The sequence below is a fragment of the Peromyscus leucopus genome, chromosome 14 (genome assembly GCF_004664715.2).
Source record: "Peromyscus leucopus breed LL Stock chromosome 14, UCI_PerLeu_2.1, whole genome shotgun sequence".
NCBI classification, from domain to species: Eukaryota; Metazoa; Chordata; class Mammalia; order Rodentia; family Cricetidae; genus Peromyscus; species Peromyscus leucopus.
This window is the reverse complement of record NC_051075.1, coordinates 36,612,127-36,741,484: the sequence shown is the minus strand read 5'-3', so window position 1 is coordinate 36,741,484 and position 129,358 is coordinate 36,612,127. Positions and strand designations below refer to the sequence as shown.

Sequence of the window (129,358 nt, the reverse complement as noted above, 5' to 3'; positions counted from 1 at the left end):
ACCCAGCAGAAAGTGTTATTGTCTACCCAGCTCTGTGTCTTGCTTTTTCACTTGTATCAACTTTTTCTGGGAGAGGAACCAACCTCTATTCAACAGATCAAAAGAAACAATTCCGTTCAAGTTCCGGTTGATGAACCAGTGGGTTTAATTACAGTTACAAGAGCATGTGCTATACCACTGAATAAATTGTCACTGCCTAGCAACTGTTAACTGCCTACAAAAGGTGGGGGTGGGGGAGCTTGGAACTCTTCCCTTGCAACTGTTAACTGTCTATAAATCCACGGGATGGCAGGGAGCCCCTCCCCCACGGCATAATCACAATGCCGATAGCTTTCTACAACATTCCACCTGGTACCATCTTTCCACCTCCTTCTCCAGGATGTCCCCTGAGGTTTGGATAGGATGTATAGATGTTCGATTTGATTCGGGCTGGGCATTCAAAAGCACTTCGACCAGTTGAGTCTCTGCAGTAACTGTTGCTTCTTATAAAAAGAGAAACATCACTGACCAAAGATGACTGCTGCACTAATGGAGGCAGATAAACACAGATGTTCAGAAGGCAGTTAGACAGACACACATCATTTATCAAAAGAACAGCAGCAGCTTTTCATCAAGTCTAAGGTCTCCTCAGCCATGGGCTTTTGTTCAGGTTTACAGAACCAGGCACCAATTCCCTCTTGTGGAATGGCCCACGACTCCAATCAGAAAATAATTGTACTTTTACGCTGGTTGTACCTATAATAGTTTCATCAGTGGGCACATCAGGCCTGACATGCTGATACTGCAACCTTCAGGATCCCCAGCCAAGTGGGACCATTGGTCACAATTTTCCCCTAAGCCGCTTGCATAGTGCCTGCCAGAACTATGAAAGCCAGCCAGGAGGAGGAGGGGCCAGTTCAACGCCATATTGATTTCTCCATGTTCTTCCACCAAGGCATGTGGTATGTGGTATCTTTGGCAGTAGAGAATTGCCATCTGTATTCGGGCTCTCTAGAGTAACAGAAATTATAGAATGAATCTCTATGTAGAAAGGGGATTTATTAAAATGACTTGGGGTTGTAGACCGGCTAATCCAACAATGGCTGGCTGTGAACTCTAAGTCCAAGAAGCCACTAGGTACTCAGTCCACAAGGCTGGGCGTTTCAGCTGGTCTTTATTATATGCTGGAATTCTGAAGAAGTAGGCTCTAATGCCAGTAAAGAAGTGGATTTGCTAGCAAGGAAAGGGCAAGCTGGCAGAAAGCAAAAGCTTCCTGCTTGCATGTCCTTCTAGCAGGACTCCATGGGCTCCAGCAGAAGGTGGCAGGCAGCCCAGATTGAAGGTGTGACTTCTCACCTCAAGATCCAGATTAAAGATGAATGTCTTCCTGACTCAAAATCCATATTAGAAGTGGATCTACCAAGCCGGGCAGTGGTGGTGAAGGCCTTTAATCCCAGCACTCTGGAGGCAGAGGCAGGCAGATCTGAGTACAAGGCCAACCTGGTCTACAGAGTGAGTTCTAGGACAGCCAGGGCTACACAGAGAAACCTTGTATTGGAAAAAAAAAAAAAAAAAAAAAAAAAAAAAAAAAAAAAAAGTGGATCTACCAAGTTCAAATTAAGCAAAAATCCCTCACAGATATGCCCTCTATTTTTGGATTTTAGTTAATTCCAGATATAGTCCAGTAGACAACCAATAATAGCCATCACAATCCACCCTTTGCCAACCTGATACACAATCATATCTCCTTATGTCATGATTAATTTCCAATTAATCATGAAAACAATAACCAGGTCATAATGCCTAAACATAATATAACTATCCCACATACAATCACAAACACATTGTCTATTTAACCAGGTCATAATTACACCTAACATATGTAGCTATCCCTTAGACAACCGAAAATGCATTATACATTTTGAATAGGTGGCAATGTCCCTTGAGAGACATTCTTTTAGTATCTCAGACTTAAATACCATAACCATTGATATTCTCTTAATTGATGTTACATCACATGATAAGGAAATTGAAAAAAGAAAACACAAATATCTGTGCAAATGCATTGTTACCAAAATACTACAGAAACATTCATGTTAAGTACAATATTTGTTTCTGTAACAGGTCACAGCCTTAGCTGATATTTATAACTATCTTCCTCTACTACCCATTCTGTATTTCCTCCACTCTTGGCAAGCACCTCAGCAGGCCTTGGCTCTTTTCCTGGAGGAGTGACCCATACCTTCATTCCTGACAGGTCTGTGCCCTTTGTCATACTGCCTGGATTAGGCTGTGGTAGTTTTCCATTAACTTTAATGAAGGGCACCATAGCAACAAGAGACACCCTAAAGGATGTCCTGAACTCCATACATAATCTTTCTTACCTCCATTCTGGAGATGCAATCCAGTTTCCCCATGGTACTCTGGATCAATCACCCCTCCTAACACCGTTATTCTTTTCCTAGCTTGTTGGTTTAAGGGCATCAGAAGTCCAAAGTGACCAAGGGAAAATCTGAGCTTCCAGTTCAATGGAATATTTGTTACGGCTCCTGGCAGGAGTGCTCCCTCCTCTGGAACCAAAACCTCCAGGCCAGCAGAACCTAGGGTAGCGGGAACAGGAAGCAAAAACTTTCCTAGTGGGTCAGTAGGAGTGACAGTGAGTGGAACTGTTCCCCTTTCCACCCCCTGATTCCTGCACCCGTGGATCCTGGCTATGGAGAAACTGTACCATATATTGACCACTGATTCAAAGCACATACTGCCTTCTGGAGAACCCTGCCCCAGCCCTCCATGCTGCTGCCATGTAATTGGTTCTGTAACTGTGTCTTCAAAAGGCCATTCCGTCTTTCTATCAGACCAGCTGCTCCAGGATGGTGAGGAACATGGTAAGACCAGGGGATCCCATGATTGTGGGCCCAGTGTTACACGTCTATGGCTGTGAAGTGAGTCCCTTGGTTAGAAGCAATAACGTGTGGAATACCATGTCGGTGGATCAGGCATTCTGTAAGTCTGTGGGTGGTGGTTTTGGCAGAAGCATTCTGTACATGAAAGTCAAATCCACAGCCAGAATAAGTATCTCCTCCAGGAAGGACAAAGGGTTGTCCTTCCCATGGGGAAAGTGGTCCAATGTAGTCAACCTGCCACCAAGTTGTTGACTGGTCACCCTGAGGAATGGTGCCATATCTAAGGCTCAGTGTTGGTCTCTGCTGTTGGCAGATCTGGCACCCAGCAGCAGCTGTAGCCATGAGTGGAAGTCCATGTTGTTGAGCATAATGCATAACCTTATCTCTGCCACCATGGCTCCTTTGTTCATGGGCCCAATGGGCAATGGCAGCAATTACTGGGGAAAGATACTGTCTACAGAATGGGTCATCCATCATTGAACTCCTCCTCAGCTGAAGTCACCTTTCGATGCGAGAATCTAATTAGTCTTAACAATAAAAACCCAGAGTCAGATATTAGGGTGAAAGCTGATAGATCAGAGAAGCAGAGCAGCCAGCCACTAGAGACTTCTTAGCTCTACAAAATCTCAGACTGAATAGGACATCCTGTCTCTACAAATCCTCAGACTAAATGGGCCCCACCTGCCTTATATTTCGGCCTCTGGTATTTTGGTTTGCTGGTTTAATATCCCATGGCTTATGGGAGTGCCCTACACTTGCAGGGTATCTCCATTCAAACTTCAGCAACTGCTGTTTTAGTAACCCAGCCCCTGTAGGGTTGTAAGGTAGGTGGAAGTACCACTGGAGCTGGTTGTCTCCAGTCCAGTTCTGCACACCAGTATTTGAGAAAGGAGTGCCCCCGCCACCGTCAATTCTCTGGAGTGCCTATACACAATGTTGAGCTGGATGAGGCCCTTAACGATAGCCTTGTCTGATGCTTATTTGCATGGAAGCACTTGCAAGAGGTCTGTGGCAGTCCACACAGGTAAGGGCATATTAGCACATCCCCGACAGGCGTAAGTCCTACGTGGTTTACTTGCCAACCCCATACAGGATGGGTAGATTTGTGTATTTGCCTCATCATAACATTCATATGCCATGGACATAATTGAGAATAAGCCTCACATGTCTGGACACTTTGCAGCATACTGGAACATTTCATGGGAATGCCTTGGCCTGAGCTATCTTCTACCCTATGTTGGTTTCTCTGTGGTCAGACTTTATAGGAACCTAGTGGGCAGGTATTGTTTGTTTTTGTTCTTTTGGGGGGCCCACCACCCAGCTCCCAAATAAATTGCACATGGAGGTTTATTCTTAATTATAAATGCCTGGCCTTTGGCTTGGTTTGTTTCTGGCCAGCTTTCCTTAACTTAAATGATCCCATCTACCTTTTGCCTCTGGGCTTTTATCTTTCTCTATTCCTGTATAGCTTTTCTTTCCTTCTTATTCCGTGTCTGGCTGTGTAGCTGGGTGACTGGCTCCTGGAGTCCTCCTCCTTCTCTGGCTACTCCTTCTTCCACCCAGATTTCTCCTTCTATATATTCTCTTTGCCTATCAGCCCTGTCTATCCTTTCTCCTGTCTTCCTATTGACCATTCAGTTCTTTATTAGACCAATCAGGTGTTCTAGACAGGCAAAGTAACACAGCTTCACAGAGTTAAACAAATGCAACATAAACAAAAGTAATACACCTTAGCCGGGCGGTGGTGGCGCACGCCTTTAATCCCAGCACTCGGGAGGCAGAGGCAGGTGGATCTCTGTGAGTTCAAGGCCAGCCTGGGCTACCAAGTGAGTTCCAGGAAAAGGCGCAAAGCTACACAGAGAAACCCTGTTTCAAAAAACAAAAAACAAAAAAAAAAAAAAGCAATACACCTTAAAATAATATTCTACAACAGGCAGGCTCCAAAGGACACTTGAAATCAGATGACCCATAGTCTAATAAGGGCATATGCTTTTTGATTTCTGGGAAGGCTCAATGAACTATGGGCTACTAAACAGAAAGCTGCCAGGATACTGATATCTGTGATATATTTTCTCCCATATCTGTTGTCCCCCAAGGTAGTCAACCTAGAACTTGGCAACTTTCTCTTTTCCATCTGAATATATCTCTGAATATGCCAGTATAGATTATCTAAGGCTAAGTTTCATGAGCTATTATACGTCCATATGTGTTGGTTTGAATGATAATGGCCCCCATAGGCTCATATATTTGAATTCCTAGTCCCCAGTTGAACTGTTTGGAAAGGATCAGGAGGCATGGCCTTGTTGGGGGTGTGTCCCTGGAAATTTCGCTTTGAGGCTTCAAAAGCCCACACCAGTGTCTCTGTCTCTCTGCCTGCTGCCTGCAGATCAGGATGTAAATCTCTCCGCTACTTCCCCAGCGCCATGCCTGTCTGCTTCCTGCCACGATGAGCATGAACTAACTGCTTCCTGCCACGATGAGCATGGACTCTAAAACTGTAAGCGAGCCCCCAGTTAAATGCTTCCCTTTTTAAGAGTTGCCTTGGTCATGGTGTCTCTTCACAGCAACAGAACAGTAACAAAGACACAATACGACTCTTAGTCACTGGCTACTCCTTCCTTCTCTGCTCTCCACGCATATGATAGCCGTCGTTATTGGTATTGCTGCAGCCACCCCTGCTTGTCTGGTGCCCTCGCCATGTCGTTCATAAGCCAGGCATTAACAGGGATAAGGAGGGTCCCTTCCTGGCTTGGCTGTTGGTTCAGTTACTGGTGGAGGTGCACTGGCTTGAAAGGACACTGGCCCCAGCATAGCCTCGTGGCATTCATGGCGGGGCCGGCAGACACCTCACTCATTGTTGTGACTGAGCATGCCACTTTCGCAAGTCTGATTCTGTGCCACCCCAGAAAGAGGCCTCGAAGGCCTTCAATCCAACCTGAGCTTTGGCAATCTGTCCTTAGTATTACTGAGGTACCTGTGATGGAGTTGTCCTGTTGCAATGCTTTTAAAAACAACTCCCAATTCTATCCTAGGAATATATTCCAGCCTTTTCCTCTTCCCATGATCAGGACCAAAATCCCATTGAAACTGTTTGCTTACTAATCAGGCTGGTTTTACTGTAACTTCCAGCTGTCACCCTCAGAGCTCCTGACAACTTCTAACATGAAGGGAAACTGATGTAACAGGACACATGTCTATTTAGCTTGTTTTTACAAGGATCTTATCGTAATCAAAGCTTCTTGAGCCTTTCTTGATCCCACGGGGCACCCCTCCCCCTTTTTATCATGTTATTAAAAGGATGAGTAACTTGGGTGAAGTGGGGTATGAAAATAAATCAATGGACTGGGCAGTGGTGGCACACGCCTTTAATCCCAGCACTAGGGAGGCAGAGTCCAGTAGATCTCTGAGTTTGAGGCCAGCCTGGTCTATAGAGCGAGTTCCAGGACAGCCAGGGCTACACAGAGAAACCCTGTCTTGAATAACAAAAAGGAATATATATATATATCAGTGGCCTAGGAGCTCTGCAAATACCTGCACCTGTTTTATATTCACAAGTTCTGACTATTTATGATTTTTTTAATAACTTTGTCTGTGGTCATATGTTTCTTACCAGGCCATAATACTCCCAAAGAATTTATAACTGCAGTTGCCCAGTGCATCTAATGTGGATCCTGTCCTCTTTTTTTTTTTTTTTTTTTTTTTTTTATTGGTTTTTTAAACAGGGTCTCTCTGTTACGTAGCTCTAGCTGTCCTGAAACCTGGAATGTAGACTAGGCTGGCCTCAAACTCATGGAGTTGCACCTGCCTCTGCCTTTCAAGTGCTGGAATTAAAGGCGTGCGCCACCAACCCTCATCCTCATTCTTTAGGTACACCTGGTCTTTCAGATGCCTTTCGTTGTATTACTTTTTAAAACTTTGTATGTATATAGTGTGTATGGGCAAATATGTGTGCGTGCATACGTGTGTGTGTGTGTGTGTGTGTGTGTGTGTGTGTGTGTGTGTGTGTGTATGTGTAGGTTGATGTTGAGTCTTCCTTTACTGCCCTGCCCCCTATTTTTTTGAGACACAGCGTTTCACTGAACCCAGAGCTCACCAATTGGCTAGACTGGGTGGCCAGTAAGTTCTGGGAATCCATCTGTCTCTTCCCCCCTCCCAGTGTTAAAACTACAGGCAGGTGCTGGGTGGTGGCGTCGCACGCCTTTAATCCCAGCACTCGGGAGGCAGAGACAGGCCAATCTTTGTGAGTTCGAGGCCAGCCTAGTCTGCAGAGCGAGATCCAGGAAAGGCGCAAAGCTACACAGAAAAACCCTGTCTTGAAAAACAAATCAAATCAAATCAAAACAAACAAACAAACAAACAAAAAAACCTACAGACAGGCCTCCATGCCTACCTTTTTTTTTTTTTTTTAAACCCAAGACAGGATTTCTCTGTGTAGTCCTGGCTGTCCTGGATCTCCCTCTGGAACTAGGCTGGCCTCGAACTCAGAGATCCACTTGCCTCTGCCTCTCCAGTACTGGGATCAAAGGCATGTGCCACCACTGCCTGACCCCATGTCCAAGTTTTATGTGGGTGCTAGAGATCTGAACTCAAGTCCTCATATTCATGGGGCGGGCACTTTATCAACTGAGTCATCTCCCCAGCCCTCGGGTACTTTTCTAAATCTGAAAAATACTCAGTTTTGCAGCACTTCATCTACATAATGAACCCCTTTTAGTAAAAACAGGCCAAACAACAAAGCAAGGTCCTGGGTCACCATCCCATATCTCTGTACTTTGGTGACCTGTCTTTACTGTTCCTGGGTAGAACCTTGGTGGAGGTCTCTGAAGGTGTAGCGTCCTTCCTAACAGTGAGTGTGAGTTGGTCTTGGCATCCACATGCTAAAGGACCCCTGAAAAGGCATTTAGCAAGGTCAAGTATGATATGGAGAGATCCCATCACTTATATGAACCGCTCTGTCAAAAGAGTGATGTGGAATACAATGGCCACTGCCGCATTCAAATTCCTGTAAGTCACACTCACTCTCCAGGAGCCGTTCCAGTCTTGCCGGTTCACAGCCTCCCTCTGGCTGTTAACAGGGCAAGTTTAATCTGTGTAGCCTTGGCTCTGTAGCCCAGGCTGGCCTTGAACTCACAGAGATCCGCCTGCCTCTGCCTCCCTGGCATTAAAGGCGTGCACCACCACCTGGCTAGAAGTTTTAAAATGTAAAAATCAAGCAAATATACATATGCTTTTTACTGTTTTGCTTTTAAAAAAGATTTTTTAAAAAAAGTTTATTTATTTGTTTATTTATTATGTATACAGCGCTCTGTCTGCATGTATGCCTGCACGCCAGAAGGACACCAGATGGTTGTGAGTCACCATGTAGTTGCTGGGAATTGAACTCAGGACCTCTGGAAGAACAGCCAGTGCTCTTAACTGCTGAGCCATCTCTCCAGCCCCCTTAAAAAAAGATCTTAACTAAATGCCCCAGAGATAATTGTATGCATACACCTCCTTAGAAATCATTTTCATGTTTTTGCTTGTTTGCCTCTGTCTTCGCACTAAGTCTCATGTATCCTAGGCTTGCTTTGAACTTGCTATGACATCGAAGCTGGCCTTTAACTCCTGATCCTCCTGCTTAGTGCTAGAATTACTGACCTGTGACATCATGCCCAGCACGTTCTTGTGTCCCATAAAGTTGCATGCTCACTTATAAGCACTCCATGGTTTACTCATTTCGCCGGGGCAAGCATTTTATTATTTATTTATTTATTTTTATATAAGGTCTCAATGTGTATCACTGACTGGACTGGAACTCACTATGTAGATAGAACAAGTTGCCCCAGAACCCACAGAAATTTGCCTGCCTCTGCCATCTGAGTCCTGGGATAAAGGCATGTGCCACCACACTCAGCAAGAACAACCATTTTAAAATATGGCCTATTGAGTCTACTTGTTGGATAGTTCACCTCAAGCCAGCCATTTATAATCTTTGGTTTGTTTATCCATCTGTTTAAAAAAAAGTCTGTCGTGGAAAAAGTGGGGCACTGCTAATTAACGTGTGAAACACAGCCATTAATACATTTGAATTGCTAATGACAGCGCATTGTCAAGAGGCCCTCAACTAAAATGCTGGTTGGATGGGGTGGTGGAGCGAGTACCTGCTATTTCCCAGGGCTTGTGCAGAACCGGTAAACAGGACTGCCCTGCACCTCTCACCGCCTTGGCAGGGAAGATCCTGGGTGCAGGAAGCTTGGATAGTCAGAGAAGGTGGAAGGTAGAGAGGGGTAGCTGAATGTGACGGAGCTAGTGTTCAAAATGGACTTGGGATAAAGGAAGCTTGTTCCCATTTAGATCACTCTTGCTTCACTCCCCAGGCATGGCGGGCGCGCCAATGGCTTCCTGCTTCAGGATTAGGACCTGAGATTCCCAGGGCCCTTGCAGTGTGTAGAGAGACAAAAACCCAACTCACTATTCCAAGAATCTGGGGGCGGGGCGCGCCGGCGGGGGCGGGGCAAGGGGCGTGTCTGGTCCAGGAGGGGCGGGGTCCCGGCGGTGGCGCCAAATCGCGAACATGGCGCCGGAGCGGCTGCGGAGCCGCGCTGTCTCAGCTTTCAAGCTTCGCGGCTTGCTGCTCAGAGGGTGAGTCGCCAGGCAGTCTGTCCCGCCGCAGTGCCCCGGGCGTGCAGAGACCCTTAGACTATTCCCTTGTAAGAGGAGAGGTCGGCCTGGCGCATGGGTGGCTGCAGAGCCTCCCCGGGTTTCCGGGACGCTGGCGCCGGGTGCAAATGTTACTTCCAGGCTGGGCGGAGCTGCGCCGCCGGGGCCCCTCTGAGCCCGGGAAGATGCCAGGTTTGAGGTCCTCAGATTCCCGGAGGCCCCCGCCCCTGCGGGATGCAAATCGTTACAGTGTTACTTCGAGAAGTTACAGAGAGACACGTCAAAGGAGAGAGACCTGGGGAAATCCGTCTGCGTGTCTGGTGGCGATTTATGTTGCAGACTGTGAGCCTCCCGCCCACCCGTCTCCGTTTTGGATTCTCATTATTACCTGGAGAATTAAAAACCGGATAGATTTTAAACGTGTTTTTTGGTTTTTGGGTTTTTTTTTTTTTGGGGGGGGTAGATTTCCTAGTTTACAATTTGCCCAAAAGGCAGCTTTCCTGGCTATAGTGTGCCATTTTTAGTCCTGTAGAATGAACATCTCCAAGAGCTCGAGTTATCTTTACATTTTATAATACACGTTTTAAGTACCTGCTGAGCTTGTGTATTGGGTCCCCAAGGGGCCGGGCCAGAATGCCAACACTAGCTATACGTTTTTGAGTCATGCAATTTTTTTGTTTTTATAACCGTGAGCTTTAATGGAACTTTTAACTTTACGTTTTGCATAGTAGTGTCCAAGGGTCAACCTGGGAGAAAGTGATGGATTTAGTTCCATTAATTTCTTACATTTGAAAAGAGGAGTAATTGATCAATTAACTCTTCTTTCCTTTCACCGAAAATGAACTATTATTAAGCTGTTGGAAGCTCATTGAACGATTCAGTGAGACATACATTCAAATGCTTTACTTTCAAACACCGTGAGTAGAATTAACCACCATGGAGCTACAGTGGAACAATAGTGTGTTAGTTATCTATTGCCGTGTCAGATTACCTTATGGTTTAGAGACTAAAACTGCACTCACGTTTTAGCCTACATTTTCTGTGGGCCAGGAATCCAGATGAGTTCCGGTTTCCGCTTTGGGTCTCATACACTCCGGTCAACATGGGTTCATCTCAGATGTCCAGGCTATCCAGTTCATTTAGATTTTTTTTTAAAAGGTATTTTAGCATGATCTGCTTGCAGGGATTCGTTGTTATTTTAATTGTTTGCTTATTTTTGAATTAGCTGTTTCAAGCCTTGATACTTCAGGCTTTAGAGGGAGAGCTGAGGTTTTAGTTACGTTGGCTTTTTATAAAGCTTGAGTTTTATAAGGTTTAAATAACAGTTTGTTAAGACCACTCCCACTAAATAAAACAGTGTTATTAGGCAGTGGTGGCGCATGCCTATAATCCCAGCACTTGGGAGTCAGAGGTAGGTGGACCTCTGTGAGTTCAAGACCAGCCTGGTCTACAGAGTGATTTCCAGAACAGCCAAGGCTACACAAAGAAACAAAACAAAACCCAAAACCAAAAAACAAAACAACAAAACCAGTTTTTTAGCCAGGGTAGAAGGATGGTTTTGTTCAGAAACTATAGGCAAAATGAGAACCCCTTGAAGGAAGGAATGAACAGGCAGTTTCTGAACGTTGGGGAATTCTTGGCCTCTTCTTTCTCTCACTAGTGAAGCCACCAAGTTTCTCACTGAAGCTCTTCAGTCTGTCACTGAATTAGAGCTTGAAGAGACCCTAGAAAAGATCATCGATGCAGTTGAAAAGCAGCCCTGTAAGTAACATTTGCTGATGATTTCTAGATTGCTATAGCTTTGTGTCCTCAGATTTCAATTAAAATGGAAAGTGAGGCTCCATTCACTAAGATATTCCAGAGTTCTGAGGTATACACATCATAGTATCTTTTCCCAAAGGGTTAGTTCAGTTGTGACCTGAGGATATTCTATTCCTTAAGGGCCCTTTTGTAGTTTCTAATCCCCTTGGGGAGGTGGAATTACCATAGCCTCTTTTTTGTGTTTAACAAAACAAGAATTTGATCTTGTCCTTTAAAGAATTACATTATTATTATTATTATTACTTTGCATGTGTGTGCGGGCACCTATGCCACAGTACGTATGTGGAGGTCAGAGGGCAACTTTGGAGTGGGTTCTGTCCTACCATGTGGATCTCATGTCATCAGAGTTCTGTGGCAAGTGTCTTTATCTACTGAATCACGTCACTGATCTGATCCTTAATGGTCACTTATTTCTCTCGGCACACCTGTGACTGTGTCTTATTAAGTTAGATACTCCTAAATGTTTGGGGGGAAAAAGAGAAAAGTGAGAAGGCCTAACTTTCCTGGTCTGTTGGGTTAAATACTTCAATGGCTACCAGAGACACCAGCTGAAAAAGGAGAGATGCTCCAAGGTTTCTACTGCCCACAGGTTAGGAATTTTACCCTCTCATCTCTTTCTACTTAATACAGGAGAGAATTTGTTCTCTCTTCGCTTCTAAAGGCAGGATTTTAAACACACTCTATGTCTTAGTTAAGGTTTCTGTTGCTGTGAAGAGACACCATGTCCACAGCAACTCTTATGAGGAAAACATGTAATTGAGAGGGCTTTCTTACAGTTTCAGAGGTTCAGTCCATTATCATCATGGTAGGGAGAATGGCGTCATGCAGGCAGATGTGGTGCTGGAGGAATAGCTGAGAGTCCTACATCTTTCAGGCAACAGGAAGTCAACTGACTCACTGGGTGGTATCCTGAGCATAGGAAACCTCAAAGCCCGCCCCCACGGTGACACACTTCCTCCAACAAGGCTGTACCCACTTCAACAAAGCCACACCTCCTAATCATATATTAATATCTAATGGCATATGGTATTTTGCCTGAAAACAGAGTGATCAAGGATACTCACTTTCTGATCAGGCCTGAGTTTGTGTTGTTTTCTAAACTGTTTTAGCTGTCTTCTTGGGCTGATATTCAAAGTTGCTCTACCATCAATAAGAAATGAGTATATTGAGGGTTGGTGTGTGTGTGTGTGTGTGTGTGAGCGAGCTCTGATTACTGCTGTGTGCTACTATAGCCAGGGTCTCAGATTCCCTATGTGGTCCAGAATAGCCTTGAACTCCTGCTCTTCTTGCTTCCGATTCCCAAGTGCTAGGCTTCTAGGTGGGTGCTGCCTTCCCTGAGTCTCCATCCCTGTTTGAAATTTGGACTTTGAACTTCCTTTCTCAGTGTCATCAAACATGATCGAACGATCCGTAGTGGAAACAGCGGTCCAGGAGTGCAGCCAGTCGGTGGATGAGACCATGTATGTGGGTAAAACTACATTTTCCTGTGGGACGGTTACTCAGTGCCTCTTTTCATGGGAAAACAATTAGCGGTCAATAGCTCTACAGTAGAAGCTGCCCTTATTTGTTTCATCTGAAGTGATGGCCTACATTATAAATTTTATTACTAAATAATTTGTCTTTACTATTTTTTCCTAGTGAGAGTATAGTATTTGTTTATTACTGACATGGTGTGTTCCCAGTCTATTTAATAGTCTGTGTGCTGTGAATGAATTAAGTTGAACATCAAAAAGTGTAATTTACTGTTTGGTGGTTTGTTTAAGACAGGTCTCACTATATAGCCTAGGCTCTGCCTTCCTTCCTAGTGCATGGGTTATGGGGGGAGGGCACTATCACACCTGTGACCTTCGTATCTCTTGAAAGTAGAATGTACAAGCTAAAAACTTTATCCTCTTATTTGTGACACTATAAAAAAATTGGTACATGGCTTGAAGAAAATGTGCAAAAGATTATAATGTGAATTATTAGTGTTGATCTATAATACTTGCATTTTAGTAAGTTGGATCTGTGTTTTATGGGTTGTTTTTCAGAGAGCATATTTTCAATATCATTGGCGCTTTTGATATTCCACATTTTTTGTACAATTCGGAAAGAAAAAAATTTCTTCCGTAAGTATACCATGTATCATTTATTGATTTAAATTTTTTTAAAGATTTATTTATTTTACATGTATGAGTGTTTTGCCTGAATGTATGAGTGTGTACCATATGTGTGCCTGGTATCTGTGGAGTTCAGAAGAGGGTGCTCGAACTCCTGAAGCTGGAGCTACAGACAGTTTTTAGCTCCCATGTGGGTACTGGGAATTGAACTTAGGACCTCTGCAAGAGCAACAAGTGCTCTTATCCACTGGGCCATCTTTCTGTTTATTGATTAATTTCAGTTGTATATTTTTTCACAAAGTATATAGTTTTATGTTTGACTTTTGGTCGACCTTTGTGTTAATATTTTGTGTGTGTGTGTGTGTTGTATATGTAAATATATATGTATGTATTTTAAATGACATCCTTTTTTTTTTTTTTTTCTAGTCTATCAATGACTAATCATGCTGCACCAACCTTATTTGGAACAGCAAGAGATAAAGCCGAGCTGTATCGTGAACGATATACTATTTTACACCAGGTAAGTTGGGAGTGGGGGAACACCAATAAAGTGGGGGAGAAAAAAGAGCTTGGGGAAATCTCAGGAATACTTAAAGGATGCAGTTTTGTAGATTAAAGTTGGTTATTCAAGGCTGGGTTTGGTGGCTTATGTTCATAATTCCAGTACTTGAGATTGCAGAGGCAGGAGGATTACTGCAAGTTTGAGGCCAGCCTGGTGTAAACAGTGATTTCCAGACCACTGAGGCTTTATAGTAGGACCCTGTCCAAAAAAAAAAAAAAAAAAAGGTCATTCTGTAGACTGTGGATGGGCTCTCCGATTGATACCCTATTGAGAACACGGAGATAGGAAGTACATTTCCTTTTAATAATGATGTTAAAGAGAGTGGCCAGCTCTTAATACCTGATACTGAGATTTCAAGTATCGTGTAGTACTTTGCATGCATTATTTACCTCATTCGGTCCACGAACAGGAGTAGATTCATGAATGCTGGCATCATTCCTGTTTTACAGATGAGGAAGCTGAAGGCTGGAGAGGTTTCATAAATTTGCCAAAGGTCACGTGTAGAGAGTTGGGGTAGGATCCAGACCTAGCCTGTCTAATTTGTCCAAAGCCTGCTCTATTCCCTTCAAGGAAAGTAGAACTTTATTATGTGCTATAAAAGATGCCTAGTGTCTTCAGTAGAACCAAGGAGGGCTTCAGGGACACTGGCGTTCCACATGGTCCCTGTGGACATGGCATGGTAACACTGAGCAAGGACCGAGCAAGGGAAAATGGACTTTGTACAGGAAATGGTGAGGGGGGGGCGGTAATGTGGAAGTGAGTTACCTGCAATCCCAGCTACATGGGAGGCTGAAGCAGGAGGATTACAAGTTCAAAGTCTACGTAAACTACAGAGTGAGTTCAGCAGTAGCCTGGGCAACTTAACAGACCATGTCAAAAGACAAAGCAAGCAAGCCTGTGGATACAGCTCAGTGGTGCAGGACTTGCCTAGCATGTATGAGACCCTAGGATCAATGCCCAGCACCACGAAAAAGATGAGCAGGGTTTTGAACCTCAGAGTGCAACGGGACACTGCTAATCCGTTAACACAAGGAAGGTTTATTGTGGGGCTTAGGTCAGATTCTGTTTCAAGCATCGGAGTTAGGGTTGTCAGGAGGAGGAGATACATAAATGCAGATGAGGTACGGGGAGGGGCAAGGAGGGCTGGATTGCTGAGAAGGGCTTAGGAGGCATCTGCAGTGAGTGAAGCCCTGGGGTGTGAAGAGAAGGCCTGAGAGAAAGGAGGGCCGAAGAAGAAAGGCCAGAGGTCAGGGTCGGGGCGGGCTGGGATGGTCCCGGGTGGCTAGAGCACAGGGTTGGGGGTGGGGCTGTGGCAGACATAGCAGGTGTTAGAATGGGGTGGAAGAGGTGAGGTCTGAGGATACCTGTCCTCAGCGGCTTCAGTCACACTCCTCACCCTGAGCTGCAGCTCTGACCCTGTCATGGCTTTGTGTGGAAGTCTGTTGAGAACAGCCTGCTGCCGCTCCTGAGGGGTGAGGTCGTCCATCCCAAGCTGTTGGCTTTCATTTCCGCCACTTTGCCTAAGCTGGGCTGTGCTTCCCGCTTCTGAAACCCGCTGTGAAATTCCCAGTTTTGGAAGGGCCCTCTCAGATCCCGCCATGCTGAAGCGGCTCTTCTTTCTTAATTATTTTATGAAATATTGGGTTTCATGTGACATGTGCTTCGATCATATTTGTCCCCATCCGTCTCTCTTGTCCTCCCCTTCATGGTCCCTTGTCGACTTCCATGTCTCTTTTCTGGTCTAGATTCTGCAAGTGAGTAAACACTGTTGTTTACCCGGCCTGTTTGATCTGGCTTCTTTTGCATAGGATGGTCTCCAGCTCTGTCCACTCTCCTGAAAATGAATTTCTTCTTTGTGACTGAATAATATTCCACTGTGTGTGTATCCTGACTTGGCTTCCTTCCAGTGTATGCCGGGAGTCACGCGGCATGATCATCTGAGTGTGTGTGAGTGTGTGTGTGTGTATGTGTGTCTGTGTGTGTGTGGCAAACCCGGCATGCACCAAGCGCAGCCTGCTTTCACACTGAGCCCCAGCCCCAGCCTGTGCTAGTTTACTTTCGTCAAGCTTCCACACTGGTTTCCACGGTTGCTGGATCGATTGACACTCCCGCCCTCGATCAATGAGGGTTGTGTCCACGCATCCCCTCCTCCCATCCGGCATTATCACTAAAATTGGTTGTTTTCTTCTTTAAAAGATTTTTATGTGTGTGTGTGTCTCTCTGTGGGTGTCTGCCACATGTATGCACGTACTCAGGCCAGAAGACGGTGTTGGATCCCCTGGAGCAGGTGTTAGAGGAAGTTGTGAGCCACCTGTGTGAGTGCTGGGACCCGAACTCAGGTCCTCTGGAAGAGCAGGAAGCACTCTGAACCGTGAGGTCATCTCTCCTCCCTGTTGTTTTCTTGACAGCCAATCCGTCTGGGGTGAGATACAACCTCAGTATAGTTTTTATTTACATTTCTTCTTTGGAAATTTTATTTCTTGCTATATGTGTGTATACGATGTTTGGGGGAGCACATGTGTCATGGCCCTTTTGTGGCAGCCATAGACAACTCTTTGGAGTGGCTTCTCCCTCCCACCTTTCCATGGGTTCTGGGATTGAACTCAGGCTGTCAGGCTCGAGCTGCAGGTGCATCTGCCCACCTAGCCATCTTGCCAGCTCTTGACTTGCATCACTTGTATAGTTTAGAATGTTGGACTTTTTTTTTCCTTTTTTTGGTTTTCATATATATATATTTCCTCCTCGCCCCCCCCCCAAAAAAAAAGATGAGCAAGGTTTTGAACTCAAAATGTATTTTTGTTTGTATGTTTCTCTCTCTCTCTCTGCATATGTATGTGTGTGTGTGTGTGTGTGTGTGTGTGTGTGTGTGTGTGTGTAGTGCGTGTGTGTGCATGTGTGGAGACCAGAGATCAGATAGCCTTATCTATTGTTCTCCACCTGACTTTTTTTAGACAGTGACTCACTGAACCCAACACTCATGAATTCACTAGACTGGCTGTCTGGGGACCCCCCTGTGTCCCCCACCCAGCTCTGGGGTTACAGACGTACACTGTCACACCCACTTTTTAAGTGAATGCTGAGGATGTACACTCAGGTCCTCGGGATTGCCCCGGCAGTCACTTCCATGACTGAGCCACCTCCACAGCCCCTGTGGATGCATCGAGCCAATTCCCCCTCCACAGCTCAGGCTGACCTGGAACTCACTGTATGCTCAGACCTCCTCACACTTTTCCTCCTCCTGCTTCAGCTTGCCAAGTGCTGAGATGACAGGCAGGCATGAGCCGTATTGGTCATTTGTGTCTCTTCCTTTCAAAAGTATTTGTTCAATTCATTTGTCCATTTATTGACTGACTTATTTGTTCTTTTTGAGCTCCTTCTATATTCTGTTATCAATCCCTTGTCAAATAAATAGATGGCAAATATTTTCTCCTGTTCTGTAGACTGTCCCTTCATTCTGGTAATTATTTCCTTTGTAGTCTCAAAGCTGTGTGTGTGTGTGTGTGTGTGTGTGTGTGTGTGTGTGTGTGTGTGTGTGTGTGTTGTATACATGTGTGGACATGCGTAGGGTGTGTACCCATGCACTTAAGGAACACTCAGTGTCCTCCTCTGTCACTCTGTCTTATTCTCTGTCCAGTGTCTCTCACTGAACCTGGAGCTTGCTGCTTTTCAGCTGGGGTGGTGGCCAGCATGTCCCAGTGGTCTCCCTGACTCCATTCTCCTCACTTCCCCAGCGTTGGGGTTCAAGGTGTGCACAGCCACACCGAGCTTTTCAGGTGGGTGCTGGGGATCTGAACTCGGGTCCCCTTGCTTCTGCAGCTGCGTGCTCACTGGGCCATCTCCCAAGGCCCTGCCAAAGCCTTTTATTTTGATGCAGTCCCATTTCTTAGATCTGGTTGTTGTAACCTGAGCTATTAGTGTCCTATTCAGAAAGTTGTTGCCTCTGTCTGTGTCTAGAAGTGGTTTTTCTGTTTCCCTGTAGTAGTTTCAAAGGCTTGGTTCTTAAATTAAAGTCTTTGATGTATTGTGAACTGACTTCTGTACGGGATGAGAGAGATGAATCAGTTTCATCCTCTGTGTGGATACCCGGTTTTCCAGCACCATTTGTCAGAGAGACTTTGTTTCTCCAAGGTATATTTCTGGCACCTTTTGGAAATTAGGTGTCTGTAGCGGCATGGGCTTATTTCTGGGTCCCAGGTTCTGTTGCATTGATTGGCATGTCTGTTTTTTTTTTTTTTTTTTTTTTTTTTTTTTTTTTTGGTTTTTCGAGACAGGGTTTCTCTGTGTAGCTTTGCGCCTTTCCTGGAGCTCACTTGATAGCCCAGGCTGGCCTCGAACTCACAGAGATCCGCCTGGCTCTGCCTCCCGAGTGCTGGGATTAAAGGCGTGCGCCACCACCGCCCGGCTGGCATGTCTGTTTTTGACCCAGTGCCATGCAGGCTTTGTTGCTATAGCTCTGTAGCACAGCTTGAGTCCGGTTGCTGTGACATCTTCATTGATGTTCTTACTCAGGATTGCTTTTGCTATTCAGAGTTTTTGTGCTTTTGTAACACTCATAGGTTTTATTTATTTTTTTCTGTTTCTGTGCAGAATGCCATTGGAATTTTGATGGGGATTATATTGAATCTATAGGTTGTTTTTGGTAACATAGCCATTTTCACAATATTAATTCTGCCGGCCCATGAACATGAAACATCTTGCCATTTGCAGCCTTTCTCGATCTCCGGTTGGATGTGGTTTGTTCTTTATTCAAGCTGTGTGTCTTCTGTGTAACTTACTCCGTGGGCCTTGCCTTGCGTTCATCCTGCCCCACCCTCTTTCCATACCACAGGTTCCTTGTTTTTTGTTTTCTCTTAACGCTGCGACATTTGTCATAGTGCTTTTTACTAATATATTAACAACTGTCGCCTCTCTCTCTCTCTCTCTCTCTCTCTCTCTCTCTCTCTCTTTCTCTCTCTCTCTCTCTCTCTCTTGTTTGTATGTCTGAGATACACTTTTGTGGTGTAAGGAAGGTTGGCCTGAGGTTCGCTATGTAGCCCGGTTGACCTCACACTAACTCCGGACCTTCCTGCCTCGGTCCTGGGTGTTGATATTAGAGGCATGTTCAACCCTCCCCAGATCCTCCTCGTCTGTCTCAGTCTGCGGCACTGTCACTTGCCCCTGCCATTCATGTTCCTCGATTGTGAGACAGAGGAGATGAATGGAGTCCATTCACATTTTCATTGTGTTTACTTTCCTGGAAATACGTTTGATTTTGTCATTTTTCTGCTTTGGGATATTTTTCAGAGAGGGTCTCAGGCTAGCCCCAAACTCACTCTGTAGGGTGACCTTGAACTTTTGAGCCTCCTGCTTCTGCCTCAAGAGATCCAGGCATGTCCCAGTGGGGCCAACTTCTCTGTGGTGCCGGGGAAGGAACCCAGAGCTGTGTGGGTGCTAAGCAAGCACTGTACCGCATCCTCAACTCTTCCGTAAGCCGTCTTAAGATTGTGAGAAACTCACGGTGACTAAAACCAAAGAACGGCTGTGTTAGTGTGGCCTGTATGACCAGGAAGGCTAGAGGTCTGTGGTTTCAAGCCTGGCTGGATCCAGGTGCTCATCCACCATCACGAGGCACCTGTCTTTTTTGTATCTCAGCTTTTTCTTTTCTTTTCTTTTTTAAAATTATCCTTTTATTAGACCCTGCCACCACCTGTGCTGGGGACAAAAGATGGGTGGCATGTTGGCCCTGATGTGTTGGCCAGGTTTAGTTTAGGTCCTAGTACCTCCTTTTTGCAAAAAAAAGAAAAGATTACTCTTTCAAATAAATTCTCCTTATGGAATAACAAAAATGGCCACCAGTGGCCATAGCAACTATCAGAAAGAGCCCTCCTTTCCTGTAGTCCTGCAGAAGTCTCCACTGTATCTCTTATCGGCCCAGCTTAATGCACTTGCTCATCCTTTCTTCGGTCCACGTCTCAGCTTTCATCTTTTAGGCCTGTGCTGTCTGTCTTCAGAAGGGGAAAGGGGCAGCAGCCTGCCCAAAGTGCATGAACTGATGGGAGGAGAGAGGCAGTTCCCTAAGTAATTGCTGTTCCTCATCTCACAGTCCACCTTGTGCACACTCACACTGAGCTCTGTATCGGGTGGTAGTTAATTCTGACAAGATTGGGTCCTTTCCTGGTGACTTGACTGAGACCTCTAAGCCTGTCTACAAAGTGTCACACTTCCTCCAACAAGGTCATACCTACTCCAAAAAACCTACACCTTCTAATAGTGCCACTCCTTTTGGGGATCTTTCAAACTACCACAGTAGCTTCTCTCTCTCTCTCTCTCTCTCTCTCTCTCTCTCTCTCTCTCTCTCTCTCTCTCCCTCCTCCCTCCCTCCTTCCCTCCTTCCCTCCTTCCCTCCCTCCCTCCCTCCCTCCCTCCCTCCCTCCCTCCCTCCCTCCCTCCCTCCCTCCCTCTCTCTCTCTCTCTCTCTCTCTCTCTAGCTTCCAAGCTCGGGCTTTTAAATACTTTTTGTTTTAGAAGTTGCTGTAGGGGTTGGGGATTTAGCTCTGTGATAGAGTTGCCTAGCTGGTGCAGGGCCCTGGGTTTGCAGAGGGGGAATTGCTAGGTGTTTGCATGCTGTTAAACTAATACAGGTTTTCACATGTGATGAGAAGAAGCAACAGTAACAGCTTAGGGACAGTGTTTTGCCTTTGGTGTTTTAATGACTCATCTTTTTTAATGTCTAGTTCAGTGATTCATAAGACTCTCTCTTTTTTACAGAGGACACACAGACATGAATTATTTACCCCTCCGGTGATAGGCTCACACCCTGAGGAAAGCGGGAGCAAATTCCAGGTTTGAGCATTGTCTTAATTATTTGGGAGCTGTATTATAGTGATACAAGTGTAATGTTTATTGCTACTTTTTTGTGCACTTATTTTTATGTGTGCTGTGGCCCATGTGGAAGTCAGAGGACAACTTGCAGGAGCTGGTTCATTGTTCCACCATGTATATAACCTGGGCATTGAACTTAGGACATTAGACTTGGTGGCAAGAATTTTTCACCAGTGAGCCATCCTGCCTGGCTAGCTACTTGTAATTCATTGATTTTTTTTTTTTTTTTAATTTTTTGCTTGAGATAAGATCTCACTATATACCCTGGCTGGCCTGAAACTCACTGTGTAGAGAGCTGGCCCCAGACACACACACCTCTGCCTCCCATGCCTAGCTAGTTCATTGAATTTTAAATGAAAATAAATTCGTGTACCTGTTACACTGGCTTGTAGGCCTGGCTGCCTGACAGTTGCTGGTAAGAGCCATGCCTAATGCTGTGGGTTCTGTAGCCCTTCAGTAGAGGTTAATTCGTCTTTGGAGCAGGCCTGGTACCAGGGAAGCATCCATATAGTCTCTGGCCTCCAACACTAGTCCTCCTAAGCCCTGGGCCGGCTTGCCGATCAGCTTTTCATTACCCTTTGTGCCCTCACTCACAGCACTGATCGTTGCCCATCCTCTCTTGATCACCAGACTTGTTAGACTAAAATGTGCCATATCCATTGGAAGGAAAACATGAGGTATCAGAGGAACATTGGTTTCAGGACCCCCACCCCTGGCGTACGGAAGAGACAGGGAGGAGTGAGTGTGAGAACACAGAGGGGCCCTGCAGTTGTAACGTGAATGAGGGAGAGCTGGACTGTGTGCTCTCAGAGTTTGGAAGGTGATTCCCAAACATCTCTGTCATCTTTGGTTCCGCCGTAGGCCTGGCCTGGCCACTGTCAGTCTGTCTGTCTGTAGCTCTCTCCTCCTCGCCAGTGCTCAGAACCCTGCTCAGGGACAGTCCTCGCTTCTTCTGTTTGGGCCTTGCCAGTTTCCTGAGGGTCTCGGTGGATTTTGAGGAAACCTTTTCGGGGTTCATTAGATTCTCTGCCTTGGTGGATCAGAATTCATGGTGCTGAGGACCCTGTTGGAGACTGAAACAGTAGTAATACTGGATGAGGTTAAACTAACGTTTGAGAGTGTGGTGGTGCGGACCTGTGATCCTCGCACTTGGGTGGAGGCAAGGGAGCGAGGAATCCAAGCTCATCCTCAGCTCTGTCGTCAGTTTGAAGCCGACGTGGGCTGCATGAGACTCTTTTAAAAAACAAAAATTAATGTTCAGTGGTGGTACACAAAGAGAAAACACTGGTAGTATTCGACAGTTTCTGCACTTGACTGTGTTACAGTATAATTTATGTCGTCTTGGAAATGGCCATGACTCACATCTCCCTACCAGAGTCTGTCTGTGTCGCGTGTGTTAGGTTTCTGATGTCAGCGTGCATGTCCACGGCCCAGAAGCAATATTTTCTCTTCTCTTTGTCAAGATACTTTTGAGACTTACATGGCTAAATAATGTGTTGCTCTGTTCAGTTCAGTGTCTGTGATGGTTTGTTTCCTATTTAAGCAACACTTAAGAGCAAGCGGAAACCCAAATAGACTATCTATAGAATCTGAGCGGAAATTTCCTTTTATAAACTATAAAAATAGTGTTGTTTCATATGTATTTGGAGGGCTGGGGGCGGAGCTGAGTGATAGAACACTTGCCTAGCATATCTAAGCCCTGGGTTTGATTCTAAAAACAACAGTATTTTGTCATGTCTTTGTACTATGTTGCTTCACGTTGATGTTTTTTAAATGTAATTCCAGTCCTCCAATCACATGGCATATTAGTTATATATAGCTTATGCATCCTCCTATATATTTACTCATTCCTAGATAACTTATAATTTGTAATACAATGGAAGTTATTGCTTAGGAGATAAGAATAACAAGCTTATGTAGTTGTGGGATGTAACCCAGTGGTAGAACCCTTGACCAGCCTGCATGAGGTCCTAGGTTAGATCTCTGATAGTGGTTTAAGAAAAGAAAAAAAATCTTGGGCTCTTAGAGGTTAAGAGCACTGACTCCTCTTCCAGAGGTCCTGAGTTCAATTCCCAGCAACCACATGGTGGCTCACAACCATCTGTAATAAGGTCTGGTGCCCTCTTTTGGTCATACATGCTGTATACATAATAAATAAATAAATCGTTAAAAAAAAAGAAAAGAAAAAAATCTGTATATGCTCAATATAGACAGAACCTTTTTTCAAATATTTTTGAGCCCAAATTAGTTGAAACCACAGGGATAGAATCCATAGATACAGAAGGCTGAGTATATATTCTTTTGTTCATGTCTTTCATCCCAGCACTGGGAATCTTTATGAGTCTGAGGCTAGCCTGGTCAACACAGTGAGTTTCAGGCCAGCCAAGGCTACATCACCACAACAAAATGGTAACCTAATTGTTACTTCCTTTCTTCCTCCTCCTCCTCCTCCTCCTCCTCCTCCTCCTCCTCCTCCTCTTCCTTCTTTTCATTTTGAGACAAAATCTATCTATGTAGCTCAGACATTGCTATGTGGACCAGGCTGGCCTCGAACTCACAGAGAGTTACCAGTCTCTGCCTCCAGAGTGCTGGTATTCAAGGTGTGTACTACCATACCTAGCTTTGACTTTCTGATATAAAGTATAATTATCAGGCTGAGAATATAAATAACTTTAAGGAATACTAAATATAATTAGGGTATAAATTTTGAAAAAAACATTAATTTTTTGAACAACACTTTAACTTTCTTAATTTTAAGATTTTATGCCTGCTTGTCTATGTGTACCATGTGAGTGCAATGCCCACAGAGACCAGCAGAGGGCAGCAGATCCCCTGGCAGTCACAGGCAGTTATGAACTGCCACATATGGGTGTTGTGAGCCAAAGCCAGGTCTTCTGCAAGATCAGTAAATATTCCTAATTGCTGAGCTAGCTCTCTAGCTCCCCAGACTCATTAAGTTTTAAGTAGTACTCACCAAATAAATCATGATGACCCCTACCATTCTGCCACTGAAAAAGCGGAAGCAGAAGAGTTGAGAGTTTTAGCCTACCCTGGCAACGTGGCTGACTGTCTTGAAAAGTAAAAACAGGGCCGGCGAGATGGCCCAGGGGGTAAAGGTGTTTGTCACCACCTTGCCCAGCAGAGTTTGCTCCATGGGACCTACATGGTGGAAGGAGAAACTCCCTCAAAGTGTCCTCTGACTTCCGCAGCTACACCATGACACACTCTTTCTTCAGTACACAAACGAATCTAACCGTGAAAAAATAATTGAAAAAATTATAAATAAGGCAGTCAAGATGACTCAGCAGGTAAGGTCCCTGCTGTCAAAGCCTGATGACCTGGACTAGACGCCTTATGGTGAAAGAGGGAATGGACTCCCTCAATACTCAATATGGATGCATGCCCCTTGCCCCAGTACGAAAATTATATGGTATATGCTTGTGAGTCCAGCACTTGGGAGGCTGGTGCAGGAGGCTGTTCTGCCTTCCTGCCAGTTCAAGACCAGCCTGTACTATACAAGGAGTATCAGGCCAGCTAGGGCTGTATAACAACCAAACAAGCCAGGCAGTGGTGACTCACGCCTTTAATCCTAGTGCTCAGAAGGCCGAGGCAGGCTGATCTCTGAGTTTGAGGCCAGCCTGGTCTCCAGAGTGAGTTCCAGGACAGCCAGGAATACACAGAGAAACCTTGTCTTGAAAAACCAAACCAAAACAAACAACAACAAAACACAATAAAACAAAAACAATGAATATTTACTGTCCACGAGGGTGCATTGTGAGGCATTAGTCATTGGTAACCATACATTTCTTCTCCTTTGTGTGTGTTGTTTTGTTCTGTTTTAAGATTGTGTGTTTATAGCCTGGGCTGTGCTGGAACTCACTGAGGTCCAAGCTGGCCTCAGACACAGCATTCCTCTGTCCTTAGGCATGAATCCCTGTATTTGATTTCTTTGGTTACATTTTTGTTCATTATACATTTGACATTTAGCTTTTTGTAGGAGGAAACTAAACTTGCAGATTAATCTTCCTACTGTAAAGCAGCTACATGTAGCAAACTTGTACTCGGTATTTACTTATCTGTAAGGAAATTAGAATATGCTTTTAATCGTTAAGGATTTATTCTGTTTTATTTTAGCTTAAAACAATAGAAACTTTACTGGGTAGTACAAGCAAAGTTGGCGACGTGATTGTCCTTGGAATGATAACCCAGTTGAAGGAGGTACGTGGAGACTGCCGGGCTTCCTTTTTACCTTTTTGGACTTGCATTTTCATAAAAACCACAGGAACACATTCTTCACAGAAAGCACAGTAGCTACCCTCTTCACCTGTGTCCAGTTTTCTGTCCTTGGAGGGCAAGACTGACCAGGTGTTCAATTTGCATAGCCTCCGGGTAGCCCCGGAGTGACCCCTGCTTGAACTGACTCTGGGTTTCGGAATGAGCGAGCTGCTGACCACATCCTGGTGACCTGGAGGTCCTGGTCATTCTCTTAGTAAAGCATCTGGTGAGGCCGAGTGGCGAGCCGCCGGGGCCTTCCCTGTCACCCCGTGGTCTGCAGCACCTGTTCCTCAGTGCCTGGGAGTCTCGGGGAAGTGGTTAGTCTGAGGCTGCCAAGAAATAAGCGCAAAGGTGTGGACTGGGTATTACACCTCCAGATCCATGCCTCTCTGTCGAGTCCTGTTGTCACACTCGGTGGCCCTTTAATTCTCTGTAGTAGGATTCATTTTTACACAAACGTGAGTCTGTTTCATTTAATTCTGTTTTAGGGGAAGTTTTTCCTGGAAGATCCCACCGGAACAGTACAGCTGGATCTTAGTAAAGCTATATCCTTAAAGAAAAAAAAAAAAATCTGACTGGATTTGATGGCGAACACCTTTAATTCCAGCACTAGGGAGGCAGAGGCAGGTGGATCTCTGTGAGTTTGAGGCCAGCCTGGGCTACGGAGTGAGTTCCAGGACAGCCAGGGCTGATGCACAGAGAAACCCTGTCTTAAAAAACAAAAAAAGAAATTCTGAGCCAGGTGTGGCACACGCCTTGAATCCCAGCTCTCCAGAGACAGAGGCAGGCCAGTCTCTGAGTTTAAGGTCAGCCTTGTCTACATAGTGAGCTCCAGGCCAGCCAGGGCTACATAGTGAGACCCTGTTTCCAAAAAAAAAATTTAGGGGCTGAAGAGATGGCTCAACAGATAAGGGGCAGCTGCTGCTATAGAATCCGGGTTCAATTCCCAGCACCCACATGGCAGCTCACAACCATCTATAACTCCAGTTCCAGGGGGTCTGATGCCCTCTTCTGGTCTCCTCAGGCTACAGACATGCATGTAGGCAAAACGCCCATACATATAAAACAGAACAAACTAATAAACTTTTGAAAGTTTAAAAAGAGAACTCTGTTTTCAGGCTGGGAGTTTAGCTTCTTGGGAGAGCACCTACAAAGCACTACAAACATAATAAATACATAAGTAAATAAAATGATTAAGTTAAAGGAACTGGGAAATTGCTTTTTTTTATGACACATAGACATTTTATTAAATATGAAACCTTGGTCTTAGCTTAAGCTTGTTCCCAACTAGCTCTTAAAATTGAAATTAACCCATTTATATTAATCTATATTCTGTCATGTGAGTTGTTAGTGCTCCTCAATACCATCCATACATCTGACCTCCTCTGTGCCTCCCTAGTGAATCTCTCGCCTCTCAGATTCTTCTTCTAAGTTCCTCTCTCTCCCTCTCCTGCCTAGCTATTGACCATTCAGTTCTATATTAACCCAATCAGATGGTGCCTTAAGCAAGCAAAGAAGGACAGAGACACATCTTTACAGGGTGTGATCAAATATTCCACAAGAGAGGAAATTGCTTTTATATCATTCTTAAACATGTCTCTGGATTTCCAGTATAACTTGTATGTTGTGGTAACATTGGAATACAGACACACTTTTAGAGACTAAAGTCTTTCTTATTGGGGAATCTGGAGAAATCCCTGAAGAAACTTATAACATGCCAAGACTGACATATACATCATTGTGAAGTTTTCAGTTTATTATAATTTTTTTAATTTAAAAATTATAATTTGTGTGTGTGTGTCTGTGTCTTTGTGTGTGATGTATATCCATTGGTGTGTATGTGGACATCACAGGACAACTCGCAGGGGTTTGGTCTCTCCTACCATGTGGGTGCTGAGTGTTGAACTCAGTCTTGCCAGTGAGTCTTTACCTACTGAGCCATCTTGCCCTCCTGCGGTTTATCGTTTAAAACTCTTTTCAGACCAGCACGCCTTTAATCCCAGGACTGAGTTTCAGGAGTTCTGAGGCCAGTCTGGGCTACATGTCTCAACCTTCCCCCACCACCAACAAACAAGACCTCCCTTCTAAGAGCAGTACAAGCCCCTAAGAGAAATCTGAAACAACACCCCAAAGCTAGAAGTGCCCTGTCGCTCAGGCAGTATGCTGGTGTCGAACTCTTCCTCAGCTGCTCTGTACCAGTTCCACAGTGGCCTGTACACCGAGGCGTGCTTTGTCCTGGCTGAAGGTAAGCAATGCGCCCTTTTCCTGTCCTTGCTGGACAGTCAAACTGTTCCTACTTGGGGAAGACACCTTAGGATGTCATTTCAGAGGACATTCACGACAAGCATGTGACCTTGGCACGATGAGCAGGGGACTCTTGAGAAGCGTGCTGTTGGAAAGGTTTCAGGGCTGAGGAAAACGTCTTGAGATTAGACGTTAGAGAAAGCGGCACAGCCCGCGTGTACTGAAAACCACCCATGTGCACGCTGCGCAGTGAGTCGCAGCTTGTAAGACTGAAAGTCTCCTTTGGACTTTATATGGGGTCACACACTCAATGACTTCTCATCGATGTGGCTGCTCTCTCTCTCTCCTCTGACGTGTGCCGTGAATCCCCTTTCACGCCACCCTAAATTATGAGTCTGTTGGGCTGGGGTGTGCTTGTTTAAGGTAGTTTTCCTTATAAAATGGGGACGGTCCGTGGCTCTGGAGTTGGATGTCTCAGTAAGATCGGTGACTTCTGTAGTTGAATTCATTGCTTTATGTGACGTGGATTTGCCTTTTCAAAAATGAACAGATAAAAGTGATTTGTTACCCGTTTGTTTTGTATTTTTAGGTTGGTTTGAAGATCAAGTGTTTCATGTCAATGCCTTTGGATTCCCACCCACTGAGCCAGCTAGTACAACAAGGTATTAAAGCGCTCGAGTTCTGTGCCACAGGAATTTGTATACTGGCATTAGCGAATGTAACTTCACTACATTATCTCAGTCACTACCCGGTGTCTACACTTTGTGTTGAAATGGAAAAAGCAATGGAAACTCACGTGTCTTAGCTCTAGGGGATCCGATGCCCGCTTTTGGTCTCCACAGGTACATGCTTATGTGACATGCATTCTCTCTCTCTCTCTCTCTCCCACACACACAGGTACAATTGTGTGACATACATTCTCTCTCTCTCTCTCTCTCTCTCTCTCTCTCTCACACACACACACACACACACACACACACACAAATACTCAAAAATTTTAAAGTGAAAATTTAAAAAAAAATAGACTATAAAGGCATAAAAAGGAAAATGAATTTAATGAGCGTATACTTTGTTACGATTTATGTATCTATATGAATTACCTGTATAGATAATTCTCATTATTTATGGAGTCTAGTCCAAATCCCTGTCAGTGTGCAGTGTGTGGCTCCGTGGTGCACGGACAGTGAAACAGAATGAGTTGCCAGGCACTTGTGAAGCTGAGGGAGAGGGGAGCCCTGCCCTCTTGCTTCATACAGAAGGGGTTGGACGAGGAGCTCCAGCCAGGGGAGCCGCTGAGGGGACTTGACTTGCTCCTGTGGCACTAAAGTGTGCTGTTCCTGTAACCTGTCCTGAGGAGACTTGCTAGGCATCAGTGGCAGACCTGAGGACCAGCTGGACTCACATCTGCCTGGTGAAACGGTGGCTTTAGTGAGCTTACAGCATCACGGGGGACCTATTGAAAAGTCTCGCCCCAGCATGGACGATGATGGTGCATGGATGGAGTCCATTCTCCTCAGTTCACCTTACACCTCCCAAGACTGTAACTGGGCCAGGATTACATACAGCCATGTGCAGTGTCTGGACTCTCCAGTGAGGTTCTAGTTACTGCCCCATCCCCTCCTGTGAAGACTGCCAGTAGGCCCGACCTTGCTGGGGGGCTCTGGACAGTCTTGCGGGTAATCACAGCTGATCTGATTAAAATGGAAGTAGCTGCTGTACTCTGAGTACAGCTTTTGAAGCGTGCATACTGGGTATCCCTTTATAGCCTGTTCTGTGTGTGTGTGTGTGTGTGTGTGTGTGTGTATGTGTATGTGTGCATGTGCGCCCGTATGTTTTAAATGATATGCAGACAGCATACTTCATGTCTGGAATACTGTATTGTTTAATTAATTTGCAGACAGCATACTTCATGTCTGGAATACTGTGTTGCATGATTGTTGTATCTGGCACATTTTTACTTTCTTGGTGAATAGACATGGTATAGGAGATAACCGTGTTGTAATTATATAGGGCGTACTATGGAAATATTAATTTTTTTGGAGGGCCTTCTAATGCATCAGTGAAGACTTCTGCGAAACTGAGACAGCTGGAAGATGAGAACAAGGACGCCATGTTTGTGTTTGTGTCTGATGTTTGGTTGGACCAAGTGCAAGTGTTGGAGAAGCTTCACATAATGTTTTCCGGTACATAGTATTTTTGTACTCTTTCTTGAACTGCTCTGAGGGATTGCGTCCTAAAACTAAATGTCTGCCATGCTATTGTGGTAGAGCGCATCTGTGGGCCCTGCTGCATGGGAGCCTGAGGTGGGGGATGGAGCCATGATTAGAGACCAGTCTGGGCAACATAAGCAATCTGTTTTAAAAACAAAACAAAACGGGTTGGGGATTTAGCTCAGTGGTAGAGTGCTTGCCTAGCAAGCGCAAGACCCTGGGTTCGGTCCTTAGCTCCGGAAAAAACAACAACAACAAAAACAAACAAAAAAAAAAAACAAAAGCTTTCACAATTAAAGCCAGCAAAGCGTGATGATGTACGCCTTTAATCCTATCACTTGGAAAACAGAGGCAGGTGGATCTCTGTGGATTCCAGGCCAGCTAGGGCTGTATAGTGAGATCCTGTTTTCGGCCTTGAAAAGCTGTGTTCTTTTGTTCTCTAGGTTATTCCCCGGCTCCTCCAACCTGCTTCATTCTCTGTGGTAATTTCTCATCTGCACCATATGGAAAAAATCAAGTTCAGACTTTGAAAGGTATTGAAGATCTTGTTTATAAAAGTGTTTCTAAGCTGAGTGGTAGTGCACCCCTTTAATCCCAGCACTCAAGATGCAGAGGCAGGTGAATCTCTGTGAGTTGAAGGCCTGCCTGGTCTACAGAGCGAGATCCAGGACAGCTAGGGCTGCACAGAGAAACTTGTCTTGAAAAACAAACAAATCAGCCGGGCGGTGGTGGCACCCGCCTTTAATCCCAGCACTCGGGAGGCAGAGCCAGGCAGATCTCTGTGAGTTCGAGGCCAGCCTGAGCTACCAAGTGAGCTCCAGGAAAGGCGCAAAGCTACACAGAGAAACCCTGTCTCGAAAAACCAAAAAAAAAAAAAAAAAGAAAAGAAAAAAGAAAGAAAAAGAAAAACAAACAAATCATTAAGAGTGTTTCTATGTTTATATAAATTATATTGATAAATTATGTATAATACTTTAATTTTATTAAAGAGCTATAGGGTTGTACTTAATCAACTGTAACTTTATGGATTTATACAAATTAAATTAAATATCTTTGAAATTTTTTAGACTCCCTAAAGTCTTTGGCAGACATAATATGTGAATACCCAAGTATCCACCAAAGGTAAAGATCTACCTTTTTTTGTTTTTAATCCAAAATAGTTTTTTTTAAATGAATTTATATCAATGATTATAAAGAAATTGCCTGTAGAAAGAGAAAAAGTTGAGAGTGTTAAAAGATCCCAGGGTAAAATTCTCACATCATCATGTGTGTTAGCCTGCTCTCTGGATTTATAGTGAAACCAAACTTAGAAGGCAGAGTGACAAGCTGATCTGTAGTTTTTGGTGACTAGTTTGGAGATGGACCTTCCCTATGATCATCACTGTCCTCATGAACCTCTGTAAAGACAAATCAATCTGGACCAGCAAGGTGGCTGGGTGGGAAGAGGTGCTTGCCAAGCCTGGTAACTGAGTTCGATTCCTGAGACCCATAAAGGAGAAAACCAACTCCTACAAGATGTCCTCTGAATTCCACATGTGTGCCATAGCAGACACAGGCTTGAACATACATATATGTGCATGTGTGTGCAAGCGTACTCACACATGTAAAATTACTTAAGATTCAGTCCGTCAGCCACACTAGCCATAGTTAAAGCATCCTCACTGACTGGACCGTGCAGATCCACTGGTCACCATGCTGCCAATGCATAGTTTTAGACTGGAGACTTTTAGCAGTTTATTAAATTGCATAAAATAAAAAAAAATTGTAGGTAGGCATAATGGCACCCGAGTACTGGGGAGATTGAGGCAAGAGGATTGCAGATTCCAGGCTACATAGCAAGACGTCTACTCAAAAAAACAAAAGTCTGTGATTCAGTGGAAGGCAGTGAGTTAATTTCTGCCCCCGGGGGTGTCGCACGTTGTTTGTTATTTTTAATGGTGGTGTTGGGTCCGTGTCCCGTGTCGTGTCCGTCCGTCCCGTCCCCGTCCCCCCCCCCCCCCCCCCCCCCCCCCCGCACGTTGTTATTTCTAACAGTGGTGTTGGATTTTCCCACAGTAGCCGTTTTGTGTTTGTGCCTGGTCCGGAGGACCCTGGGTTTGGTTCCATCTTACCAAGGTAATCTTTGCTCACATTTGTTTTCTGTTTTTTGGCAGTCAGGAGAATGGTGTAAAATCTGTAAACACATCCTGTATCACATTGTTTTTGTAGGCCGCCACTTGCTGAAAGCATCACGAAGGAATTCAGACAAAGGGTACCTTTCTCCGTTTTCACTACTAATCCTTGCAGGTAAATAACAGCATTTTGTGTTTAACTTCTTTCGTTTAATTTAAAAAATTTATTTCTGAAATTTGAGTAAATCTAAAAAGAAAATTTGATTTTGGATTCCTCAAGGTTTGAAGAATATCTTAACTATATGCAAATACTTAACTAATAGTGAATTTATGGTCTCTGTGTTGGCAACAGTATTTCCAGCTTTCTCCTGAATCCCATACTCTCGGGTCCAGGTGTCCACTGTCATCTTTTCCTGGATGTCTGGTAGATAAATGACAGCTCTGATCCTCCCCTAGCTACCATCTCCCACCTGTTCTGGGGCCTTCCCCATCTCATTTTGTGGTACCTTTGATTTTCCAATTGCTCAGGCCATCACCATGGAGGTTTCCCTTACACATAGTTTTTGAGGTATCCCTATCAACTTCAAAGGTCACCTCTCACATTTATGACCCGCCAGTCCTCGCTAATCTGGATCATTAACCTCTAAAGTGGCCTCTGGCTTCCACTCCTTCCTGTAGAGACCATGTCGTGTTGCCCCCCTGTCTTGAAAGCTGGGTCTCTCCTGCCATGAGCAGCAGCCCATATCCTTGCAGAGGTAGTCATGGCCACCCTGCATGATGCACCGTCTCCACTTTAATTTCCTCTCCCGGTTACTTCCTCACGTCCGTGTCCGCGCTCCAAGCATGCAAGGCACACTCCAGCCTTGGGTCCCGTGTTTTGCCTCTTCCCCCGCCTGCAGTGCCCGCTTCCAGATGTCTTAGGTCGCTGTGTCTGATGAGCCTTCCTGGCTTGTAGCTAGAGTTTTCCTGCCTTGTCCACAGTCAGGACAAATCTTTGTCACCTGCCAGTCCTAAAGCCGCTCAGACCCAACCAAGTGAACACAGAGACTTATATTGCATACAAACTGTATGGCCGTGGCAGGCTTCTTGCTAACTGTTCTTATATCTTAAATTAATCCATTTCCATAAATCTATACCTTGCCTCATGGCTTACCGGCATCTTCACATGCTGCTTGTCATGGTGGCAGCTGGCAGTGTCTCTGACTCAGCCTTCTACTTCCTAGAATTCCTCTTCTCCTTGTCCCGCCTAAACTTCCTCCTGCCTGACTACTGGCCAATCAGTGTTTTATTTACTAACCAATCAGAGCAACACATTTGCCATACAGAACATCCCACAGCGCTGGCTCTAATCCTGTCTTCATCCTCCAGCCTTCTAAACCCTCTTCTCCCTCTCCTCCCAGAGTGTGATCCCTCTTCACCTGTCTCTCTTTTCCAACAGACATCATTATCATGTCTTTAATTCCTCTGCCCTCTTCCAGCATGAGAATGTAAAGTGCGTAAGACTCGTATCTTTTTCTTCTGTTCTGTTCACTAATCTTTGCATAGTGTTGGGCACTTATTTAGAACTTAGTAAAGGGCTGGGAGCGCATCTCAGTGGTAGAGTGCTTTCATGGAAAATGTAAAGGGCTTAGTTCAAACCCTAGCACTCTGCATGTGTGTGACACACACACACACACACACACAGAGAGAGAGAGAGAGAGAGAGAGAGAGAGAGAGAGAGAGAGAGAGAGAGAGAGAGAGAGAGAGAGAGAGAGAGAGAGAGAGAGAGCGCGAGCGCTTTAAATAATTACATTGGAGAACAGATGAGATAGACTGGTTGACCATTGAGAAGTACAATGACTGATATTGATATTAAAAGACTTTCAAAATCATTTTTTTCTCTGAGGAAGTCAAATATTCAACTACCGCTTTATTTCAGAATTCAGTATTGTACACAAGAAATTATTGTCTTTCGTGAAGACTTAGTGAATAAAATGTGTCGAAACTGTGTCCGTTTTCCTAGTAGCAGTTTGGATATTCCTACTCATGTAAGTAGTCTTCTTCAGTAAACTACCTTTTGTTTTGTATTTATTTATTAAATTGTGTATATGGATGTTTTACCTGCATGTATGTACGTGTGCCATGGCTGTGCCTGATGCCTATGGAGGCGGCATTGGATTCCTTGGAACTGGAGTTAGAGAGGGTTGTGAGCCCCCATGTGGGTGCTGGGAATCGAACCCTGGTCCTGAGCAAGAGCCACAGTGCTCTTAACCACTGAGTCAGTACTCCAGTCCTTGGTTTTGTTTTAAAAGATTTATTTTTTAGTTTTGTCATTTCTGTGTGTGTATCTTTGTGAGCATAGTATACACATGTATGTGCACATGTATGGAAGCCAGAAGAGGGCATTGGGTCCCTTGGAGCTGAGTTACAGGTGTTGGCAAGCAGTCTGACATGGGTGCTGGGATCTGAACTCTGGTCCTCATGACTGCTTAACCACTGAGCCATCTCTTCAGCTCTTACGGGCTTTTCTGTTTTATTAAACTATTTTGTTTGTTTTTGTTTGTTTGTTTTTCAAGACAGTTTCTCTTCTGGCTGTCCTGGAACTCGCTCTGTAGCCCAGGCTGGCCTCGACTCAGAGATCTGCCTGCCTCTGCCTCCTGAGTGCTGGATTAAAGGCGTGCGCCACCACCGCCCAGCTTTGATTGAACTCCTTTAAATGCTGTTCCTTGTAGTATACCATAGCAGTGGAGTTCTGTTTTTACGTCGGGGTTGTGGCTTTCTGCTGAAGAACCTAGAGACAGATGGAAGGCCAGAGCAAGCAGGGGCTTCGTTTGAAGCTTCTCGGTTTCCCTGAGACCGCCTAGATTTACTTCATAATATGTGTGTTATTTTCATAAGATGCTCGTATTTCTCAGGTTTATTACGTATTTCATATGGTGTGTCCACATCAGGACATGCAGTGTTTATCTTGTAAGTTCAAAGTTCTCAAACACACAGTTGTCATTGAGAGGTATGAAGTAAATCACTTTTATGTTTTGTTACAAATTTCTTTTTCTTTTTAAAGATCGAGTCTTACTGCGTAGCCGGGTTGACTGGCTACTGACCCCTGACTTACACTGTGAAGCTGTAATTTTTACTTTTCCTCTTGTGTGTATATGGTGTGGGCGGCACACGTGTGGAAGCCAGAGAGCAGCAGCTTTGTGAAGTCCGTTCTCTTTCCGCCTTTCCATGGGGAGCGGACCCACCTCAAGCCACCAGGCTTGCATTGTGGGTGGCAAGCGCTGTACCCACTGAGCAATCCTACCAGCCCTGTGAAATTGTTATAGTTGTGTTTTTTTTTTTTTTTTTTTAAGAGATGGGTCCTACAGAGTTATTCAGTCTGGCCTAAACTCATAGGCTCCAATAATCCTCTTAGCCGTCTCTGTAGCTGGGACAACAGGCATGCACTATCATGTCCAGCAATATCAAATATTATTAATAATTATTATTTTAGATTTCTTTTTTTTTTTTGAGACAAGGTCTCTCGCTGTAGCCTAGGCTGGCCTCAAATTCATGGCAATACACAGCCTTCTAATTGGTGAGAGTACAGATTACCACACCCCCTTTTTTTTAAATGAGTTGAAGTAGTAAATGACTTTATTATATCTACGGTTGATTCATAATGACTAGAGAGGGTCAGTGTTATGATAAATGATATTAAATGAAAACTTAGATTGTTTTTCCATAGAATATGTGATAATTTCATTCTAAGAGCAATGTTTCTTCATGTTCTGTGACTCAAGGCTTTTTTTTTGGTAGATATTCCAGGTCTTCATGGAAATCAATACTTAATTTAAAACTACTTGTTTCACGGTTTTTGCTTTCACTGATGAGCTGTTCTGCTTTGTTTTGTGTTCTGTTGTAGTTTGTAAAGACTGTCTTGTCTCAGGGACATCTGACTCCTCTGCCTCTTTATGTCTGCCCCGTCCACTGGGCATATGATTATACTTTGAGAGTGTACCCTGTGCCTGATCTGCTGGTCATTGCAGACAAGTATGATCCCTTCACCGTGACCAACACTGAGTGCCTCTGCATAAACCCTGTAAGGATGCCATGGATGGGCAAGAGTATAGCACATTTTTCTTTCTCTTCTCTAATTTTGCAAATTACCTCGTGTGTCGCTTGTGTGTGTGTGTGGTAGTGTGTATACCATGGTGAGAGTCAGTTCTCTCCTTCACCATGTGGGTCCCAAAGATGGAACCAAGGCTGTCGGGCTCAGCAGCAAGTTCCTTACCTGTTCAGTCACTTTGCACCCTGTAGCACATCTCTATGACTTTATGAGAGAATAAAATCATCACTGTGATTAAATACATAGTTAGTCAAGCACTGATATAATTTGGTATACATAGAAGATTCCTAAACTCTTGGTTTGTGATATAACTATAATGTATTGTAGTTTTTTGTCCGTCCGTCGTCCCCGCCCCCCCAAGACATTTCAAGAGGTTTCTCTGTGTATCCCTGGATGTCCTAGAACTCATTCTGTAGATCAGACTGGCCTCGAACTAAGAGATCCACCTGCCTCTACCTCCCAAGTGCTGGGACTAAAGCCGTGTGCCTCCATCACCTGGCTAGATTTTTTAAATAATAAGCAGACCAAAATATACAATCAAATGAGTATTTTTCCTTTCAATGTAGCAAAGTCACACACTGTGCACTTCCTCTTTGGGAATTGCTTTCAGATCCTGGAGCCATTTCTTTACCTTCTTGATGCTTCTCCTTTGAGAATTGTGGTTTGTAGAAACTGCCCAAATGTCCAGAGTCCAAGCCTGAAGAATGAAATTTCATTACAGTGCACTTGATTATTTAATTTTTCTACAGCACTTTGAAATGACTCTGGAATGTTCAAGCTGCTTCAGTATCTGAAGATATGATTGACTTTAGGACCTGGAAAATACATACCACAAATAATCACATAACCATCGTTTATATCAAACAGAACATTGTCTTTGCTGGTTGTGTGTTTGCTTTGTTTTGATTTGAGGGAGGGTGTCATTGTATAGCCCTGGAACTCTGTATGGACAAGGCTGTCCTTAAACCCTGAGACCTAGCTGCCTCTGCTTACTGAGTGCTGAGATTAAAGGTTGCTCCTCTACACTGGGCCATCTTGTGATTTTTAGTCTGCATGCTGATTCTTCTGAATTTTAAATCTTAATACCTTTTTGTTTCATCTGGTTGCTTTTGTCAAGTGTACATTTGTGTGGCTTTATCTATCTACACAGGGCTCATCATCAACCTTGGTACATTTGCATCTTGGACCAAGTAATTAATTCTTGATTGTAGGGGCTTTCATGCTCTGTAGGAAGCTTGGCAGCATCCTTGCATCCTCACTGGATGTCAGTTACATCTTTCACTCGTGACAATCATAAGTATCCCTAGATGTTTCTGAATGTCTCTTAAGGGACAAGAATCCCTGGTTGAGAATCATTCTCCAAGGATCAGCATACTTGGCTTCGGTGCATAAAATTTGTGGTCTGGTTTTCACAGTCTTTTTTTTTTTTTAAAGGTTTATTTTAAACCTAAAAAAATGCACCATGTGTGTGACTGGTGACTAAGGATGTCAAAACAGGGCATTGGATTCTCTAGAACTGGAGTTATGGATGATTGTGAGCTGCCATGTGGTTGCTGGGAATTGAACCTGGTTTCTCTGCAAGAGCAGCCAGTGCTCTTAACAGCTGGGCCATCTCTCCAGCCCCTCAGTCTTCATTACATTCAGATATCGCAGTGAGGCTATTTCCTCATTGGATATCCTCTTTAGATATTTGCTATATTGTCAGACATTTTCTTAGTTGACACATTCTCTCTTTTTTTTAACCTTATTCATACATTTTGGTCAGGTTCAAAACTTGATATTTTGATAATGCTTCATTACTTTTTTCTTTCTTAAAAAAAGATGATCTTATTATTTTTTAAGTTATATGTATGTGTCTGTGTGTGGCTATGTCCATATGCATGCAGGTGCCCAGAGACCAGGGGTGTCGGATGCTTCTGAAGCTGGAGTGATGTTGAGCCCCCTGAAGTGGGTACTGGGAACTGAACTTGGATCCTCTCAAAGAGCAGTATATGTATTTAACTGCTGGGCCATCTTTCCAGCCCCATTTTTTCTTCTATCTCTTTTTGGTACTTATTTACAGTACTGAGTGCTTGCTATAGGACAAGCATTGATTCAGGGCTTCAGACAGACTGAAAAGCTCTAGTCTCCGAGGTAACATTAGGTCTTCATCATAGACAGTCGCTTGTAATTCCTGCTCAGTGGTGCTGGGGGCACACTGGGATCCTGTCAACCTGGCATTGAGGGGGAAGGCAGGGAAGACTCCTTGAACACAATGTCTGTCTTCTACGCATGTTTAATATTTTACAGTACTACTTGTTTCTATGAGTGGAGCCATGCCAAAGCATTTCCAATGACATTTGTTGAAATAAAACTGGTCAACTTAGAAGATTACTAGACTGTGACATTTTATAGTAACCTCTAAAAAAAACTGCTAACATTTTGTAGTCACATCTTGTAATTTTAAATCATGACTAAGAAATGTGATTCTAAAAATAGGGATTATTTTTTATAAGTCCAATAGTCACTTATAGACATTTTTGTCTCTAAAGGGCTCTTTTCCAAGAAGTGGATTTGCATTCAAAGTCTTTTACCCTTCCAGTAAGACAGTGGAAGACAGGTGAGCATGGCCTTCTCTTGCTTTTCTGTTCTGATAGGTATGCTTAGATTTTCCTTGTATGTCTGCAGTGACCTCCTGGGAATGCTTTAGACTGAACAATTGGTTTCTATTGATAAGAACTTTATCGGTGGCTTCTCAGGCTGGCTTTGGAGGTGGGCTAGTTCCCACGTAGGTTGACACCTGAGGATGCTTCCTATTCCTCCCATATGGCTGTTTCTCGAAGCGTAGGCCGAACAAACTGGCAGCAAAGTAGAGAGACCCTAGATGTGTGGTGATGGGGTTCAAAGGTCTTCGGAAAGTACAACTGACCACTTGGTGAACAAGGTACCAGGAGAGGGCATCAGATCTCCCGGATCTGGAGTTACACGCAGTTGCGAGTTGCCTGATGTGGGTGCTGGGAACTGAACTCGGGTCCTCTGCAAGAGCATCGAGTGTTTTAAGCCATTTCTCCAACTCCCAAGCCACTTTTTTTCTTTTTTCTTTTTCCTTTTTGAGACAGGGTCTCACTATGTAGCTTGGATTAGAGGCATGTTCCACCATACCCAGTTTTTTGAGAACATTTTTTTTTAAAGCATCCCCGCTTCCCCAGACAGAACTCAGAGTCCTGGACATACGAGGCCAGCATTTACCAGTCAGCTTGTCTTTTTGAGGGTAGCTCAGGCTGGCCTGGATTTGCTGTCCAACCTCAGCCTCTGCAGCGTTGGAGTTACCAGTGTATCACATCACACTCAGCTTTCATTTCTTGTGCGTGTTTTTGTGTGAGCCATTCTTAGCTGGCTTAGAACTGTGTAGCCCAGTTTTTGTATTTATTTTTTTTTAATTTTTATTTTTTTAATTAACTACCTTTATAAAGATGTGTCCTTTTAGGAGAACAAGTTGGATGTGAGACATATTTTTAGTGTTTCCTCTTGAATTATGAGTGTGCATGTATTTGAATGTATCTTTAAACATAACTACAACTAAGTATTAAGAAATGAGTGATAATTCTTAATTTAATTTTATTTTTTTCTATTTCTATTTCAGCAAACTTCAGGGCTTTTGAGAGTCGTGAGAATAAATGAAATGAATTTTCTTATTTTTATCTTGTGTAATTTGTACATTAAATTGTAATAAACTTATGGTAAACCTTAAGAATGTTCCACACAAATTGTATTTTATGAAAATTTGATGTTATGTTACACTTCAGAAAATTTTATAGAAAAATGTTTCCTCTGCAGTCTCAAAGCCTGCAGGTATTTTTAAAATGTGGTGCAATGACGTATTTGCTCGTGTTTCATTATTTCCATGCTAGTCACAATGCAGTCCATTTTAAAAGTAAGTATTGTGACTTGGGCTGGAGAGATGGCTCAGTGGTTAAGACACTGGCTGCTCTTCCAGAGGACCTGGTTCAATTCATGGCGGCTCACAACTGTCTGTAACTCCAGTTACAGGAGATCTGACACCTTCACACCAATTCACATAAAATAAATAAGTTAAATAAATTTTAAAAAAATTTGTGAATCTTTTTAATCTAACTTGGGCTATTGACAGCATAATAACTCTAATAATATATTAACAGGTTTTTGAATTGTTTACTCACAAAATTCCATCTTACAAAGTTGAGAAAAATCTGCTTTGGGGTAAAGTATTGTATATTTACTACATAATTATCTTTTGGCAGTGGAAAATTTTAACTATCATTCCCATAGTTTTTATACTTACAAAACATAAGGTTTTTGTTTAGTTTTTTGGCTACACTGAAGATTGAACCCAGGACCATGATCATAGGCTGCTAGGCAACATTCTGCCACTGAGCTACACTGGAGCCGCATAGTTTACTTTGAATCATGGGTTTCACTTCTCTGTGCTGATGTAACAATACCAAAGACAGATTCACTTACAATGAACAAAAACTAACCCGGTTTGGGAGAGGCAAGTCCAAGGGCAGGGTGAAATTTGAAGTTACAAGGGTGACTTATAATAGGTCATCAGTTCTTGAGGATGTTTACTGACTCTCACAGGAGTTCAGGACCTCCCAGGACTCCCCTGACTGCCTCAGAGCTTTAAAACTTAAATGAGAAGGTATTTAAAACCTGCTGGGTGTGGTGGCACACACCTTTAACCTCAGCTCTCAGTGTCTTCGAAGCCAGATGAACTATGTAGTAAGTTCCAGGCCAGCTAGAGTTACAGTGATACCCTGTCCCAAAACAAAACCCAAAAAATCTTCCAAATTCCTAGCAAGATTAGAAAATACAACTAAGCATAAATTTAAAAATGTTTTATAACCTGCAATTTTTTTTATAACCTATATTTTTATCATCAGAAATAATCTGGGGAGAGGGCTTAGTGGTTAAGAGCACTTGCTGCTCTTACAAGGGGATCAGAGTTCAGGGAAGAGAGTGGAGCGTTCCAGGGTGGAGATTGGTGGGATTTCATGTCCAGAGATTGGGCTTTTTGCTCTGCAGGGTAGGGGCAGGGTCCAGTATTTAGGGCAGTATTTAGAGTGTTCTGTGGGTGGAACCTGGCAGTTGGGGGTCCTCTGGGGAGGGGCCTGGCCACTTGAGTGGGCTTACACACACATCCATAAATGAAAAAGAAAATAAATCTTTATTTTTATTTATTTATTTTATTTTTTGAAACAGGGTTTCTGTGTGTAGTCCTGGCTGTTCTGGAACTTGCTCTGTAGACCAGGCTAGCCTTAGATTCAGAGATCTGCCTGCCTTTGCCTCTGGAGTGTTGAGATCAAAGGCAGGAAAATCTTTTTAAAAAAGAGTTTTAGCATTTGGATGCACACCCCAGTTTCTTCTCTGTGTCCGTTTTATCCTGCAGAAGTGCTTTGGGATCAGCCTTTCCAAGCTGAACTTGCTGTCTCCCCCCTCGGTATGTCCATTCATTTCATGCATAGCCAACACATCCTAGATACCAGCGACTCCAGCTCCTCACAGAAAAGCAGAGTTCTGGGTTTCATGAAGCTTACCTTCAAATGGGGAAAGCCACACTCTAATAAACAGTACCAAATAGGACCCACAGTGAAAATATCTTAAAGAGGATAACTTTTGATGGGCTGTTTGGAGGTGGGAGAAGCATGTCCGTGGGAGTTAAGCTGACATTTACATTCTCAGGAGTTGAGGGATTGGGTGTCAAGGGTTTTCTGCCATCAGGATAGACCAGGGGGAGACAGATGGTGACTGCAGTAGGTTTTGAGTGGTAAGCCACCAGAGCCACAGTAGTGATAGACATGGGCTCAAGGGCTGGAGAGATGGCTGAGAGGTTAAGAGCACTGGCTGTTCTTCCAGATGGACCTGAGTTCAATTCCTAGCATCCACCTAGTGGCTCACAACCATCTGTAATGAGATCTGATGCCCTCTTCTGGCCTTCAGAGATACATTCAGGCACTGTATACATAATAAATAAATCTTTTTTTAAAAAAAAAAAAATTATTTATTATGTATACAGAAGAGGGCACCAGATGTCATTACAGATGGTTGTGAGCCACCATGTGGGTGCTGGGAATTGAACTCAGGACCTCTGGAAGCGCAGTCAGTGCTCTTAACCTCTGAGCCATCTCTCCAGCCCAAATAAATAGATCTTGAAGGAAGGAAGGAAGGAAGGAAGGAGGGAGGGAGGGAGGGAGGGAGGAAGGAAGGAAGGGAAGGAAGGAAGGGAGGAAGGAAGGAAGGGAAGAAGGGAAGGAAGGGAAGAAAGGAAGGGAAGAAAAAGAAATGGGCCCGGGCTTAAAGACACACGGAAAGGGCCAGTCAGATGGTTTAGGGGCTTAAGCCCTTGCTGCTGAGCCTGACAACCTGAGTTTGATCCCCTGAGCTTGACCCCCTACTGGGGATCATCCATTGCAGAAGGAGAAACTAGATTCAGTAATAACTTTAAAGAGATACCAAGGCAACCATGTCAAGATAAACTATAAGAAAACGGCCCGAGACCAGATGGGAAGCAATTTATTGCAGACGCCTGCGATGGACACGTGGCAGACCAGACATGGACAGAAGCCGATATTGAGGCTACAGTAGGACAAGGCAGGACTTGGTAGCTGAATGGCAGTGAGGAAGGTAAAGAGGAATCAAGGATTATATTTAGGTTTTAGGCCTAAAAGCTGGGGGGGGGGGGGAAGAGGTTGGGTGGTGGTATTTACTGAGACTTCAGGTTTGAGAGAGCGTCGTCAGGGCTTCTGTTCTGAACATGTTTTCGGATGTCTATCAAACGTTCAGGTGGAGAAATCTAATGTGTGGGTCTCCAAGGGCTCAGTGGTCAGGTAGGCATGAAGGTCTAATTTTGTAGTCAGTGGTTTCACCCTAAAGATCTATGAAGGATCTTTTTTAAAGAAGTTTGGCTTTGAACTCATGAGTTTCCTGTCCTTTGCTCCTATGTGCTGGATTACAGATGTGCAACACCACACGTGGCTCAAAGTCTTCTTTTTAAACGAAATACAAGATATAAAGCCCCTCATCAGTGTATAGACCTCAATGAATCTTTGCAAGCTGTAACTGTTGTTTTATCTGAGCACAGTGGCCACGCCTGAACCTACTGAGGACTCAGCTTCCTCCACGTAGGGAGGCAAATGTTGTTTCTTTTACCAAGTCTCAATCTTTTTATTTTTTACCAATAAAGACTCAGGAACCAGATGCTGGATTAAAAACCTGCTAGCTCAGAGAGGCAGAGAAAGAACCTGCTTCCTCCTCCGTCATCTCAGAAAGAGAGCTTTCTCCCAGCCCAATTGAAACAAAAACTCCTCCTCCACCCAGATGTCCCTCCCTTCTCCTTCCTGTGCCTTTCTCTGGCCTCCCCGCACTCTCTATGGTTACTTGCAGTCAACTGGCTGCTTGCTCCACCTCGTAACCTATGGTTGATTTGATTTAAATAATGCAATCTCGGGGTTCACAGTGTGATCAAATATCCCCAACAGTATAGCCAATATAACTGTACTGGAATCAAGGAGCCTGCCCTGGAAGATTGTTCTTGTTCTTTCCAGGCACAACACTCCTCTCTCCCCTGGAGAACAACCACTAGTTTAGTATTTTCTCTTTTATTCTCAGAGTTGTTTTTGTTTGGTTGGTTTTTTAAAATTTTTCTAGACAGGGTTTCTCTGTGTAGTCTTGGCTGTCCTGGAACTCACTCTAGACCAGGCTGGCCTCAATTTAAAGGTGTGTACCACCACCGCTCGGCTTATTGATGTAGTTGTATAGACCACTTTCTACCAGTAAGATTTACTTAGCCAAGTCTTTATTGGTTATGCAATGGATTCCGAACCATATGTATTCTGCGTCTAGCTTCATCTATATAACATCACATCAGGGGTATTCATTAGTATTCACTCGTATTGTTGCTATATAGCTGATGTGTGGTGGATATATGCTGTTAATTATCCATTTGACTATGAGTGATAATTAAGTTATTTTCTAGTATGAGGATTACTAACAAATAGTGCTGTTAAAAAACATATACACTTAAGGGCTGGAGAGATGGCTCAGCAGTTAAGGGCACTGGCTGTTCTTCCAGAGGTCCTGAGTTCAATTCCTAGCAACCACATGGTGGCTCACAGCCATCTGTAATGAGATCTGGTGCCCTCTTCTGGTGTGCAGGGATACATGCAGACAGAACACTGTATACATAATAAATCTTAAAAAAAAAAAAAGTGTGTGTATACACACACACACACACACACACACACACACACACTCCAAGGGGCTCAGTAGAGAAGATTGCATTTTGCTCTTTTAGAGGACCCGAGTTCGGTTCCCAGCACCCACAGTGGGTGGCTTACAATCACTACAATACAGGACCAGGGGACATAACTGACTCATCTAGCCTTGGTGGGCACCTGTACTCCCATGCATACACACCCGATTACAAATAAACCTTTAAAAATGTGTGTGTGTGTGTGTGTGTGTGTGTGTGTACAAACACATCTAGTACATATGTCGTGGTGATGTTTCTGTTGGATGTATACCTCAAAATAGATTTTTTTCAAATTTTTTCATCATATGTATTATGTTCAGTAGTAATTTCCCCAAGTGATTGTTCCAACATATTTTCTCAACATAAGAGAGTGACAGTGGTTTTGCCGTCAGAGCACAATGATTTTTTTCCCTAGTGATTTAACATTAACTTATCAGCCTGTCAAGATGGCTCAGTGAGTAGAAGCATTTGCTGTGTGCAAGCCTGACCACCTAGGTTGGCTCCCCAGTACCCACAGTGGAAGAAGAGACAAACTCCCAAAAGTCGTCTTCTGACCTACACACGTGTGCACCAAATGCATGCACATAGACAACAACAGAACAAATTTCAAAAAGAGCATTAACTTGCCTACATAGTAGGTAGAGTAAGCAATAATATCTGATCAGGACTGATCAGATGACAGACGCCATTTCAAGCTATGGGCGTGGGTGTCTAGGGAAGCTGGCAGGTGAGAGGCAAGGAAAGGAGGAAAGAACAGACCTTTGAGTGCCCAAGTCAAGAGGAAAATGCATTCCAAGCCAAGCTTACAGCTGCTGGGAGATCGAGGGACAGGTGAGGGAAAGAACAGTAGTCCAGAGATCCATTATCAGCCATTCCAAGCCTCAAATGGAGACATCAAATAGACAGCTGGATAAGTCTGGAGTTTAGAACTTGAAACAGGAGTTGGTTATTTGTGAGTTTGTTTGTTTGTTTTGATTTTTTTTTGAGACAGGGTTTCTCTGCATTGTCCTGGCTGTGCAGTACTAGAACTCCATCTATAAGACCAGGCTGGCCTTGAGCTCAGAAATCCGCCTGCCTCTGCCTCCCAAGTGCTGGCGTTAAAGGTGTGCGCCATCATGCCCAGCTGAGTACGGACGATATTTATATATTTGTGAAAGAGATGACGTAATGGAGACGAGGTGCTATCCCAGGCTTGGGACATTCTACTTAAAATATAACAGAGGAAGGTGTGTGCAAAAGCGACCGAGAGAACAGATGGAAGGCTCGGGATGCAGCTCGGTGGAAGAGTGCTTGTCTTGTAGGTGCCGGGCCCTGGGTTTGGTCCTGGGATGCTCTTCCTCCCCATACAAAAAAGGATGAGTTAAGAGAAAAACCTGGGAAAGGTCTTGTGATTGCATTAATGCCAATGTAAATTGTGCTAAACGCTGCGCACATACAACTGATCCAGGACTAGCCAGCCATCAATTCAGAACCTCACGCTGAACCTGGGGGTGTGGCTCAGTGGTAGAGCTCATGCTACAAGTGAGGTCCTGGGTCCCGCCCCTAGCGCCATAACAAAACAATTTCTATAAAGTCTGGCAGCATAAAATTCCGTTGTATTACTACCATACCTGCTGCATTAATTCCTTGTGGAGCGTGTAGTCTTTCTTTTAGAATCACACTGTTAGGAACTACTGAGTCAATCTAAGGATATGTGGTTTTCAAAAGACGTGCAGTTTTAATTCTATTCTCAACCCAAGGAAACCGATCGGGACAAAGTCCGTGATTTTGCTAAGTGATTTATGGGGCCTTACTTTTACATTATGAAAAGTGAATAACTTTCCCCTGTTTACTGGGCTTTGGGATTTTCGAGTCCATCTTTTGCCCCCAAGAGTTTTTACAGAACAATTATAAGGTAGGATACCTGAAAACAGAACAAAAATTAGGGCTTAAATGTCGGTTTCACAAAGTGAAAAGGGCCAGATAAAAGTTAGGTTTGTGAATTGTAGCCTTGGCTAGGAAACTTCTCGTTTGTCTGTGAAAGTGAACAGTTAATAGGATAAAGTGCTGAAAATGAGGACTGCAAAGTACGTGTATCCTGGAACAGAAGTCTCAAGCCTGTAGCAGGCAGAGTGGCTGCTTGGTGTGAACAAACAGCCTAGTTCTAGCATTTCCACGAGATCACTGGCCCGCCTCCAAGGTGTTACTATGGCAACAAAGCACGCGCTGCCCAGCTAGCCAACGGTTACCTTCCTAGGCTGATCACTTCTGCTAGTTCCCAAAGCGCATCTTAGGTTCGGGCTGATCCTTCACCGGGCTCTGGTGAGGGGCGGAGTGAGGCACCATGGCCAAGGCGGCGGCCTCCTCAGCGCTGGAGGACTTGGATCTGAGCGGAGAGGAGGTGCAGCGGCTCACCTCCGCCTTTCAGGACCCAGAGTTCCGCCGAATGTTCTCCGAGTATGCCTCGGAGATCACCGACCCTGAGAACCGGAGGCGCTACGAGGAGGAGATCACAGCGCTGGAGCGGGAGCGCGGGGTGGAGGTGCGGTTCGTGCACCCGGAGCCGGGCCACGTGCTGCGTACCAGCCTGGACGGGGAGCACCGCTGCTTCGTGAACGTGTGCAGCAACCCGCTGGTCGGCTCGCCCAGCAGCCGGCCGAGCGCCGGGCGCGGCAGCGGCGCGGCGGCTGGCAGCCACTGGTCCCTGCCCTACAGCCTGGCGCCCGGCCGCAAGTATGTGGGGCGCAACGGCTCCCGCTACACCGTCTACGACGTGGTCTTCCATCCGGACGCGCTAGCGCTGGCCCGGAGCCACGAGCGATTCCGCGAAATGCTGGACGCCACGGCCCTGGAGGCGGTGGAGCAGCAGTTCGGCGTCAGGCTGGACCGCAGGAACGCCAAGATCCTCAAGATCAAGTACAAGGGGGTGCCCGAGGCCGCGGTGCTGCGCACTCCCCTTCCCGGGGGCGTCCCTGCCCGGCCCGAGGAGGAGCCGCCCGGGCTCTTCCCGGACCTGCCGTACCCGTACCCCTACCCGGCGGCGGCGGAGAGCACGGCTCGCACGCCGGCGACCCGGGATCCCCAGGCCGAGCAGCGGCCGGAGCCCCCCGAGCCCACCGAGCCCCGCTGCACCGTGGTGCAGCGCCACCACGTGGACCTCCAGGATTACCGCTGCTCGCGCGACGCCGCCCCGAGCCCCGTGCCGCACGAGCTGGTGGTCACCATCGAGCTGCCGCTGCTGCGCTCGGCCGAGAGGGCGGACCTGGAGGTGAAGGGGAAGCTGCTGTGCCTCGACTCCAGGAGCCCCGACTACCGGCTGCGGCTCTCGCTGCCCTACCCGGTGGACGACGGCCGCGGCAAGGCGCAGTTCAACAAGGCGCGGCGGCAGCTGGTCGTCACGCTGCCGGTGGCGCTGTCGATCGCGCGCCGGGACCTCGCCGCGACGCCGGAAGAGTCCGCGGCCGGGACCGGAACTGACGGCTCACCCCGCGCTTCCGAGGGCGAGCTGGCTGCGGCGCGGGAAGGGACGGCGGAGGCGACCGGAGCTGACCTCGGGGACGGGAGCGGAGCGGGAGCCCCGGGCTTCGGGGCTGCGGACGCTGAAGGGGAGCTCGTTCCCGAGCCGGAGCGAGACTTCGGTGGGGACTCGGTGGCGTCCCTAGGCCTCGGGGAAGAGCCTCCTCCTCCTGGGGACCGAAGCCTCCCTTGCACTGCGTTCCCGGGCTGCGACACCGAGTCCCCCGCGGCAAGACCGGGACTGTGCGGAGACCTCAGTGCCCAGACGTGTGAGGAGCAGGAGGGGACTCGCCACGACGCCTCGGGCTCAGCCATGGGTGGCCCGGGGACCGAGAGCATCGAACCTGTGTGCCCTCCTTTGCGGTGTCATCAGGACGAAGACTCCTTGACTTTGCTCATTCAGGTGCCTCGGATTCAGCCGCAAAGCCTTCACGGGGACCTGAGTCCCCTCCGCTACAAATTGTGCTTCTCCGCACAAGACTCAGCTTACTCCTTCACGTTGCAGTTTGCTCCGGAGAAGAAGTTGAGTACCAAAGAACCCGAGATTAGCATTTCTTTAAACAATGCAGTGATCGTACTGGCCAAATCTCCAGAGAGCCGCGGACATTGGCGAGAATGGTACTGTGGCTTGGACAGTGAGTCTTTGGAGGTAACCGTTTTCACTATTTGAAATACTCCATCTTACTTTAAAAATGTTGTGTTACCGGCACCTAACCAAATGTTTTCTCTGTTCATATTGTGAAAGATAGTGCGTGGTAAGTGCGTTCTCAAAGCGAAGTTTGTACATATCCGAAGGATGCGCTTCGTGTCTTCAGGGTTGTCCGTAATGCAGCCGTTTTCTTGGGTCCACCGACTGACTTGAAGAGACTGGATTTTAATGATTTCCTGTACTGCATGCAAAAAATTGAGGGTTCTGTCTTTCCTGAAAAGGGCTATAACTCAAGTCGTTCTCAAAAGTATTTATGTCAAAAAAGCACTCTAAAGTGATCATATTTTAATTTAGGAAATCACTTTCTTCCGAGTCTAGAAATCTGTGCAGGTAATGATAAAATACTTCCGGGAAGGAAATAATTTACGTCCTATGCTGGGGTTGGAGATTAAACTCAGTGGTAGAGCACTCGCCTATCCTACTCCAAGGCCTTAGTCTCCTTCCCTACATCCCATTTGGCCCTATGAAGCTGTTTAATTTCAGCGAGGTTGCCCTCTGGTGGGTGCTGTAAATTACACAGAAAATGTCTCTCCGTTTGTTTTAGTTGTCCTTAGGACCATTTGATAGATAAAGTGTGCGTCTCAGTACATAGCCCTTGCTGTCTTGCAACTGTGTAGACCAGGCTGGCCTTGAACACACAGATCGACTTGCTTTTGCCTCCAAAATGCTGGGATTAAAGGTCTGTGTCCCCGGGCGGTGGTGTCGCACGCCTTTAATCCCAGCACTTGGGAGGCAGTTCGAGGCCAGCCTGGTCTACAGATCGAGTTCCAGGACAGGCACCAAAACTACACAGAGAAACCCTGTCTTGAAAAAACAAAAAACAATAAATGGATGGATGGATGGATGGATAAATAAATAAAAGGCCTGCGTCACCATGCCCAGCTACAGTTGCTTTTCTTTTTTTTTCTTTCCTTTTGTGTTTTTGTTTTGTTTTGAGACAGGGTTTCTTTGTGTAGCTCTGGTTGTCCTGGAACTCACGCTGTAGATCATACTGGCCTCAAACTCAGAAACACACCTGCCTCTGCCTAAAGAGCACTAGGATTAAAGGCGTGCACCACCACCTGGCTTAGAAATGCTTTTAGTGGGGTGCTTCAATAATAATATACAGATTGTAAGATTCTGGATCTTCAAGTAATAGAAAGGCAAATTGTTCTAACTGTAAAATTCTTCTAATTCATTGGTTCACTTGCAAATTCAAATACTGTTTGTAATATAATCAAAGAGAATTTGAAACTTATCTCAGATTTTGTCCCCCTCTTTGGACCACCTAATAATCTTTACTTTGTAATTACAATATTTACTTATATATAAGCACTGAAGAGGATAATCTTATTTGAGGTAACAGTAAACTGATCTTATGAATTAAATAATTTTAAATATGAAAAGCCTGCACCCATGTTTTCAAGTGTGTCTGTCCTTTCTTACTCTCTATGTAGCCTTGGCTGTCCTGGAACTCACAAAGATCCACTTGCTTCTGCTACTAATCACTAGGAGTAAAGCCCAGCACTGAGCTTCTTAGTTTTTCATAATCCTTACTCTTAAAGTCAGTATTAAAATATCTTCGTTAAATCCTGACATTGCTTCAAAAAATTAAAAAATGTACTTCTTTTAAATAAAATATTGTAATTGGCTCCTAAGTGGCCAACAAATTTTTCTGTATTTTGTCTGAGACTTGGGGTCTGAGGTGGCCTAAAGTAGCCTTGAACTTCTGTGTAGCTGAGGGTGACCCTGAACTTGTGTACTTCCAGCCTCTACTTCCCAAGTGCTGGAAAGACAGTTTTGTGCCACTACATCCAGTTTCCATAGTTAAGAATTTAAAAGACACATTCTGTATATTTCTTAGCTGGTTCATTAGGAATTATCAGAAGACGGAACTATAATAGCTAGGATTGCATTTATAGCCTTGAAGTGACTATTCCTAAGAAATACCAGGGCACCAGGTATGGTGATATGTGCATAATCCTAGCACTTAGGAGGTAGAGACAGGAGGATCAGAAGTTCAAGGTCACCTGCAGGTACACAGAGGACAGCCTGGGCTACCGCAGACACTATATAATTTGGGAAAAATAAAAGAAATACTGTTCATAAGTAAGATCATCCTGTAGGGAAAGCACACTTTAGTAAACTTAGAAAAGCATCAAGACTTCCTTTTATCCTTCTCTTTTTAGGTGGACCTCATGAGTAGATGTTTTCATATTCACTATACTCTGGACCACACTAGAGTGCCTCTTTTTAAGATAGCACTCACTGTTGGTGAGATAAACATTTTAAAAACTTAACATTGAACTATGTAAGACCTTTACGGTGACCTGTAAGGATATTTTTTTCTCTTTCTACTGTAGGAAAGATTGTTTCTTGATGAGGAAAATGTTAATGAGTTTCTTGAAGAGGTCCTGCACTCCCCACTGACGCAGGAGAGGTCCTTAGCCCCACCGTTGATTGAGGTTGTTCGGGTTACTGATGAGAAGATTCAGATTCATGCAAAGGTAATATTTCGGTGGGGTTTAAAGGAGAGTGACTAACAACTTACGTGAAGTGACCATTGGCCGAATGACTTCAAGTCTTGAATTTTTTTTTTTTTTTTTTTTTTTTTTTTGAGGCAGGCTTTCTCTGTGTAACAGCCCTGGCTGTCCTAGATCTTGCTTTGTGGACCAGGCTGGCCTTGAACTCACAGAGATCCGACTGCCTCTGCCTCCTGAGTGCTGAGATTAAAGGTGTGTGCCACCATGCCCAGCTGATAGTAAAACTTTTGTCTGCTTCTTTACTGTGTGATTTAAAACGCCACTCTTTATTTTCATTTTATTTTAAAAAAAATCATTTTACTATAATTAACTGTCAAGGGATAAAAATCAGATAAATTTAATGGTCTACTAAATAGTATTTGAGCTTGCAAGGGAACCTTGGATTCAGAATTTTACGTTTAAACAAATTTAGCAATTTGTCTTGCTGTTATTTGAAATCCAAAATCTTTTCTTTTTAAAGATTTATTTATTTTTATTTTATATGAATTGCTGTTTTGCTTGCATGTGTCTGTATGAGGGTGCTGGGAATTGAACCCTGGTCCTCTAGAAGAGCAGCCAGTGCTCTTAACCCCCTGAGCTACTCTCCAGCCCCACAGAATCTTTTATTCTGAATAATATTTATAGAAGCACCACGTCAAAGCATTTTAAGGCTCACACATCTCAAAGAGACTCATCATGGCCTCACTGCTAAAAATACACCAAAGACAATTTATTGTAACAATTTAGCTTGTTAGTTTGTTAGCTAATCCAAGTGAAATATTTATATGGGAGCAACTTCTGTATATGCACTATCATACACGAGGGCATACAAACAGTAAAAATTTTTATCTTATGTGTATGAGTGTTTTGCCACATGTGTGTCTGTGTGCTACATGTGTGCCTGGTGGCCATGGAGGTCAGAAGACAACATCAGATCCCTTGGAAGTAAAATTATAGACAGTCATGAACCACCACGTGGGTGCTAGGAATTGAACCCATGTCCTCCAGAAAAGCAGCCACTGTGCCTGCTCTCCATCCCCTAAATAAAACATTTTAAAATCTGATTTCTTAGAAGGACAGAATGTTTTTGAATTCCATAATATTCCTCCAATTATTCATACATATTTAGGAAGTTTGAGATTTTTGCAGAATAAGCAAGTATCTTTTGACTCTCAAATCATAAAAATTACATTGTAGAACTTACTCATTGTTGTTTTGAGCTGAACCTTAAGTTTGGTTATGTTTATGGTCTTCAACATTGGACAAAAGCAACTTAGGAATAGCATTCCTGACTAAGAAAAGTCAAGAAAGTCAACAGTGCTCTTTGTAGTAATGACTTAAAGACATTTGAGGCCATTTTTAAAAGGTTGATCCTTTTATTGTGAAGAAGATAGAAGAAAAATGGGAAGAATTTTTTTAAGAAAACCTCCCCCGCCCCAAGGCAAAAAAAATTTCTGTGTAGCACTGACTGTCCTGGAACCTTGTAGACCAGCTGGCCTCAAACTCAGAGATCTGCCTGCCTCTGCCTAACAAGTGCTGGGATTAAAGGCCTGAAATTTAGCCAGCAGCACTGGTGGCACAGGCCTTTAATCCCAGCACTCAGGAGGCAGAGGCCTATCTACTCAGTGAGTTCCAGGACAGCCAGGGATGTGTAGAGAAACCTTGTCTCAATAAAAAAAAGAACAGGAAACCTGAGTGTAAAGATTTTACGTGTATGCATGAGTGTTTTGTCTGCATGTATCTTGCTGTGTGTGGTACCTGCCAAGGCCAGAGGCGCGTACCCTATCTGCCATAGGAATGCTGGGGGCTGAACCTGGTCTTCCCAGCAGGAGCTCCTAACTGCTGAGCCATCCCCCCAGCCACAATTGAAAGATTTAATCAGAAAATTAAAGCCACCAGTCATTGTGGCTTAATCCCAGCACTCAGGAGGCAGAAGCAGGCACAGATCTTGAGTTCCAGGCTAGACCTAGACCGTCTAAAAAAATGAATAGAAAAGGAAAATTGAAGCTAGTTGGTACTTAAGGTGGCTCATTAGGTGCGGGTGCTTTCTGTATAAACCTGGTGAACTGAACTTGAAACCCTGTAGGTGAAAGGGGAACACACACACACACACACACACACACACACACACACACACACACACACACACACACAGAGTAAAGGCACTCACTGCCAAGCCTGATGAGTTTGATCTCAGGACCTACATCATAGAAGGTGAGAACCAGTTTTTACAAGCTGCTCTCTGACCTGTCTGTATGTGCTGTATCATGCATGAACACACATACATACACAAAATTTTTTTTAATATTTTCAGAGTATTATGATTCAATTTCTGTTACTTCAAAGAATTTCTGATTTACTCTTTCTCTTGATACAGTTGCAAGAATGTAGTGATCCTGATGGGCTTCAAGGGAAGGAAAAAGGAGTCAGTGAAGGATGTCCTCCAAGTGAAAAAGGAAACACAGAGCATTTTCCCACCTCTACGACGGATTCTGATTCATCTGTAGCAGCTGAAACATTAAAAACAAAGACTTGTGGCGCAGCTGTGGGCCTTCAACACATCTGTCCTGATGTCCCTCACATGCTGTCTGGAGAAGCTCAGCAGCCAGAGGCAAAAATGGATCCTGAGTTTATAAAAGAAAACAGTGCTACCTACTCAGCCGAGGAAAAGGAAAATAAAAAAGAGCCAGTCGTAACTAAGAAAAAAGAATTAGATGGAGATCACCTGTCTCCATCACTGAACAAAACTGGAGTTCAAAACATACTTGATTTTGACAGCATAGAAGAAACCAATGTGCAGGATGGTACTGTGCAGATCATCAAGGACCACACGACTCACTGCGAATTCAGTTTTCAGAACTCTTTGCTATATGATTTGGATTAATTGTATATAATTTTGAAATTTAAATGCTGAGTAAAAAAATTTGGGACCTAAAATAGCTTCTTTGTGTTTTTAACTATAAAACAGGCAGAGGCAGATATATCTCTGTTAGTTCAAGGCCAACGTGGTCTACAGAGTGAGTTCCAGGACAGCCATGACTACACAGTGAAACGCTGTCTCAAAACAAAACAAAAAATAGCTACTTAAAAAGAGAGAGAGAGAGAGAGAGAGAGAAATGTATAAACATTTACAGCTGATTCTGGTGGGGAAGCCAGCAGCCAGGTAGGCAGGTACCTATAAATCCCAACTCCTAGCCCTGGAAACATCATGCTCAGTTCTGGTCAGGTTCAGCTACATAATGAATTAGAGGCCAGCCTGTCTTCAAAACAGAAACTGCCAGGCAGTGGTGGTGCACGCCTTTAATCCCAGCACTCAGGAGGCAGAAGCAATCTGTAAATTGTTTGAGGTCAGGCTGTTCTACCAAGTGAGTTCCAGAATATAAAGACTACTGTTACACAGAGAAGCACTGTCTTGAAAAAACAAAACAACAATGACAAAAAAAAAACCTGGAGATACTTTTTAAAAAGTTTCCTTAATTATAGAGAGAAGATTTGTGATTTTTCTAATAGAAATATTTTTCTCAAGGAGAATAAAATAGTTTAAAAAACAAAAAACAGGATGGAGAGATGGCTTAGAGATTAAGAACATTGGCTGCTCTTCCAGAGGTCCTGAGTTCAATTCCTAGCAACCACAAAGTGGTTTATAACCATCTGTAATGAGATCTGGTGCCCTCTTTTGGCCTGTACCATATACATAATAAATAACAAAAGCAAAAGAAAAAAACAAAAACAACAACAAAAAGCCACATTTATTTATTTGGGGGCAGGGGTGGACACAAGCCACAGCATGAATATGGAGGTGAGAGGATAAGGTGTCTCTTGGGTTAAACCCAGGTCATCAGTCTTGGTGGGAAGGGTCTTTACCCACTGAGCCATCTCTCTGGACCCTTAGTTTGTGAGACACAGTTGTTTGTACCCCTATAGTCTGGGCTACCCTCAAACCTGTGGCCGTTGTGCCTCAGTTTCTGAGTGCTGGGATTGTAGGCATGCACCAGCACACCAAACCTTTAAATTATATAGTTGTGCCAGGCAGATCTCTTAGTTCGAGGCCAGCCTGGTCTACAGAGAGAGTTCCAGGACAGCCAGGGCTGCTCAGAGAAACCCTGACTCAAAAAGCAAAACAAAATTACATAGTTGTATTACAAGTACATACGTGCTTTTGTGTTCAATCTTGGTTTTGTTATATTACTTTTTTTGTACCAGTTATGTATTTTCATAGAAGTCTGTCACATCTATTAAGTTAATTTGGGGGATGGCTGGATGGCTTAGCAGATAGAGGTAGCTACTGACACGCCTGACAACCTGAGTTCAATCCCTGGTACTTGCATGATGGAAAGAGAGAACCTACTCCTGCAAGTTTCCCTCTGACCTCCACACCTACTGTGGTACACAAACTTGTGCACACACAAAACATATATATACAGATAAAAGTATAATTAAAAATATATCTTGGGGGCTGGAGAGATGGCTCAGTGTGGTTAAGAGCTCTTCCAGAGGACCCAGGTTCAATTTCTAACACCCACATGGCATCTCACAACTTTAACTCCAGTCCAGAGGATCTGACACTCTCACATAGACATACATGCAGGCAAAACACCAACGCACACAAAATAAAATAAAAAAATATATATCTTAAAGCCAAGTGTGATGGTGCATGCCTTTAATCCTAATACTCTCCAGCTTCAGGTGGGGGAGTTCAAGGCCAGGTCTACAAGTGAGTTCCAGGACACCTAGAGCTACAGAGAGAATCTGCCTCAAAACAAAATAATTTAAAAAAAAAAGAAAGAAAGAAAGAAAAAAAAAGTCCTTTGGAGGCTGGAGAGATGGCTGAGCAGCTTGGAGCACTTGTTCTTGCAGAGGACTGGGGTTCGATTCCCAGAACCCATATTATAGCTCACAACCATCCTAACTCCAGGTTTAGAGGATTAGATGCCCCATTCTACCTACATGGGCACGTGGTGAGCATATAAACTTGCAGGCAAAACATCAATACACACAGATAAACTTAAGAAATTTTTAAACAATCATTTTCAAAATTAACTTTAATCTCTTGAAAGTTAAAATATTAAAACCATCTTTTGGTTTTAAAGAATACATTTAAGGTTTTTAAGAGAGGCTGGAAAGATGGCTCAGTGGTTAAGAGCACTGGCTGCTGGGCTGTTCTTCCAGAGGACCCTGGTTCAATTTCCAGTATCCACATGGCAGCACACAACCATCTGGAACTCTAGTCCCAGAGGATCCAATGCCCTCCCTCTGGTCTCCACAGGTGGTGCACAGATATACATGCAGACAAAATACCCATACACATAAAAATGATTTAAAAATCCTTAGAACAGGCCAGGCGGTGATGGCGCACACCTTTAATCCCAGCACTCGGGAGGCAGAGCCAAATGGATCTCTGTGAGTTTGAGGCCAGCCTGGTCTACAGAGTGAGTTCCAGGACAGGTACCAAAACTACACAGAGAAACCTTGTCTTGAAAAACAAACAAAACAACAACAAACAAACAAACAAAAAATCCTTAGAACAGAAATAAAAAAAAATCTGGCCATTTATTCTGGCAGGAAAATTGTCTTTTCCATGAAAAACCCTTATTTTGGAATCAATTTATAACTCTTCAAATGTGGTAAAGGAGACCCTCACAGGTTCCCCCCCCACACACACACAAAATCTTTTAGAACAGCATGAATGAAAATGTAGAAAAGAAAATCTCTGTTGATGTCATCCCTAGCCCCAAGCTTAGGTTTTTGTTTCAGACAAGGCTACTAATTATGACTAGCCTTCCAACACTCCTGAAACCAGCTACTTCTGTTAGTCCTTTGAACAGGTGATGGCAGGTCAGGAGATTCTGAGTTACATCTCTCCCTATATGACAGCAGCACTATGTGCTGGGTACTGAGGTTACACTTTGAGGGACAGCCCCTGCCTTGCATGCATGGGGCTCTGTAATCCCAGTTAAAGGCAGAACCGGGAAGGTTACAAATCCAAGGCCAGCCAGAGCTGTGCACACAAACCAATCTTTAAACACACAACAGAAAGAGTGAGGCAGATCAGTGGGCAAAGGCAACCGCCAAGTGCCTGGAGTTCTGACCCTGGGACTCGGGGAAGAGAACCAACACCCTCTGACCTTCAGCATGCACTGTGGATACACACGTGCACACCCACACATGAGCACCCAGGAAACAAACGTGGTAAAACATGTAAAAAGCCAAGGCAGTGACAGACTGAGATGTGAGGATAACATCAAACCAGACAACTGTGCTGCCCCTCTAAAGAGCACATGCATTTCCAGTACGACACTGATGAAAACAATCATTTTTGAGACTGTGGTTCAAGTGACCAGCGGTCATCTTCACACAGAAATGAGTCCTCTGAGATTTCTGGCTGAATACACTAATAGCATGGAAAAGTAATAAAAACTATGGAGTAACTAAAGCTTGCTTCCTACTACTGTGTCTGTTCTTTTAAAAGCATCTCGGTCACAGCTGGCACCAGACCTGCTGCACCTTGGCAAGACTGAACTTTGTATCATTTCTGGCCCTCCAAAACAATTCAGGCAGTATTTCCCTTACGTGGCAGCTTTGCTTAGTGTTCATTATCTATGCCTGGCTAATCTGAAAGCTGAACAATTTCTTCCTCAGAGAATGCAGCGTCATGAGCCGGCTTCATTTTAAACTCACACAATGTATTGCTAGCAAATATTAAGGTATACTGTTCATGCTCAAAACTTCTAGAGTGCCTTTACTGGTACAGATAGAACATTCTGCAAAATGATTAGGGAACTTTTTATGCAAAAAAATGAGTATTTTATTTTGGCAGCACTAAAAAGAAAAAAAAACAAAACCACTGTATTTCTACATTGAGGTGAAAACAGTGTTTAAACTTTCTTATTAACCGAATACATTCCAACAGAAATCATGTAATATGAAGGCTGAAAGCACAGGCAAATCTTAACACAACAGCACAGGAATCAGGAATACTGAAATGACTCTTCGGACGGGTTGTTTAACAGACGGACTTCTGAGTTATTAACAGTCAGACAATTCCTTCCTTATAACTGTTAACAGTAAAACTGGGTTTGTTCCAGTAATACTCTAGTAGTTTCATTGTAATACTTTTTACTGCTGTGACATCTTGAATAAATCTCGCTGTACTTAAAATAAGTTTGGAAAGTGGAAAAAGTATACAAAGTTTTAGATAAAAAGGTTAACAGATGCGATTTAAATAAAATTTCCTTTTTTAATCAATAATAATCGAATCGTTACTAAGCAGATACAGACTGAATTTTAAAACCCAAGTTCCAAAATGAAAATTTCAGTTTGAAATTTTAATCAGAGGTAACTGAAAAGGATTACTATATATTTGGACACCTTTTACAAGAAATCTGTTTATGTATTAAAGCAAAAACCAGTTCCTATACCCTTTAGTCAACTGTATATTCCATTGAGAGAAATATAAAAACAGAAGACTGCCACTTCTGCAGTTGTGATTAGTTTCTCACTGCAGTCTTCTATAACTTTTACAGAGTTCGTGGTCCCTAATATCTCCCCATCCTCCGTTTTTCCTAGGTGGAGAAATGGCTGCCATAGAAAACTTGTCACTGATAACTAGAGTTTCTGGAAACAAGTACTGTTTGTTATTATTTAACAACGACTCAAGCTGGGCACTCTGGGTGGACGGCCTACATGTTTTCTTGTGATGCATACCACAGTCTCCAGCATGAAAAATCCTAGGAGCTTGAGGAACTAAGACTTTCCAGAATTTAGGAAGACAAGATACAGTCAAGTACTGAAGAGTCCAGTCCCAGTTGTAATCATCGTAAGTACAGAAAGTGTCTGTGCATTCGATCAGCTTCTGATATGCATCTCGGGTCAAGGCTAAGCCCATATTGTGCTCTGTGGATTTCCAAGTTTTCACATCCACCTTGTCAGCAATACCATAGAAACTCCGTCTGGCCGTGTAGGTCCCTAGGGAGAGGACATCACACCCAGGACACTCCTGCTGCTTCAACTTCCACATCTTTTTGTAGACATGGTAAAAGTCTGGGGCTAAGTAATGGTCCTCTTCCAGGAAAAGTATAAGGCCAGTGTAATCCTGAAGAACTTTGACTCTCTCCCACACAAAATGCAGCTTCCACCACCAATGATGTTTGGTTTGCGAGAATTTGGCCTCTCTGTAATGGCCGAAGGAGTCGGGGTACTCGGCATTGATGCACCCCAACTTCAGAGCTGTATTCTTCTTTAGGTCTCGGGGGCAATCTCTGGGGTCAGTCCCCGGAAACTCACTCGGGTACAGCTGAATGCTGAATGGGAAGAACACTTGCAGAACCGGGCAGAAATCCACCTTAGCTATCATCTGGTTGATCTCTGCCGACCAGAAGTCGTGGCTAAAGATGACTAGGACTTCATTAATGCCCTGGGCTTTTCGGAGCGAGTCTAGCAGTAGCCTGAGGTATTCGGGCCGGTTATGCACCTGGACGACCAGCACCAGCTCCCCGGGGCTCCAGGTGCCGTCATTATCGACATTCCTCAGCATCTGATCAAAGTTCAGCTGGTACACCAGGGACCGGTACCGCAGCGTCAGGTTGTCCACCTCCGGCCACGGGGCGGCGGGGACCAGGGGAGCCGCCGACTCGTTGGAGACCCTGCGGATGCCTACGGACACGGCGGCGGCGAGGTGGCCCGCACCCCGCGGGGGCTCCGCGTCCAGCAGCGGCGGGGCGAGGGCGTCGCTCTTCCTTTGTCGCCCATTGCTGCTCCAGAGGACGAAGCCGCAGGCGGCCACCACGAGCGTCAGGATCAGCACCTTCCGTTTGTAGATGCGGAACCTCATGGTCTCCAGGGCCGGGAGCGCGGGCGCGGAAAGGAGCTGGCGGCGGCCTCTGCACGGAAGGGGCGGGCGGGCGGCGCCGTCGCCTTGGCCTGTAGCCCTCGGAACTGGCCCCGGCGGCGGCCCTCGCTAACTCATCCCCGGCCCCGGCGTCCTGGGGGGCCCCAAGGCTCAAGCGCCTCGCGCCGCCCGGGCTCGGCACATCCTTCTCCGGCAGTTGCAGCTCAAGCAGCCGGCCCCGCCGTTACGAGCCGGGGCTCAGCGTCGCCTCGGTCCTCTCCATTCAGCAACACCCCCTCCCCCGGGGTCCCGGAAGAAACCCAGCCGCGGCCGCCGCAACCCCGGCTCCGTTACCTGCGCTGCCCGTGGCCCTGCGTCCTCTGCGCGCTCATCCTCGCTCGCGCCGCCGAACGCAGCCACCGGGCGCCGCAGCCTCGCCCCGCTCCGGCGGCGACCGTTCTGACAAGCCGCGACTGGCCTGCGAGCGCCCGGGCCCTCCGGCCCACACCCTCCGCCCCGCCCCGCCGGCCGCTGATTGGCCTCTCCCAGAAGCGTCCGGAGGCGGTGCTCCGGAGGAGGCCGCTGCCTATTGGCTCTTAGTCGCGTCGCTCAGGTTCAGTTCCGACTTCCGCCCGTCCCGGCCCTTTCCCGTTCGGCTCGTGCGGTGGCAGCGGCGATCGCGGACGCCGGGTCTCTTGGTAAGTCTAGGGGGCTAAGCGGTCCTGGTTCCTCGGCGATCGCCGCCGCCTGGAGGCCGGGGCCGGCCGGGATCTTTTGGGGGAGCGGGGAAGGGGGCAGGTGCTGCCCGGCACGGCTGAGGTCAACAGCCGGCGGCCCGGATCGGCAGAGGCGCTCCAGCATGGCGTCTAGCTGGGCCGCGAGGCACGCGGGCTGCTAACGACACGTCAGCCTTCGGGTCCGCTGGCGGGTGGGAAAGGCAAACCAGTCCGACGTGGTTCGGGAGGGAGAACGAGGCGGGTCGTTGCAGGAACGACTGCGTCCCACCCAGCGCGGATCACAGATAGCCGAGAGCTGAAACATGGAGTTGGTGCGGGGTAGTCCGAAGAGAAGCCCTGGCTTCTACCCGGACGCCGCAGCATTCTTGCACCGGGCGGTAGTAAATGGAGCGCTAACGATGTCTGTCTTGGACACAGAACTATATTGGCCTTTTTTTTTTTTTCTCCGAAGACAGGGTTTCTTTATGGAGCTTAGGCTGACCGCGAACTAGCAATCTCTCGCCTCAGCCTCCCGGAACATCTTCCATCAGATCTGTGTTTGTAACTTCGTGCTTTTCTTTAGGCTTGCCGTGGTGGGGACTGAACCCAGGATGTTTAAGCACATTAAGCAAGTGCTCAACCACTGAGCCGCCTGCCCAGCCAAGTACTTGAGGCGCTCAAACTGCTGTACACACGCATGGCCTTTTATTCATGTGGGAAATGAGTAGTTAGTGGGTTTACACTTTTTTTTTTTTTTCGGTTTTGTTGCTTTTTTTTCTGGTTTTTCGAGACAGTGTTTTGATGTAGCTTTGGAGCCTGACCTGCATCTCACTCTGTAGACCAGGCTGGCCTCGAACTCTGAGATCTGCCTGTCTGTGCTGGGATTAAAGGCGTGTATCCCTACTGCCTGGCAGGTTTACATATTTTTGATGACTTTTTTATATATTCGTACAGAATATATCTTTAAAACTTGAACATTTCAAAACCAATGTCTGAAACGTTATTTTATTGCAGTTTTCATCGCATAGACACCTCTCCTGCAAAGATGGTCAACGTACCTAAAACCCGGAGGACTTTCTGTAAGAAATGTGGCAAGCATCAGCCTCACAAAGTGACCCAGTATAAGAAGGGCAAGGATTCCCTGTACGCCCAAGGAAAGCGGCGCTATGATCGGAAGCAGAGTGGTTACGGTGGGCAGACAAAGCCAATTTTCCGAAAGAAGGCCAAAACCACAAAGAAGATTGTGCTCAGGCTTGAGTGTGTCGAGCCCAACTGCAGATCCAAGAGGATGCTGGCCATTAAGAGGTGCAAGCATTTTGAACTGGGAGGAGACAAGAAGAGAAAGGGCCAAGTGATCCAGTTCTAAAACTTGTGTTTTCTGAGAGGGAAATACTGAGGCAGTAGGCAAATTGCCTGTTAGAAAATAAAGTTATTGTTACTGATACCTTGTGCTGTTTTGACTCTTAAGTAAATTGCATATTTAGGGTTTTTTGCTTTTCTTTGTTTTCAGGTGTGGTGCTTAGTGACAGGGTCTCTGCCTCCTGGATGTTAGGATTACAGAGTTGCACATGCATCATGTGGGGCTCCATTGGATTGAGCCCATAGCTTCTTGCGTGCTAGGTTAGGCGTGCACTCTGCCAGCTGCCCCACAAGAAGTTATGCAGGGATAATCCAGTGACTGCTGGATAATGGGCACAAACCATATATGTAGTGGATATGTAATTCATTTCCCAGAACCTGTGGTAAAGATTTCATCACTCTGCCCAGAATGGCTTGTAGACTAATAATTGCTCATTAAATATTTTCACACTTGTTGACCTTGGTTAACTGACCATGAATAGGTATGTAGGTGTTGGGTAACTCATTGGAAAAACTAAAAAAAAAAATGTTTTTTTTTTGTTTGTTTTGTTTTAAGATTTGTTATGTATATGGTGTTCTGTCTGCATGTATCGCTGCCTGCCAGAAGAGGGTACCAGATCTCATAGATGGTTGTAAGCCACCATGTGGTTGCCGGGAGGACCTCTGGAAGAGCAGCCAGTACTTGGTAACCCCAGAGCTATCTCTCCAGCTCCTCAAAACATTTTCTTAATGTTAAGTTAATAACTAAGAATAAAAATTTGAACTCAACCAAAGAATTACTCCCAGGGCAGGATACAATTAGGGCACGAAAGATGGATCAGTACCTGGCTCAGAGCTGGCTGCTTTTTCATAAGACAGATTGGAGTCCTTGAATTCATATGGTAGCTCACAATTGTATCTGCAGTTACAGGGGATCCAATACCCTCTGCTGACACCAGACATGCGCGTGGTGCACAGACACACGTGCAGGCAAGATACCCATTTGAATAAAATAGTTACTCTGGCTCAATGTCTTACCTCGAATCAACTTTGAGTAGAAACTTCAAGCTTTTCAATTGGTGGTGCCAGGAGTCAAACCTAAGGCCTTGTATATACTAGGCAAGTGTCAAACTTCAACCCATACCCTTGTGAGACAGGGTCTGTAGTTCTGGCTAGACTGGAAATACATAGACCCGGCTGGCCTCAAACTCTTAAGGTGTGTGTCACCATGCCTGGCCCCTATATCCTCCTTGAATAAAGTTCTAATAAAAGTGTTCTAATGCGGACTGGAGAGATGGCTCAGAGGTTAAGAGCACTGGCTGTTCTAGAGGTAGGTCCTGAGTTCAATTCCCAGCAACCATCTATAATGAGATATGGTGGCCTGCAGGCATACATATAGGCAGAACACTATATGTAATACAAATGCTTGAATTTAGAAAAGGGAAAAAAAGCTTCAGATGAGAAAATTTTAGGAAGATGATGTGGAAATAATCTAGAACAGTGGCAGTGGTTCTCAATCTTCCTAATGCTTTGACCCTTTAATACAATTCCTCCCGTTTTGATCTTCAACCATAAAATTATTTTGTTGCTACTTAACTGTAATTTTAGTATTGTGAATCATAATGTAAATATCTGATATGTAGGTTACAACCCACATGTTGAGAACCACTGATCTAATTCTTCCCAAGCCATAACAGCAACAGGCTTACACTCTGCAGGGTTGTTTCCTGTAGCCTGCCTTCCTCCAAACCAATTAGCTCTGGCTTGCCTGGAACTCATCATGTAGACCAGACTAGCCTCCAACTCAGAGATCTGCCTGTCTCTGCCTCCCAAGGGCCAGAATTAAATGTGTATCACCGTATCTAATTTATAGTTTGTGGGGCTGGAACTCAGGGAATTTAAGCATGCTAGGCAAGAACTCTACCAATTGAGCCACATCCCCTCGGTGGTGGCGCATGCCTTTAATCCCAGCACTCGGGAGGCACAGGCAGGCAGATATCTGTGAGTTTGAGGACAGCCTGGGCTACAGAGTGAGTTCCAAGACAGGCTCCCCCAGATCCTCAAGTAATGAAGTCAGTAAAAATAAGTTTCCACCCAGGAAACCTACAGAGACAACCAAACCAAACTAGTGGGAACTCATGAACTTTAGACCAACAGCTATGGAGCCTCCATGGGAGTGGATGAGGCCCTCTATATAAGCAAAACAGTTGTGTTGCTTGATCTGCTTAAGGGGCCCCCTGGTAGTAGGATCAGGATCTATTCCTGCTTCATGAGCTGGCTTTTTGGACCCCACTACCTATGGTGGGACACCTTGCACAGCCTTGATGCAGGGGGAGGAGCTTGGACTTGCCTCTACTGAATGTACCAGGCTCTGCTGACTCCATGGGAGGTCATACCTTGTTGGAGGAGGGAATGGGGAGTGGTTTTCGGGAGCCCACAACAGACTCAGTTTCTCAGTTTGAATCTGAAGTCTATTCTGAGTCAATAGAGTTCAGGCTTGCTTGCTCCAGGGCTGTGAGAAAGTCCTGATTAGCCCACAGAGTCTCCTTGAAGGGCTGTGAGAAAGTCCTGATTAGCCCACAGGAAGGAACACACTAGCTAGATGCAGGCTGCTGATGCCAGCTGGAGGTACATTGAGATAGAAAATGAAACTGCCTGCTCCTTGACGCAAGGCAGGATAGATAGTGGTTGAATGCCTGTGCTGTGCATTGTTCTACCCCTGTCCTTCAAAACTGTATATAAGCTGGCTGTGAAATAAACTCGAGCTGTCCAGCATTGACCGATTCTTCTGTCTTCATTATCTCTTCAATCCGAATGCCTCTACCCAGCTGACTGTCAGCAGGCTCTGACAGTGGTTGGGGGAGGGAGAAGGGGACCTGTGATTGGTATGTAAAGTGAATAAAAAAATTAAGTTTCCACCCAGGCGGTGGTGGCGCTCACCTTTAATCCCAGCACTCAGGAGGCAAAGGCAGGTGATCTCTGTGAGTTCAAGGCCAGTCAGGTCTACAGAGCTAGTTCCAGGACAGCCAAGGCTACACAGAGAAACCCTATCCAACAAAAAACAAGATGTTTCCACTTTATCTTCAAAGTGGGAAAAGGGCTGGAGAGATGACTCTGTGGTTAAGAGCACTGGCTGCTCTTCCAGAGGTCCTGAGTTCAATTCTGAGCAACCATATGGTGGCTCACAACCATCAATAATGAGATCTGGTGCCCCTTCTGCAGACATGCAGACAGAACACTGTATACATAATAAATAAATCGGGGACAAAGAGAACATAACTTATTTAAAAAAAAAAAAAGAAAAAAAGGAAAAAAAATCACAAGACTGTGAAGGACATTCTGAGATTTATGCTAATTTATTTATGAGATTCATACTTTATGCTAATCAATCTGCCTTAGTGTTTGGTGAACATATAGAATAGTATTTCTGAAAAAACATGGTACTTGTCATACTACACACCGACTGCGCATCCCTAACTTGGAATGCTTGGGATGGGAAGTGTTTTAGATTTTTAAAAAAGATTTCAGCCAGGTGATGGTGGCACATGCCTTTAATCCCAGCACTCGGGAGGCAGAGGCAGGCGGATCTCTGCGAGTTTGAGGCCAGCCTGGGCTACAGAGTGAGTTCCAAGAAAGACTCCAAAGCTACACAGAGAAACCCTGTCTCGAAAAACAAATAAGATTTCAGAAACTTTGAATGGAGACCAGAAGAGGGTGTTGCATCTTAGAGCTGGAGTTCATGCATTTCAAGCTGCCCAAGATGGGTGCTGTAATCTGAATTCAGGTCCTCTGGAAGAGTAGCATCAGCTCCTCCTAACCACGGAGCTCTTTCCACCCCTTATTAAAATTTTAAACATTTTATGAGTATGGGTGTTTATCTGGATGTGTATCTGTGCACCATGTTTGTGCTATGTCTGAGGACATCAGAAGAGGGTCTCAGATTCCCTGGGACTGGAGTTATAGACAGTTGTGAGCCACCACGTGGGTGCTGGGGATTGGTGGTCTTCTGGAAGAACCACCAGCACTCTTTTTTTTTTTTATTACTCTTTTTTTTTTTTTTTTTTTTTTTTTTTGGTTTTTCGAGACAAGGTTTCTCTGTGTAGCTTTGCGCCTTTCCTGGGACTCACTTGGTAGCCCAGGCAGGCCTCGAACTCACAGAGATCCACCTGCCTCTGCCTCCCGAGTGCTGGGATTAAAGGCGTGCGCCACCAACGCCCGGCCCCCACCAGCACTCTTAACTGCAGTTGTCTCACACATTTTTTAAAAGTTATTTTGTATGCATGTGTGCAACTTGCAGAAATCTGCTCTTTCCTACTACGTGGGTGCCAAGGCTCAAACTTAGATGTCATGCTTTGCAACAAGCACCTTTACCTGCTGAGAGCCCAAGAACATTCTTATGATCTGTGTGATTGGGATAAGTATCTGTTTAACTTTGTTGAATAAAATGAGCTGTGAGCCCAGTGGCGGTGGTGCACGCCTTTAATCCCAGCACTCACTCGGGAGGCAGTGCCAGGTGGATCTCTGTGAGTTCGAGGCCAGCCTGGGCTACAGAGCAAGACCCAGGACAGGCACAAAAACTACACAGAGAAACTCTGTCTTGAAAAACCTTCCCCCTTCCAAAAAAAAAAGAAAAAAAAAAAAAAAAAGAAAAAAAGAGATGTGGTAGGCTGGAAAGGTGACTCTGATTGCTCTTACAGGGGACCGGGGTTCAATTCCCGGCACCCACACAGCAGCTAACAACTGTCTGTAACTCCAGTTTCAGGGGACCCAACTACCATAGCAAAGTACCAATGCACATAAAATAAAGATAAATTAAAAAGAAAAGATTTGCTAAAACAAACAAACAAAAACCAAAACCGGCTGCAGCTCATGCACAGAGCCCTAGCTTTGACCCCTAGCACTAAATGGGGGGCAGGAGGGAGGGGCGTGATATCAACTACAGCAAATTCTGATACTTGAGGCAGAAACTAACACTGCAATCATAAATGTAAACTTCATAGTAAGATTAAAGGTTTATTTAGTATTTTGCCTGCACACATGTATGAGCACCACATCCATGCCTGGTGTCCCTGGAGGTCAGAAGTGGGCACTGGATTCCCTGGAACTGGAGTACATACAGTTGTCAGCCATAATGTGGGTGCTGGGAACAGAACCCCAGTCCTCTGCAAAAGGGTATGTGCTCTTAGCTGCTGAATATCAATGCACTCCCTAAAATTAAGTTCTGCTGTGGAATGGCCCTTCTGTATGCTGTGAATAAGTGTTGCTCTCATTGGTTGATAATAAAGCTGTTTTGGCCTATGGCAAGGCAGGATAAGGATAGGTGGAAAAACCAAACTAAGGAGAGGAAGAAGGGTGGAGTTGGGGCAGACGCAACCCAGCCACCTGAGAAGCAAGATGCCAAAGGACCAGTAAGCCACAGGCCATGTGGCGATGCATAGATTAATAGAAATGGGTTAATTTAGGGTGGGCTGGGGGGAAGGGGAGGGGGGCAGGAAGGGGGAGAACAAGGGAATTCGTGGCTGATATGTAGAAATGAATGGTATTGTAAAATAAAATAAAAGGAAAAAAGAAAAAAAAAGAAATGGGTTAATTTAAATGTAAGAGCTAGTCAGTAATAAGCCTGAGCTGTTGGCCAAGCATTTGTAATAAATACAAGCATAAGCCTCTGGGTGACTATTTGGAAGCTGCTGTAGGATGGGGCAGGACAGAAAAAAGCCTGTGTTTACAAAGTTCAGCTTTAATTAAAATTCCAGAATTTAATAAGTTAAAATGCTAATATACATTTTTCTCGCTGTGCAAATATACAAAAAGTTCTCCTTTCTCCAATTTGTTACTGTTAAATCATAAATACTCAACCATGTACATCTAAAGAAGTTTCTATTATGCCACTAATTATTTTAACAAATCAGAGAAATTTACATAACAAGTTAGAGAACAAAAGTAAGAGATAATAGGAGCTTCCATTCTATCCATATTATCTACTAAGACCACGGTGTGGGCAACATACTGTAGATTAATTGTAGTAGTTCCTTGAATGAAAGACTCTAGACAAAATCTTCCACAAACACAGGTTTTGGCAGAATCCAAATCTCCGCAAAGATGGAAAGGAATGATATGAGGGCCATATGGAACCCTAATGGGGAAAAACATATACAATGTTACTATATTCTGAATTGCATGTGTTTAGACAAGAATTAGAACACTGAATTATAATGAAATAAAAACAATGACAGGACTCAGTATAACCGGTTTACTTTACTTTCCCAACTGCTAAGAACAGGGCAAAGAGACAGTAAAACAACAGAATGTCCCCAGCCCTCCTAGGTATAACCCTGAAGGCACTCTGAAGGCTCAGGCAGACTGAGCCAGGCCAGACAGGCCCACACAGGGAGACATCCCAAACAAAACATGCTGAGGTCAACCTGGATGCATGAGACCCTGCCTTTTTTTTTTTTTTTTTTGGTTTTTCGAGACAGGGTTTCTCTGTGTAGTTTTGTGCCTTTCCTGGAACTCACTTTACAGACCAGGCTGGCCTGGAACTCACAGAGATCCGCCTGCCTCTGTCTCCCGAGTGCTGGGATTAAAGGCATGTGCCACCACCACCACCCGGAGACTCTGTCTTAAAAAGCACTGGGGGGGTGGGGGAGGGAGCCAGGTGGATCTCTGTGAGTTGGAGGCCAGCCTGGTCTACAGAGCTAGATCCAGGACAGGCACCAAAACTACACAGAGAAACCCGGTCTCAAAAAACCAAAAAAAAAAAAAAAAAAAGCTTGGTTGACAGGCTGTAATCTCACCTTCTCTGGAGGCTGGAGGAGACAGATCCTAAACTCAAGGCCTGACTGGGCAGAGGGCATAACTGAGTGGAAGGGTACTTGCACCCAAAAGTTCAATCTCTAGTTAAGAAAGAACACTCCGGAGGCAGAGGCAGGTGGATCTCTGAGTTCCAGGCCAGCCTGGTCTACAGAGTGAGATCCAGCACAACCAGGGCTGCACAGAGAGACCCTGTCTCAAAGAAAAACAAAGCAGCAGCAGCGGCAGCCAGGTGTGGTGATGTGCGGATGAATCCCAGCACTTAAGGCAGGAGGACTGCAAATTTGAGGCCAACCTGACCTACACAGTAAAACATCTTTTAAAACCACCAAGCTAATCTTTTCGGGGGAGAGGTAGGGAGAGCTCAGCAGATAAAGTCCGTGTGGAATAAGCATGAGGACCTGATTTTGATCCACAGAACCCACAGACAAAGTCTGGGTGCAGTGGACACTTGTAATCTCAAGGCTTGGGAGGCAGGGCGGGGAGAATAGGCAGATTCCTGGGTTCCCTGGTCAGCCAGCCTAGTCTCCTTGGTAAGTTCTGGATAAAGTAAGACCATCTGTAAAAAAGTAAGATGGATGGCCACTAAGGAATGATGCTTGAGCCTGACATTTAAGGTGTACTCATGTGAGCATAAGTACATACACACACTCAAGTTTTTTTTTTTTTTAATATCATCTTTCTATTATTTTGTAGGCACTCAATTACTAATTACATCTTATTGCTGTGTCAGACACCCTATCAAAAGGCAGCTCAGGGAAGGAAAAGGCTTATTTCATGTTATACTTCTAGGTCACAGTCAAATCAATGAGCAGGAGCTTGAAGCAGAAACCACGGAGGAACACTGCTCATCAGCTGACTCACTGGCTAGCTCTGGCTAATGTTCAGCCAGCTTCCATATTCAGCCTTGGACCACCTGCCCAGAGACAGGGCTACCCACACTGGGCTGGGCTCCACAGTATCAACTACTAATCAAGACAATCCTTCACAGACATGGTCACAAACTAACCTGATAGAGAAAATTAATTACTCAACTGACCCTTCTTTTCAGGTGATTCTAGACTGTGTGAAGTTGACAGTTGACACTAACTAGGCTAGTTCACTTCCTAAGCTTCCACATCTGTATGACAGAAACATGGACAACCAAAGAAAACAAAAACCCAGTCAATGGAGTTCATTTCCTGAAACCAACTGCAGTTTAGTGTTTACAGGAAGAGAACCATCAGTTACTGAGTCCTTCAGGTACAAACTGTTTTGGTGTAACATTAGCTCATTTAGTCTCAAAATTCTGTAAAGTGGATATTATTATTCCAATTTCAGATGAGATTAAGAAGTTAACTAATATGCTAAAGTCATCCAAATGGGTGAAGCCAGCAGTCCAACTCAAGTCTGGCTGAATAAACCACACTTCACTATTGTGCCAGATTGGATGGAATCCTCAAACTTCTGGGTGCATTAGAATCACCTGGAGATCTTAGTAAAACAGAACTAGTCCCCATTCTGAAAATTCCTGATTCTGTAGGTTTTGGGAATATATAAACTTGTTAAGGAACTCTTACCAAGTTCCTACCTGATCTGCTTGATGCTGTTTCATCTGCTCAGGGCACTATATTTTGAGAAATGGTGCTATATAGTCATCCAGCCATGTCTATAAGCCAGGAACACATGACAGCATATTTAAAATAAGATTTATTTTTATTTTATGTGTATGAATGTTTGGCCTGATTATATGAACGTGCAATGTATGTGTGCCTGTGAGTGTGTATAGAGTGGACCAGATCCTCTGGAACTAGTTATGGGTGATTGTGAGCTTCCCTATGTGGGTGCTGGGAACTGAACCTGGGTTCTCTGAAAAAGCAGTCAGAGCTCTCTGACCACTGAGTCATCTCTCCAGCCCAAAGATAAAGCATTTAATATACAGGTAAGAAATAGTGAGTGCTGGGATTAAAGACGTGCACCATCACCACCACCCAGCTAACGAATCTTCAATTCTTGTGAGAAAAACTGATAGCGAATAAATGTTAAAGAAACATAAAATGGCAAGTAAAAAGTACCATAACAGCAAAGTAAGCCATATAACAGAGACTAAAACTCACAATAGGGTGGGCAGGTGAGATCTTTCTGCAAAGACATGAGGGTAGAGAACCAAGGAAGGGAGTGAGCTGAGATTCCAAGCGGGTAAAGAACATGAAGGCCACTGGAGCAAGGGGTCAGGCTGTGCACGACATTGGGAGGGTTGCTGTTGTTTTGTTTTGATTTTCCAAGACAGGGTTTCTCAGTGTAACATCCCTGGTTGTCCTGACCTCCAAATGCTGTGGCATCATACATGCCCCCACTATCCCCTGGCTCCACCAAAAACCTAAAAGTTAAGAAACCCAATAAGACTATTACTCTGAGTGCCATCAGAATATTGGGATGCTACCAGAGCACCGTATTTTATGGCTGAAAGGCTTACCTATTGGATAGGACTGCGCGTGCAGAAGACTCCAGTAAAGTTAATGGCACTTGAAGCTTTATAATCGGAAGGACTCCTGGCTTTTCAAAAGTATTTCCGAAAAGATCCAAGTACTCTAAGGAGAGCGTCCTAAAACCACAAGGTAGAATTGTAAGTTTATTTCGAGCTGCTGCCAGAAAACGAAGGTTTTTTAGCTGTCCTATCTTGAAAGGAAACTGAATCAACTCATTATCGTTGAGGTTTAAATGTGTGAGTTCCCGAAGTTGGCAGAACTGCACAGGAAGTGCCTTGAGTTTGTTCTGGCTGAGGTCCAGAATCTGAAGTGACTTCCGGAGTGTGGACTGACACAAGGACCCGGGAAATGACTCCAGGTGATTGTCCTTGAGGCTCAGCTCTCGGAGGTGGGTGAGGTCTCCAACCGTAGCTGGAAGCTTTGTTATGCAGTTGTGACTCAGGTCTAACCTCCTCAGGTTTTTTAAGCAGAGTATGCGCATGTCGAGTCGGGCAAGTCTACAGTGAGAAGCCTGAAGATGTTCCAGAGAACATGGAAAGCTCGTGCTCAGAGGATAGTCCTTTTTGGATGTGATAACCATTTTGGTTTTAAATTTTTCAAATTCTGAAGTCTTCACTGGTGTGGGTGTTGAAAGTGGTATGCTGACATCACAGCCTCTATGAGCCAGTCTCAAAGCCGAAAGAAAACTCTTTAAACTGCCAGGATTAGCCTGAGTAAATAAAAATAAGTTATGCAATTATTAATCCCATTTTAGATACTTCAAAGTGTTAGTTCTTTCCTTAAAAAAATCCCACACTTGCATACACAGGCTATGTAATCGTCTTTTGTAAAAAATACTTTAGTACTTGGTCTAAATTTTAACTTTCGAAGTTTTAGGGGGCAGTGAGAGGGTCAGTGGGTAAAGGTGCTTGCTGTTAAGCATGACCTCCCGAGTTCAATCCTTGAAACCCACACAGCAGGAGAGAACCTACTGTTGAAGGCTGTCCTTAGACCTCACCCATGTACAGATATGTAAGTGTGGGGCCGGTGAGGTGGCCCAGCAGTTAAGAGCACTTGCTGCTCTTGCTGAGGACCCAGGTTCAGTTCTCTGCACCCATGTTAGGCAGCTCACAATGGTCTCAGTCTGGGACTCTCTTTCTCTCTGCCCACAGATCAGAGATGAGGATGTAAGGGCCCCAGATCCTGTGGTAGCACTATCTGCATGCCGCCATGCTCTCTGCCACGGTGATGGACTAAGCCTCTGAGACTGTAAACAAGCCCCAAACGAAATGCTTCCTTTCATAAGGGTTGCCATGGTCATGGTGTCTCTTCACAGCAATCCAACGGTGACTAAGACACACATAAAAAGAAATGTAAAACGTATTAACAGAAGCAATAATGACAGATACTGGAAAGCTCTATGTGGTGGCTCAGGCCTGTAATCCCAGCACTGGGGAAGTTGAGGCAGGACTGCTCTCAGTTTTAGGTCAGCTTGGGCTACCTAAGACCCTATCTCAAACAAACACAACACACACACACACACACACACACACACCCCTGCAAGAATCTGTCTCTAACTGCTATGTGGGCCATCACGATGCTTTAAGAGCCAAGCGATCTTTCTTTTTAGTTTTTGTTTTTGTATATCGTCTCCCTGTGTACTTTAGGATGGCCAAGAACTTGACATGTAGATCACACTAGACTTGGGCTTACAGAAATTCTCCTGCCTTCGCTTCTGAGTGCTGGGATTACAAGCATTCGATGCTGCACCTAGCTTGTGTATTTTCTGTTACTGTTTTCAATACCCTACCTTACTCAGACAGATGTCCACGGGAGGCTCCTTTAACCGGATAGTGGCTTTCCCCTCATCCACAAATTTCATGAAGAGCTGCTCAACGTTCTCTTTTAGCTAGTTAAAATCAAAGGGGGGAGGGTGGGGAGAGGTCAGAACTAGTCATTACTATTCAACAACACTCACTGCAACTAGAATGTGCCAGTCTTCTTCCAGGTTTTAATTTAGCCTTTAATCTAAGTGTTTTATGGAGTTTTTCTTTGGTTGGCTTTTTTTTTTTTTTTTTTTAAGTAGATGAGTAGTTATAGCTTCTAGCCAGCTGACACTGGGTATTACTGCTGTATCTGTTCGTGTCTTTCCTTCATTTAAAGAGAAGGCTCCCCTTCTTCCAACCCACTTACATGGCTCTAGCAAGAAGTGCCAGCCAGCAGCAGTTCTCCACCTTCACAGCCCCAGTCCCTTAGTCCGGGTGAACATGCCTTCAGCTACATTATATGAAAACTCCGCGACGGCGGAAAGCTTGCCTTGTTGCTATGGTAACCCCTGAGCTGGACCAGTGACTTGATGTAAGTGGTACTCAAAACTTTTCATAACTGGTGTTTTTGCTTTAGACTTCAATAACTCCTCACTGAGAGGCCACCGTGTACCAGGAGGCACTATGATAACTCGGAGTAGTGTTGAATAAGAATGGGTAGACGGGTGATGGTGGCGCAGGCCTTTCATCCTAGCAGAGGCAGGCGGATCTCTGTGGGTTCAAGGCCAGCAGAGTCTACAGCACAAGTTCCAGGACAGCCAAGGCTATTTGACAGAGAAATTCTGTCTTGAAAAACAAAAAGTATGGACAGCCTGAGACGGTTATTAGAAAACACAACAAAAAGGTAAGTAGGGGTTACTATAACCTAGGCAGGGAAACCTTACTCAGTTTAGGAGTAGAAATGTGACTTTAAAGGTGAAGAATTAAAGAACTAGGAACTGTAGATGCAATTCTAAACAGTCTTCTTAAATAAGAAACACAGAGGGGCTGGAGAGATGGCTCGGCGGTTAAGAGCACTGACTGTTCTTCCAGAGGTCCTGAATTCCCAGCTACAACCACCTGTAATGAGATCTGGTGCCCTCTTCTGGCCTGCAGGGACGCATGTAGGCAGAATACTGTATACATAATAAGTAAATCTTTAAAAAAAAGAAAAAAGAAAAAAATGCAGAGGTAAAAGCCCTGAGATTGCCGGCGTTGGTGGCGCACGCCTTTAATCCCAGCACTCGGGAGGCAGAGCCAGGCGGATCTCTGTGAGTTCGAGGCCAGCTTGGGCTACCAAGTGAGCTCCAGGAAAGGCGCAAAGCTACACAGAGAAACCCTGTCTCGAAAAACCAAAAAAAAAAAAAAAAAAAGCCCTGAGATTGAGAACAGTAAGTAGCTAAGACCACTTTTTTTTTTTTTTTTTTTGGATTTATTTATTTATACAGCATGTATGACTGCAGGCCAGAAGAGGGCACCAGATCTCATTACAGATGGCTGTGAGCCACCATGTGGTTGCTGGGAATTGAACTCAGGACCTCTGGAAGAGCAGTCAGTGCTCTTAACCTCTGAGCCATCTCTCCAGCCCTAAGACCACCTTCTAACCACTGGCTGTGTGTCTGTCTTTTTATTGACTTCCTGTTCTGCCTTCTTATTGGTTCTAAACCCAACCTCATGACCTCTTTGTCACTGCCTGTCTATAAAGACCTCCAGGTCTCTATGGTTGGTACTGAGATTAAAGGCATCTGTCACCATGCTGGCTGTGTCCTTGAACACACAGAGATTCTGCCTGCCTGTGATCCGATTAAGGGCATGTGCTACCACTACCAGACTTCTTAATGTCTATTACCTTAGCTCTGATCCTCGGGCAACTTTATTAACATACAAATAAAATCACATTTCAGCACAAATAAAATATCACCATAAGGAACATGTTGGGTAAGTGGTCAGGGGGATAGAAGGAAATAGCATTCCAGGTGGAGGGGACATATGCAAAGCCAGGAAGAGAGAGCTTGGTAACTGTGAGAAGCTAATAACTCAGGAATTTAGCATGGCTAGGAGGTGGTGGTGGGGTAGCAAATATGTATGGAAAGAAAACAGACCTCGAAGAGTGAAAGATTCAAGAACCATGAAATTCAATAAGGATTTAAGTTAAGAAACATAATTAGTTCTGCATTAAAGTTTCTCCTAGAAAGCCAGGTGGTAATCCCAGCACTCAGAAGATAAAGGCAGGTGGATCTCGGTGAGTTCCAGGCTAGCCTGGTCTACAGAGTGAGTTCCAAGACAGCTGAGCTACATCCTGAAACCCTCTCTCAAAATATAACAAAACCAAAATTTAAAAAGGAAAAAACATTTTTTTTTCTTCCCCTGGAGCCAGGCACATGCCTTTAATCCCAGCACTTGGGACAGATGCTGGTGAGCTCTCTGTGGATTTGAAGGCATCCAGGTCTACTATGAGTTCCAGGCCTGCCACAGCTACATAGGAAGATCTGGTCTCAAAAAGCCCAAAATAAATAAATATGTTTAAAAACTTCTCCTAGAACTGCAGTGTAAAGTCTCAGCTGAAGGAGAGAAGGACAGGATGAAGAGGGACAAGAGTAGAAGCCGGCCGGAAGCCGGACGATCTAGCTGGGATGGAAGGAAATGTAGTTCAGATGGTAGAATGCCTACCATGAACCTGGGGTTCCATCCTCAACATTAATGGGGACTATGGGGGTCCAGCCCCTCAATAGTCCCCTCCCAGGGTCCGCGGAAGGCTCTATCAACCAGCAGAGAATCTTTAGGGTCGGTAAATCAGTCTACGCACGCAGCGTTCTTTGGTCCATTCGCTTTAATTCCTCTGGCATAACATCCTTTATATACAGCTTCAGTTCTGTTCTCATGTCTAGCTCCTTTCTTGCCTGATTTCTCTCTATATTTATCTACTGTCCCCTCTATGTTCTATCTTGATTCCTTCATCTAGTTCTGTCCCTTCTAGGTTCTCATCTATCTAGTTCTTTCCCCTATCAGCTCCTCTCCTGTCTCCTTCTCTCTCATCTGGCTCTTCCTCATCTTGTTCTTCCCCATCTGGCTCTTCCTCATCTTCCATCTCGTTCCTCTAGTCCTCTCTTTTAGCTCTTCAATCTAGTTCTTCCCCATCTCAGCTCGTTCCTCTCAAGTTCTTACCCATCTCGTTCTTCCATTCTCTTCTCTCTTCCCTTCCTGTGTCCCCTGCTTTACAGTTATATATCTCCCCAAAATCACAATCCTCCCCTCCACCCAGGACACTCAGCCTGAACTTCCTCAGGCATTGATTGTCCACTATCAGGATCAAATGGAGGGTTGATAAGAATTACAAAGAGGGGCACTAGTTGTTAATTACCATTTGTGACCCAAAGGGGAAGTGACTAATGAATTAACTAAAGGCTAAATATGGGTAACATCTAAGAAGAGGGATCTTACGTGCACAACTATAACCTTAAATGTGTTTGGTAAAGGATGTTAAAAATCTATAAGTTGCTAGGTCAATGGGAGAAAATAAAACTCTTCTTTTTCCTGTGGCTCCTATCTGTCCAAGCTGTCTGCCGTTTTTCTGCAGGGTGGGGGAAAGTGTGCTCAGTCTCTAGGCAACCTGTGTACAGCTAGATGCCTCTGGTGATACAGGGAGGCTTGAACTGGGAGTTCTGGCTGAGCATAGCTGTTAGCACAGAAGTTTATCTAAATATTCCTAGAAGTGGTTAGGTAAGTAGTTAGAGGTCTATAAAGTTAGTAAGGCTGTAAGAAAGAAGGGCCTAAGCTAAATTGTGTAAAACTATTACTTAGTGTCCACCTGGCCTAGGCGGCGTCCTCTTGTGAATTTACTGTAAGTCAGGAGACTTGTACGTGGGCTGCTATCACTTGTTAGTCCTTGGAAGTTGGGCGCCCCCCTGGGTGGTGTCTCCCTGTGGAATTTAAGTCAGGAGACTTTCAGGTGGGCTGTTATCATTGTTAGTCCTTGGCAGTTGGGCGTCCACCTGGGTGGTGTATCCTGTAGTCCTTGAAAGTGGCCAAGGGAGATATCTGATTCCAGAGAAAGCCTTTCCCTGAGGCTGTTCTCCAAATTACCTGGAATGTGTATGTCCAGAGAGTGCTCAGTCTACACTGTTAACCCTTCTTAGGGAAAAGTCAATAGGGAAAACTATGAAGGCACACATGATTTTCATAACAGAATACAGCTGATATATAACAAGCCAAGTAACACCAAAAACTCCTTGGGATTTGGCTTCCTCTGGAGGAATTCCATGATCCCTCCAGGTAGTGACTTTGCCATAACCAGCTGAGTTCCTATGATATCTTCCTGCGGCCCGCAACACAACATAGCAGCACAAACCAGGCATAACGAACCCTTGTAATCCCAGCGCTTGAGAGAAAGAGGCAGGGGTATCAGGAAGTCAAGGCCATCCTTAGCTACATAGTGAGTGGTACAGCTAGCCTGGCATGCACAAGATTCTAGGTTCACTCTCCGGCACTCCAAATGTGAATGAATGAATGAATGAATGAATGAATGAATGAATGAATGAGTGAGTGAGTAAAAACAAATTGCTTGGATAAGATAATACTCTCTTCCCTCAACTAAGTATTTGCTGTGAACTACACTATATGAGGGAAAGAATCCTCGAAAACGCACAGAATCCACTAAAAAAATTCAGATTCAAGGCTGGGTGATGAATCGTTCCCTCATCTACATAGCAGACACAAAGTCATCTTGTTTTCACCAGACAGCAGTGTCTGGGAATGGAGGAAAACGGATTTTATAAATCTTGTGTCAATCGTCCGGTCGGGTTACGGACAGACTCTATATAGAGTTTGCCACTCTACAGGCACAAAGAATCTCTGGACCTCGGGTCAAGCATTTACGAGCAATTACGAAATAAAGCATGCGGCAAACAACTTTATCAGCAACAACAACAAAAACGAAAGGTCAGACTTGACCCAAACTCCAGTTTGGATCGCATTCATTGTTAACACTCATTCTCGCCGTGGGTGCGGCGGGCTGAACCCAGAACCTCGTTATTCATTGGCAAGCTCTCCATCACTGAGCTACCGACCCAGCCCCTTTTCAGCATCTCTTAAAGACCTCTATTGTTAAAGGGGGGGGGGGAGTCAAAAGCTCTGAAAAATACCGGGGAAGCACGTCTGAATGATGACGCGCGGTTCCTTTATGGTCCCCTCAAATCTGCGGCTTCGCTGCAGTGTCAGAAGCTTGTAGACGTGGGGTGTCGCTATCTACCAATTTTTTTAAACCCCCAGAAGCCCGCAGCGAAAGTCCGGCGGGGCTGGATGTTCACGGCGCCCCCGGGCCGCCTACCTCATAGCAGGTCCCCTGCTTGTCCTTCCTGGTGGAGACCAGCAGGCAGGCGCGGCTGCCGGGCTCGGCCCCCTCCCCGGGCTGCAACTCACTCCTGCGCGGCGGCTGGCACAGGCTCACCACCGCTCGCACGCCCTTGCCTCGGCTCTTGAGCCCCAGGAACGGCAGGTGCCGGCTAAGCACCTCCACCTCACATTGCAGCCTCATCTTGCGGGAAGCTGGGCTGGCTTGGCCTCCGGGCCGCCAGGCTTTGAAACTTGGCGCCACCCGAAGGGCGGGGCCTCCGGGGGGGTCCTCACACTAGGGCTGCCCGTGGCCCGCCTGCGTCCACGGGCGTGGTGTCTTCGCAGAGATCCACTCCAGATTCCCCGTGGGGCGGGTGGGATGCCCGTTTTTAGGCCTTATTTAATGTTTCCTGACTGAATCCCTGCGTGCTCGTGCGTACCGGAGGGCCTCCCCTCGGCCTCCGGACAGGCGGCCGCCGAGGGCACCACGTCCTTGGCAGGTGGTGCCGCAGGTCCTGCAGTTTCAGCGCCCATGGCAGTTCCCTGATCACTTTGCTGCTGAGGCTTGCAAAGACGGCAGAGACTCGCCTTCACTTCTCGTTCCTTTTTTTTTTTTGTATTTACTCAGCCCGGGCCAGGGAGGCCCTTGCTCCCCCTCTTGCCATACCTTAGTTGTGGCATCGTAGGTAACATTTTATTTTATCTAAGTTGCGGTTTCGTCATTGTGAAGTGGCGTTCAGAAACACCAATGTCCAATTTGACCGCGGCAAGTTAATGAAATACGGTTAAGTCTTCAGTGAGCACCCCTGCTTGTTTTCGTAGAGCGTGTTGAATTTTGTGGGCGTTGATTTCGCATCCTGAAAAACCACACATTCAGGAGATAGGCAAAGATAATAAATTGTCACCCTGTGGAACCAAAATAAGACCAAAATGCTCTCACCCCAAAACTAAAGGCCTAAGACTGCTCCTTTTAGCTACAGGCCATAAGTTACTGGAACAGGCCAGAAGTTACTGAGACCAGTCAGTTCAGATTCCAGAAACCAGGAAGTGTAAAAGTACAGAGCCACAAGATAGTCACGAGGTAATGCCTGCCAGACTATGGAATGTCCTCTCCCTGGTTTCCAGGGTAACTGACCACAGAAATGCCCCCACCTGAGGGCAGCCAATGAGAAATGGTGGCGGGCAACCACTCCCTTAGAAGTAATTTCTAGAAGTCCCTAGAAGCGAACCAATCAGAATTGTACCTGTACTAGCACCCCTAAATGATGTAACCTTGTGACTTTTCCCTTTAAAAACTGAGCTTGCAGCCGGGCGGTGGTGGCGCACACCTTTAATCCCAGCACTCGGGAGGCAGAGCCAGGCGGATCTCTGTGAGTTCAAGGCCAGCCTGGGCTACCAAGTGAGCTCCAGGAAAGGCACAAAGCTACGCAGAGAAACCCTGTCTCGAAAAACCAAAAAAAAAACAAAAAAACAAAAAAAACAAAAAAAAAAACAACTGAGCTTGCAGACAGGTGGGCGCTTCCTCCAGCCTCCACTGCGTTTGATGTATTGGACGAAGTCCCTGCCTAGGCTTGTATTGCTTTTGGATATCCACGATTAAACCTTGCTTTTGCATTCCGGCATGCTCGTCTTTGGTGGTCTCTCTGGGGGTCACGATCTGGGCACAACAACCCCACCACACCCCCTTTTAGTGTTCTCTCATACGTTCATATTTTTGCTGTCGTAATTAACACTTTTCCACCCAGGGTTATCGCCATCATGCCTGGCACTGGTTTTCCTTCTTGAAAACACCCAATTACACCAAAAACCTCCTTTCATTTATTTTCCTGAGTTTCTGGCATATACTAGGCATTCAGTTGATAATAGGCTGAATTTCTCTGATTGTTCTCCTCACCTGTGCCCATAATCAAGATTATTCAGCGTGGTGTGTAGCTTAAATTGTGTCAAGATAGTAGGGACTGGAGACTGACTGAAGTTGACAAAGACTGGCAGCCCTTGCCTGCTTGAGCTTCATACAGCAAATGGAGCATGGCCAGTGTCGGGGTGCACCGTGTAGCCCCGGTCAGATGAAGAAAGAAGGCACTCCCAAGATGAATTCTTTTTTTTTTTTTTTTTTTTTGGTTTTCCGAGACAGGGTTTCTCTGTGTAGCTTTGCACCTTTTCCTGGAACTCACTCTGTAGCCCAGGCTGGCCTCGAATTCACAGAGATCTGCCTGGCTCTGCCTCCCAAGTGCTGGGATTTAAGGCATCCGCCACCACTGCCCGGCTCCAAGATGAATTCTTAAGGCCTATGTGGCATCAGGAAGGTCCAACTTCTGATGGACTGAATCCCAAACAGCCATACACAGACATATTTATTGAAAGTTACACAAAGTATTTTCTCATACTAAGGTCCCTAATCTTTTTTTGATTATTTTTTTTCCTTTTATTTTATTTTACAATACCATTCAATTCTACATATCAGCCACGGATTCCCTTGTTCTCCCCCTCCTGCCCCCCTCCCCTTCCTCCCAGCCCACCCCCCATTCCTACCTCCTCCAGGGCAAAGCCTCCCCCGAGGACTGAGAGATCGACCTGGTAGACTCAGTCCAGGCAGGTCCAGTCCCCTCCTCCCAGATTGAGCCAAGCGTCCCTGCATAAGCCCCAGGTTTCAAACAGCCAACTCATGCAATGAGCACAGGACCCGGTACCACTGCCTAGATGCCTCCCAAACAGATCAAGCCAATCAACTGTCTCACCCATTCAGAGGACCTGATCCAGTTGGGGGCCCCTCAGCCTTTGGTTTATAGTTCATGTGTTTTCATTCGTTTGGCTATTTGTCCCTGTGCTTTATCCAACCTTGATTTCTACAATTCTCGCTCATATAAACCCTCCTCTTTCTCGCTAATTAGACTCCAGGAGCTCCACCTGGGGCCTAGCCGTGGATGTCTGCATCCAGATTCCTCAGTCCTTGGATGGGGTTTCTAGCACGACTATTAAGGGTGTTTGGCCATTTTTTAGATTTTTTTTTAATAATTCATTTTTATATGCATTGGTGTTTTGCCTGCATGTATGTCTGTGTGAAGGTGTCAGATCTTGGAGTTACAGACAGTTGTGAGCTGCCATGTAGGTGCTGGGAACTGAACTAGGATCCTCTAGGAGAACAACCAGTTCTCTTAGCCACTGAGCTGTCTCTCCAGCCCAAGGTCCCTAATCTTAATTTACATGTCTATTCTATGAGAATGAGAGCATCACATGTCTCCATGACTCTAGTCCTTTATTATGTATTGTGTGCAATACAAAATAACACAAGAGCCTCAGGTGTGCTTGAGAGAGAGAGTCTTGTGACCAAAGTCATGGGATGGCTGCCAAGCCCCTTCAGCAAAACAATCACTGTTATCCACAAAGATTCTTCAAGGTGAAAGTATTTCTAAAAACAGCTGTTCAATTCCAATATCTACCCTATACAGTGACTCTGCTAAATTCCTACAACAGGCCAGTTTGTCAAGAAAGACTGGAAAGCCTTCCTCTCCTGGGCTTCATGGACCTGACAGAACAAGAGCAATAAAAAGCCCCTGTGGTACAAATGTTGGAGAGACATCTGCTGTGTAAAAGTCCCGTGACAGCTGATGCTTTTTCCTCAGCTCCCTGGCTCACTCCCATTCTCAGGGGTGCTTTCTCTTTCTCAGTGTTTATTTTTACTTTCAACCATGTGTACCATCGGGGCAGTCCTTTGTCTTGGAATATGCATGCCTCGAATCCTAATATACCCTGCTATGGTTATTTATGCATGTCTTAACCTCTAGATGACAAGTTTCCTGGGTTCTGAGTCATCAGTGTTATCTACAAGACTCAGCTAGTGTTCATACCGAGTAGGCACTTTAAGCATATTTGCAGAAAGGAGAAATCAATAGTACATGTAGATCTGCTACTTAAAGTATAGAAGTATGTGCTATTTGTTTATCAAACAGAGCAGGCCCATTTTTTTTTTTAAGCAGGCTCATCTTAAATTCACATTCCTTGTAAAAGTAGATAGCCCTTTAGTCTCCCTCTAACTTGGAGGTGGGACAGAAACATAAACATTAAGTGGATTCAATTTTTTTTTCAGAGCTGAGGAATGAACCCTAGCATTCTGCTACTGAGCTAAATCCCCAACCCCTGGATTCAAGTTTTTGTTTGTTTGTTTGTTTGTTTTGTTTTTTTCGAGACAAGGTTTCTCTGTGTAGCTTTGCTTCTTTCCTGAAGCTCGATTTGGAGACCAGGCTGGCCTCAGACTCACAAAGATCCGCCTGCCTCTGCCTCCCGAGTGCTGGGATCAAAGGCTTGAGGCACCACCACCCGGCTTGGATTCAAGTTTTAAGTGTAATGTGAAAAGATAAAAGTATCACAGGGAAATACTTTATTTTAAATAATGACAACCACCAGCAAAATGAAAAACTGAAAGAAACTGAACCCAGGTCTTCAGGGCAGCTAGACAAGTACTCTACCATTAAGCCACATCACTAGTGACTCTACTGCTAACTTTCTTAAGTATTCTCTCTCTTTCTCTCTCTCTCTCTCTCTCTCTCTCTCTCTCTCTCTCTCTCTCTCACACACACACACACACACACACACACACGCACAAGAATTTTAAAATAAAACCTAAAAATAGTAATTTAGGAAATAGAAAAAATGTAAAGTACATAAACTTATTTTTCCCCATGTCTAGCAAGATATCCCTAAAGGTGCCACAGTGGCACTTATATCTTGGGGATAACCAACAGCTGTCTAATTGGACATGAGGCCCATTCAGCTGGAGGGAGATCTTGCCTGGTACTGTAAACTTAGTCAACTACCCATGGCCAGTGGGTCATGTATCTTAGGAGAGAACCTACTACTGCCAACTCCCCAAAGCAGTATAATCCCTAGCTTCATTCCAAATGCTTGTCTGTAGACCCAAGACAAGCATAACCCCTACCCTTCATCAAAGATGCTTCTCTTTGCAGCAGATGGAGACCTTTGCAGCAAGCCACTGCTGGAGAAAATGAAGAGAACAACTTGTAGTGGATATAAACTCTACAGGGTAAAATATCACTATATTTTATATCACCTAACATCCATAGCTCTTTACTTCTGAGAAAAGTTGTGGTCCCGACTCAGTTATAAATCAAGCTGGCTTTGGAGTTGGAATGTGGCTCTCCCCTTCTCTAAACCCAAGCGAAAAAAATTAAGAAAAAAAATTAAGCGATTCTGTTTCATATTAGAAGACAGAAGAAAGCCAATAATATAGGGACTACTGTTGTCAAGATTCTATTTTTCTCCTCACTTTTTCTTGATTCCTTAGAACCTTTCTTTTCATATCATGCTATCTTAAAATTCAAGTTTTCCACAGTGAAAAAATAAGTCATCCCAATAGTGATCTCTGAAGTATCCAGAAGGAAGATGGGATCCTCGTCTGCACATTTAGCATGTCTCTTGTTTGATGTTGTTCTTGTTGGTTGTAGTTCATTTGTGCTTATGTACTATTACCCTTTATCTCTCCTGGACAATACTTGATAACCATTCTTATTACATATAGTTTTAGGTTTAGAACTTTCTTATTTAGACAAAAAGGGGAAACGTAGTGGGTATTTGTTCCACCTATGGCCTTGGGATACCATTCCCTAGGGTGTGGCCTTTTGGCTAGCTTAAGATCTGGGGAGCACATATTTGGGGACCCTTCTCTCTCACGCTCTTGGATGATGAAGACTGAGTCAGGTGGCATGAAGCAGCGTGGGACAGCTTCATAACTTTGCAGGAATTCTGCGACTGAATTTGCCTTATCTTGTATCAGTGAGTTGCCCCTCCTAATAATCCATTAATAAATAATCCCTTTCTCAGTAATCCATGGATTTCCTGCATTAACAACCGACTATGGGATGGATGCCCAGCCCCCCCCCCCATACATCTACAACACAACCATTACCCATAAGGCTCAGGGAACACCACAGAAAAGGGAGGTAGAAAGATTGTAAGAGCCAGAGGACAAGCACGCATGTCTGCTTCCAGAGTGTGTCTTCTAAATATGACAGGAAAACTACACTCATGAAATGGAAACAATGTAGCTGCCTTAACAAGCCCTAAACAATGACCACAGCAGTTGACATGCCACTGTGAATGGAGGAAACCTCACAAGGAATCCTTAGATGAAGAGCTAAGAGGTAATTGAGACTGTTGAGAGAGGGAGAAGCAGTCTTCCCTGGGCAGGAGTCCTCTAAATGGTCATCCAGTCCCAAGTGGCCTGCCTTAAAAACGTACACATGTAGGCAACACTACATGAATCCAGCAGTTGCATTTGTATATTCATTTACATATAGATGTGACAGTAACAGTTAAAGAAAATGGTCCATGAATTTGGGAAGAAGGGAGGCATGAGAGAGGTTTGGGGGAGGAGAGAAAGGAGAAATGATGTAAATACAGCACATATGTATATGAAATAAATAAATTTAATTTGAAAATCAAAGCTGTACATTAGCATGCACATGATTCCTCACTATACCTAAATGAAATTCTTCAAAAATTTTTTCATGAGAAATATGAGATGGGTAATTTTCAATGTCAGTGGATTGGATTAAGGAATCTTGTTGGACAGTGGTGGTGGCCCACACCTTTAATCCCAGTACTTGGGAGGCAGAGATAGGTGGATCTCTGTGAGTTCGAGGCCAGCCTGGTCTATAGAGTGAGTTCCAGAGTGTCATTGACTGGCCTGGGAGTTGCTATGCAGATCAGGCTGGTCTCCAGCTCGGAGATCGCCAGCTTCTGCCTCTCAAGGGCTGGGATTAGTTCCACCGCCAGCTGGGATTGGTTTTCTGTCTGATTTGACCTGAACTGCTATGCTGTCCAGGAGCACAGAGAACACTGGTTGTCACTGACAGTAGTAAAAGTTTGAATCCAGTGACAGTGCGTGGCTAGCAAATATAAGACCCTAGACTCAATCATTAGCAATCCCCACCCCCTCCAAAAAAAAGATTTGGGACCATAACTCCTTTTTTAATGATATATTTATTTTTATTTTATGTGCATTGGTGTTTTGCCTGCATGTATGTCTGTGTGAGGGTGTCAGATCCCCTGGAGCTGGAGTTACAGACAGCTGCGAAACTGCCATGTGGTGGCTAGGAATTGAACCAGGATCCTCTGGAAGAGCAGCCAATGTTCTTAATCACTGGGCCGTCTCTCCAGCCCCAAAATGATGAAGTCTGTCCAATATAATAATTCAAAGTTTGGCAACTATCAGCGAATTGGCAGGTGTGTACACTCAAACCTGCACGCATACATTTTCCAGATTGGCAGAAACTTATTGCCACGACGCGGGCCAATCTCTCAGAGGTAGCTGGGCAAACAGACACAAACGCTCTTTGGATCCCAAGAGAGCTGATGAACAGACCTGCCAAACTCTCCGAGAAGGACCGACTAGCCAGGAGGTGCGGGCGCCATGGGCCCTGGCCCCCGACTGGGAGTGGCTGCAGCCTTGCTTGCTTGACCTTGATCAGATGTCCTCCCTATTCAGATTCCCTGCCGGTATCCACCCTTCTGAATGCTTAAGGGAAGTTCCTTGTTTGTGTATCCTGCATTTTGGGCGTTTAACTACTTAGATGCAAGAATGTAAAACATTGAGTCTGGAATGTAGACCATTGACAGCGAACTTCTGCCCTCCGGGGGGTTCCTCCATTTGTGCTGTAAGCCTGTATGTATTTAAGGTTTCTTCCCTCTTTCAATAAACGGCATTCGACATCCAGTCGTACGAATGACTCGCTGTCTCTTGTCTCTATTTTTTAATCCGCAGCCCTTCGCTTGGACATGGTGAACGGTTATCGGTAATGCGGGCGTTACCGCTACAAGGAGGGGCATGCTGCCTGCTTTTGCAAAGCCAGTGATCCCACCAACAGCAACCGGTGCTGCATAGATGAAACAAAAATCAGGCGCCAGTGAGCCAGTGCGCTTTTGCACCGTTCTTTCTTCGTCTAGCATGGGTACGATTCCAGCCAGGCCTGTGTGTGTCCCATATGCTTGCTTAGTTGTACTACTTGTCATCAAAGCGAAGAAAGAAAATAGAATTGGGATTGGAAGGGTTGAGAGAATCCCGAGTGTGTGTTTAATGATAGATTCGAGGAGTCTGACGACCGAAATTGTTACATATGGTCTTTGAGTCTGTGGCTCTTTCTTTCATTATGAAATAATTGGGTAAATAATTGTCTACCAAAATCCCAAAGTAGCGTACATTAAAGAACTTTTTAAGTTCTCATAAGAGCTCTCGTTCAAAGGACCTTTCCCCCCCTTTATTGTTGCACACTGTGCTACACCCTGTAGATCTAGCTGGGCTTTTATTTCAGGGCTATGTATAATTTTAGGTTTCTGTGGAAATATGGCATTAGATTTTTTTTGTTGGTCAGAAATTTACTTGCATTCTGAAATTTGTTATCAGATTACCCGATCAAATCACCCTTTATTTCACATCACTTCTTTCTTCACATTCAGCCACCTAAACTGCTTTTGGTGGTACAAGCCCCAGTACTTGGGACTGAAGTCCTAGAATAATAGCAAGTGTAAATCTACTATGGGCAAATACCAAGTTCCAGGCCCGCCTAGGCTACACGGGGAGACTGTTATAAAAACAACAAACAACAAAAACAAATAAAAAATACATTTGGGTATCAAGACCTTAACATTATTCGCTATCCCCTGGAATGATGTAGATGTATCTCTTGGAGGAGTGTATCAGGTCAAAGAAGTAAAAATCCGTTGTTTAATAAGAGGGAAAGGAACCCCTATCGTTGACGCCTGTTCATTGCCGTTGATTTAAGTTGTTTTGCAAATTCACGCCAGTAGGTGTCAGTGTTGAGTGAAGGCTAAACTCCTTTTCCTAAGTGGAACGTTTGAGTTAAAAAAAAAAAAAATCGTAAAATGTTGCGGTCGGGACGTAGAATATGTAAGAATTTTAAAAAAGGCAAGATTTTTAAAACAAGACAACGTTCAAACACTCAGTTAAAAGAGACGGGGTCTCGCTATGTTGCCCAGGCTGGAGTGCAGTGGCTATTCACAGGCGCGATCCCACTACTGATCAGCACGGGAGTTTTGACCTGCTCCGTTTCCGACCTGGGCCGGTTCACCCCTCCTTAGGCAACCTGGTGGTCCCCCGCTCCCGGGAGGTCACCATATTGATGCCGAACTTAGTGCGGACACCCGATCGGCATAGCGCACTACAGCCCAGAACTCCTGGACTCAAGCGATCCTCCTGTCTCAGCCTCCCGAGCAGCTGGGACTACAGGCGTGCGCCACCGCGCCCGGCGGTCGGGAACGCGGCCGCGGAGATACTAGAGCTTCGGGCTGGCGTGACGTCAGCCCCTGGGCCCGCCCACCCAGCCAGCCAGCCTGCCGGCTTTGGGGCTGTCACTCAAAAGCAACGCGGTCGCGCTGCGCACGCGCCCGGCCTCAGCGTGGCATTCTGGGTAGCGTGTGGCTCCGGGAGGCTTGAAGTGCGCACGCGCGCGCGGCCTCGCTCCTTTCTCCTCGCCGGCAGTCCGCAGGCAAGATGGGTCACCAGCAGCTCTACTGGAGTCACCCGCGCAAGTTCGGCCAGGGGTCTCGCTCTTGGTGAGAAGCAGTGGCTGGGGATCGCGGCGAGCGGGAAGGGCCGCTCTCGGTGGCGGAGCTGGGGTTTCGAGGCGGCGCGCAGGCCCGGCGATCGGAGCCCCCACCGCCGCCGCCGCCGCCATCGCCATCATTACGGGCTTGTGCTGGGTCGGGCGGGCCCGGGCACGGGTGGTGGCCTTCGGGTGAGGATTGGCGTGTCCTCTGTGGCCCGCACGAACGCCAACTCTTCCCTTTCTCCCCGTCCAGCCGCGTCTGCTCTAACCGCCACGGTCTGATCCGGAAATACGGCCTGAACATGTGCCGCCAGTGTTTCCGCCAGTACGCGAAGGACATCGGCTTCATTAAGGTGCGCGCGCCGGGTAATGCGGGCGGCAGCTTCAGACCGGGACCCACACAGCTGAGGGTTTGAGCGGTCAGAGCTCTCGAGATCTGGGTGACCCTTTATGTGCCTGGCTACCACGGTTAGGAGTCAGGTTGAGCAGAGTGTCTTAACTTGGTTAGGAGATCCTACCAATTTCTACGTAGTAACTCAGTATTTTCAGACCCACCACCGTGGTCTTTAATTTCTGGCCCGGAATGTTTGATGATAGACTGGGAAGAGCCTTAGATCTCGGGCCCGGTGGATTTGTTTATCCAAGGTTTTGGTCTTTTATCGGTTCTAAGGTCGTGATCACGCTAATGCTACACGGAACTTTGTTGATTCGCCAAAAAAGCCACTTTGTTTTTTGGTCAAAAGACAAATCTGTTTGCTCTTAGGTATAAAATCACCAGCTTTTTGTTTAATTGGACAAGTTTGGTTTTTTCCAGGTCAGGGTTTTTCTGTAGTCCTGGAACTCATGAACCTCTGCTGGGATTAAAGGCGTGAGCCGCCACGCCCGGATTCGGCACCAGTTTTAAAAAGACTTTTGTTTAATGGACCTGTGTCGTTTTTTGTGAGGTCTCCGGTGCAGCTGGGACGGTTGTTTTAAGCTCAGGATTCCAATATCGACCAAACAGTTACTGTAAGCCAGTGATATATGGTAGAGATTTGAATGACTCAATGTGAGAGTATCATAATTAGAGAATGGTTGCTGGCTCCCTTCGAGATGGGCCTAGTTTCTTGAGGCTAAGGTGAACTGTAGTAACTGGCTGTTTAGTTCTCCAGAACATTTGGTTACAGTCGTTTTGTATAGTATTGTATTGGGAACTAATTCTTAGAGGGGACCAGTGAAAGTGCCAGAATCACATTCTAAAGTACTAAGTTGTCTTATGTGCTTTTTCTTTGCAGTTGGACTAATCGACCTTGAATGGATTGTTCAAGACTCTCTACAATGAAACAGATCATGCTAGTCTTTGTACATAAAGAATAAAAATGGAGACCTTCAATTTGTGTGTGTTTCTGTATTTGACACAGGGTTTCTTTGTAACCAAGCTGGCCTCAAACTCAGATCCATCCATCCACCTGCTCTGCCTCCTAGTGCTGGGATCCACAATTTTTGAATTTCTGTTGACAGGGAGAGACAGGCATGCTCCATTGAGGTGTTGGGGATCTAACCCAAGGCTTCTGCATGTCAGGCAAGCACTTTACCAATTGATCTAAATCCCCAGGCCTGACAGGTGGTGTCTTAATGTGGCTAGAAAAATTTGTTACAGAGATAATCTCAAAATTGCCTTTTAGAAACACTTTAGGACTGGAGAGAGGGCTCTTAAGTGGACCTGGGTTTGATTCCCAGCACCCATAGTTAAACAGCCATCTGAGTTCCAGGGAATCCCTCGTGGGCAGTGGGCACACATGGGTTTACAGACAAATGTTTGCTAATAACTTGTAATCTAGAAAGCTGATCAATGAGGACTTGCTCCGTAAAAGACATAGTATGGCTTTTAACTTGACCAGGTAAGAGACCAGAAGAAAGTTGATCTTACTAAAGCTTATGGTCTTTGGACTTGACATGTGTCTGGGAATCTATTAGATAATAGTGTTCTTAGCTAGGTGGTGGTGTATACCTTTTGATCTCAACACTTGGGAGGCAAAGGCTAGGCCTATTTCTAGGCCAGCCAGGCCTACAGGGAGAAACCCAGTCTTTGGAAAAGCAAGGTAGTGTTCCACTGTGAAGTTGAGATTAGAATTGATCTTTGGCTGTTGGTGGCTTCAGCCTCTGGTGCTTGAATTAAAAGTATACAGCTACAGTTAGTTTGCAGTGGTCTTAAATTATACCCCTGGAGGTAGAGTTTGGGGCCAGCCTGAGACTCTTCAAAAGTTTGAAGTAAAGGGTAGAGGGATGGCTGAGTGGATTAAGGTGTTTGCCACCAAGCCTGAAATCTGGAACCCACGTGACAGCCTTGCAAATTGTACCATGGCATACATGTGTTCTCCCCCATGTGTATAAATAACAAAAGTAAATTAAAAGATGGATCCTGGAGGTGACTCCAGGTTTAAGAACCTGTTAGGTTTTGGGGATGCTGTACCAAATCAAATGTTATGCTGAATTGTAAGTGGTGGATCCGCGGTGCTTGACGGTGTTTGAAGAAAAAGGAAGCAAAGTGGTTGTTGGAGTCAGGAGGTCTTACTCTTTACACCTGCGTTAAAATCAGCGGGAGCTCTGTTTATTGCACTCTAACCCATCACTCAAGAAGCTGAGGCAAAAATGAGTTTGAGGCAAGAGGAAATGGAAGCAAGGCAAGAGGAAATGGAAGCAAGGCAAGTAGAGTCTAGGCAATTACCTTGAGCTGGCACAGTTTGGAGTGGTAGTCACCAACTTAAGATGACAAGGTTCTGTGGAGGTGGGAGTGAAGGATTCCAAGGGCTGTGACCAGAGCAACTGGAAGAATTGCTGTTGGCAGGACTGAGGACAGGTTTGGAGAAAAAGTATTGGCATACTGTTTTCAATGCCTATTAGACATCCAGTGCAGCTTTCTAGGAAAGGCTTGTTTAGATTGTGGAGTACACAGTAAAGAGAACTGGAAATAGAATTTTCACTGTTCTTTAGAATATGAAGGCTTGTATTTTCAGGTCTCATCTGAGTGAATATGTGTGAGAGGATTCTTGGGTTCTTTGGGGTTTAGGGTTTAGCCAAGCAGGCTAAAAGTGGATGTCTAAACAGGATGTGGTGTGTACCAGTAATCCTGGCATTCAGGGTGGAGGCAGGAGGATCAAGAATTAAAGATTTCAGAAGTTCAGGCCTGCCTGGGCCACATAGGCCAAGTGTAGGGAGTGAGCTGTAATGAGTACATCTGACAAAGCAGAATTGATGTCTCTACTATTTAACGTGACGGGAAGTGACTGAAGGGAAGTTGCTGTGGAAAAAGCTGATTGGATTTTAATTTTAACTGCAGTTAAATCATCTATTATTTTTAATGAACAGGTGAACGTTGCTGGTGAGCCTCCCTAAGGACTTAGGAGCTCACAGGATCAAGGATCCTGAAGTTCAAAGTTTACAAGCTTCATGGTAATGCGTCCTGGCCTGTAGAGATAGACGTCGCGGTTGTGATCCCAGCGGTGGCGCATGCCTATATATAAACTCATTATTTGGTAGATGGAGGCAGGAGGATCAAGTGTTCAAGGACAGCCTAGGGGAAGGAGTGAGTTGGAGGCCAGTCTCATCTGCACGAAATCAAAGCCATGCCTCAGTTGCTGTCGGGAACTATCTAGGAAAGCTATATTTCAGTCAGGGTGCAGTAGGGTGTTTTTGGCAATGGGGTAAGTTTCATGTTGCAGACTGAAGATGGACGAGAGTTGGCAGTTGAGCAAGTACACAGAACATCTGGGAGCTGAAGACGACAGAAACTTAACATATATTTCATGTTTTAGTGTGAGAAGAATCTGACGTGATCATGAGTCTCTTGGATGAGCTGAGGTCTGTTCTAGTAAATTCTGTAATACATTTGCAGTGCCTTAGGGAACACAGGAGGGAAACACTAGCCAGTAACAACCCTTGTATGTGGTACTGGAGGGGAGCCTGTGGAAAGGTGGCCTGTCTCCTCTACCAGGGTTGAGTAAGACTCTCAATAGAGATTGTTTAAAATTTGTTCTGTATTAAACCATATGTGAAGGGCTTTACAGACGTTTCCTTTTCAGGGTTAGCTGAGGAGACTAATGCTTAGACATGGGGTCATTTCCCCGAGAGACAAGTCATGGGGTAATTTCCCTAAGGTAATCTTCCCCAAAGAGACAAAACTGAACTAGAACTTGGGTCAGCTGTCATTTGTTACATGTCCTTGTATATTTACAGCAGCACAAGCAAGATGCCTTGCATTTGAAGAGAGGGGCCCCCCAAATAAACTTTGGTGGCAAAATAACCTAGCTAGATGGCCACTGGAGCACACAGAATATGCTTTTAAGTTAGGGTCCTGCTTTCGAGTGTTTTGGCTTTTGAAACAGAATGCTGAGAGGCTTAAACTACTTATTTCTCAACATCCTAGAGGCTGAGAAGTTAAGATCAAGGCACTAACTAGCGAAGGATATGTTCTGAGCCACAAATAGAGCCTTCTTAATGTCCTCACCTGTGGGTGGGGCAAGTGAGTGTCCTTGGATCGATTTTTAGTAGATACTGGGATGGAACCTTCATGATTTATTCATCTCCCAAAGGCCTTACCTAAAATTATCACCTTGGGGACTAGGGTTTCAACACGAGTTATGGGGTGACTTTTCTACAGCTGTGAGGACTGATCCCCATTTTACAAATGTAGTTGGCAGGGAGACTGTATAGCCAGCAAGGTTCAAACCAGGCAGTAGTTTGAAAAGCCCTCTTGCCACTGAACTCTGAATGCCTGTCAGCGAGAGAGAGCTTTAGTAAATATTTGTAGTCTAACCAACAGAAACAATTTTCAGTAAAAAGGGAGTTGTGTATGTGATATTTCATTGTTACAGAAAAGCACAGGAAAACCAACATCCCATGTCTTGGTGTGACAAATGTAGGTGCAGCGTCAGATTCGGACACCAGTAAGGCTGGGGTCTCCAGTGACGGCTCTGTATAATATCCTTGATATCAGTATTGTTAGGCGTTTTCTCCTTAAGCCAGCTCATTATTATGATTATGATTATTATTGAAAATAGATTCTTTTCTCATACAGTATATCCTGATTATGCTTTACCCTCCCTCCACTCCTATGGGTTCCTCCTCCCCTCCCCTCCCCTCCCCTCCCCTCCCCTCCCCTCCCCTCCCCTCCCCTCCCCTCCTCTGATTCACTTGTTCTGTCCCTCATTAGAAAAGAACAGGCTTCTAAGAGATAACAACTAAACATGGCAAAAATATAATAGATGAAGCAAAAACTTATATCGAAGTTGGACAATGCAACCCAGCAGGAGAAAGAGAGTCCTAGAACAGGCACAGGAGTCAGGCATCCCATAGAAATACTAAGCTAACAGTTATAATATATACACAGAGGACCTGGTGTAGGCCTGTGTAGGACCTGTGCTCACTGTTCCAGTCTGCATTTCCCTGGCTAATTTCATTGGCCATCCAAATTCCATGTGATCCTGTACAAAACAATCTAACCTCTGCAAGACAAATCGTCAAAGGGTCACATACTTAAGCTCAAGGGCTCTAGAATTTTCTCACCAGGATAACTATGACTGGTATTTGTTTTGAAAAATTACTTAATTTAAAAAATTATTTTTCATTATTTGTGTGTGTGTGTGTGTATGTGTGTGTGTGTATTTGTGTGAGGTTATTGTGGTGTGCAGGTGCCCGTGGAGGCCAGAGGCGACAGACCTTGCTACAACTGGAGTTAGAGGCAGCTGTTTGTGAGCTGCCCAATGTGGGTGTAGGGAACTGAACTCAGGTCTTTTGCAAGAAGGATAAGAGCTCTTAACCACTGAGCCATCTCTCCAGCAACACACACACACACACATAACACACACACACACACACACACACACACACACACACACTAAATTTTTATTTATAAATGTGTGTGTGTGTGTGTGTGTGTGTGTGTGTGTGTGTGTGTTGGGGGTGGGTGGGTTATGAGCTTATGAGTTCAGGTGCCCACAGAGGCTGGAAGAGTGCATAGGATTCTCCAAAACTGGGTCACAGTCACTTGTAAGCCTCATGTGGGTGCTAGGAACAAAACTCTAGTTCTCTGAGAGAGCCATTAGTGCTCTTAATTGCTGAACCATCCCTCCAGCCCCAGATGCTGGTGTTTCAACTGTCCTTTCAGCGTGGTTTGCAGGGATCTTATTTCTGCTTCATCTAGAGCCTAATAATAGTACCTGACAAATACATATTGAAAAGTTTTATTTTATTGTTTCCTGGAGACAGACAGGGTCTCACCATATAGCTCTGGCTGTCCTGGAATTCCCTACATAGACCAAGCTGACCTCACACTCACTGAGATCCTCCTGCCTCTGCCTCAGTACTGGGATTGAAGGTGTGTGCCACCATGCCAGGCTAATGAAATCTTCTTTAAAAAGTTATTTGTAGGGCTGTAGAGATGGCTCAGACCTTAAAGTATATGCTGCTTTTTCACAGAATGCAGGTTGTTTTGCTAGCACCCACGTCCAACTTTAGGGGATCTGACACCCCTTTCTGGCCTCTGCAGGAACAAGTACAAGTGTGTAGGACACTCACAAGACACATACAGCGACACATAAATAACAATACAAATAAATCTTTTAAAGTTATTTGTAGTGGTTGCAGATGTCCTCTGTCTGGAGTTTTTAAAACTCTAGGAAGTACAAGATTAATCTGGGTGGGTTAAGTATTATGTATCTTGATTTGTTGTGGAAACACAGTTTAGAATAAATTAACATTGGAGAAACCAGGACTGTCAATCATGTGGGCCGATTTTCTTCAACAGAAGGAAATGAATGAGGCCTCATCACTTGGAATGCTGGAGCGACATTGGTCATCCTTTGCTATTCTATTAGGAGCCAACCTCCACCTGAATCCCCCCAATATCCTGAGCATTGCTTAGGCCCTAGTCCTGCAGTGAACATAACACATCCCTATGACAGAGGCCCCATGGATTCTGCATCCTCCACCAACAGAATCTATCTTTGTGCTTATCACAGATCTTTCCTCCAGGCCCTAGCCCTGAGCTCTGCTCTGTCTATCAGCCAATAGAATTCATTCTTATTGTAGAGGTCACAGGTCACACGCTCTTCTATGTTTAAATGTGTAAGAAAAGTAAACCGCAAGGTCAGTCTCTGGAAGGCATGACCCAGTGTCAGCAAAAATGGTACTGTTTCATTCTTCATTTCTCATGGATCCCTCCCGGTAAGTGTTACAGCTCCGAGGGGGGAAAGCTTCCCCAGTGAAAAGTGTTACAGCTCAGAGAGGAAAGACTTCCTTCATGGAAGTGTCAAGCTCTAAGGGGGGAAAGTTTCCCCAATGCAAGTGTTACCTCTGAGGGAAAGGTGTCCTGGCAGTTGGGAGCCAAGGAATACCAAAGCCACACCACACAACAAACCTCACACAAGCCGTTTATTGGTAGAGACCCACCCAAGACGGTGGCTGCTTCTGCTCAAGCAAGAAACAGCCAAGAACTGAGCAAGAGGCAGGCTTTGTATATGGTTTCTTGAGGGGGGGGAAGAGCAGAGTTTTCCAGGGTGGGGATTGGTGGGATTTCAAGACAAGTCCAGGGACTGGTGGGTTTTGGGAGGTTTTTAAACCTGGAAATGGACTCAGACCTTTTACACTAATCTCTCGCCCCTGGGAGGCTTACAGGGCTGGGGACTGGAGGTGGGGGTTCCCGACAATTTGTTTAATTAGAAAGTTTCGTAGGCTGGGTGTGGTGGCTCACACCTGTGATCCTAGCACTCAGGAAGTGGAGGTGGGAGATCTTAACGGTCCAAAGCTTTGTCTACATAGTGAGTTCCAAGACAGCGTGGGCTAAAGAGTGTGAGAACTTCTAGGAAAAACAGTCTTTAAAAGCTAGGACCTGTTTTCTTTGTTTATTGAGAATCCTTCTGTTAATTCACCCTGTCTGTTCTCTGTGTCAATGATTGTGGACTGCCTTCTGACTGTGGTAAACCACCACTGGACTCCCTGGCAGATGTTTTGAAGGCCTGTAGCTCTATGTCTTAGTTACTTTCCTGTTAATATAAGAAAACACCTATATAGAGGCATCTTTAGGGAGGAAGGACTTGCTTATTTCAGACTGAGAGTGCAGTCCACCATGGTGGGAAAGTCAAGGCGATAGGAGCTTGAAGCAACTGACATATTACACCTGAAGTTAAGAAGCTCAGCTCCCTTTTCATACAGTCCAGGATTCCATCCAAGTGCTGTGGATGATTGATTGATAAATAAAACACTGACTGGCCAGTAGCCAGGCAGGAAGTATAGGTGGGACTAGCAGAGAGGAGAATTGAGAGAACAGGAAGGGGAGAGGAGAAGACGCCAGTCTGCCGTCCAGGGTGCATCATGTAAAGGCAGCAGATAAAGCCACAGAACACATGGTGACATATAGATTAACAGAAATGGGCTGAGTATAAGAGTAAGAGCTAGACAATGGTAGGCCTGAGCTAATGGCCAAGCAAGTTTAAATAATGTAAGCATCTGTATGTTTATTTTATAAGTGGGCTACGGGACTGCTGGGACTTGGCAGGACCTGGAGAGAAAAACTCTAGTTACAGGAACAATGCCATCAACAGTAAGTGGTGCCACCCACTTAACCTAATCAAGACAATACCCCTTCCCCAAGGCTTGCCCAGAGGCTCATCTCCCAGGTGGTTCTACATCTGATATAGACAGTTGAGATATAATGAGATATATATCACATACCTTATTTCTCCACCATTCACTCACTCCATTGTTTCCTACTTTTATACGGATACCCCTGCATGCCTGCATAGTTTGAGAACTACTGATCTTGAGGAAATGACTAAAAATGCCTCTGAAAGTGACAATTCTGGACCACAAATGAACCCTAGTCCAAGACAACAAAGATCACTGTCTTAGTTAGGGTTTCTATTGCTGTGAAGAGACACCATGACCACAGTAAATCTTTTTTTTTCTCTTCGAGACAGGGTTTCTCTGTGTAGCTTTGTGCCTTTCCTAGATCTCACTCTGTAGACCAGGCTGGCCTCGAACTCACAAAGATCCGCCTACCTCTGCCTCCCAAGTGCTGGAATTAAAGGCGTGCACCACCACTGCCTGGCGGTAACCCATATAGAGGAAAACATTTCATTGTGACTGGCTTATAATTCAGAGGTTTAGTCCATTATCATCATGGCAGGAAACATGGTGGCATGCAGGCACACATGGTGCTGGAGAAGGAGCTGAGAGTTCTACATCTTGATTTGCAGACAGCAGAAGACTGAGAGCCACATTGAGCATAGTTTGAGCATATGAAACCTCAAAGCCTGCCCCTACAGTGACACACTTCTTCCAACAAAGCCACACCTCCTAATAGTACCACTCCCTCTGGGCTAGAAATTCAAACACATGAGTCTATGGGGGCCATTCCTATTCAAACCACCACAAACACATTTCAGTAAGCTGTGTTCTTGGCCAAAATGACCAACATTTCTTCCACCTTTGCATACAGACTGTCAATAATTTGGGGGCAGAGACCTGCCATCAACAAGCCCTAGGAATTCTTCACAGAGATCTGCCTGCCTCTGCCTCCCGAATGCTGGGATTAAAGGTGTGTGCCACTGCCACCTGGCTTCAAGTACTGTTTCTTTTACCATAAACAAATGTTTAGTCCTATTTGTGAGATTCCCAGAGTATCTGAGAAAACAGACCGTATTTGGAGGTCATATAGGCTTAGGAAAGAAGCATGATTCATTGATTTTTTTTTAAACTTTAATATATATATATATTAAATATATATATATTAATTTTGAGATTATAATATAACGACATAATTTCTCCTTCCCTTTCCTCTCTTCAAACATTCCCATGTACTCTTGCTATTCTTCAAATTCAGGTCCTCTTTTTTTTTTTTTTTTTTTTTTTTGTGTGTGTGTGTGTGTGTGTGTGTGTATGCCTAAATAGATTAAAAAAAAAAACCAACCTGCTTACTCTACCTAGTGATACTGGCCCATACATTTTCAGGGACCATTTGGTACTGGATAACCAAATGGTGTGCTCTTTCCTGAAGAAGACTGTCTCCCACTCTCATTATTCCTTAGTTGCCTCTAGTTCTTTGTCTAGGGCTGAGGTCTGGTGAGCTTTCTCCTCCACATCTGTATGTTTATTGGTGTTGTCCTTGTTCGGGTCATGTTTAGGTAGCTGTGTTGCTAAGACTTCACGGGTGTAGCTTCTGACATTTCTAGGAGTCACTTTTTGTTCCTCCGGCTCTTACAATCTTTCTGCCCCCTCTTCTGCAATGATTTCTAAGCCTTAGGTGCAGGAACCGTGTTATAGAGGTGTCAGTTGGGACTAGACTCCACAACTCTGAATTCTGATCACTTGTGGTTTTCTGTAATGCTCTCTGTTGCAAAGAGACATTTCCTTGATTAGGGCAGAAACTACGCAGTGGTGGTTTGCATAAAAATGGTCCCCATAGGCCCATAGAGAGTGGCACTATTAGGGGGTGTGGCCTTGTTGAAGTGGGTGTGGCTTCATTGGAGGAAGTGTGTCACTAGTGGATCGGCCTCGAGGTCTCAGAGGCTCAAGCTTGGCCAGCGGGTCACTGTCACTTCCTGCTACTTGTGGATCCAAATGTGGAACTCTCAGCTACCTCTCCACACCATGTCTGCCTGTATGCTGCCATGCTTCCCAAAATGACGATAATGGACTAAACCTCTGAACTGTAAGCCAGCCCCAGTGAAATGTTTTCCTTTATAAGAGTTGCGGTGGTGGCGCACGCCTTTAATCCCAGCACTTGGGAGGCAGAGCCAGGCGGATCTCTGTGAGTTCAGAGACCAGCCTGGTCTACAGAGTGAGATTCAGGAAGGGAACAAAGCTACAGAGAGAAACCCTATCTCGAAGGAAAAAAAAATTGCAAACTTAAGTTGTGCTGGGATCAAGAAAAATGGGCCTTGGCGGTTTGTGTTCCTGGAGTTGTATCCATGCCAGTGGATGCCCACACACTCCAGAAGAGAATTTGACATTGCTGCTGCCGTTGTTGCTGTTATAGCAGTGGCGGCCACTGCTGCTGCTACTGTTTCTGGGATTACCATTTCATAATTGCTTACTATAGCTAGCACAGTGGAGACTCTAGCAGCAAAAGTAGCTACCACAGTTAGTTAATCTTTCATTCTATTGGGCATGATAAATTTAATTCAATAGCTATATACATTCGATTAGCTATGAAAATTATAAATTTATAAACTCAAGTTCCATTTGCTTTTGGGATACCATCTTACAAGGACTCCAATTTGCAGTAAGGCTCGTTAAGGAAGGGAATGGCTCAGTTGCCTTTAGCCTACTGGCTATGGGTGGATTAGGACTTCTGTTGGTCTTTTCTGTGTGGAACACACAGACTGCAAGCCCAGCGCCACTTTGAGATCTTTGGCAGCAGTTAATTCTGTAGCTCACATGCACAATTGAGCCTGTATGATAATTAGTATTCAGAGATAGGTAATGCCTGGGGCCCCTCACCAACCTAAGACAGAGCGCCTGTGTGGCCTGGGCAGGCGTCTCCATGATGGGTAAGGTGACCTGCTGACATCCCACGCAACCTAAGTCAGAAGCTCATTTTCTAGTAAAAGGGGGACCTATAGGGCCCTGACCCCCGTTTTGGATAACTGTTGCCTTACTTGCTGACCTTGACCTTGATATCCTCCCCATGCTAATTCTCTGCCGGGTTCCACCTTCCTAAATGCTTAAGGGAAATTCCTTGTCTGTGTATCCTGCATAATGGGCATTAACAGCTTAGATGCAAGATTGTAAAACATCTATAGCGAACTTCTGCCCTCTGGGGTTCTCCCATTGTGCTGTAAGCCTGTATTTAAGACCTCCTCCCTCCTTCAATAAACGGCATTCGGCATTAAAAAAAAAAAAAGAGTTGCTGTGGTCATGGTGTCTCTTCACAGCAATAGAACCCTAAGACATACAATTATTTGTGGGTTTAAGGATAAATAATTAGATTGTAGTTAGGGATTATGCTGATTTAGTAAGTGTGGTAATTCACCGCTATTTTATCAACATATCTCTAAAGCTTTCACAGAGAGTGTTAATTTTGTTGGACTTTTTGGGTCTCAGCTGAGGAGATTCAACTGGACTCTTCCCCCCTTTTCTGTTCCCTCACCTCAATTCCCTTTTCCTTGAGATGAGATCTTTAGCCCAGGCTGGCCTCAAACTCAGTATGTGGTCAAGGATAGCCTTGACTGTGAGACCAAAATGAGCCATCTTAGAAATAAGACCAAAATGCTTTCACCCTAAAATTAAGGCCTAAGATTTCTCCTTTTGGGAATAGGCCATTAGTTACTGAAACCAGTCAGTTCAGATTCCAGAAACCAGGAAGTGTAGAAGTTCAGAGTCACAAGATAGTCATGAGGTAATGCCTGCCAGACTATGGAATGTCCTCTCCCTGGTTTCCAGGGTAACTGGCCACAGAAATGCCCCCACCTGAGGGCAGCCAATGAGAAATGGTGGCGGGCAACCACTCCCTTAGAAGTAATTTCTAGAAGTCCCTAGAAGCGAGCCAATCAGAATTGTACCTGTACTAGCACCCCTAAATGATGTAACCTTGTGACTTTTCCCTTTAAAAACTGAGCTTGCGGACAGGTGGACGCTTCCTCCAGCCTCCACTGCTTTGGATGTATTGGACGAAGTCCCTGCCTAGGCTTGTATTGCATTTGGATATCCACGATTAAACCTTGCTTTTGCATTCCGGCATGCTCGTCTTTGGTGGTCTCTCTGGGGGTCACGATCTGGCCACAACATTTGGGGGCTGTCCGGGATCCCCAGAGACTCCCCGCCGGGACTCCTAAGAGCTCCGGAGGTCCATCTGCACCGATCGGTAAGAGCGCTCCATTTTCTTGTCTTTGTTTTCCTTTTTCATTCTCTTATCCGAAGCCGGCGGTTGAATCTGACAGGCTCACCTTGGCGGACGCGCCTGTAAGGTGACGCTGGAGGAGTTGGAAGACGTTCCAACCCCTCATCAGGACTCGGGGGTCCTCACAGGTCCCCCCCGTCATAGGACGCCCGAGAGGGGTCCGTCTGTTAGGATGCCCGTGAGGGGTCCGTCTGTTTGGATCCGTCTGGGGATCGGGAGATGCCCATGAGGGGTCCGTCTGTTTGGATCCATCTGGGGATCGGGAGAATTGTCCCTGTCCCATCTGTAGGTCTTTGGCATTATCGAGGCTCCCTCTCCGGACTCTCGTCTGTCTGCCTGGACCATCTGTAGGGCCCTTGTTCTTCCTTTTTGTCTGCCTATCTTGTTCATCAGTGTGATTTGTTAAATGTGTGAGAACTGTGGCCACATGTGTGAGTGTTTTATGCCTGAGCTTGTGTGTGCATTGGGACTTGTGGGCCGATTGCCAGCCGAAGGGATGGAGACCCCTTCGGTGGTTGAACTGGCACAGACTAACCTAACATTGCTTCCTTGCTCTCTCTGACCAGAGCACAGGCAGCAGGCAGCAGAAAGCTTGCTGTGAGTCCGGCAGGCAGCGGCTGCACAGCTGCTACTTCGGGGACCCAGGGCGCCGCTGAGAGGGCTAGGCGGCCCGTGAGAATCACGGGGCCTAGATGCAGCGGGTTCGGGCCCCAGCTCACTCAAAAAGCTGTGGAGTAGAGGCTTGGCTGCATGGGAACTAGGCATGGCTTTGTGCTAGAACGGGCTGTGAGCACTGTGGGGCCCAGATAAGGCCAGCAGGTTCTGGCTGGGCTCCTGTGTGGACATGGGGTAGAGCTGGCAGGAGCCAGCAGGAGCCTCAAGGAGCTCAGTGTGGGGGCTGGTGGAGAACTAACTGCCCCTCCAGGGTCACAGCTGAGGAGTGGCCTACAGGTCTGTGGGCCCAGCCAGGGCGTGGAGTCATCTTTTGTCTCCATGGTGCATGCCTTCCCCGTTCTCTTCCATGCTGTTGGGTGGGGCTCCCAAGACCTGCCCTGGGGCTAAAACCTGATCAAGGTCTGGCTCCAAGAATGGAATGTCACCAACAGTTTCTTGTCTGTGGTACAGTGCTGATTCAAATTGAGAGTTATTCTTGTTATGGTGTATGCATGTATTTCTGTTCTTGTTTAAAATATTTGCAACTTTACAATATATTCTAGAGTACTGAGAGAAATCACAAGAAAGACTTTGGTAAGAGTTTCTGTTTTAAAGGAAAAGAAAAAGCGCAATTTGTCTGGAGTAAATGTCTGAGGGATCAAAGGAACGGACTGAGGGTACATGGAAGGTTGTAGAAGGTCAGAGGGGATGTGATGTAAACTGTTTGTTAAGGTTTCTTATACCTGCAAATACTGAATTTAAAAGTTGATTCCAGTTGGTTTTCATCTTAAGAATGGCTAATAATTCTGCAAACTGCTTATGTGTGTATGTATACACGTATGTGACTTGAAAATGAAAGCAAGCTTTAACTGTATGTATGTATGTGTGTAACTTGGATCCAACTGTGTGTATGTGTGCAAGTAATTATTGTTTAGAAAAACGAGCTTTAAACAGCAACCACGTGGCTCCCTCCATCTTGGCTGGTGACCTCATGGGCAGCCATATGACTGGTAGCCATTTTTTACTAAGGTTATAAAGATCTACTCGGGTTAACACCTAATACTTATGTCTTTACCAAGTGTTCAACAGCAAGTTTCTAGAGAATTTAAATAGATGGCAACATATGTTTAATAAATAAGGTATTTGATTAATATTAAAGCTGCACATCAATGCTTTTATTCACAGGAATATACCTTGCTCTGGCAGCCAAACTTTGCAACATAAAGGAATCATAGGAAACAGCTGAGGTTTGCAAATGTATGGCAAGACTAGAGTTCCAAAAAGAGTCTAGTTGCAGTGGTGGAAGACATTTGAGAGATCTCAGTCTTTTAAGAACAGTTTTTATAGTTAAAAACCAATGGCTTAAAAAAATGTTTCTTCTTACCCAAGGTACGTTCAGGCTTAAGAATGTTGTATAATGATATTTTGTTTTGGTTTCTTTACTGAACCTGTATTTGATGCTAGAAGAGCTTCAACTTAGAAGCATTGTTTTTAGGCTACTTTTGTAGACTGTTAGAGAACATAAATAGTCAGTCATAAGTAATCAAGTTTTTTAATTGTAGTCAGGGTAAGTAAGTACTCATGTAAGTTTACTCATTTACTCAGTCTCTTGCATATGTTTTTAGGGTTGAGCTTGAAACAAGTAATTAGAAACAAAGTTTGTCTATTCAGATATACCTGGACAGCCCTCATACTTCAGAGATCTGAGGAATATGGCATTTAAATGTTGATCTAAAAGCTTACTATATCAGACAGGCTTCCAGATCCTAGCAGTGACCCAAGGTCTCCAAAGAAGATTATGTACGAGGCACCACAACGTCTCTGTCTGAAATATGACAATGCTGACCACAGGGCAAGATGCCCCAGTGAAACGCCTGCCGCCAGGACCCAGCCCAGACTGTGGATGAGCAGTAGGACACTGGAATTGATTGCACCCTTTTGCATGATCAAGGTCAGTCTTCCATGTCCCTATTCCACAGGAAAAATACTCTGCCTTATGGACCTGATGGCGGAAGAAGACTGAAGCTGTTCTGACTTGTGCCTCCAACGCTATGGAGACCTGGGTAGGGTTTGGTCCCTGTAATTTATAGGATTGGAAGCTTCTTGGTCTGCACTCAGATATAGTTTATCCTTCTCAGATCTCTGACAGTACTGATGGCCAGGTTAGCTCTAACCTTGTCAGCATGGCAGCATCAACCAGATCCTCGTGCAAGGCTATAGCTATCTTGTTAGCTCACTTTTAGGAAAACGTTCTAAGTCATAAAGGTTCAGATATGAGTCTAAAATGAGATATGTTTCAGATTACTCTCCTGTTCTATGGTTCAGAGCTTAACATTTAGGAGCCCTGATGAGCTGGTAGAGCAATGACTACTTACTGTTCAGTCACAAGCTCAATATTTTAGATTTGTTTTAGAAATGTAACTTATTGGGACTCAAAGGTATGAGTCCACTTCTGCTGTTTTATAAGATACCCATTATCTGCTTTGTCTACAATATGGATTTCAGTACAGATTGGTAATACTAATGTATCTAAAACTTATGTCATTTTGTAAGTAGGCTTCAAAGGATCAAAAGAGTCATAAAAACCTAGACCCACTTCACAGAGGTCAAAAGGACCCCAGATAAGTATTCCCAAAGATGGTATTTTTCCTCTCTCCTGGTCTTGGGACTACTGCTTTTCCCATTACTAAGGGTATGGACCTAAGGGTTCCAAATAAGTTCATAAATTTTATTTTTTGTTCCTAGTTTAAATTTGTCTCAACAGATTTCTACTCAGCTGGCAGTCACCTCCAGGTTTCAGTAGCTGACTCCACTGCTCCAGACGACTGTGAGCTCCAGACTTGCTAAAAGCTGACGTGGACCAGCCCAGCTAACATGGTTCTTCCCTGTCCCTATGGGGTCAGGCAGCTACATGCTTCTGACAAATGCCCCCTTGCCCAGTCTTTGACTAGCTTTTCAGCCTTTTGGGGCCCCCTGATATCGGCGCCCCAATGCCAGCTCGAAGCAGTTCCAGAAGAGAACGTCACCCATGATCCCTGTTCAGAAAAGGCTGAAATGCTGGGTCAAAAGAAAACTCCCTGGCATAGAGACAAGATGGCTAACTATACATGGCCATTATTAGAGAGGGATACTTATGAGCTAACTGTCCAAAACCCATGATTGGGTTCCATTAGGCACATGAGAAGGGGGAAATGTGAGACCAAAATGAGCCATCTTAGAAATAAGACCAAAATGCTTTCACCCTAAAATTAAGGCCTAAGATTTCTCCTTTTGGGAATAGGCCATTAGTTACTGAAACCAGTCAGTTCAGATTCCAGAAACCAGGAAGTGTAGAAGTTCAGAGTCACAAGATAGTCATGAGGTAATGCCTGCCAGACTATGGAATGTCCTCTCCCTGGTTTCCAGGGTAACTGGCCACAGAAATGCCCCACCTGAGGGCAGCCAATGAGAAATGGTGGCGGGCAACCACTCCCTTAGAAGTAATTTCTAGAAGTCCCTAGAAGCGAGCCAATCAGAATTGTACCTGTACTAGCACCCCTAAATGATGTAACCTTGTGACTTTTCCCTTTAAAAACTGAGCTTGCGGACAGGTGGACGCTTCCTCCAGCCTCCACTGCTTTGGATGTATTGGACGAAGTCCCTGCCTAGGCTTGTATTGCATTTGGATATCCACGATTAAACCTTGCTTTTGCATTCCGGCATGCTCGTCTTTGGTGGTCTCTCTGGGGGTCACGATCTGGCCACAACATGACCACCTTGATCCTCTTGCCTCTACCACCCAGCTTCGGAAGGGCTGAGGACCAAGGCTAGGGCTTCTGCCAACCGAGCTACAACCCCACCCTCACCCTCCACCCCAGGTCCTTCCCATGATCCTTGTCTTTCTGTATTTCCCCATACCGTCCAGTCATTCTGTTCCCGGATTCCTCTTCTTTCCTCAGGCCTTCCCACTTCTGTGCGGCTGAACTTGCTTTTAATAACCCTGGTCAATTCACGAGATCAAGGCGGCAGCCACTCGAAGCTGACTGTAAAACTGAAGGAGAGTTAGGGGGACATAGGTAGACAAGAATAGCAAGTGCGGTCTCACCGAGATAATGCCCTTTTCCCCCACTGACTCTGAGAGGTGAAAATGTAGGAAGCACAGAGGTAGCCTTCTCCCCCAGCTGAGGACTGAACCCAGGGCCTTGCACTTGCTAGGGAAGCACTCTACCACTGAGCTAAATCTGCAAACCCCCCCCCCTTTTTTTTTTTTTTTGGAGACAGGGTTTCTCTGTGTAGTCCTGGCTGTCCTGGAACTTGCTCTGTAGTCCAGACTAGCCTTGAACTCATAGATCTACCTGCCTCTGCCTCCCAAGTGCTGGGATTAAAGGTGTGTGCCACCACCACTAGGCAGGGTGTGGGTTTCTAAATAGGACCAATAAAGGGAAGGGGAGGGCCCAGGGGTGCTGTAAAATACCCAAGCCGGCTTCTGGCTATGGGATTCCCAGCCTTAGGGCTCCGCCCATCATGAAGGGATAAAGCTGGTACTTTTCTGTTCTTTGCGGCCTTGTCTTCTGTGTTTCACTGACATTGAATTCTTTGTGTTAGGGAAGTTCAGAGATCCCCTAGATCAGTGGTTCTCAACCTATGGGTCATGACATCTTTGGCGTCAAATGACCCTTTCACAGCGGTCACCTAAGACCATCAGAAAACAGGATTATATTACGATTCATAACAGTAGCAAGATTACAGTTAAGAAGTAGAAACAAAATAGCTTTATGGTTGAGAGTCACCACAACACGAAGAACCTATTAAAGGGTTGAAGTATTGGGAAGGATGAGAACCACTGCTCTAAATGACTACCAGCACCCCTGTTACAAGACAATTCAGATAATCTTATAACATTCACACAAACATCCTGAACAAATATCGAAGGAGTACATTCCCGTTGGAAGACTGTGGCTAGTTCCTGAGGTCTTGAAGAAAGGGAGAAGAGATCAAAAAATATCTGGAGAAATGAGCGAGGACCTCTTTTACAGAGGAAAGAAAAAGCCCGTTTTTGTCTTGCACAGTATAATGGTTCTGTCTGTCCCTGGGGATATAGGCTTGTACTGATCAATCTGAAGATGTATTTGGATATTCAGGAGATAACTTTGTAAGTTCCTACTGTGTATCATCTAAATTCAGACGTGAGCGCTGTAGGTATGTTTAAGATTTCAAGTGTTGAAGCAGCAAGAGAAAAAAAAAATGGCTTAGTTTAATAACGCTGTAAGAGTGTAAGTACCAGTAGCGTGATGTACAAGTGCAACCTGATAGTAATTATACTGATTGTGTAAACAGCTCCCCTGTGTAGACACGCTGAGACGCCACTGCTGAGTATCAAGCCTTAACAGCAACTGCCAGAAAAATCAATAAGTCTTTTCCCCAGGAACCAAAGATATATGGGTTACTAAAACCCCTAACAATTGCCCATAAAGTGTAATGTCTCATTATATTAATGCCAAAGGAGGTTTGCATTTTATTTCCTAAATAATAACAAGATTGCAAATTAAAGGACTGGTTGACAGAGTGATGAACATTCACGGCAGCACAGACAAATCAATAAGAGAATAAGATAAAAAGAAATGGAACCCGTTTCTCGGCGGCGGTGTGTTCATTGACTGTCCTAGGCTGAGCCCTGCTCACCCGGGTTCTCATTTCGCCTGCCCGCAAATCCCACTTCACCAGGGCACTTGGGCATCTGTTCTTCCCTTGACGGTAATTAACTCCTATTAACATTCATGAAGATGGAGTGTGGACATTCAGCACAGATGATACACCCGGTCAACTGCAAAAGGAGAAGGCTTGTGGAAACCAACACAGAATTGGAACTGCAGCCGCAAGACCAGTGCTTCTCAGCCTTCCTAATGCTGCGACCCTCTAATACAGTTCCCCATGGTGTGGTGACCCCCCCACCATAAAATTATTTCATCGCTACTTTGTAACTGTAATTTTGCTACTGTTATGAATCACAATGTAAATACCTGACATGCAACCCCAAAGGGATCACAACCCACCGGTTTGAGAACCACTGTACAAGGCAGAGATGGCTCATGCCACCCTGGAGAAATCCAGGCAGGGGGTAGGTAAGCGGTGGAGGATCCAAACTTCACCATTGCAGGATTTAGCTTGTTATTTTGTTACTGTTATTATATTTCATTTTTTGAGACAAGATATTGCTCTGTAACTCAGGCCAGCCTAGAATTCACCACATAGCCCAGACTGGCTTTGAACCCAAAGCAAAATTCCTGCCTCAGCTTCCAAATTGCTGGGATTACTGGCGTGAGTTGAGGCAGGCTCTGTCAGATATTTAAACTTCTGAAGTTTGAAACTACCTTTCGCCCAGGGTCGTTTAGTTGTTGGTGGCCAGCCAGGACTCATGGGGAGAGTGTGTTTTATTCGGCCATCCTCCTGCTCCAGGATTCTGCTTTTCAGCACTCATTCCTTTATCTTCCCATCTTAACCTGCTGTTAGGCTGGAGGGCATTTCACAGTGGGGGGGGGGGACAATGACGACAACAACAACGATGACACTACTGTTTAGCAAGGCATGATGGCAAATGTCTTTAATCCCAGCACTTCAGAGGCAGGCAGGAGGCTCTCTGAGTTCGAGGCCAGCCTGGTCTACATAGCAAGTTCTAGGCCAATCAGGGCTACACAGTGAGACTCTGTCTCAAAAACAACAAACAATAAAAACAAAAACAAAATCCAATAAAACACCAAGTGGCCAGGCGGTGGTGGCGCACGCCTTTAATCCCAGCACTCGGGAGGCAGAGCCAGGCGGATCTTTGTGAGTTCCAGGCCAGCCTGGTCTACAGAGCAAGATCCAGGAAAGGCTCCAAAGCTACACAGAGAAACCCTGTCTCGAAAAACCAAAAATAAATAAATAAATAAATAAATAAACACAACTGTTACGTCTGCGTGTTCTTTGGGAAACTGTTTCTGAACGGTATCTTCCTTCCAACATGAGATTTTTGTAACAGCAAGATCTCATATATATGTTTAGTGTTGTAGAGCAGTTTCTCATGCGTTGTCTCCGTCGATCTTCAGACAAGCAGATAAAGGCTGTTATGTGTGTTTTATAGACCATAAAACGGAGACTGGTAGGGATTAAATGACTTGAAGATGTACAGTTAATAAGCTGGGCAGCTATAATTTGATCAACTGGCTTTAAGGCCAGGGTTTCCTGCATTATGGGTGTTATTGGTAGTGACACCTTATTTTTTTTGGTGTGTGTGTGTGTGTGTGTGTGTGTGTGTGTGTGTGTGTGTGTAGGGTTTTCCTTTCTGTTTTTGGGCATGTCTGTGCAGCGTTTGCATGTATGCACGTGTGTGTTTGGTGTGTGTAAAAGGGCGTGTGGAGGACAGAGGTGGGTGTCAGGGATCTCTGATTGCACTCTACCTCGTATATTGAGGCTGGGCCTCTCATTGGAGCCTAGAGATTGCCAGTTTGGCTAGTGTGGCTTGCCAGCTTGCTCTGAGGATCCCCAGTTTCTACCTCTCAGGGGCTGGGATGACCGGTAGGCCGGCACGCCTACCCAGCATTTGTGTGGATCCTAAAGATCTGTTTGTGTGACAAATGCTCTGCCCATTGGGCCGTCTCCGCAGCCCCAGCCTATCCATTTTCTCTCTCTCTCTCTTTCTCTCCTTCCCCCTTTTGTCCCTCCCTCCCTCCTTCCCTCCTCCCTCCCTCCCTAGCTCCCTCCCTCCCTCCCTTCCTTTCCTCCTCTTCCTTTTTTTTTTTCTTCTTTCCTTTCTTTTTGAGACAGGGTTCTCTGTGTAGTCATGTCTGTCCTGGAACTCACTCTGTAGGCCAGGTTGGTCTCAGACTCAGAAATCCACCTGCCTCTGCCTCCTGAGTGCTGGGACTAAAGTTACGCACCACCACTACCTGGCTCTTTTTTTCTTTTCTGATACAGGCTTCTCATGAAGCCTAGACTGGCCTTGAACTTGCTGTGTGGTGGAGGTTAGTATAGTCAGTCCTAAACTCCTGAGCCTCTAATCGCTACCTCCCAAGAGCTAGGATTACATGTATTTGCAAGCATGCCTGGATCGGGATATATACACATAGTATGCATGTATGTATATATGTGTGTATATACATACATACATACATACATACATATATAGTCTCCTCTTTTTTTTTTTTTAAAGATTTATTTATTTATTTTGTATACAGCATGTATGACCAGAAGAGGGCACCAGATCTCATCACAGATGGTTGTGAGCCACCATGTGGTTGCTGGGAATTGAACTCAGGACCTCTGGAGGAGCAGTCAGTGCTCTTAACCTCTGAGCCATCTCTCCAGCCCTATATTCTCCTCTTTTAAGGCAAGCAAACATAGAGAATAGTTTAATAACCTGGAACTCCACTTGATTTGGGTTATACACAGCCCCCCCCCAACAACATACTTGGCACCCTGAGACCCTTACCTCCCACTTAAACAAAGTTCCTAATAACCTGTTAGCAATCTAGGACCCCCACCTGCCTTGAGCTGCATATATACCTGGCTTCAAAAATGGAATGAGTTTTTCCCTTCCTAATGACCATGACAGTTTCTATTCAGTCATACTCATAGTTATATCTGGGCACCATACAAGATGGGGTGATTTGGCCTCAACTGGTTTTGGATTACATGTGCAGAAAGGCAAAATGCGTGTCTTCAAGTGAACTTTTAGGGAGAGTCCTCTACTTATCATCTTAGGCCTATGCATAATTGGTGATGCATATTATTAAAATCAGATTATAGATTTAATTATCATTATAATGATATCATTATAAGGAACATGTGCAACACAAATAAATGACTATGTGATTTTTTTTTTTTCTTTTTTGGTTTTTCAAGACAGGGTTTCTCTGTGTAGCTTTGCGCGTTTCCTGAATCTTGCTCTGTAGACCAGGCTGGCCTTGAACTCACAAAGATCTGCCTGCCTCTGCCTCCCGAGTGCTGGGATTAAAGGCGTGAGCCACCACCACCGGCTAAATGACTATATGATTTAATCGTCAACCAAAACAAAGAACCAACCTCACTATACTACTAGTAACTAAGCTCCTTCTCTTGAATACCATAAAAAAAGAACTTCAAAGGATAATCAGGACCCCTGGATATCTTCACTCATGTGACCTACTGCTCCCTCACAGCAAGTGTAACAGGGCCCCAGACCTTAGCAGGCCCCTACACCTTAGCACAACTGACTCCATGATGGAAGTGCCATGCAGGTTGTAAAAATTTAGCTTGTAGACAGCACCACCAGCCAAAATGCAAACAAAGACCTAACCCATCCAAGTCCATAGTTCTGGGAAAGTCTCTAACTGTACCAAATGCTGGGAGATATTCAGTCACACTGTGAACCCTGAGTTTGCTTTTAATAAAATTAACCTTGGGTGAGGAGGCTGAGTTAGCCATTAGTTGATAGAAAGTAATCAGAGAGCATCAGAGGGCATCAGGGAGACATAGAGAGACACAGGAAGTAGTGAGGATAGATTTGGAGTGGCAAAAGTTTTTGGTTTGGTAGAATGGAAAAATGGGTCTTTCAGAGACACCAGCAAGGAGAGAAGGTTAGCTTTTTACTACTCAGCTTCTTTGAGCGTACAGGTTTTCACCTCAGCCTTTGAATTTCAAGTTTTATTTATAAGTAGCACAATAGGGATTAGTTAAAGCTTCCTTTAGCCACAACCATAGGGCAGACTTTGGCCTGAGTGGCCAGGTTGCTGCTAAAGAAGCAGAATGGTAACTGCAGAGAGTCGCAGTCGCTGGCTGAAACAGCAGTAGATTAAGGTGCAGCCACTGCTGAAGTTAAATCATTTGGCGCTCCAGACCTGCCATGACCACAAGGACAGAGAAGTCACACCAGCCAGCTCTGCTGCAGTTGCCTTGGGTCTTTTCATGCAAGAACTCACAGCAGGTGGCTGCTGCTTGCCAGGATTCAGGCAAGCAGGCAAGCAGGCAAACAGGCTTGGATATTGTGGGAGGGGCTTGAGTTCCTCACCACTGCTGAGAAGTCAGCAGATTAGGTGAGATATCTGGGAAGTCCTTTAGGGAGAGTTAAATAATATTCAAAAGAAAATCTTTCCTTTGTTAAGAACAGGGAACATCACAAAGCAGGATACTAGGATCCTGAATAGTGCTACTATGGATGATTTGAAGTGGAAAATTTAAATGAGGGCATAAATGGCTTAGCTGGGATTGACGTAATGTCGATTGTAATTACTATCAGTTTGGTAATTAATATTTTCTCCTTAAAAAGTGGTTTGATAACTGTGCAAAATATGATAACTTGATTGCTAAGATATAGGCTTTAGAAAGACTTACTAATGAAAACAAGAAAAATTTGTCTGATAAGATACAAGTCTTAGGGCTGGAGAGATGGCTCAGAGGTTAAGAGCATTGACTGTTCTTCCAGAGGTCCTGAGTTCAATTCCCAGCAACCACATGGTGGCTCTCAACCATCTGTAATGAGATCTGGTGCCCTCTTCTGGCCTGCAGTCATATATGCTGTATACATAATAAATAAATCTTTAAAAAAAAAAGATACAAGTCTTAGAAGGAATTACTCTTATTGATAAGATACAAGCTTTAGAAAGACCTACTAATAATGAATAAAGACCACTAATAAAATAAGAAAAATGCTCAAATGCAGACAGGAATTTAGATCAGGACCTACTGCCCCATAGCATGATAGAACTGAGGAGAACTTGCCTAAGGTCATTAGAACACCAACCTTAATTTATCCAGTTACCATACAAGAATGATGACCAGATGGTAAGCACCCCCAAGGCTATGCAGAAGTTAATTGGAGTCCTGAAGAAATGTTAGACTTGGGGCTGGAGAGATGGCTCAGAGGTTAAGAGCACCGACTGCTCTTCCAGAGGTCCTGAGTTCAATTCCCAGCAACCACATGGTGGCTCACAACCATCTGTAATGAGATCTGGTGCCCTCTTCTGTATACATAATAAATAAATAAATCTTAAAAAAAAATGTTAGACTTAAAGACATTTAAGGAAGCAGTTGTTTCATATGGTATGCATTTACTCTCTGAGAAACAGATGCTAAATTCATGGGCATCTAGGGAGAGAATTATTCCATAAGACTGGAAAGATTGTTGCAGCAGTATTGGAAGTTGGTCCTCAGTTACAATGGAGAACATGATAGAGAGAGGAAACTAGGGTCATAGAACAATGAGGTAGGGCTAGAGGTAATGAGATTTCCCAGACCAGCTTCTTATGAGGACCAATACGCTAATTTGCAAAGACAGTCTCTATTGATGATAATGTCTTGATTCTATGCCGTATATGAGCTTTGAATGCTTGGGACAGGGTTGAAAAATCAGGAAAGAGGACTGAGTAATTTACTGAAATTATACAAGGCCCCTAAGAAGACTTCACTGATTTTTTTTTTTTTTTTTTTTTTTTTTTTTTTTTTTTTACAAAGATTGACTTCAACTGTAAATAGAATACTATCAATCAGATCCAGAAGTTAGGCAAATATTAGTTGAAACTTTGGCTTTTGAAAATGCTAGTTCAGAATACAGAAAGGTGATTAGACTTTTAAAGCAAGATCAGCATTCATAGACAAATGGATCCGATAGTGGATATCAGATAACTGATATTGGATTTCATACTTATAATGACATTTGGATAGGAGAGATGATTTCCAAAAATTTTAAGAAAAATCAAAAGGTCAGATATTTTAATTGTGGTAAATTAGGTCATCTGAAAAGGGGTTGTAGGCAAGGTGTGGTCCAGTTTCCCTGGCAGCATTGGGGAAACCCTTCCACAGAGCAATTAAAAAACTTGACACCTGTTATTAAAAACAATACTGCTCTAGATGCCGGAACAGCTTCAGTAGATAAAACAAAATTTTCAGAGGTACAGGTCATAAAAAGAGGGAGCCAGGACCACAATTTACACCCCTAGGACAATGACAAGGTAATGTTTTGGCAAGTCCAAAAGAGACATATAACTTTTGGAAGGGTAAAACATGCAATAGCACTGCCCCCCAAAAAATGTGACAATACATCTAAAAACTGTAAAATAATGAAATATATTATATATTGAAATACATTTCTGCGCAGTACAGAAAATGAAATGAGGACCAGGGACACCATGAGTGCCATCTTGAGGTGAACATGACCACTTACAAAACCTACCTCTGAAATGGATAACTGACAAACCTGTGTGGGTGGAACAATGGCCTCTGACAATAAAGAAAATTATAGGCACTAGAACAGTAGGTACAGGAACAGCTAAATGCTCAACATATTGAAGAATCAAACAGTTTTTGGAATCTTTCTATATTTGTTATTAAAAAGAAATCTGGAAAATAAAGAATGTTAACAGATTTAAGAGCCATAAATAAGCTGATTCAGCCCATGGGCTCTTTACAGCCTGAAATCCCATCACCTTCTTTATTACCTAAGATGATCTATTAACATGACTGATTTAGAAGACTGACTTTTTTTTTCTTTCTATACCTTTACAGGAACAGGAAAGAGAAAATTTTGCTTTCACAGTGCCTACTCATAATAATTCCCAGCCTGTTAAAAGGCACCACTGGAAGATTCTTCCACAAGGAATGTTAAACAGCCACACCATAATATAAATATTTTGTACAACAGCCATTAGAATTAACCATTATAAGGATGATATCTTACTGGCTGACTCAGACACAGATACTCTAGAAAGAATGTTTGATAATGTAAAGAGAATTTTGCCTTATTGGGGTTTATAAATTGCTCCTGAAAAAACACAAAGAGGAGACCCTATTAATTATTTAGGATATAAGATATATTTACAGAAAATTCAACCATAGAAAGTACAAATCAGGAGAGATAATTATAAACTCTTAACAATGTTCAAAAATTGCTGGGAGATATTAACTGGCTATGGCCCACAATTGGATCAACAACTCAAAAACTAAGTAATTTATTTCAAACCTTATGAGATGATAAGGATTTAAATAGTCCAAGAAAACTATCAGCTGAGGCTCTGGTAGAAAAGAAATTACAGTATCCCTCAGATCTAGAGTTTGATTGTATTCTGGTTATTTTACCTTCTACTTATTCTTCTATAGGAATTCTTATAGAGAGAAGATACTGTCTTAGAATGGACATTTTTACCACATAAACAGAGTAAAAAAATTAAAGATCTGTGTAGAAAAGTTTTCTAAATTGATTCTGAAAGAAAAATTGAGATTGCTGCGTGTCTATCACTCAGAGAGCAAAGCATGAGGTCACCATGTACTTCTCATTTGGATCTTCTGTTATAGGTGTTCTATGTGCAGGGACTCCTTGTTAATAATTTTTTTTGTTTGTTTTTGTTTTTTTCCAGACAGGGTTTCTCTGTGTAGTTTTGCACCTTTCCTGGAACTGACTTTGTAGACCAGGCTGGCCTCGAACTCACAGAGATCCACCTGGCTCTGCCTCCCAAGTGCTGGGATTAAAGGCGTGCACCATCACAGCCCGGCAATAATTTTTTACCTCATTCTTGAAAATCTTACCACTGGGATAAAAGCTGTTAAGTGAAAAAAAGTTTTTTATTAGTCAGGCAGTGGTGGTACACGCCTTTAATCCCAACACTTGGGAGGCAGAGGCAGGTGGATCTCTGATGCTGACTGAGGCCAGCCTGGTCTACAGAGCGAGTTCCAGGACAGGCTCCAAAGCTACACAGAGAAACCCTGTCTTGAAAAAAAATTTTTTTTTCATTAGAAAATATTTTGTATTTCATCACACCACAAGATACATAATTTTTTTTAAAGATACATAATTTTTACAAGTAGGAGAACATACCAGTTAAGCATAAAAATCTTATAGAAGTGGTGTGCCATGACTGGAAAGCATTCTGACACCAACATACGCTCTGTAATTCAATCTGGGCACTAACTTCCAGAGTTTGCAAGACCCCACAAGTTGAAGGGCGCTGTCCACTGTGAGCCCGCCGCCGCCGCCGCCATTTTTTATATGTCAGCTGCACTTTGGAAGTCTCTGGGCTTCAGATGACCAACTAGCTATAGAGTTGGAGGTTTCCCACACATCCCAGCACCAGCTACAGTTACAGCTCTATTTTAAAGGATACAAACCAGGATGCAGAAGGTGGGGTATGAAGGGTTCCAAGAGACATTCTCCATGCTCATTCCCCAATGGCATCAGAGTAGGTTACCCCTTCTGTCTACTGAGCGTTCCTGGACCTTCACCCGCTTCGGCATCTAGACGTGTTATTGGAGTTTTATCATGTGGGCATGGTTGAATTGTTGGCCAGGTAACTGATCTGACTCCCCCTTCCTTCCCTCTTTCTCAACTTCTTTTATTTTATTATTTATGTTTGAGACAAGGTCTCCTTATAAAGAGCAGGTTGGCCTTGAACTCACAGAGATCCACTTGCCTCTGATTCCCAAGTGCAGGGATTAAAGGTGTGCACCACCAAACCTGGCTGCTTGTCTCAACCCTTTAAGGTCAGGTTCGTCTCAGTCCTCTGATCCCATAGTTGGGTTTTCCTCCCATCTCTTGGCGTAAACTCACATGTGATCCAAGGACTTCTTGAATGTGTGTTACCCAAAAATTCCAGTGATTTTGAATTTCCATCCCTGGATCCAGTTAGAAAGGCCAGGAAAATTCTTTATTATGTAACAAAAAACATATGAAAAAAATACATACTATATAGCACAATGAACTCAGTTTGATGTGTGTCAATGAAGTGTGATTCACGCCGGGAGACGTCGGTCACATTTATCAAACAGGCATAGTGATGCCTACTTTCTGAAGTGTTGAAAGTACCACGTGAGTTAACAAGTAGAAGTCCAGTGCGGGTGGTTTGGTATGGTGCAGGGCCTTGAAGTCTGGGCACTCTGGACAAGACTCGGCTTCTAGGCATCTGAACACTTGAGGGGAGGCCAGGCACACAGGAGCAAGAGTCTGCTTGGGCCATTCTGTCAAGCAGTCATCACCCTGAGTGGAGGAGTCACCATGATTTCAGAATCCTGAGGGTGTGTGAGTCTTCAAGGTGCCTGTGCTTCGGGGAGTACCATCTCATCAGATGATGGAATAAGTATCTGGTGCAGTCCCAGCCTGCTGCTTCTGCATGCCGTCTGTCCTACCTTGAGTGCTGTTCTCTTTGCCCTAGTGGGCCTTCACATTTTTGAGCGTGGGATCCAGGAGTATTAGGCCTGTAAACACAGGGCCTTGGCATGTCTTAGACTGCTTCCAAACGTGGAAGTGATGGACTAAATCTCAAGGCAGCACACTGAGGGAAGTCGGAAGTGAACAAAGCCAGCTGTCAATAACCTGTAGCGGCAACATTTACTTATGGGGAGAGCTGTTGGCGCCCATAGATTGAAAGCACTTAAACGCATGCAAATGAGAGATTATGGCTTAAAGCTTTGTAATGCGGGTTAGTCACTGACCCGCCACCGCCACCAGGCAGATACTGGGCATTGTCTAGTAAGTCATAAGCTGTTGAAGTCCAAGCCAGGGAGCCCTGATCTCACTGTACAAGCCGAATTTTGTTCACGTCATAGCTGGGCCGAACAGGCTATGATTCCCCAGAGCGGTAAGAAACAACTAGTTTCTCTAAAAGCAAAACTAATTGTAATCCAAAGCATAATCTGGAATCTTTTACAACAGAGACAACGGCAGGGTACTCACAGGTCTTCCTCTGAGGGAGAAAAGCTTATGTGGGGATGGGGTGGTATCACTACCTAGCAACACTCGTTTTTTTCTTTTCTTTTTCTTTCTTTCTTTTTTTTTTTTTTTTTGCAGTGCTTGGGATCAACACTGAAGCCTTATGTGTGCTAGACAAGCACACTACCACTGAGCTATCTAACCCCTAGATAAAATATTTTTTTTTTTTAAAAAAAGGTTATTTTTATTTATATTATTACATTTATTTGTGTGTCTACAGGGGTATATTTTTGTCATGTATACATGTTTTGAATATGACTATCTCCTCTCAGACTGGTTTACCATTACCATTATACTCTCTCTCTCTCTCTCTCTCTCTGTGTGTGTGTGTGTGTGTGTGTGTATGGGTTCACATGTGCCACAGTGTGCTTGTCTTATGGAAATTGGTTTTCTCCTTCTACCATGTGAGTCTCAGGGAATCATCAGGCATCTTTACCTGCTGAGCTATCTCATTGGCCCTTAATATTAGTATTTATTTACATTTATTAGTGATAATTTTTTTAAAGGAACTCTTTTTTTTTTAAAGATTTATTAATTTATTATGTATACAGTGTTCTGTTTGTATGTATGTCTGCACACCAGAAGAGGGCACCAGGTCTCATTATGGATGGTTATGAGCCACCATGTGGTTGCTGGGAATTGAACTTGGGACCTCTGGAAGAACAGTTAGTGCTCTTAGCCTCTGAGCCATCTCTCCAGCCCCCTATTAGTGATAATTTTAAAATGTGTATCAGTCCAATATATTAGTTCTTTTCTTTTGTAGATATTTTTTAGTTTTGTATTTTGTTTAAGAAGTCTTTGCTATGAGGATATTTTACCAACGTTGGCTGTCAGTCTTTGGTGTGTGTTTATTTCAAGCCTGAATGAAAATATATATATATATATATATAGTTTTTCAAGACAGGGTTTCTTTGTGTAGCCCTGGCTGTCCTAGAACTTGCTCTAGGTTGGCCTTGAACTCATAGGATCTGCCTGCCTCTGTCTCCCAGGCACTGGGATTAAAGTTGTGCGCTGCCACCACCTCCTGGCAAAGTATATATATTTGATCCTTTTGAAAATTGTGCTTTAACAAATCTGATGTGCAAAGTCCCACATAAATCAAAGTTTCAAACACGGCTGAGTCTTTATCTTTCTTTTCTATTCTGTCAGTCAATCTGCTGTTTCTTTTTCTTTCTTTTTTTTTCTTTTTTTTTTTTTTTTGGTTTTTCGAGACAGGGTTTCTCTGTGTAGCTTTGTGCCTTTCCTGGAACTCACTTGGTAGCCCAGGCTGGCCTCGAACTCACAGAGATCCACCTGCCTCTGCCTCCCGAGTGCTGGGATTAAAGGCGTTGGCCACCACCGCCCGGCATTCTTCTTCTTCTTTTTTTTTTTTTTAAAGACAGATTTCTCTGTGTCACAGCTCTGGCTGTCCTGGAACTCACTTGGTAGACCAGGCTGGCCTCAAACTCACAGAGATCCCCTGCCTCTGCCTCCTGAGTGCTGGAATTAAAGGCTTTTGCTTATTTCTATTTTCATTCCCTAACGCCCCCCCCAATCTGTTTTGGAGTTTTGAGATACAATCTCATGTATCCTAGCCTGGCCTTGAAATTACTGTATAACTGAGCATGGCCTTGAACTCCTGATCTTCTTGCCTCCACCTCTGGTGTGCATTACCACACCCAGCTCTGTCCCTGCTCTTTCTCCCAGGACCATGCGCTGTATTTACTATAGTTTTGTGACAGGCTCACATTTAGTTGGACAAATCTTCCTTGCACTCTGCCCCACCTGATTACAGAACTTAAGAAGCTCGACTCTCCCAAATATACATTATTTTCATTAAAAGAATTGCTACACACAAACATATACACATTCACAACCCCATTGCCCACTCCCGGTCCCTTCCCTACAGTTTGTAATTTGAAATGGTTGATTATCTTATGTGTGTGTGTGCATGGATTAGCATGCCACAGGGCAGGGATGGGGGTCAGAGGACAACATTCCCGTCAGCTCTCCCCTTCCATCTTCCTTTGGGTTCCAGAGATTGAATTTAGGTGGCAAGGCTTGATCAGCAGCAAGCAACTGTACCTGCTGAGCCATCTCACCAGCCCAGAAATGGGTCCCTCAGTCAACCGGGTAAAATTCCATGACAAGTCCTAGGAGGATTTTGTTTGGAATTACATTGACTCTACAGATCAGTTTTGGGAAAAGATAGGCTTCCTAGCCACACATACGAACTGTACTTCTTTGACTTTTCTCATGTCTCTGAAAGTTTTATTCTTTTCTTTCTTCCTTTCTCTCTCTCTTTCCTCTTGCTCTCTCTCTCTCTCTATTTTTTTTTTTTGTTTTTGAGACAGGGTTTCTCTGTGTAGTTTTGGTTCTTGTCCTGGAACTCACTCTGTAACCCAGGCTGGCCTCGAACTCACAGAGATCCACCTGGCTTTGCCTCCTAAGTGCTGGGATTAAAGGCGTGTGCCACTGCCGCCCAGTAACCTTTTTTCTATTCCTGTTCAACTGAAGACATTTTTAAATTAGATGGCCTCTGCTGACAGAGCTGTACACATATTGTATGTATAGTATTTGTGTGTGTGTGTGTGTGTGTGTCATGAACACCAAGCCCTCCAGAACAAGTGTGCACAAATCCTTTAGTAACAAAGGAGCAATTTCACAGCTAGAGATCTGGCTCCCTCTCCGGGTTCGAACAGCTGCCCTGCTGTTTGCCACTCAAGTTATTCTTACTCTGCCCGCAAGAGGGTCCTCAAGCCTGAGGAAGACATTTATTTCCTAATAGGATGACTCAAGGATAGTGCTGTAGTATGATCTCAAACACAGCTTCAAGCCAAAATAGAGTTCCCCTCCTTTCCTTGGGGGTATGTTACCATTGTCTAGAAACAATACAATTATTATAATAATTGTTTTTCTTGCTAACAAGAGTAGTGGAGTTAGCCAGTCAGATGTATACTAATAGGGAAAACTTGGCCTTCTCAATCAAAGGTACAGGATTCATCAAACAGCAGAAGGGTGGATGCGCGCTTGGTCTGTGGCCTTTCACGTTAACCTGTGAAGTTTAAGTCCCAAATCTGCATTCTAGATTCTTGGGGGGAAAGTGTGCTTTTCAATTGACCTTTATTTAACAAGAAGAAATCTCAACCGGCCCTGGGGTCTCTGACAACACTATAGATTGACCTTTTAAATAAGGTCTGCTTCTTGTTTCAGAGGAGACACGACAGACGCCTCCTGTTATTGCGATTTCTCTCTAGCATGATGGAACATTTGTTAAGTGTTCTAAAACGATGTACTTTAAACCAAAGTAGTGCTTGGTCCTAATGTGGCCCAGGAGAACATCAGGAAAAACTATATAGGCTTAGGAAGCTAGATGGCAGAGTGATCACACGTTAAAAGCTTTGTATGCAGTTGGAGAGAGAAGCTAGAATAAAAAAGAGAGGAATTCTTGCTTATATGAATGATGGAAACAAGGTGCTTTAATTTGATGGATAAAAAGACATATTTTTAAAGGTTAAAGTCAGAAAAATATACCACAGATTTGATAATCATAACGAACTTCATGCATGAAAATTCTTGAAGAGTTAAATAAAGCACCTAATGTAAAAAAATTAATTAAAAAAAAAAAAAGGACAGGAGAGATGGCTTGGTGGTTAAGAGCACTGGTTGCTCTTCCAGAGGTCCTAAGTTCAATTTGCAGCAGCTCACATGGCAGCTCACAACTGTCTGTAACTCCAGTTGCAGGGGATCTGGCCCCCTCATGCAGACGTGCATTGCAAGCAAATCACCAATGCACATAAAATCAGAATAAATAAATCATTAGTATTAAAAAAAAAAAGAGAGAGAAAGAAAGAATGGCGGGGCCAGGCAGTGGTGGCTCATGCTTTTAATCCCACACTTGGAAAGCAGTGGCAGTCGGATCTCTCAGTTCGAGGCCAACCTAGTCTATAGAACAAGTTCCAGGCAGTCAGGGATACACAGAGAAACCTTATCTTGCCCCTATTTCTGCCTCGCCCACCCGTGACAGAGTTTATTGGAGATATGGATTTGGCAGAGGCCAGGATAGGGAGTCTCTTTTTACTTTCCCTTTTTCTCTCTTTCTTCCTTGCTGTGTAGACAGTGCTGCTATGTGGCATAGGCTAGCCTCAAACCTGACATTGTCCTGCTTCAGCAGTGCTGGTGTCGCAGGCCTGTTTCGTCACTCTGGGCAAGTATAGCCCAGATTGGCCTAGAACTTTTAATCTTCCTGCCTTAGCTTCTGCTCAAATGATTGATGTGTCTCTTCCAAGCCCTTCTGATGAAGTTTCTGCACTTACATTTCTGTCCATTGTATTCCTTTGTTCTCCTCACAGGTCGCATTGTGGAGGGCACATCAACTCCTTTACATTACTAGGATGCCAACAAAGGCAAATATCTGAAGATACCTAAGATACTGAATTAAAAAGTGAGAAAACCATCAGTGAACACAGCAACGAAACAGTTGCCCAGTGCTTTGCGTTCGGGCTACTGAGGTCCCGTGACCTTAGCTCTGTTGCATACTTTCTCTGAGCTGTGCTTTCCTTTATTAGCAAACATGAGGCTTACAAATACTGGGCTGCAGAGCTGCTCTGTCACTGTGAGAACGGACTGCTGCGGTATTGTGATATATGAAGAAATGCATATTTGGTTTGTGCCCTCAGGTCCCAGCACATAGCTCCTAAGACCCAAGCTTGCTATCACTCAAGTGATGGATGGTTTGGTAAGCTAATGAAATGGCTGGTGGTGACTGGGAGTCCTGGACAGGGTAGGGGGCTGCTTCCTGTGTTTGGAGCTTTGGATCATTCCTCCTCCTCTTCCCTCAACCTACAGAAGGGGAGAAGTGCTGAAGACCGTTATGATCAATGACTAGTATTTTAAAAAATATGTATTTTTATTATTTTATGTGTATACGTGTATATGTGTGTATATGGGTACCTATGGACTTACATGTGCATCCCCGTGTATGTCACATGTGTGTGGGTGCGTGTGGAATCCACAAGAGGGTGTTAGATTCTCTAGAGGTGGAGATACGGGTGTCTGTGGACCACTGGACATGAGTGCTGGGAACCAAACTTGGCCCCTGGGCAGCAGCAGTAAGCACTCTTCACTGTAGAATTGACTCTCTGTCCACCTACGGTGCGTGTTTAATCAACCGCACCTATGTTTGTGAAGTCTCCCTTACAAACCTAAAACAGTGGTTCCGGGAACTTCTGGACAGCTAGCTAGACAACCGCAGGTGCCTAGGTGTGTGTGTGTGTGTGTGTGTGTGTGTGCGTGTGTGTTTTGAGACAGGATCTCTCTATGTAGCCCTAAGTGTCCTGATGCTGATGTCCTGGAACTCTCTCTGTCTCTCTGTGTTGAGCAGGCTGGCCTCAAACTCAACAATCTGCCCGCCCCCATCTCTGTCTCCCTCTTTGTGTGTGTGTGAATATGGTGCACAGTTATTAATTAGGCCCCTGCATTAGCCTGTTCCAACTGCCATAGTAGAATCCCACAGATAAAGTGGCTTAGAGAGAAACTGATTTTCTCGTGGTTCCTGGAGGTGACAAGTTGCAGACCAATGTGTCCGCAGGGTTAGTTTCTGGTGAGGCCTCTCCCGGGGCTTTCAGACAGCTGACTTCTAGCTGGTGTCATCACATGGCCTTTGCCTCTGACTGTGCATTTATTACCAGCTTCTTTTATTATCAAGACCAGTTTAGTGGGCAGGGTGGTACACATCTGTAAGCCCAGGACTTTGGGGAGGCCGAGGCAGGAGGATTGTGAATTGGAGGTCAGTGTGAACTATATAGGAGGACACTATTTCAGAAAACAACAAACAAACAAACAAACAAACAACAACAACAACAAAAACAGGTCTGATGAGAAGGCTCAGTGGGTGGAGACATTTGCCACCAGACCTGGTCTTTTAAATTTGATCCCTGGATTCCATACAGTGAATGGGAAGAATTGATTCCCACGGGTTGCCTTTAGACCTCCACATGAAATGCCATGCCACTTTCATGAGTGTACACACACACACACACACACACACACACACACACACACACACACACAGAAGAGAGGGAGGGGGAGAGGAGGAGGAGGAGGAGGAGGAGGGAGAGAAGTGAAACACAATCCTGACCCACGGAATACACCAGTTCCGTTGCATCAGGAACTTACCCTTTAGACCATATTAATTTCCCTTATTTCCTCAAAGGCCCTGACTTCAAATCTAGCCATACTGGCACAGCTGGAGATTTAGCATTTAGATGTGGTGGGAGTAGTGAGAAGAGAAGGTGTATGTAGTGGGTCACAGTTCAGTCTGTAACAGCCACCGTGAATCCTGGCTGAGAAGTATTGAGGAAGGCTCTTTAAGATGGCTTCCTGCTACACATGGACTTTTGACTGTGACCGGAGTATTGAGGCATCCTAAAACTGGTGATGCTGCCTCCATGCCCATCAGTTTTGCTGGAGGAAGCTGTCCTGGAACGTAAGTCCCTTTCAGCTTTGATGTTCAAGGTTGGTTGACTCCCTTCTGCAAGTCTCACTAGCCACTGTTTTTTTTTTCTTTTCTTTTCTTTCTTCATTCCTAGTCAAACACCACCAAGGCAGGGTGGCTTAGCATGGGCTAGCTGCATTTGGTGATTGACTCATAGGAAGTGCACTCACACTTAAAGATTCAGTGTCTAATTGCAAGAGAAAAGGCTTTTTAGGACTCAGCAACTCATCCTTGGGTAAGGACATTTAAAACCGTCTTAGACCATATATATATATATATATATGCATATATATATGCAAGTCTATATTATGCAGTCTAGCTTTAAACTCTCAATTATCCTGCCTCAATTTCTTGAGTGCTGGGATTACATGCATCTACCCCCACGCCCAGCTTTTAGGCTTTCTTTTAATACTGACCTTGCTGTTGAGACCAGCCCTGACAGTCTCCTTGGATAGGGTCTAAAAGAGAGGCAGGGGATGTCTCTCCCTTCTAGAGGCCCCTGTAGTTTAAGGGGCCCTGGAAACTCCTCCTTGGAACCTGGGAGGCCCTACCCCTGTGTAAGGCGGAGCTTCCCTCACCAACGCCCTACCTTCTGCCATCGCCAAGCCTCTCTTTCAGCTTTACTGATTCGGTTTGTTTTCTGTGACAGGAGATATACCACACTGGGTAATTTTTAAGGAATAAAGGTTTATGCGTTTGCCAGTTCTGGGAGCTGAGAAGTCCAGTGTTGAAGGATGAAGGGCTGCATTTGGCAGAGGAGGTCTTTTGGATAGGGAATCTGCACAGCCACAGACCATCATCAGAAACAACCCATTAATTTAGCCTTTATGACCTAATCACACCTTAATGGTCCCACCTCTTATTAACAAATGACTTTGAGGTCACCCATGAGTTCTGGGTGGACAAACATTCAAACTAACCTTAATCCACACTCTCCCTGTGTTTTTAAAAAATATATATTTATTTATTACATATATTATGTGTTGTATACCTGCAGGCCAGCAGAGGGCACCATATCTCATTATAGATGGTTGTGAGTCACCCTGTGGTTGCTGGGAATTGAACTCAGGAAGGGCAGCTAGTGCTCTTAACCTCTGAGCTATCTCTCCAGCCTCACACTTGCCCTGTTTTAAAGATCAAGATTCCTGGGTACATGTTTACTGGTTCCAGCCGCTTGCCGTCACCTTACTTAAAATCTAATGGCTTTATCTTCTCAAGCTTCTCTCTCTTACGTTATTTCTTTTCTTGAGTTTACTGACAAAGCTGTGTTAGAACTCTATCTAGAAAACACCAAGGGAGCTTCAAGTTGTTTGGCCTTAAAAATGTTGCATTTCACCATGGAACTAGAGGCAGGTGAATTTCTGTGATTTGAAGCCAGCCTGGGCTGCATTGTGAGGTCCTGTCTCAAAACCAACCAACCAACCAACCAACCACCAACCAACATTTCTCCCTTCCTTTTTATTCACTGCATGTACTTGCATTTTGAGACTCAGTGTTTGCTGGATGTGGTAGCTCATGTAGATAATTCTAGTACTTGGGAGCTGAAGCAGGTGGACTACGGAATGTTTGAGGTCAGGCTGGGCTACAAGTGTGAGACCTTATCTCACATTCAGCATTCACATTAGTGGGCCTGCATGGAAGTCTGGTACTAACAACAAATCACAGTATCAGTAATAAAAATCACTCGCACTAAAAGAGACCAGCAGAAGAACAGTCCTTGCCTTTCTGTGTAAGAAAGTACAGGGTGAGTTGTGAATGAGTAGTGGAGACACAAGCTATGAGAGGCCCAGTGAAGAAGATGTCCTTGTAGACTACTGTAGCTAGCATGAACGGCTTTACTGATGTGGTCCTCCGTTAGGGATGGCAGGAAGGAAGAGAGAAGGCATTCCAAGGACCAGAAGGGGTTTCGAGGGCAGGATCGAGAGAGGGACCAAAGCCTTGTGTGCGGCAGCTTTGTTTGCTAGTTAACAATGACAGGTTCCTCTGCGGGGCATATTAAAAGCACTTCATGTGCTTACTTGGCATGATGGCTAACACTGTCACCTTGAAAGGATCTCTGATCAAGTTGGAGACAAACCTCTGGGCACATCTGTGAGGGAGTTTGTAGACCGGGTAAACGAAGGTAGAAGACCCACTATCAGCGTGGGTAGCGTCGTTCTGTGGGCTGGCTTTAATGAAGGAAGGAAGCTTGCTGAGCGCCAGCACTCATGGCTCTCTGCTTCTTGACCGCTGATGCAGAGCGATGAGCAGCCTCTCTAGGTCCCGTTGCCACGACCTCCCTGTCATCGTGGACCACAGCCTCGGACTATGAGCTAGCGCCTACCCTTGTTAAGCTGCTTCTTGTCTAGTATTTGATCACAGAGCAGGGAAAGTAACTAATACACGTAGGACTGAGAAGCAGGTGGTATCACTCTCATGGGAAAACTGAAGCTCAGAGAAGTCAGGTCACTTGCCCCATGGTGACCCAATCAGTTCGTAATCATCAAAGACTTCCCTGGGGGAAGCGGGTGTAGGCTTTCGGGGAAGCAAGCATGACCTTCGAAATTTAGAACACAGGAGAACACGGGGCGTTAGGAGAAGGAGGCGTTGGTTAGAATTTAAGTTTTCCGGGTCTTCGGTGCCCCCTGGCTCACAGGGGCTCTGTTAATTTAGAGCTGGCATTTAGGGTTGCGGCACTGTGGAGAATGAGTCCTCACTCTGCAGGGGGCTCTTTCTCTGGCAAACGAAAACAGGATGAGTCAGTCCCCTGTGCTTTCCTCAAGGACAGGGCTGGAGCATTTACTAGTGGGAAGTGTCTCCTGGGTAAAGGAAAGACGGAAGGTGTGTGTGTGCGCGTGGGGGGCGATGGGGGGTGGGGAGCTGGGTGGGGGTTTGGGGGATGGGATGGGTGTGACAAGAAAGCCAGAGAGCGGTCTGGGAGAAGGCAGCGGGAGAGGAAGGGAGACACGTGTGGGCGAAAGCGGAGGGGTGTGGTGACTGCCATGCCCACAGGGGAGCAGACGCTGGGGAGAAACGTCTCCTGATAATGAAAGATCGAAACTGACTGGAGGGTTGGTCCTGGCTGAGAGGCAGCCTTCTCTGAAAACATGGCTGCTAAAAGGAATCCTTTTCAGTTTGCACTGCACTTTACAGTTTGCCAAGTGTTTTTTCCATCTGCTGTTTATCTTGGACGTCAGGGCTGTGAAGGATGGTATTGCCAGCCATGTTTGTCAAATAAGGACGCTCCAGAAGCGGGAGGTCTTGGTCCCGGATCTCAGGCTGCTTAGACAAAGCGGGCACCAGAATCCAGGTCCCAGCCCCTCGAAGCTTTGCCCCGTCACTTTGCCGGGGAGACACTCGGGGGTCCTTACAGAGCCATTGCAACTTTGGGAAGGAAGCCACAGGGCTGCTTTGGAAATTTTCCAGGGAACCTATTAATGCATAATGGCTTTAGAAAGTTTATTGAAATCTCTCTAGCTAGGACTGAACTCACAGCAGAACCTTATTAATTTATATAGTCAGCTGACCAGAGAAAGCAACTCGGAGTGAGTTCAAAGAGTTTGGATTATCTGGAACTCCTTGTTCAGGTCACAGAAGACTGATTAATCCCCAATTAAAAAAAAAAAAAGCATAATCTTTTTTTTTTTTTTTTTTTTTTTTTTCTGTTTCTGCAAGTAAGACTTTCTGTCCCCCTCTTAAGAGTGACATTGTGCATCTGGCTAATATTTCAGTTTCTCCTGGTTTGGATGCCCCCAAGGGACCTTAGGAATCTGGTTTTAATACTGAGTTTGTCATTGTTAATGATTTTTCCCCCCCTCATATTGGCATGCTGGAAACTGAGTTCTTCCCTTTGCTTCCTTCTCTGGTGCTCTTCACAACAATGGTAATCCCACCCTGGTCCACCTCCATCTCATTCCTAGTCTTTATAGTTCCTCCTTGGTTTCAAACCAAGCCACTGATATCTGGGACCTCACTGTCTTTCCACGTGATTGGCTACCTCTTGCTGTGTGACAAGTTGCCCGGAGCCTGACAGCTAACACAGCATTCTGCAGCCTCCTCAGCACAGAAGGGCTTCTTCAGGGAGTGTCGGTCTGCAACCTCAAGAACAGTTGACTCGGCTCTCCTTTAATGCCCAATAATGGCAGCGGGTAGTCTGACTGCCTGAGAGTTTTCTTTATGTCAGGAGTCCAGAGTTTGCAGGAAAACAGAAAGTCATTTTAAAACCTAGGAATCTGGGCCGGGCGGTGGTGGCGCACGCCTTTAATCCCAGCACTCGGGAGGCAGAGCCAGGCGGATCTCTGTGAGGCCAGCCTGGTCTCCAAGCGAGTTCCAGGAAAGGCGCAAAGCTACACAGAGAAACCCTGTCTCAAAAAAACAAAAACAAACAAACAAAAAAACCCTAGGAATCTGTCTGAGGTTCTTGGAAAGCCAGGGGGTTTATAATTGTTCCACAGTTCTTTAACATTGATGTGTGTGTGTGTGTGTGTGTGTGTGTGTGTGTGTGTGTGTGTGTGTGCAGGCACACAGGGAGCATGCATACACACATATGCCTATTTTCTTTTTCAATTTTGCAAATTCCTGTTGATTCAGAAACTCCTTAGCCCTGTCCAGTCAACAAAGAAACCGTTTAGAGGCATTCATAATTCATAATTATGTGTTTTAATCTCCCGCTGATCTTTGGATTTTCCTTCTCTGTTTACATCACCCATGTATTCATGTGTGCCGACTCTTTTATCCAGACAGCCCCAAACCTACTTGTTTTAAATTCCCAGGTTGGTAATTCCAGTGTCTCCGCCACACTGATTCTAATGCTTGCTGCGCCTCCAGACTCGATTCCTGCATTTTTGGTATGACTTATTACTTTTTTCCCCTTGTTGTTGTTGTTGAAAGCTGGACATGATATATTGGCTTTATTTGTGATTTCAGAATCAGGCGACACTCCAGTTCATAAAGCAAAACAGGCGTTCCAATGAGCTGAGCAGGGGAGATTGGTTTTATAGGAAGAAAAGGCTGAAGGAAGCAGAAATGAGCAAGAGGAGGACTGGCCATTTCAAAGTGTCTTTCCTTTCCAGGAGGAGGCAGGGAGAAATAAGGATCAGACTGGTTGACATCAGGTTATTTTGGGTTAATTTTTTTTTCAAGGTCCAGGTCATAAGGTTCTTAATTATCATACTAACTGGAACAGGCTCATGGGGGGTGGGGTGGGGGGAGGATTTGGTTCTCCCTCTTCCCTTATTTATAAGAAAGCTAGGTTTACAACTTAGTTTCTCTTTGGTGATGTGGAACATCAGCACTAGTGACCGCACCTTCGATTTCAGACAGGTTTATCAGGGCCTAGTGCAGAAGCGTAGTTAAAAATAAAGCCCTCAGCTGGGCAGAGTAGTGCAGGCATACCTTTAATCCCAACACGTGGGGTGGAGGCAGCGGCAGGAGGAGCCCTGAGAGTTTGAGGTCAGCCTGCTATAACAGTGATTTCCAGGACAGCTAGAGCTACATAGTAAGATCCTGTCTTAAAAAAAAAAATCCTCTTAACATGGGTAAAAAGAATGCTAATAAATAGACCTTATGATGTGGCACAAGGGTGTATTTTATGGCTTGCCTCTCTAGTGTCCCACATAGGCTCGTGTTTTGGATGCTGGATCCTCCGCTTGAAGGTACTGCTTTAGAAGGTGGAGCCTGACAGGCAGAACGAAGTAGGTCTTTGTTGACAGGCTTTTGTTTTTGTTTTGAGACAGAGTCTCTCTGTAACCCTGGCTGTCCTGGAATTTGCTATGTAGACCAGGCTGGCCTCAAACTCACAGAGATCCACTCGCCTCTGCTATGTAGACCAGGCTGGCCTCAAACTCACAGAGATCCACTCGCCTCTGCCTCCCAAGTGTTGGGATTAAACGCCAGCCCTATGAGGGCAGGCTTTTAACAGGCACAGCAACCCCCCCGCCCCCCCCCCTGTTCTGTCTAGCTCTCTGTTTCCTGCGTGCTGCCTTGTGGAGAGCTGTGGGCCGAGGCTGCTGTTATCACTTTTCCTGTGCCACAAAGGACTGAAATCTCTCTCGGAAACCTAAAGA

General features: G+C 44.8%; 6 protein-coding genes and 1 long non-coding RNA gene across 11 annotated transcripts; 4 read left to right on the top strand and 3 right to left on the bottom strand.

The window, feature by feature from the left end:
• Nucleotides 1–9,409: 9,409 nt before the first annotated feature.
• Pole2 (DNA polymerase epsilon 2, accessory subunit) lies at nucleotides 9,410–39,521 on the top strand. 3 transcript variants are annotated; one of them, XM_028858866.2, is made up of 19 exons: nucleotides 9,410–9,503; nucleotides 11,182–11,282; nucleotides 12,727–12,802; nucleotides 13,373–13,450; nucleotides 13,868–13,961; nucleotides 20,751–20,825; nucleotides 24,999–25,082; nucleotides 25,628–25,684; nucleotides 27,336–27,384; nucleotides 27,973–28,045; nucleotides 29,394–29,566; nucleotides 30,037–30,126; nucleotides 30,661–30,715; nucleotides 31,652–31,708; nucleotides 31,802–31,879; nucleotides 33,623–33,731; nucleotides 35,588–35,764; nucleotides 38,323–38,390; nucleotides 39,414–39,521. In XM_028858866.2, exons 1-19 carry the CDS (start codon nucleotides 9,436–9,438, stop codon nucleotides 39,430–39,432), a joined length of 1,581 nt encoding a protein of 526 aa, XP_028714699.1. In that variant the 5' UTR covers nucleotides 9,410–9,435; the 3' UTR covers nucleotides 39,433–39,521. The 3 variants fall into 3 exon arrangements, with proteins under 3 accessions (XP_028714699.1, XP_028714689.1, XP_037066475.1); XM_028858856.2 differs by having other exon boundaries at nucleotides 31,649–31,708; XM_037210580.1 differs by lacking the exon at nucleotides 11,182–11,282 and having other exon boundaries at nucleotides 9,427–9,503; nucleotides 31,649–31,708.
• Nucleotides 36,324–46,724, bottom strand: LOC119088978. The gene is made up of 2 exons (XR_005092740.1): nucleotides 46,289–46,724; nucleotides 36,324–36,606 (listed from the first exon to the last, which is right to left on the bottom strand). It is a non-coding gene; the product is annotated as an uncharacterized LOC119088978 (long non-coding RNA).
• Dnaaf2 (dynein axonemal assembly factor 2) lies at nucleotides 45,124–53,702 on the top strand. Of its 3 annotated transcripts, none has more exons than XM_028858818.2 (3): nucleotides 45,135–48,204; nucleotides 50,607–50,750; nucleotides 53,143–53,702. In XM_028858818.2, exons 1-3 carry the CDS (start codon nucleotides 46,384–46,386, stop codon nucleotides 53,647–53,649), a joined length of 2,472 nt encoding a protein of 823 aa, XP_028714651.1. In that variant the 5' UTR covers nucleotides 45,135–46,383; the 3' UTR covers nucleotides 53,650–53,702. The 3 variants fall into 3 exon arrangements, with proteins under 3 accessions (XP_028714658.1, XP_028714651.1, XP_037066473.1); XM_037210578.1 differs by lacking the exon at nucleotides 45,135–48,204 and adding an exon at nucleotides 49,289–50,517; XM_028858825.2 differs by lacking the exon at nucleotides 50,607–50,750 and having other exon boundaries at nucleotides 45,124–48,204.
• A 2,579-nt stretch (nucleotides 53,703–56,281) lies between these two features.
• Nucleotides 56,282–60,100, bottom strand: Mgat2 (alpha-1,6-mannosyl-glycoprotein 2-beta-N-acetylglucosaminyltransferase). Its single transcript, XM_028858879.2, has one exon. The coding sequence runs from the start codon at nucleotides 59,593–59,595 to the stop codon at nucleotides 58,261–58,263; it is 1,335 nt and encodes a 444-aa protein (XP_028714712.1). The 5' UTR covers nucleotides 59,596–60,100; the 3' UTR covers nucleotides 56,282–58,260.
• Nucleotides 60,101–60,202: 102 nt separating this feature from the next.
• On the top strand, nucleotides 60,203–61,752 carry Rpl36al (ribosomal protein L36a like). Its single transcript, XM_028858892.2, has 2 exons — nucleotides 60,203–60,290; nucleotides 61,323–61,752. The coding sequence occupies exon 2, from the start codon at nucleotides 61,354–61,356 to the stop codon at nucleotides 61,672–61,674; it is 321 nt and encodes a 106-aa protein (XP_028714725.1). The 5' UTR covers nucleotides 60,203–60,290; nucleotides 61,323–61,353; the 3' UTR covers nucleotides 61,675–61,752.
• Nucleotides 61,753–67,367: 5,615 nt separating this feature from the next.
• On the bottom strand, nucleotides 67,368–78,452 carry Lrr1 (leucine rich repeat protein 1). The gene is made up of 4 exons (XM_028859243.2): nucleotides 78,035–78,452; nucleotides 72,714–72,812; nucleotides 70,912–71,633; nucleotides 67,368–67,779 (listed from the first exon to the last, which is right to left on the bottom strand). Exons 1-4 carry the CDS (start codon nucleotides 78,239–78,241, stop codon nucleotides 67,539–67,541), a joined length of 1,269 nt encoding a protein of 422 aa, XP_028715076.1. The 5' UTR covers nucleotides 78,242–78,452; the 3' UTR covers nucleotides 67,368–67,538.
• Nucleotides 78,453–87,493: 9,041 nt separating this feature from the next.
• Nucleotides 87,494–88,992, top strand: Rps29 (ribosomal protein S29). The gene is made up of 3 exons (XM_028858907.2): nucleotides 87,494–87,627; nucleotides 87,874–87,973; nucleotides 88,895–88,992. The coding sequence occupies exons 1-3, from the start codon at nucleotides 87,566–87,568 to the stop codon at nucleotides 88,901–88,903; spliced, it is 171 nt and encodes a 56-aa protein (XP_028714740.1). The 5' UTR covers nucleotides 87,494–87,565; the 3' UTR covers nucleotides 88,904–88,992.
• The last annotated feature ends 40,366 nt before the right edge of the window (nucleotides 88,993–129,358 follow it).

Bases quoted from the DNA above. Each gene is read 5' to 3' on its own strand.
- Pole2 (XM_028858856.2), top strand. From the start codon at position 9,436: ATGGCGCCGGAGCGGCTGCGGAGCCGCGCTGTCTCAGCTTTCAAGCTT. The intron at 28,046-29,393 runs GTATTAAAGCGC...GTAATTATATAG, and splicing joins GAGCCAGCTAGTACAACAAG to GGCGTACTATGGAAATATTA. The intron at 31,709-31,801 runs GTAATCTTTGCT...TTGTTTTTGTAG, and splicing joins TTTGGTTCCATCTTACCAAG to GCCGCCACTTGCTGAAAGCA.
- Dnaaf2 (XM_028858818.2), top strand. From the start codon at position 46,384: ATGGCCAAGGCGGCGGCCTCCTCAGCGCTGGAGGACTTGGATCTGAGC. The intron at 48,205-50,606 runs GTAACCGTTTTC...TTTCTACTGTAG, and splicing joins TGGACAGTGAGTCTTTGGAG to GAAAGATTGTTTCTTGATGA. The intron at 50,751-53,142 runs GTAATATTTCGG...CTCTTGATACAG, and splicing joins AGATTCAGATTCATGCAAAG to TTGCAAGAATGTAGTGATCC.
- Mgat2 (XM_028858879.2), bottom strand. From the start codon at position 59,595: ATGAGGTTCCGCATCTACAAACGGAAGGTGCTGATCCTGACGCTCGTG.
- Rpl36al (XM_028858892.2), top strand. From the start codon at position 61,354: ATGGTCAACGTACCTAAAACCCGGAGGACTTTCTGTAAGAAATGTGGC.
- Lrr1 (XM_028859243.2), bottom strand. From the start codon at position 78,241: ATGAGGCTGCAATGTGAGGTGGAGGTGCTTAGCCGGCACCTGCCGTTC. The intron at 72,813-78,034 runs GTAGGCGGCCCG...GATTTTAACTAG, and splicing joins AGCAGGGGACCTGCTATGAG to CTAAAAGAGAACGTTGAGCA. The intron at 67,780-70,911 runs GTAAGCCTTTCA...TTTCCCCATTAG, and splicing joins CGCGCAGTCCTATCCAATAG to GGTTCCATATGGCCCTCATA.
- Rps29 (XM_028858907.2), top strand. From the start codon at position 87,566: ATGGGTCACCAGCAGCTCTACTGGAGTCACCCGCGCAAGTTCGGCCAG. The intron at 87,628-87,873 runs GTGAGAAGCAGT...CTCCCCGTCCAG, and splicing joins GGCCAGGGGTCTCGCTCTTG to CCGCGTCTGCTCTAACCGCC.